The 144179-nt window shown below is 33.7% G+C and overlaps 9 protein-coding genes, 1 long non-coding RNA gene and 1 pseudogene across 16 annotated transcripts; 7 read left to right on the top strand and 4 right to left on the bottom strand.

Moving 5' to 3' along the window:
- Nucleotides 1-2768: 2768 nt before the first annotated feature.
- LOC146957390 (uncharacterized) lies at nt 2769-5360 on the bottom strand. The gene is made up of 2 exons (XR_015023132.1): nt 4781-5360; nt 2769-3168 (listed from the first exon to the last, which is right to left on the bottom strand). It is a non-coding gene; the product is annotated as an uncharacterized LOC146957390 (long non-coding RNA).
- A 5883-nt stretch (nt 5361-11243) lies between these two features.
- LOC146957389 (mitochondrial import receptor subunit TOM20-like) lies at nt 11244-16007 on the top strand. 3 transcript variants are annotated; one of them, XR_015023131.1, is made up of 8 exons: nt 11244-11289; nt 12817-12951; nt 13048-13126; nt 13213-13454; nt 13739-13819; nt 13923-14010; nt 14478-14543; nt 15683-16007. XR_015023131.1 is itself a non-coding variant. In XM_085736362.1 (6 exons), exons 1-5 carry the CDS (start codon nt 12844-12846, stop codon nt 13974-13976), a joined length of 564 nt encoding a protein of 187 aa, XP_085592488.1. In that variant the 5' UTR covers nt 12619-12843; the 3' UTR covers nt 13977-14010; nt 15683-16007. The 3 variants fall into 3 exon arrangements, 1 of the variants encoding a protein (XP_085592488.1); XR_015023130.1 differs by lacking the exon at nt 11244-11289 and having other exon boundaries at nt 12589-12951; XM_085736362.1 differs by lacking the exons at nt 11244-11289; nt 14478-14543 and having other exon boundaries at nt 12619-12951.
- Nucleotides 16008-34511: 18504 nt separating this feature from the next.
- LOC146957388 (uncharacterized) lies at nt 34512-36253 on the bottom strand. The gene has a single exon (XM_085736347.1). It carries the CDS (start codon nt 35789-35791, stop codon nt 34646-34648), a length of 1146 nt encoding a protein of 381 aa, XP_085592473.1. The 5' UTR covers nt 35792-36253; the 3' UTR covers nt 34512-34645.
- Nucleotides 36254-53495: 17242 nt separating this feature from the next.
- On the top strand, nt 53496-58077 carry LOC146957387 (uncharacterized). The gene is made up of 5 exons (XM_085750432.1): nt 53496-53582; nt 53842-56040; nt 56161-56410; nt 56504-56735; nt 56839-58077. The coding sequence occupies exons 1-5, from the start codon at nt 53496-53498 to the stop codon at nt 57860-57862; spliced, it is 3792 nt and encodes a 1263-aa protein (XP_085606558.1). The 3' UTR covers nt 57863-58077.
- Nucleotides 58078-58439: 362 nt separating this feature from the next.
- Nucleotides 58440-58847, bottom strand: LOC146957386 (uncharacterized). Its single transcript, XM_085750419.1, has one exon. The coding sequence runs from the start codon at nt 58845-58847 to the stop codon at nt 58440-58442; it is 408 nt and encodes a 135-aa protein (XP_085606545.1).
- Nucleotides 58848-85106: 26259 nt separating this feature from the next.
- On the top strand, nt 85107-102887 carry LOC146957385 (P-loop containing nucleoside triphosphate hydrolases superfamily protein). 3 transcript variants are annotated; one of them, XM_085736328.1, is made up of 31 exons: nt 85107-85424; nt 85497-85586; nt 85667-85785; nt 87786-87899; nt 88002-88083; nt 88235-88302; nt 88394-88468; nt 88650-88795; nt 88869-88971; nt 89574-89654; nt 90014-90082; nt 90182-90241; nt 90324-90485; nt 91260-91316; nt 91951-92190; nt 92277-92366; nt 94249-94353; nt 95223-95309; nt 95452-95601; nt 95775-95888; nt 95965-96051; nt 96153-96356; nt 96449-96622; nt 97398-97604; nt 99771-99860; nt 99968-100108; nt 101438-101535; nt 101733-101796; nt 102132-102251; nt 102319-102390; nt 102538-102887. In XM_085736328.1, exons 1-31 carry the CDS (start codon nt 85301-85303, stop codon nt 102760-102762), a joined length of 3618 nt encoding a protein of 1205 aa, XP_085592454.1. In that variant the 5' UTR covers nt 85107-85300; the 3' UTR covers nt 102763-102887. The 3 variants fall into 3 exon arrangements, with proteins under 3 accessions (XP_085592454.1, XP_085592450.1, XP_085592457.1); XM_085736324.1 differs by having other exon boundaries at nt 85136-85424; nt 92274-92366; XM_085736331.1 differs by lacking the exon at nt 95223-95309 and having other exon boundaries at nt 85136-85424.
- Nucleotides 102888-103933: 1046 nt separating this feature from the next.
- Nucleotides 103934-108903, bottom strand: LOC146957384 (aspartic proteinase-like). 2 transcript variants are annotated; one of them, XM_085736335.1, is made up of 14 exons: nt 108669-108903; nt 107461-107826; nt 107317-107377; nt 107097-107191; nt 106888-107000; nt 106370-106538; nt 106239-106278; nt 105941-106005; nt 105749-105862; nt 105569-105633; nt 105158-105311; nt 104940-105059; nt 104467-104555; nt 103934-104354 (listed from the first exon to the last, which is right to left on the bottom strand). In XM_085736335.1, the coding sequence occupies exons 1-14, from the start codon at nt 108675-108677 to the stop codon at nt 104270-104272; spliced, it is 1545 nt and encodes a 514-aa protein (XP_085592461.1). In that variant the 5' UTR covers nt 108678-108903; the 3' UTR covers nt 103934-104269. The 2 variants fall into 2 exon arrangements, with proteins under 2 accessions (XP_085592461.1, XP_085592466.1); XM_085736340.1 differs by having other exon boundaries at nt 108764-108903.
- Nucleotides 108904-122237: 13334 nt separating this feature from the next.
- On the top strand, nt 122238-125273 carry LOC146957383 (40S ribosomal protein). Its single transcript, XM_085736246.1, has 4 exons — nt 122238-122376; nt 123668-123759; nt 124245-124404; nt 124811-125273. Exons 3-4 carry the CDS (start codon nt 124257-124259, stop codon nt 124951-124953), a joined length of 291 nt encoding a protein of 96 aa, XP_085592372.1. The 5' UTR covers nt 122238-122376; nt 123668-123759; nt 124245-124256; the 3' UTR covers nt 124954-125273.
- Nucleotides 125274-125811: 538 nt separating this feature from the next.
- LOC146957382 (putative L-cysteine desulfhydrase, chloroplastic pseudogene) lies at nt 125812-128111 on the top strand (annotated as a pseudogene). Its single transcript, XR_015023079.1, has one exon. The product of XR_015023079.1 is annotated as a putative L-cysteine desulfhydrase, chloroplastic pseudogene (transcript).
- Nucleotides 128112-135418: 7307 nt separating this feature from the next.
- On the top strand, nt 135419-138658 carry LOC146957381 (uncharacterized). Its single transcript, XM_085736218.1, has 3 exons — nt 135419-135641; nt 135832-136196; nt 136458-138658. Exons 2-3 carry the CDS (start codon nt 135844-135846, stop codon nt 138361-138363), a joined length of 2259 nt encoding a protein of 752 aa, XP_085592344.1. The 5' UTR covers nt 135419-135641; nt 135832-135843; the 3' UTR covers nt 138364-138658.
- Nucleotides 138659-142700: 4042 nt separating this feature from the next.
- LOC146957380 (uncharacterized) lies at nt 142701-143724 on the top strand. Its single transcript, XM_085750393.1, has 2 exons — nt 142701-142752; nt 142868-143724. The coding sequence occupies exons 1-2, from the start codon at nt 142701-142703 to the stop codon at nt 143722-143724; spliced, it is 909 nt and encodes a 302-aa protein (XP_085606519.1).
- The last annotated feature ends 455 nt before the right edge of the window (nt 143725-144179 follow it).

The raw sequence follows: 144179 nt of genomic DNA, 5'->3' as shown, positions 1-144179 counted from the left end.
TCTTTGTATAACACATTGCATGATCGATGGGTTAAATTGTTATTCATTAGAATTAGAATTAGAATTTTTTTATCCTTTAATGATTGCTAGGTTTTTGTGTTGGATGGAATATTGATAAAATAGAAGTTTTGGTTGGGTTCATCCCTTAAAAATGAAATTAATATGAAGTACGATGCGTTACATAAATATTATGAACTACGAAGAACGTGCAGTCGAATACGACATGGATTGCCATTCAATGGTATACATTGTTAGAGTCTGAATAAAATCGTTAAATGTAAATGTAAATATTACTGAGCATTGCTTCAATCTCTCCTTTTGTTAATGCCTGAAATGCAAAGGGTCTTATGAAACATTCTGTGTTGGAATCGATGAGTGAATAGTTGCTCTGTGGCAGAACCTTTTGTAGTGAATTCCAAGCATGAAAATGTCTCGAGGTGAAGATTAGAAATGGTTCTATTTTATGTCTCTGTCAAGACAAATGGTGATGATCCATGCAAATCCTAGAAGTAGCAGGACGATAACTATAATATATTTTAAGCCATCTGCCCCTATTTCTTCTTCATCAATGCTGTATATGAGGAGTAAAATGACTGCAAGTATTGTGATGCAGATTAGAAAACACTTGGCCATTTGGCAGGATTAGTAAATGAAATTTGATTGGTGTGGGGATTGTTGAAGAAGATGATGTATTTATAGGAGGTATTGGGTAGAGTCTGTTTGTGCTGCTGGTGCCATGCTTGGTAGTGTTATTGTCTTGGGATGCTCATGGTCGTTAGTCAAACGGTCAACATATTTTGTGGTCTTTGGTTGTAATATTCCAGCAGCTTTTTGCCCTTTAATTCTCATAGTTGTTGGCCACTTAGGGAGCATATGCAGGCAATAATTGTCGTCTTTGTGAGGGATTCACATGCTTGGAAAAAGCTGGTTGTCCGGGTGATTTTTGTTGGAAAATTAGTTGTTGATCTCCTTCTCCATATTAGGTTTGTGTCCGTCTTTGTGGCCTGTGTCGTTGGGAAATCTGTTGTTGATTTCCTTCAGCATATTATGGCTGTGTTCGTCTTTGTGGTATGTGTCGCTTAAGTGTCCTTTGACATCGAAAATCATCGTTGATGAATGGTCGTGTGTAATGTATGTCATGTATGAGACATGTGTTTGACGAATACACGTGTCGTTGTTGATACATGCATATTTGAGCTTTGAGTGTGAATCTATATTTACCCGTGCGTATGCGCACGGGTCGAACACTAGTAAAATACAACTCGTATTAGTAAACTCTTTAGGTCCCCACGTAAGTAGAGTTTTTTCTCTCTCTTTTTTGTTTGAAGCAGCACACAAGTAGAGTTACAGAGGGGCATGGCAGATACATTTCTATGAGGGCCAATGAAATTCAGCTTAACATTTCCCTTATTGGTATAAAAAGAAGAGAAATGATATTTTGACATCCACTTTTTGACAACTTTTGGACAACTTTCTCTTTCATACTCACATGATGTTGTTATCCTCTCTCTTCCTTTTTCTCTCTTCATTGTTTTTGACCAATAAGAAGTGAGAAAAATAAGGTTGTCAACAAAGTTGTCATCAAATGGATGTCAAAATATCATTACTCTAAAAAGAATTCATCAAAATAACTTTTTACTACAAAAACAAATCATACTAGTAGACCCTTTGGGGTCCCCACAAAAGTAGGGTTTTAGATTAATTGTTTTTATACTTTTTCTTCATTAATTAGGTGAATTGTGAGGTTCTAATTCACTGTGAAATGTTTTCTCACTTTTCTGAAAACAGGTGTTGAGATTGTCGCATAAAATGTGTTATAGGTATAGAAGCTTCCTCTACACAAAGTTTTCTAGATACATTTGAGAAATCCAATCTTCTCTTAAGGTGTAGATTTTTGCATCTAGAGTAATGGTCTTTCTAGTACTTATTCAGTGAGATCAATTTATACTTTCATTCATAAGAGAGCTAGTGAGGTGAATGTGAGGTCAAAAGAAATGATCTGGTTTCTTTGAAGTGTGTGGAAGCCTTGGTCTCCTCTCAAGGTGAAGATTTTCTCGTGGTAGTTGGTTTAGGATAGGATTCTGACTTGTCAAAATCGCTTTTCCAGGAAGATTATAGTTGACCTTGGAAGTATTTCTTTTGTTTTCTACGACGAACATTTAGAGTCGGTCTGTCATCTTTTTGTTAGATGTTCAGGTGATCAGGTGTCAAATCATGTGTTAGGTGGTTAGGATGTGAGTTTGTTTTACCTTCGGACTTATCGAGTCTTTTTAGTATTCTATTAAGGTGCGTGGGGGGGGGGGGGGGGGGGGATAAGAGGTTATACATTTTACTTACGTGCTTTTCTAGTGCTTTCTATGAAGCACAAATACTTCTCATATTTGATGTGTCCCAATGTCAGATATGTATTGTGTCCGATATTAACACGACATCAACACATAAGATTATAATGAATTATACCATTTTCTTAAATTATTATTGGTATCGACGTATCTGAACTTTATAGTGTTTTTGATAATATATAGGCCTTATTTACCGGCATGTGTAGGCTATATTTTTCTTTATTTATTAATTAGCTTCAAATGTCAAATACTTGAATTTACAATTTCAACGCTTCTTTATTTCACTATGTCGTACGTGGACTTCAAATCGGAGAAGAAATAAATCAAAAGTAACTAAAAGATCCCCTGCATATCCAAAAATCAATATACATTCCTCAACATACTTATAGCAGTGATTGCACTTTTCATGTTCAAATAATAAAGATGTAGAAGATGGCATGAAATCATTTAGCTGATACAGATGAAAGTCAATACAAAAATATTTAGACAATAAAGGGGATCTAAAATTCACTTTCCAATCCTTCACATATTAAAATTACTACCATTGGTTCCAAATCACAATTGGTTCTCTTCATTGCAATCATCTAAACTTAATCAAAATTTTGCAAGTGCAAATAGAATCGACATTATATAATTGGTGACTAATTGATTCCATTAACAACAATACGCCCGCAATAGCAGCAGGCTTTACAAAACTAAAAGAACCCAACCATGAACATCACCTACTCCCCCAACAGCAGTAGGCTGCGGAAACACAGACCTGGGTTGTCCACAACAGACCTTGCAGGAACAAACAGAAGTTGTTAACAGCACCCTCCAGCCTACACTGCACACCAAGAATATATAAAAAGAAATTGGAACTGTGAACAAAACTACGTAACAACACCGCCAAAATCTTACTGTAACTACACATACCATGCTAGTTCATATTCATACCCTTGGCCTAAGCATGTCCAACATTTCATACACTAAATATATTATGCAGTCACATTTCCATCAATTGATAAGAAATTGCAGGTATATATTAAGATAAAGAAAGCATCAAAATTGTAACATCTAAGACAGAACAGAATAAGGGGAGAAAACATTGTTAACTAACTAAAAGACAGACACAAAACACTTGCCATTAAGTCTATATGATTTCTCTAAAATAAAACATGATCTCTTTTGCCATCTGCTAGAAGTTTTCACAGAGTGAAAATCAAATTAATGTATATTTTCAGAATTAGAATAATAAATATTGCAAGACAGCCACAGGCCCAGACCACACATAGCAACAAAACTGGTACAGAATCCCACCATAACAGAAATACATGCAGTGAACTGCATAACAACAGGAACTCCCAAACAGCCGAGACAAACCCCACAAATTAATGTATGTTATGTGGATGGCAATAAGATCTGCATATGCTACCAAAGTCAATTCAAGAAAAAAAATTGCTATCATATAATTTGATGAGGTAAAACTTTCAGAAAGTATGAAATCAATAACATGTAGAAATGATAGATCATACAATGCTAGTTGGCTTATTGCACCATAAAGCAAATATTGAAAATCAATATAAGCAAACAATACATGGTTCTTTGTTTTTCAATGCAAATCATGATGGCTTGATTTGAGAAGAATGCTTGCAAGAACAAAATGGACAGATGCATAACTAATCAAACTCCTAAAAATCAAAGTTTGATCGGTTGCCATGAATTTATAACCACTTTGATCAGGATTCAATTTTTTTAGTAATTCATACTATTCAATTTTATTCAATTCAAAAACATCATATTCTTCACTCTCTCCATAGGCTGTAGATTAACCCAACAACCAAATCTGAAGGAAGTAAATTAGGCTCATATCAAGAAAAGATCATAGTAAAAAAAAAAACACTTTACATACTAAAAATATTATAAAGAACATCAGTCAAATCCTATTAAATTGAAGGAAATACATAGAAAATAATGTAGAGGTCTATATTTTAAGAAATAAAAAAAGCAAAAAATTAAACAATTCTGAATTGGCTTTCAAGACAACATTAAAATTTTGCTTATGATCACATAAATGCGGTCCAATATTAACTTAGTGCATTTAAAAGAACATATAGCTTTCAAATACTAACCAAATATTTTAATTTAAATGACAAAAAAGAGAATAACAGATTCAAAATCAAAGAAAAATATACTATTTAGTTGCTCTCAAATTCACAGAGAATGATATGATACCATACGGTAAGCACATCTAAGAATTACCTCAATGGTGGAAACCGAATCGTCAGAAAAATAAGAAGGCTTCACAATTAGGTTTTCGAATGCACTCTCCGAAGGGAAATAGTTATTGTCAAAAACTATTAAAATCAAATAACCATCTATTTAAAAGCTTTCAGACAGGTGTCTAATTCATCTATCCAAACTAACAAAACTTTTTCTGGAGAGAATAGTAAATTCACCTGGCTCTCATATTGCTGTCAGGATAGTAAATTCTCTCTGTGAATACACTGCTGAACACCGTCCAACATCAAAAGCATCCCTCTGCACTCAATCCAAACTACAATACTTTCTGATCGCATCATATTCAACACCTAAAACTCAAAGATCACAACTGTCACTCTGTCAGGACCGCAAAACAAAAGCTTGAAGCTTGATAGAGTGAAATAAAAAGGAAAAGGTATAACTGAATCGAAGATCAGATTCATACTTAATTTCAAGAATGCCTTTTTTATCATCTTGTTTGAGCAATTCTAACTATTCGAAAAACGTAAATGAAGTTCTAAATAATTTCAACAAAAATGGCACGTCAAGAAGAATTGACAGAAAGCAATGAAAAAAAGAACAAAAACAACAATAATTTTATATATGATTCCTGTGTTAAATTGCAACTGCTGCTATTGAATTGAGACTGAAACACAGAAAGAAACGAAATACAACAACTAACAATGAAAAAAAGAACAAAAACTATTCTACCAATGAAGAAAAAGTTGTAATTCACACAATCATATATCAAAATCAACGATTTTCAAACCCTAATGTCAAATTCGAAATTAGCAAAATTCGAAATTAGCAAATTTTGATCCAATTTTTTAAAAGCAACTTATAAAATAGTAGAAATCGTAGTATTTAATCAAATAAAAAACATCCAAAATATTCCTCAAAAATTAAAATAAAAACATATAAAAAAGTGCATATTAAAATAAACATCAAATTGATTTAAATCATAAATTTGTAGCTCGTGAGCTTATGAAGGTAAGGATGAAACGATTACCGTATTAGTTTTTAGGTTTAGGTTTATCCTTAAATAGCTAAATAAATTAAATAATTGTACACCAAAAATAAATAAAATATCTATTATATTATATAAATATGTATATGCGGGTTGCGGGGCTGGGTAGTATAGTGCTCTTACCCTGTACCCATACCCATCTAAATTTGCGGGTAATTATCAGGACCCAAACCCATACCCATAAAACGGGGTTTTACCCTACCCATTGCGGGTATTTTTTGCGGGTGTCCATCGGGCCTGGGTCCGATTGCCATCCCTAAATGTAAAATCAATTTCCAAATATTGATTCAATCTTCACCGCATGTTTCTTGCAGTTATGAAGAGCCCAGGGATAGGTACCTTTCCTCGCAGAGACTTCGGCGACCACCATGACTATAGTGGCCTCCACCGAGTGCCACTATGGGTGCAGGTTCTCCTTATCATTCTTGGCATACTTTTCGGAGTGCTGGTCATTGCACTCGTCGTCTATTATGTGATATACCCACCTTTCATTCAGTGGTGGCGATCACGAGCAGTGGCACCTGAGCCCACCACCGAGATTCAGCCCGTGCCGCCAGCTTGATTATTAGGTAATGATAGTTTTTTTTTTCATTATTCTTTGCTTACTTTTCCTCTTTATCAAGAAAGATTGTTTCTAACTTTAATTTTTTTTTAATTTACAGGACGGTCGACTGCGGATGGGTTATGTTTAATATTTTGTATTTTTTTTTTGAACAAGTATATATTTTGTATTATGATGGGATATGTTTATATATTTTGTATTATGATGGGTTATGTTTTACATTTGGATTCTCTCATGATGGATTATGTTTTTTTTTATTGATAAATGTTTGTGTTATTAAAATATATATATATATATATATATATATATATATATATATATATATATATATATATATATATAAGATACATAGACTTTTACATTTGTATTCTCTCATTAGGGTTCTTGAATATTATTTGGCCAAAAACATTTTTAAATAATATGAGAAGATTAATAATAAATGTCTACATGACTTGCTTTTTATTACACGATTGATTTTTATTGGACTAAAAGTTGCCGTGTATTGCTCAAAAAAAAAAAAAAGTTGCCGTGTATTGTATTCTTCACTAAGTGAAATTAAACGATTATATTTCCCAAAAACTGTTTGATACATTGTACTCCCTCCGTTTCAAAATGAGTGTCGCTTTAGCCAAAAAAAATTGTTTCAAAATGAGTGTCGCTTTCAGTTTCCAATGCAATAATAACTTTTTCTTTTCAATTGTACCCTCCAATTAATACTCTGCACACTACTTCCAAAGTATTACTTTTAAAACTAACCAATAGTTAATAAGGATAATTTGGTAAAATAACCATTCTCTTTCTCTTAATCATTGCATTTCTTAATATGTGTGTAAACACCTAAAACGACACTCATTTTGAAACGGAGGGAGTAATAAATACTAGTTGTACTCAGTAGGATTTGGTTCCTTTTAGGATACTGTCTGTTTCACAAGAGCACTGAAGGAAAGAAAGTATACGTTTATGGACGCAGCAAATTCGTGCGTTTCTTTTCAATTTTGTTTTCAATTTTGTTATCTCCCACAATCACCAAACGGAATGCTTACGTGGCAATATTTTTTTTTTGATACGGGTTTTTAATGGATTGGGCCTAATTGAATGGTTAATTTGACCCGACCCGACCCATGGAAATAACTCATTTCATTGGTGATTCAAATCCCTAAATTCCCAAAAAATTTCTTCTTCCTCCTTTCTTCTTCCTCTTTGCACAGATCTATCACCTCTCCCTCATACTCCACTCTGAAATTTTTCCTTCTCCTCAAGCTAACTTCAAGAGAGTACTCCTTCATCCATTGTCATGCAGCAATCTCTCACCTTATTCTTCCCTCGGATATTCCTCCATCAATATCACGTGGAATTTCATTCTTGCAAACACAGGCTTACAATATTTCTCATCACTAAAGTAACCCCTTCTTGACTTCTGTAACTATGCCTCAGTAGCTGGTGTGAGTGTGAATTCTTTATTCCCAGACTCATGTTCCTCTTGAATGAGGGATAACTGATGTACGAAATTCCCCAGTTGCTGTCAATACATTCCTTACCTTTGTCAGGTACCCCATTAGAGGAAACCTAATCGTATAAATCTCCAACCAATTTTTAAGGGCCTGACTCGTTACATTTGCAAGAGGCATTGTTGGGTACCCTGTTCTTCTCACAAATATCTGGACATAGTCCTTTCAAAATGATTCAAACATTGCTGCATTTGCTGTAGAGTTGATGGAAGAAACAAAGAAAAAAAAATGTCAAGCTTTCCAAAAGTTAAGTGCTGAGAAGATGAAAGGGAAATTTGTGACTTCTATACAAGCTGAGGCGAACATATACCTCTGCCTCAGCACCAAAACAGAAAAAACCTGCTACACTAGTTGGCTGCCTAAAACCAAAAACTGAATTCCAGCAAGGAGCTACACACACCAGTTGAATCCCAGGCCACAAAACCGTATGGCAGTACCTGCAAAAGGCCAACAGCGCCCTCCAAACAGACCGAATGTTGGGACTTTCTTGTTAATTATCATTAAAAAAGGGGCCCACAAACTGCCACGTCAGCTTCTCGTTAATTATTTGACAGCAGGGACTATTTTTACTAACGGAGACAAAATGTAGGGATTTTAAAAACATTTATTGAAATGTAAGGACTATTAATTAAAACGAGGCAAAATGTAGGGACCAAAAACATATTTAACCCTAAAAATAAATTTGCATCATGTACCACTAACTCACACATTATGACCACTAACATTAAGGCTATGTTTGGATTGATGGAATGAGATAGAATGGTATGAGTTTGGATTGATGGAATGAGATAGAATGGTATGAAATAAGTTTATGTTCTATTGTTTGGATAGTCATTAAAATGATGGAATGGAATGGAACTCAATGGTATACATTCCATCATATTCCACTACTAACACTCATTTTGCTTACCCTCCAATTTGGGCGGAATGGGATGGAATCCCGAGTTAATCAGTTTTTTAATTAATAAATTACATATGTATCCTTTTCATCCTTACCTCTCATCCCTTGTGTCTCAGGCCACAACTTTCCTTTACTACACTTCGTTCATTATATTTTTTTCTTTCTATAGTATTGTATCTCAATCGATTGTGTTGTTTCAACATGTAACAACATACCATTAATTCTGATTAAATATGTTTTTGTCCCTATAAATATGTCAACTTTTCGTTTTAGTCCCTCTAAAATTTTCCTTCAACTTTTAGTCCCTATAAAATTTTCAATCTTCACTTTTGGTCCCTCTTTTAAAGTAAACTCATACGTAGAATTCATATTATTTAATAAAATTTTCCACAAAAATTCAAAATATTATAAGAATCACTCCAAAAAAAATTCAGAATTTTTTAACAAAACATGAATTTAATATGAATTTTTATATTTTATACGGTTAAAAATTCATATTTAATTTGTGTTTTGTTAAAAAATTCTAATTTTTTTTTTTAGAATACTTTACACATTTCTGCACAATTTCATTAAAAAATACAAAAACTAAATTAAAGATAGGGACCAAAAGTAGTGATTGAAAATTTTATAGGGACTAAAAGTCGAAGGAAAATTTTAGAGGGACTAAAACCAAAAGTTGACATATTTATAGGGACTAAAAACATATTTAACCCTGGTTTTTTAGGAGTGGGATTGGGTTACTTTAGCTTGCATGACTTTATGTCTCAGAGAGAAAAAACCTTGTTTCACATTTTATTACATATATATATAAAATAAAAAAATCGTTAATGTTTTCCTTTTTATCCTAATTTATTTATTCTAATATATGGTTTAAGAATATGTGATATTTTAATTTTCGTTGTTCTCTCAAAAAAAAAAAAAATTCGTTGTCGTTATTATTATTTTCTAACAAGCTCTATGAAAATTGTAAGAAAGGATAAGACTTCTTATATAAGTTATCAAATTTACCCTATGCCTTTCCTCGCGCGTCCTATTTTTTCCAATTTTACCCTGGTTCGGATTTCTTTTTCCCAAATGCCTTGTTAATGTTTTCCAGATTTGTTCGGATTTTGAAATTTGGAATGGTTTTTTTAAGAACTTTTTCAATTTTAAGCTTTGAAATTCGTAAAATAAATGCAAATAAACATGTAAAACAGAAACAAAAATATAAAAACATCTCATTTTATTGATATTTGAATAATACATTACAATAATGTTGAAGCTTTTTAAGCTTATTACATAAGAACCTAAAACTATTTCTAATCTTATTACATAAGAACCTAAGACTATTTCTAGGGGGAAAGTTATACCAGTGGCTCCGGCTGATAGGACATACCAGTAGCTTCACTGTTGGTGGGGAGACAGAGGGGAAACAAGGGCATCTGGAGAGCAAGAGACCATGATGGTCAAACTTACGCCCAGACAGACCAACCTCACACCCAGACTGACCCCTTCCCTATTGACCGATCATATGATCCCTGATGGATTTCCAAAGAGGCCTCTTTCTATGAAAGGCCAACGATGGAAACATATCGTTGTAGAAATGGAGAAGAGGCCCAGACAGACCAACCTCACACCCAGACTGACCCCTCTTCCCTATTGACCGATCATATGATCCCTGATGGATTTCCAAAGAGGCCTCTTTCTATGAAAGGCCAACGATGGAAACATATCGTTGTAGAAATGGAGAAGAGGAGAAAGAAGAGGGTGTGAGAAATTGTGAGGAAATGAGCCTATTTATAGGGAGGGAGGATAAAAAAAAAGGGTGTGAAAGCCATTAATGCAGTCAAAAAACGTGTAAAAACATGTTTTTTGAGTTGACCAATCTTTGAAAAAGTTTTCTTTGTTCTATTTTTTTCAAGGCATTCGCAATGAAAACGATCCAAATAAAGGGTCTGGTGCAGTTCGGATTGTATAATCCATAACAACTTCATGCATTCCGGATTATAAAACTCGGAAACCCTCAGTAACATTTTGGCCGGTGACGTTTCACCAAAGGTTAGGCCGGTTAGTGGAGTTTGAATGTATTTTTTGACGGTTTTGAATGTGGAACACGTTTTATTTGACTGTAATTAATGCCTATGACTTATTTAAGGTTATAAAAAGGCTTGGATCTTCAACATTTTCATTCATTCTTCTTCACCTCATTTCTTACATTTTCTTCAATTTTTTTTAGTTTTTTAGGTAGCTTTTATGAGTGTTGGTGGTGTCATGGTCATTGTTGGTGTCACGGCTCATGCAATTGCATTGCAGCTTATGCGGGGGTCGTATAACGGTCAACAGAGACCTTGACATCAAAGAAAGACACAAAATTGCATCGCGCATCCGTCCGGATTTTATTTTCCGGAAACACTAACAATCAGGTTCGGAAAACGAAATCCAGACCAGGGGTATTTTTGGAATTTTTTCAGGGCGCACGAGAAGGCAGCAGGGTGGGAAAAGTAAATCTCATATAAATATGTGAACGAGGGTAGAATTGAATTATTGAGATTCTGAAGGTGTGAACTACGTTAGGGTTTGGTTCAATTCTTTATCTCTCTTTCTCACGCTCGCGATTAACCAACAATAATCAATCATTCTCCGTTTCGATTGATCGATCGATCGATCAATCAATCATGTTACTGAATCAACGTCTTCCTTCCTTCCTCAACTCAACTGTGTTAGTTAGGGTTTGTGATTCAATTCAGATTGCAGTGATGAATTATCTAAAGAATCTAAAGAGTAGATAGTCAATCTTACAGTGATTCAACTCAACTAGGGTAAGGTTTGTTTCCGGGGTAAAAGAGACCTTGATTGTCAATCTTGCACCCGGACAGATCAACTCGAAAACCGTTGCCTTCCCCGTTGACCGGTCATATAACCCTGACCTTGAGTTTCCAAAGTAGCCTCTTTTATGAAAGGCCAACGATGGAAAACATTTTGCATAGAATGAACATGAGGAAAGGAGGAGAGAGTTTGAGAAATGGTGTGAGAAATGTGAAGGTTTTGGAGGCTATTTATAGGAAAACAATATGCATAGGTTATATCTACACTTAATGCTTAGTCAAAAATGTGTTTCAAAGGAGTTTTACTAACCATTAATGCTGGTAAAATTCTTTGAAAACGTGTTTCTTGTGGTGCAAACCACCGGCCAAGCTATACTGGTGCAGTTCGGATTACATAATCCGGACAACTCTCCTGGTGTCCGAATTATGTAATCCGAATTTTTACGATACTGGGGCCAAGTTGAAGGATGTTGCACACCTTTTATGGGGTGATGGACATTCCGGATTATATAACGGTCAACATCCTTTGACATCAAAGAAAACACATAAAATCTCATATCGAAAATGTCCGAATTTTGTTTTCCGGAAATGCTAACAATACGGTTCGAATTTCATAATCCGGACATGGGTATTTTTGGAATTTTTGTTTGGCGTGCGAGAAAGCAAAGTGAGAAAAGTAATAGTCTTAATATAATATAAATAGGGTTAAATATGTTTTTGGTCCCTATAAATATACCATTTTTTCGTTTTAGTCCCTATAAAATTTTCCTTCAACTTTTAGTCCCTATAAAATTTTCAATCACTACTTTTGGTCCCTATTTTTAAGTTAATTTTAGTATTTTTTTTAATGAAATTGTGCAGAAATGTGTAGAATATTGTAAAAATATTTCCCAAAAAAAATTAGAATTTTTTAACAAAACATAAATTTAATATGAATTTTTAACCTTAAAAAATATAAAAATTCATATTAAATTCATGTTTGTTAAAAAATTCCAAATTTTTTTGGGAGAGATTCTTATAATATTATGAATTTTTGTGCAAAATTTTATTCAAAAATATGAATTCTACATATGAGTTTACTTTAAAGGAGGGACCAAAAGTGAAGATGGAAAATTTTTGAGGGACTAAAAGTTGAAGAAAAATTTTAAATGGACTAAAATGAAAAGTTGGTATATTTATAGGGACCAAAAACATATTTAACGCATATAAATATGTGAATCAGAGGGTAGAATTGAATTATTTAGGTTCTGAAGGTGTGAACTGTGTTAGGGTTTGGTTCAATTCTTTATCTCTTTCTCTGGCTCGCGATCAACCAACAATAATCAATCATTCTCCGTTTCGTTTCGATTGATCGATCAATCAATCAATCGATCGCGTTACTGAAACAGCGTCTTCCTTCCTTCCTTCCTCAACTCAACTGTGTTAGTTAAGGTTTGTGCTTCAATTCAGATTGCAGTGATGAATTATCTAAAGAATCTAAAGAGTAGATTCAAAATCAGAGGACCGTTAGAGATTGAATGTAATTTGTCAGAAGATAGGTGCAAGGAAAATCCTAACGATGCTGAGGTAAGTTGATCGTCTCCTCCTCGTCCTCCTCCTCCATATTATTATTATTATTATTGTTATCTTCTGAATATTATTATAATTGATTTGATTCCGCAGGAATTGACGCGATGGGCTGTTGCTTTGTTATATTTAACTCGGAATCAGTCTTTGCCTACTTCGCTCCATACCATTGAACGTATGTTTTATGCTTCGAATATTATGATTGATTAATTTTTTACATTTTTTATGAACCATCATTCATTTGTTTGTTTGTTTTCGCAGTCGCCTTTCCAAAGCTGGAGAAGGCTTTTTCTCTGAATCCAAACAACCCGGATATTCTTTGGATCACAGGAATGGCTTTCTCTTCCAAGGCATCTTTATTAATCAAACAAGACGAAGACGAAGTCCTAAACCTCGATCTCGCAGAATTTTATTATAAAAAGGCAGCTGAATACTTTCAAAGAGCTTATAATCAGGATCCTCACAATCAAGCTTACAAATCATCACACGAAGTCTCTACTAAGGTAGGTTGCCAGTGGCGGATTTGACTTATTTTCTTGGGGGTGCCGAATTAAAATGTTTGGGGGGAAGGTTCACTTTTCGTTTCTAAAGTACGGACACTTTTAAATGTTATTAGATAATATAATAATTCAATCACACTTGATTTATTTTAGAAAACCATGTTATATAGTTGGTAGTTTAAGTCTTCTGGTGGTTTAATTTGCTTATGGATGGTGCCCTATCTATCTTTAGGCTTTTCAAATTAAACAACACAAATCACTAACTTATACTTGTTTTTTTTTTTTAGTTACATGTGGAACGTATCGAATACTTTCGTCGTCAATCAAGTAAGAAAACACAAGGGTCTTCTTCTTCTGCTACGATAATGGTAACTAATAATAACACATACAAGTTTCTCTTTGCTTTGCTTCGGGTACCAACCAATCAGTAACTAGTTACTCAACCGTTTCATTTACGCTTTCTTTTTATAGGCTCCTGATGCCAAAATCCATACCCGTGGATTACTTAAGCTTAAGCAGCAATAAGCAGTGACATCCCGGGCCTTCTCCTGCTTCAAAGGTAATAAGACATCAAAGTTTATCTTGTTTATCTCTGCCCACCCCCAATAGCATGTGGTTTTGTTCTTTATGCATTGTTAAGTGCAATTTTTTTTTTTTTTTTTTTTATGTATGCAATAATACCAACTTTAGACACATTCAATAAATTTTCTTGAATGGAAATAAAAGAGTTTGCTGGCTATAATTCTTTGTTTTTGTTTTTTAAATTTTTTTTGTCCCTGCCTTAGTCATTTTTATTGCAAAGATAGAGAAACCGGGTGACTTTGGTACATTTTATTTACTAAAATGAAAAACTAATCTTATGTTTCGTCAATGCTTCTTTTGTATGGTTTTTTGTTGGATCGTGGACTGTTATTTCTTTATGGTTAAGTTGTGTCCACTTTTTCCCAGAAATCACGTTGTAGGGTAGAGATATGTTGACATAGACTCTTTTCTTCATATTGCCTAATTTATTTTGTTATTTTTCAGGCTCAAAAATGAAAGTACAGTGGCATACTTAGATGTGTTGCCATTGGCGTTGTGGTCCACAAAGAGGTATATCATTGGAGATTCTACAACTTTTCCTAATTCGGAATTTAATTATTCTCTTAACATACATGTTTTGTTTTGTTTTTATTTTCATTTGGATTTTCGCTGCTTCACATTGTTGAATTTGTAAATTTAGTGTCTGTGGCATAGTCACATAATTCGCTGATTGAGTGGCGAACCGCGAATTGGTTCGCGCACACCGGTTCGCGGTTCTTTTACGAATTGGTTCGCCTCCATTCGCGGTCTAATTTGCCGGAAACCGAGTACCAAAGTGAAGATCGGTACGAACCCAGCAAGAGACATAAATTGGTTTTTTAAAGATGAAAGAAAGAGTTTTCGTCACTGGATCTTCATTTTCCGTCGACAAATATATGTTTTCCGATCAGATCTATGTTTTCTGGCCACGACCCTTGGTTTTCTTGCTCCGTATTCTGTTTTCTGTTCCTACTCCAGCGGCGGCTTGCTCAAACATTGAAGGAGACGGGTCAAAGATTAGGTTAAAGAAGAATGGGCTTAAGGCCCAATGCAGCAAATAAAGATAGGACATGATTAAGGCCCAATGCAGCAAATAAAGATAGGACATGATTAAATAAAAATTATATTTTTTTTTTTAGCAATAAAAATTATATTATTGAGAAATAATAGATAAGAAGAAATAATAGTTGAACTTTTTGTTTATTTTTATATGGAATTATGTTTGTCAAAGTTGAATTTTACTTTTGAAATTAATATTTTTAATCATTTTTTTGTTTATTTAATTATTATTTTTTTATAACGTACCGGTTAATACATTAGCACGTACCGCGAACCGAAATAGCGTACCGACTATGTATACCCTCCTGCGTACCCAATTCTTTGAAGGTTGCGTACCGCGTACCCGAACCCGTACCACGTACCAAAGCGAATTACGAATTATGTGACTATGGTCTGTGGTTTTATCTTCAAACCAATGTTATGTGATATGAACTCTTTATTAGTTCATTGCTTTGTTCTTCAACTCTGTTGTTTGAGTCCTGTTTAGATGGATAAGGCTTCTATGATTTTTTTATGGAGTAAATATGTGCGTGGTCCCTATAAAATACATACAATTTTATCAAATCTCTTACAGTTCTGTTTTGCTCTCTAAGATATATTTTTTATTACAGGGTATTTGATTATGGTCTGCTTTTGGTACTGATGGGATCTGCTAGAATAGTGGGTGTGGTTGCAAGCACTGCCTATGCTGCCAACTGTTTTTAATGATACATTAAGAAAGGATATTCAAATGGAGAAGCTCCATATCAAAGAAAATGATGCCACTGAAAGGCTTGTAATTACATGTATGTTTTAGGATATTTTGATTGGAGTTATATTTTGTAAACTTTGATGGATGTGGCTGATTTTGGAATTGCAGCAGTGTTGAACAGTCTTTTACAATAATTTCAATCTCTTTACTTCAGTAAATAAATAAATAAATTGCAACTTTGTGGACGATTTGTTTAGGATCCTTGATAAGCTTTGTGCTTGTCTTCATACTTTAGCTGCATTTTGCTGTTTTTGTTTCACTATTTACCAAAAGAAAGGAACCCAAAATTAGTGAGACTGATGCGATGTGAAGAAGCTAAAGTGAGTTCTGAAAATTTGAATCATAACACTGTTAACAGTGAGACTGATGCGAACGTTTTCTCCATCTCAAAAATTGGTGGAATCCATTAAGCTTGTTGTTGAAGCAACAACGCAGAAGGGAGAAATAAAACGCATATCAGATCTAGTTGCTCTTTCGTTTCCTGTGTCTGATTTCGAGGAGCAGAAACGCGATGTCATTAAATATCTAAAAACAATCTTCTCTGCAACCAGTACGCCTTCAATGGAGACGAAGGTTCTGTGCGACTTCGCAGTGGCGGAAATGCCTTTTCAACCTTCATGTTTCTTCTTCAATCTCTCTGATTTTCACATATGCATTTTTTATCCCGGAGGAAAGCTAAAAGTCACCGTCAATTCCGCAACTCGCCGTCATCAAATCCAATTCACAAGCTGCCAGGGGCGGATCCAGACTTCAAGTATACGTGGAGCTAAAATTTCAAACAAACAATAATGCAAACTATAATAAAAATAAGAATTAACATTATTTTTTGTTGAAACGAAAAATTTTATTCATCGACAAGTTAGGTGTAAGACACACCACCAACTCGCGGGAAAACAGGAAAAAACAACAAAAAGCGCACCGTATATAGGCGGCACGCCAAAATCCCAAACCCTCTACCTATGATGCCGAAGTATAATACAAGAGGCCAATTCTTATAAAAGTAAAACACACAATCATTGTTACAAGTAACAAGAATATCACTAGTAATCATAAACAATTCTTAGTATAGTTTTCTACCTTATGTTCATTCAAATATAAGTATGCAAAATGTGTACGGGAGAAGCTATATTTTAATGTAATTTCAAATTGACAACCTTATCATTATATGATAAACCTCTTTATGATGAAATGATTATATAATTGATTGAAAATGAATTTTTGGATACGAAACAGAGGCGCCAGCCTATGTTCTGCTTGAAGGATGCCAACAACAGTGTTCTTGCGATACCACTTAGTAATTAGAAATTAACATTGCATACAACACGAATTCATTTCGAAAGGTAATAACATGAATCTGTAACAATTAATTAGTCGAATACCTACTCAAAATCAATATAAAACATTCTTAGTAAATGATTGATGTCACTAAGGAAACCCTAACAATTTTAAAACCCCAATTTTAAAAACCTAAAACAATCAATTGAAGAATGAGGGGGAAATTGCTTACCTTAGAGTGAGAAGTGAGAGTTGAGAAGTAGGAGAAATTTGAAATTAAGAGAGATGGAGAGCTGAGATTGAAAGAGATGGAGAGCTGAGAGAGAAAGGGGCGTGTTTGTTTAGTTACGGTACAGCCTACAGGAAGGAAATTGGAATAGAAAATGAAAGAGAGTGAGAGTGAGACACACAGCTGTCTTTTGTTTAATATACCCTCCGGTCACTATTATAAACAAATGTTTGCATTTTAGATTTATTCATTGAATGATGTATGTGACCTACAACAAAGACCATATATATCATTAATTGTTGAATGAACCTAAAGTGTAAACATTTGCTTATAATAGTGACCGGAGGGTGTATATAAAAAAAAAAAAAAAAAAAAAAGGGGGAAAAGCATGTGGAGCTATAGTCCCACAATGCTCCTACATGCATCCGCCCCTGCAAGCTGCGACGTCTTCTTTCACCTTGTCGCGCGTAACCGTGTCCCACTCTCGGTTTTCATCAATGTCCATGGGTTTAGGTTCGTGGTCTTTGATCCTGGAGGTGATGAGCGTCAATTTCGTTCTCCGGTGACAGTTTTATTTCCAACGAGGGGCGCCGTCTGTGACATAGCTTCTGGACAGCCGTGGGTACTATGGAGCTCGAAAACGCAGATGTTTGCATCCATAGAGGTTCTGTTGCAAATTCACCTGTTTCTTACTACTTGGTCACCCTCTCTTTTGCCTATGCCGTGGGATAGAGGAAAGAAAAGTTGCAATTACATGAATATCTTTCTTCCTTCCCGGCGGCGTTGTCCTAGTTTTCATGGTTTGTGAATAAACTTTGCAAAATGGTTGCTGAGACAATTCGGGTCGGCTATAATTAGATTTGGGCCTAAGTAAAATAAATGGGTCGGGTTTTTAATGGATAGCAAGCCCAAGTGGATTATAAAAAGTCTGAAAGTTACTAGTGCAGGGACCAAGTATTTCAAGTTGGTTTTGAATTTATTATTGCTGCATAATATTGTGGTTTTCTATGAAATAATACACCATGAGAGCAAGGTGCTAGTGCAACAATGGAGGAATGTCATGCGCCTATTATGTTTAACATCAAAGTTCAGATGGAGTGGAATTGAATTTGTGAAGAATGAGTATTATGTGAACTTTTAATTACCACCTTGAGGACAAGGTGTTTGCGCAAGACCAATGGAATGTAATGATCTAAGATAGGCTCATTAGAATAGTATAAGTCCAATTTATAGTAGGTGATGAGTCATGCTCTCTAGAATGATCTAGAGAGATCCTTTGTGATGAGTCATTGAAATGTTTATGCTATGGTTTGCTCATTGTACTCAATATAAAATGAATGAAGAAGAAATTAGCTCGTCGTGTGGATGTAAATAGTGGGTGACCCTAAATAGAGATAAGCGCTAACACACTATTTAATTTTTATATCGGACCTAATTCAATCTTACAAAGCCGACTTATAAGGTGAGAACTTGAGAAGTGACTTTTTGTAAACAAATTTTAGACTTAATCTCTATTATTCCAGGATTTAGGTTTTATGTTCATGTTGTTGTACTGTCTTCTTTTGTGATTTCTATTTTTGTAAGGAACAATTTACCGTTTCAGAATGAGTTTGTGTGCATTTAGTGGAGTCCTTTACTAATTAAGTATCGGAAGTTGTCACTTTTTTTTACTATATTAGTAATCGACGAAATATGCATTTTAGTCATTTGAATTTAAGGGTCGGTTAATTTAACCACTCAAATTTACGAAGTAGCAATTTAGTACCTGCAATTGAAAATATCATTCAATTTAGTCCCTCCATCGAAAAAACAATAAAAGACATATATATTGGCTTAAATAGTTAAAGACATATATATTGGCTTAAATAGTTTTTTGCTTCATCTAAACAAGCATATACTCATTAAAACTGTGGTGCAAAATTTAAGAAAATGACTAAATTGATTGATATCTTTCAATTTAAGGGTCTAAATTGATATTTTGTAAAAGGTGCTTGAACTCAAGGAAGAAATTCTTCTATACAATACTGTGAAAGGTGCTTATCTTCTTCATAGTGGCAACATATTTTATATTGAATGGAATCAAGATTATGAAACTGTTGCTCACTTTTTTACTACACTCATGAGTTATGAGATGAACCATTACTGTCACTTATTCTTGAATCAAAGACCATTTCTAATTTTCCTTTACCTTTTGCAGTTATAGGATAGCGTTGGTAAAATTGCCTATTTGTTTGCAAGCTGATTCTGTAACATTCAACCAATTGATTGTTTATTCTTCAGCATTGACTGCCAGCAGTTCTAGCTAGCTTTACTTTGGCACTTTAATAGAATATACCAAATGTCCAAAAAGGTAAGTGAAGATTAAAAAAAATTATCTATAAGAGAAGATACATAGAATTTACTTAGCAAATCATAATTGATAGAGGACAATTGGCCAAAATATAAAAACAAATCCAAGTGGAAAATAATATTTTACAGAAACAATCGTGTATTCTATTGAAAGCAAGTACTCTTTTTTTCCTATTAAACAAGAACAGAATTATGCAACAAATATCTCAAATAGTCTTATTTAATCATCTTGTAATTAATTATAATACTTTGAAGATTTGATAAATATTAAATTCTCTGTATTAAGATCTTACAAAGGACAAGAAAGCAATAGTAAGAGTACTTTTGAAAAAGGTGATTCTTGAGTCTAATGACTGAAAGCTAAAAATAATCGGTTATGAAACCATCAAAAGGAATTCTTTATGATTACTTGAGAAAAAGTAGAATCTTATACAAATATAGATGGTTGCAATTCCATCCTGAAACACAAGAGGATGTACAATACTGATTTCACTTTTGTTTTGTTTTTGGGATTTGAATCCCAAAAAAAAAAATGACAAGACAAAACAAAACTCCAAAAATTGCTGGTCATAATACGTGGATACCTTATGTTTTGAGATTCTATGATGTTTACTTGTCTTTGTTCACTTTGGAGGATATATGTAACATGTTATGTTGTGAAAATGGATGTATGATGATTAATGAGGTGATGGAAGATAGTTAAAAGAGAGCTTAATCACCATTGATATAAAGGCATAAAGGTGGGTTTAATGCAGAATGTTTAGGCTAAGGCTACTCTATTTTATTTCTCACTCATCCACCATATATACCGGTAATCTTTCTGATTTTATGTATGTTCCATGATCTATCATCCACCATCATTAAATGAGTGTATTAATATCATTCAGTCATTGACTATTCCTTATGTCACAAGTCACAACAGTATGTTTTATATACAGCCATTATTAATAGTTAATATTGATGACGTCTTGTCATTACGTAATTTTTAGAGTATTTTTCATTATCTATATTGAGTCTGTAGAAGTTTGAGAGAACCTGGAGGCATAAAAAGCAAGAAAACCTAAAGATTTTGAAATTACTGCATCGTGACACAATTTGGGCATTGTGTCACGATTTCTTGACCAAATTTGAAGAGTATCTCTGCGTATAAAATTGTGTCACGATGGCATAATCGTGACACGATTGTGAAACTGATTTTAGAGAATCCTGGAGACTTTAATGAAGAATCGTATCATGATTTTATCAAATCGAGTCACGATTTTGGGCGCATATGTTGCCTATTTAAGCTGAATTGTTTTCAGAAACAAGGGTTTTGAATTTTGGAGATCTGAAGCGCGATTTTGAGAGCAGTAGACTGAAGAAGTGGTCATTCCTTTCAACTCATAGTCAGTTTACGTGTGTTTTTATGCTTCAATTGATGATGTTATTTGTAATCCATATTATGAGTAGTTAAATCTCTTAGAGATTAGGTCTGAGATGAATCTAATGTAATCTTGTTTGAAACATGTGGTTGTGAAACTCTATTGTTTGTGAATATCAATCTAGTTTTATTCAATTCAATTGTTCTTAATGCTTTGAATATATTGACACTATATAAATTGAATTGGTAAGATCGAATGACTACTGACAATAGCTTACGACTTAGACCTAATTGAATTTTTCAAATATACAGGGTTAGTTTAGGAATAGATAATTGTTCAAATATTTTAGGCATCTATATGATATACTTGTAAGATGGCACTTGTACATTCATCTCCACTCTGTTATTCTATTACTGACTAATTTTCGCTAGACATCATGTTTTGATATCTAACCGTTACTCCAATTTCTAAATATTTTGGGTTTCTGGAGTTCCTTTTTCCTACCTCCATTGACATTTCCAAGCTTGAATTACCAAAAAAAAGGAAGATGAAACTGGTAGATAATATAAGAAAGGAATAAAGATAGTTAAAAAAAGAAGAAAAATTATAAGGGACTTTTCCAAAAAAAAATTGTAACATCAAAAAGGACGTACGAAATAAACATGCTTCTTCAGGAAACAAGCACAATCCTCTATTTGTTGAAACATGTATGATTCCACAAGCTGGCTAACACTTGCTAAATGTTTGGTTGAAGAACAACAGTGGAAGGTGAATTTTTTTTAATAATTTTGTATTTGATTCAAAAGTTTGGAGTAAGACATAAGTTATAGACCAGGATCAAGAGTCGGGAGCATAACATAAAGTCATGAAGCTTTTTCAAATACATGTATTAATTAGACCCCTTAACCATTTGATCCATTATAGCTGGTCAGTAACTTCAAAGATTAATCTATGCGGTTGTACCGTAATAATTTAGCTTACAAAATATATAAATTTACTATTAGATACCTTTTAATTTTAGTCACTCACCCATATATTTGTAAGATCAGAATTTACTTGAATTACTCTCACTCTCATACGAAAACAAAACTGTTTTATGAACTCCCACTTTTTCCTATATTTGTGTCATCTAGTTAATCACGTTTTAACGACGTTGAATTTGTGTTGTTTTTGATATATTCTACTAATTCAAATGAATGTCTTTTTTAGTACAAAACAAGTAAAAAAAAATCATCTCGATTCCTCTTTGCAACCGGATCAAACCAAATATGAGAATTTTCATTTACTACTTCCTCTCCTTTCCCCATTCCCTTCTCCTTACCTTCACTCTTTTGGATATTCTTCAAAGATCAATATTTTTCCATACAAGAAACTAAGTATTTATTATGTTACTTTTATATAACATTTACTATTCAAATATTACTTGAAATTGGAATAGGTTGTTGATGAATCTTAATGCAGATAACTTGGTTCTTGAGGTGAATAACATGGTATTTGTCTAAGGAAAACAACATTAGAAATAGCTCAAACATGCTTAGTAGGGCAGCCTGAAAGTTTTTTAAAAACAAAAAAATAACACAAATGCATCATACGGTAAATCAGGACATTTCGACTATGTTGGTCCCTCTTGGCCACCATCTTTCAATTGTAACACTTTAAAAATATATGAAATTAAAAAGAAAGATACAAATGCATTTGAGGGGACTAAATCAAACCCAAGCCAGAATAACCAAGAGAACTCGACATCTACGTCAATAAAAATCTTGTCAGGAAAACTCACATGGATAAATCCTGACAAGGAAAAGCAAAACATAGTAAAATTAATCCAAAACATCTATTATATTTGTTGAAATGTGACTCGAAATTGAGTGTTGAGATCTTGGAAAAATCATGGCACGATTTGGATCAACCGTGGCACGATTTGGTGATTCTGAAAAAATAGATGGCTCTGTTAGGAAAATTGTGGCACGATTTTAAAATCATGGCAGGATTTCTCAATTAGGTTGCAGTATAGTAGGCATACGAGCTTAAACGTGAACACTATGTAAGCATCATTTGATACATTTGTTGAGTGGGCTTGAGAATCTCATGTAGGCATGTCAACAAAACCCGCTCTCGCCCAGACCCGTCGGCCCCCGCCTCAAATTTCACAGGAAAATCCGATTTAACTGGGTATGAGTGCAGGTGCTGGTGCGGGGAAAACCCAGTTTTTTAGTATAGTGGTGGGCCAGGTCCAGAGATGCTTATACCCGCCGCGCACCCACCCTTTCTCCATCCCCGTAATTGAAATTTACCTTATTATATTTAATAATCTTATATCCATTAACTTACAAATAGGTACCAATCAATAGTTATTACTAGCATTACTTAATATTGTTAATTACCTTTCATATCATTGAGAAGCCAATTAACAATAGTCACATGCTTAAATGTTCAAAGTGTTTGTAATTTTACCAAGTTTGGACTCACTAATTAAAATCATGTTGAGTTGATTAAAAGTGCCCGAATTTGATCTGTGACATGAATAATCCTTACTCATGTTTTACTCATCTTCTAACTAAACGTTGGCTTATCAAGACTTTTTTTTTTTTTTGTAGTATGATAAGAGGGTTAAACAAAATAGCATGTAGTTTATTTGAACTATAGTAGATAAACAAACCCGATATATGAGGAAATTGTAACAAATTAAACTATGTCAATTGATTACCTTTAAATTTTAATCAAATATATCATATATACAAACATATATTGCAGACATAGATAAAAATTAGAGGCATAAACTGTGTAAATGGTAACTATAAAAAATTGCTAATTAAAGCATTTGCAATATATTGAATTGAACACGCACACACCCCCACACATCTTACATAAAGAATGATGAACAGAGTGCACTATATAAGACCATGCAAACATACTTGGTATTAGTTGAACTCATGAACTTATAGTAGTGTAGAAGCAAAGAATATTAATGCAATATGATAAATGATAACCTCTAGAAACATCAATGAAATATATACATATGGTACATAATATATAGATATTATGCATTCTAGGCAGCCGGATCAACTTGATAGCGTTCGGATTCTGAAATGCGATTCTTGCAATTGCGGATGAAATCTTCAGCTCTCCTGTTAATGTTAGGCTCAGCAACACCCCAGTTACCTTTGTCTTCATCGCTAGGCCATGTCTTGCATCTGCAATCATCATAGTACCCTGATCTATACTTATTTTTAGATGTGAAGCAACTGAAAATTGAGAAAAAACCTGAAGAAGACTTGTTCTTCCCATTACCACCTCCCATGATGATTAATGCTGGCTGGTGGCTAAGGACAATACTAATTTCTGCTTCTTTTTTTGCTAGAAGTGATTGTCTTGGTTTTCAAATGACAATGTAATATCTCTTATTTATATATAAGTGATTAAGAGTGTGAAATTAAGAATCTGATAAAGCAGTGGTAAAGACCAATGTAAATGGTTCAACTCATGCTGACTTGGCAGGGTTTTAACAACTTTCTTAAAGCACTTTTTCTGTGGTCCGCTAGTTTCGTACATTAAGCTTTTTTATTGAGGGATTTCTACCAATAACGCACGATTGTTGGTTCTGTTTTTGTACTTTTCTTCTCCTCTCAAGATTCACTTTAGTTATATTATTGGCACTTTTCCACTTCTAATTCACAATAAAATATGTGCACTATAATAGTTTTGACCGTAGTTTAGAATTTTGAACAATTTTTTACTAGACTTTACTTATTTCCCAGTTGAATTCTTCGGATTAACAGAGCTCCTTCTCAAGGGAACCGGATGGAAAACGAAACTGAAGAATCATAGATGTCTTCCTATTAATTGTCTGCTCTTTACTTTACACACCCTTCCATGTATGGTTAGCGGTTCCCTTATTAGTTGTTTGAGGAAATTTTTCGCTTTCGTTGGTTATATTGCTTCGTAAGAAATAGCTTTCCTCTAGATAAAAAGGTTGTGGGATCACCCAGGAACACTTGAATGAGATGGTAAAAGATCTCTTTCAGCTTCACCATATGTTCTAGGTTCGAATCAAGTTATGAAAATGCAACAATGGTAAATCTGTTGAGAGAAAGTTTTGTCATTTATTGCGATTCTACTCAATTTGAGGGATTAATCTATGCAAGAAAAGGATGCCTGTTTTACACCAAAAAATAGTCTTGGGATCTAGCTCATCTTAAACATAGACTCAACTGGATGTCTTGTATCTTCTCAATGATAAACTTTGGTTAGTCATTTAGTTTTTTTATATAGGTGGCCACTCTGGTGTTTTAAGTTGTTGTTTTAAAGTTATTTATGCATGGTAAAAAACAACAATAATAGACGGGAAAGTTTTCTCTCTAATTTTAATGCGTGCATTCCTAAGGCAAGATTCGAAACCAAATTCTAAAGTTTTAATGCCTGCACTCTTGGATTTTTGCAGCAGTACTTGCAATTCCATTTTTTTCAAAATTATTGAAAAATCCGCAATGCAGCAAGCTAATGACGAGCAGCAACTGTGTTGTATTGCAACAACCTTCACAGTCTTCATATAAATCGTTTTTTGATGATCATTTTTTTTTATTTCATAGATTGGAGAAAATTCTAACGAGTTAAGGATATTAAGAGATAGTGTGTTGGCAACAAGGGAAACTTGAGATTTTGGAGGAGGAGAGGAGATATAATATTTCACGTTGCAGTACACATTACAACAGCTACATTGTTCATAATCACAATAGTAGCGGTCATGACTGCATCCACCACCGCAAGTTCTCAACCACGGTTTCTGTTTTGATAACTATTCTCTTTATTGAAGTTCCTTAGCAAAAAAAGTAACTTACGAGTGGAACATTTTATCTGAATATTTTGCACTGTTTTCTAAATTAGATTATGTTGTTGGAAGCAAAAGACATGAAGAGAGAATAAACATGAAAGATTATTCATATTAACATTACTAATTGTGGTTCACAAATGATAGTCAATAACTATTTACAACAGAGAGGTACGTACAAACAAATTAAAATGGATGGATAAACAGAAAAGATTGTTCCTATCCTACTGATCAGGTTGAGCTTGCCAGTGGATTTCAGATTCAGAAATACGTTTCTTGTATTGAGCGATGAATGCTGTAGCTCTCATGTCAATAACAGGATCAGCTACACCCCAACTACCTCTATCTTCATCACTTGGCCACACTTTGTTATCATATGAAGCATGATCATAATAATACCCTCCTCCTCCTCCTCCTCCTCTTTGCTTGTTACTGCTAGATTTGAATATGTTGAAAACTGACCTGAATGATGATGATTTAGAAGACTTCCTTTGATTGTTGTTTCCTCCCATTTTACTACTTTGTATAGAGTGGTGAGTGAGAATATTTAGCCTTAGTGACTAGAAAGTAGTCTTAATTGGAAGGAAGTGTGTTGTGATGTGCTTTAACTTGGAAGCTAAGGGGTCTCAATTTATATAGTACTACTACTAAACACCCTTTTTGTTAAACTAAGACAAAGGGAATCTGATTCAAACCACTGAGGTTAGTTCAATATTCTTGGTTAGTTCAACTTTTGGACAAGTTACATTTTTTGTGGTCCGATGGTTTCTTGCTAGACTTGATTAGTCGTGTGATTGGTGTTGAATGTGTTTCTTATTCAATGATGCACATTTGTAAAGGTTACACTCTTTATAAACTCATTTTTGGCCTTAGCTAAAAGATATGTGGGAGGTTAGTATTTTTCAATGCACCACTCTCACGCTCAGTACTATTGAAATTGATGTGTGAACATAAATAGTGAGTGACCCTAAATGGATAAGTTCTAAAATCATATTAGAATTTTATAGTAGACCTAATTCAACTTACAAAGCCGATTTGTAAAATGAGGAGTGTTGCTCTTTTTCTTTTCTTTTTTTTTGTTTTTGGTCAAAGGAGTGTGGCCTTATCTCTATGAGTAATGATAAGTTGACAATTAAAAGATTGCCTAACACCGTATATTTATATGGACTAGGTATTACATCCTTGCCACAACATCTATTTTGTAAAGTCAAATGTCATGAAGGTCTAAAAGCAAGGGGAAATACTTCCATGACATAGTTTTGGTGCCATTGGGGAAATCCTGGCCATTGATGTGTGTGGATGTGTGTGTGTGATGTGTGTGTGTGTGGTGGAGATGCAAGCTATGGCACCAAAGCTATGGCACCAAAGTGCTACTCGCAAGCAAGGAATCTTTAAATCACAAGGTTGGAATCCCAAAAAAAAAAATATAAGGGAGTAAACTAGAATTCGCTCAAATAAGAGAAGGTAAAAGTGCATTTAACCTTTAACAAGATTCTTATATACAAATACTGTAAAAGGTGCTTATCTTCTTCATAGTGACAAAGTATTTTATATTTGATTGAGTCAAGATTATAACACTGTTGCTTACTTTTTACTCTTATGAACCATTACTGCCGCTGATTCTTGAATCAAAGACCACTTCTCACTTTCCTTTACTTTTTGCAATTATGGGATAGCGTTGGTAAAAGAGGGTCATAAAATTGCCTATTTGTTGGCAAGTTGATTCTGTAACATTCAGCCAATTGATTTATTTATTCTTCAACATTGACTGCCTGCAGTTCAGCCTTTTTTTTTTTTTTGCAATGTAATGGAATATACCAAATGTCCCAAAGGTAAGTGAAGATGAAACATAATAAATCTTAAGGAGAAATTTTATAGCATTTGGTTAATTTTTAATTTTATAAATATTTATATTAGGTGTTAGAACAGCAACTCAATTCAAGAAGTGTAAAGAAACAATGAATACACGAAATTTGGTTACGATGTTTGGCCAATTATGCCTACGCCTTCGACCGACTGCAGAGCAGTTTTAGTTCATTTGTATTATTAGTGAAAGATTAGAGTTTACGGTGTATAACTTGTATTTAAATACTAAGGTCAACAAGCTGAAGAATTGTGTATTCTGTTGAAAGCAAAAAAAGGTACTATCGTATCCTATGAAACAATAACAGTTAAGCAATAACAAAATATCTCAAATAATCTAATTTAATCACCTTGCTAAATGCTAATTATAATACTTTGAAGATTTGATGCATATTAAATTTTTTTTTTTGGTAGATAGACGAAATGTTTTGGTAGATAGACGAAATGGCAAAGCCATTATAAACTCACACACACAAGTGGAGGTACCGGGGTTCGAACCCCGGTCATGGCGTTCGGCCTAACTATTTCGGCATTTTGCCAGCTAGGACTTGCAGACGATACATATTAAATTCTATGTACAGAGATATGAGAAAGGACAAAAAAACAGTAGTAAGAGCACTTTTTGAAATTCTCAGCCGACATAAAAAAATATTCAACTTTACGTGCTATGTTCTGAAAACGGATGTGTGATGATTAATGAGGTGATGGAAGAATGGCATGGAGAGAGCTTAAACACCACCGATATAAAGGTATAAAGGTGGGTTTAATGCAGAATGTTTAAGCTAAGGCTACTCTATTTTATTTCTCATTCATTCATTTATGTTCTGTTTAAAAAACTATATATACTTGCAATCTTTTTGATTTTATGTCTGTTCATCAAGTCATTGATTTGACTATTCCTTATGTCACAACAATATGTATACAGCCTTAATAGTTAATATTAATACAATATGGCCATAAGTAACGCCAACTAAAATTGATTCCAAACTTAATTATGTAATAATCTGATTTACATTTTTTCGAAGAAAAACATAAATAGTACTCCCTCCGTCCCGGAATATCTGAGCCAGTTTGGTTTTTCACACAGATTAAGAAAAATGTATAAATAAAGGGGAAAGTGGAATATATTGAATTGGGAATGATGAAAGTAATATTAATTAGAGTTATATTGTATTGGAAATGATGAAAGTTGTATTGAAAATTGAAACGACTCAGTTATTTTGGGACACTTTTTTTTAGTAAATGGGTCAGATATTCTGGGACGGAGGGAGTATTAGCTTAAAGTTAAAATCCCTAAGGAAAGCAGATAAATAAACAAAAAAACAATGATTGATCACAAAGTTTGGCTAATTATACCTACGTCTCAGATAGCAGAGTGACTGATGTAGTTTTTCTATTATGCGGTGTTTGGGGTAACATAGTTTTCTCATGAAACGTAGGAGGGAGAAACACTTGTGTGGACCATGACCAAGAGGGGCTTCTCCCCCTGCACAACATTTCTCCTAGTCGTAACCCAACATATATGGAATAGGTCATGCGCTTATTGTTGTTCTTTGAACTCAACTTGCTCCATTAGGCAACACTCAATGCAGACTTATCAGCGAATATGAGTCAAACATAGCAAAAGAATTTAATTTGTACTTCTTGCTCAGCTCATATCACATCCGTACAATTTTTAAAATTTTAAGAAATTAACATAATCTTGCAAAAAAATATTAAATTTTATGACTGAATTATCAATATTAATCATTTGAAAAGTTCAAATGATTAATATTCAACTTTTCAAATGATTAATATCAACCTAAAAATAATTAAGTGTCAACAAATCACAATCAATCATATGTGTGATTGTGACTTTAAAAATAGTTACTAGATTGTTGACCCGTGCGCTACACGGGTCGAATAGTCTGTAATACATAAAACTAAAAGTAAAGTATAAGAGATGAAATAATTGGTATCCCGTGGTATAAATATTACTTTTGTTTCTTTAAATTTGTTCCAATCAAAATAATCTTTCTTTACCATAGCCTATCTTTATGTTTGTGAGGACTAAAAAGAACAGCAAAAATAACAAATGAAATAAACACTAATGTTTTGGATATATTCAATTTCTTCTATAGATTCTATCTGAATGATATAAGATTTGTTCATGAATGTAAAAAAAAGTATTGAATATGTAGTCAGAATAGAGATTTATGGTTTATGTAAAAAAAAAAAAATAGAGATTTATGCTACTTGGAGAAATTGAATTGTTTTTCTAGGCAAGCAAACTTATCATTTGATTAAGAATAAAATCATGAATACAACTTCTACCAAAAAAAAAATAATGAATACAACTTGGTATAGTCTCATAAACTTGCCTCCTAGTAAGCTCTACCATTATTATTATTATTATTACCCCAAATTTTGCCTCGCAAAAAATCATGGATAGGTAAAGAAAAAAAAGAGGAAAATATTAGGGTTTTTGTTGAGGTAGCATGAATAATCATAAACTAATGATGCAAATTTAGAGCCAAAATTTTAGGGTTGAGGTTTAGCATTTAATGATGCAAATTTAGAGCCAAAATTTTAGGATTGAGCTGTTGCAAACCTAATAAGGGTTTAATAGAGGGAAAAAATTAGGTTAAGTTGCTGCAGACTTAACAAAATTAATAAATAAGTGTCGCGTCATTTTTCGGAGATCAAGCCATTTCATTAGCCTTTGACCCACTAAATTGGTTTCACGACTGAACTTTTAATTCTTTTCAAAAGAAAGTGGAAAAAGGTTCAAATACCACATTTTTAGGGATTAAGGGTTCGGGGGTTGGTTATATTTAGGGAAGGTGTTAAGCACCCTAAATATTCGTAGTACTCTACGAGAACCTCTTGATTTTATTTAACTTTTGTGCTATAAACTTGCTTGCTTAAAGAATGGAATTTGAAATGATAAAAGAAAAGAGAGACCTAATTTATCTACATTTTTTATTGATTTGGAAGGACGCGTGTCCGTTGCCTACGTACCCGTGAGGGATCAAAACCTCGTAGTTCGGGGTAGAAATTGACGTTTGATTGGTTTTGTGTTTTTTATGAGTTTTGAAAAAGGTTTTAAGATGAAAAGCCAAATGGCAAGTGAGAGTTGGTTTGTATTTTTTTTGATATTTGAAAGAAAATAGACTTAAAGTAGAATTAAATTGATTGATGATTCGATTAAGAAAATAAAATGAAAAGACGATCGCTTGATTTAGGATCAAGGTTTGTTTATAAAAATATTTTTGTGATTTTTGATATATTTGAATGTTTTTGTTATTTTTGAATGATGAATGAAAATTATATAAGTAGAATGAGAAAAAATAAATGTTAAGTTGAAATATAAGGTTATTTTAACATGGACCAGAGTACTCTGGAGAATGATTATATAAGCAGAAATATAATATTAACAGTTGATTTAGGATCAGGGCACTCTGGATTAATTTAATTGACAATGACCAGATTGTTCTGGAGAATAATATGATATTAACAATTAAATTAGGACCAGAGCACTCTGGATTGAGGTGTGTATTTAATGACAAAATTTAAATATGCATATGATAATAGTAAATAATAGAATGTAATGCGAAAATAAAAATAAAAATGCATGAGATAATTTATAAATAATAAAATGAGATACGAGCAAGAAATAAATAAAAAAAATGCATAAGAACGAAAGTAAAAATGCTAAAGAAAATTAAAATGCAGGAAAATGAAATAAAATTAGATGTTGGGGGAGTGCAAGAAGTGATATGGGGGGGTGTAAAAAATAAAAAAAGTGAGTTGGGCCTTAAGAAGCTGCTGGGCGCATTGGGCTTTGGCTAGACCGGTTTTGGTGGACCGGTTCGGTTCAGAGAGAACCGGACCGGTTTACTGCTATATATGTGGCATTCCGGTTTTTTTCCATTCATTTTTCTTTCCCACTCTCTCTCTAACTCCTTTCTAGAGAGAGAGGCTCTCTTCTCTCTCTTGTCTTTCTTCTTCTTCTCCGACGAGGAGATGGTTGGCGGAGCAACCTCCGACGCGGCGGTTAGCCGTCTCCGACGGCGCCGCCGCCGCTTTTAAAGCTATTTCTTATTTTTTTTGCTTTTTTTAAAACTGTTCATTACCCTCTTTTCAAATCTCAACTTATTTTTCAAAGAAAACTCAAGGATCCTACTAGATCTACGATTTTTGAAAACGAAAATATTTTCTTGATCTAGCTATAATCGAAATACAAAACAAATAATAATAATAATAATAATAATAATAAAAATAATAATAATAATAAATAACAATAATAATAAATAACAATAATAATAAATAATAATAAAATTAGAAGTAATAATAAATAAAAAAATTGAGAGAAGAGGGCCCGACTCGGAACCAAATATGAGGTATTTTAAAATACCTCTCTGCCGAATTTCTTTTATGAAAAGTCAGATATCGATCAGAGTCAAACGACGCGTGTTAGTGATCTCTTATGTCAAAAATTGGGGTATGACAATAAGGATACTTGAGGTCAAACTTCTTTAATGGCCCAAATGTTATTATTGATTGACAGGTAATGATTTACATATATAAATTAAATTCTTTACAAAAATATTAAAACTCCTATTAGACCATGTCCAATGGCAAAAATTATTCAATAACCTTCAACACCCACTTTTTCAATTCCCAACACTCCACATCATTTTCTCTCTCTTAATTCAACACCCATTCAATTTTTACCACTCCAATAGTTTTCATTCAACACCCTACCCCACCACTTTTTATTTCTTATTCTTATTTAATTTTTGTTTTTATAATTGCATAAAATTATAATTATCGATTATAATTAAATTAAAATAATACAAATAATTTTTTTAAAAAAACAATATTTTTTTAAATAATTTATTTTTATTTTCTTAACTTAAAATGCAATACAACAAACTAAGCACGCGACACACGATTAGCTTAAAATGCAAGACAACAAACAAGCACACAACACACACGTAATTTATTTAGTACGATACAAATGATCTTCAAACTCAAAACATTCCAAACTTTGTCCATATGTGCTTCACTAGATCTGCCTGCAATGCGTGGTGAACATTTGGATCACGCAACTCGGATCTAGCACGCACATGATTTGCAAAAGTGGGTAACACCTCGGTCGAGTATGGTTGCGGTGTACTAGATCCACTTCCCTCAGATTGCTCAAAATCGCTCCAACGTTGAGCATATGTATCTCGTTCATCCTCAACAATCATATTGTGTAATATGATGCATGACCTCATGATGATACCCAAATCGGCTATGTCCCACAAGCGAGCTGGTTCACGGATGATTTTAAATCGAGCTTGAAGCACTCCAAAAGCACGTTCGATGTCCTTCCTACAGCTCTCCTGTTGTTTTGCAAATAACTTATCGGGTTCACTTTGAGGAAGTCTAATTGATTTGACGAAAGTTGGATAAGAAGGGTAGATACCATCAGCTAGATAGTATGTCATATTATAGGGACGTTGATTCACGAAGAAATTCACCCTTGGAGTCTTTCCCTGTTCCACATCATCAAACACTGGTGACCGGTCTAGAACGTTTATATCGTTCAACGTTCCCGGACATCCAAAAAAGGCATGCCAGATCCATAGATCATGAGATGCAACTGCTTCAAGAATAACTGTGGTGGTTCCCTTATCCCCCCTGGTAAATTGACCTTCCCATGCTTTAGGACAATTTTTCCACTCCCAGTGCATACAGTCAATACTCCCGATCATCCCTGGGAACCCCCGCATTTCACTAACATGTAGTATTTTTTGCAGGTCATCTTCGGTTGGTGCTCTCAAGTACACTTGCTCATACAGTCGTATGATTCCTTTGCAGAATCTAAGTAAGCACTCTAATGCTGTACTACTTCCAATTTTGATGTATTCATCGACCGCATCTGCTGCCACACCATATGCTAACATTCGCATTGCTGTGGTACATTTTGCTAATGGTGATATACCTTCTTTGTTGGTGGCATCAACTCGCTGGGTGAAGTAGTTATCACTACTTGAAAGGTCTCCAACGATTCGAAGGAAAACGTGTTTTTGCATCCGGAACCGACGACGAAACATTGCATCGTCATATGTAGGCTCATTGGCAAAGTAGTCGTCAATGAGTCTTTGGTTAGCTGCTGCATGATCTCTATTTAAATATTTTTTTTTACGAGATCCACTACCTGATCCACTACCTTCCTCTAGTTTTTTTCGACGCTGAATAAATCGGTTGACCATATACGTGTCTTCAGCATCACGTTTTTCGAAGTAGGCTTTCATATCAAAACCAAAAGGATCCATTGATAGTGTTTGGAAGTAGATATTGGAAGTAGATATTGGAGGTAGATATTGGAATGCAATTTGAGAAAGGAAATAGTTTAAACAATATTCAAGTTGGAAGTAGATATGAATGTTATTCAAGTCCCTATATATATAAGCAAATAGGTGAAGCACGGGGAGTGAAGCAATACCATGTGTTGTGGCATAGTAAAGCAATACCATGGGCTATGGCATAGTAAAACAATACCATGTGTTGTAGCAATACCATGGGTTAGTAAAGTAAAGCAATACCATGGGTTTGTAGCAATACCATCACGATATATATTGGAATGCATAATTAAAGCAATACCATGTGATGTAACACTGACAAAATAGTGAAAAAAGTTTGTGAAATTAAAGCAATACCATGGGCTAGTGAGGAATACCATGGGCTGTGAAATTAAAGTTTGTGAAAAAAGTCACGGGACAAATATTATGCATAATTATTTAAAGCAACATTGAGGACTAGACAACACTGACAATTATTTAAAGCAACATTGAGGACTACACAACACTGACAATTATTTAAAGTAAACATTGGGGACTAGACAACACTGACAATTTTGACCGAATACAAACAAATATTAGTGAATTAATTTCCAAACAGCTCACGCTCCAAGTTTTCCACCATTTTTTTTTTCCTGTCATCGAGATGCTCTTGGGAAGTTAACTTTATGTACATGTCCATTTTCTTCAATTTGTTTTTCTCTTGTTGCACTGCGGTGTACTTTTCCATTTTTTCGGTGTACTCTTTAAAGTGTTCCATCTCTTGCACCTTCATTTCTTTGAATTGAACCCACTCCTGTTCCACCTCCTCGAAGCCAGCGTCCTTGCTTTTCTTTTTTCCTTTTCCTTTTTTTTTAGCTGCCTCCCTACCCATTGGACGAGCACTAGATCCTACAGAGTCATCGTGAGATCTCTTAGATCCACTACTTCCTGAGCCAACACTTCCTCCCACTTGACTGCCATAACGAGGTTGATCACGGAGAGCACGCCATTCTTCCTTTAAAGTAAATTGAACATTCTTCCCACCTGCATATATTTCTTGGGCTTTTGCCAAAACATCATCTTCCGACCAACCGCTTGCTTGCTGACGCTTAGCGGTATCATAAGCACCAACCCATTTATTTATTAATTTGCTCATATAATTAAAACGGTTTCGGCATGCAATGACATCGCGTGGAGAGTCGAATGAGCAATGGTCATTACAATACTCAGCAATTTTACCCCAATATGATTCACTTGTCTGGTTTCTCCCGACAACACTGCATGTTCCATATTTTATCCACCCACTAATTAACACCAAATTTTGTTCAGTGTTCCATGCTGGTTGTTGGTTTTTCTTGCTCTTAGGAGTTGTATCCTCTGGAGTGACTTCATTAGCTATTGTCATTCCATCACGATTTATTTGTGATGAAAATTCAGGATATTCACCAACACTCTGAAAACTTTCATTCATCATTGGCATATAACCGTTAAATGGGGGTGTTTGAGATGAATATCCCATCATAGATCTAGAATATGGATGAAAGTTGTTTGGAACAGAGGATGGGTGATTGAAATTTGAGGCATAACCAAAATTAGGCATGTTTTGAGGATTTTGGTTGGGAAATTGATTTGGGTTTTGAGGATGTTGGTTGGGAAATTGATTTGGGTGTTGATAATTGTTGGGATTTTGGTAGCTAAATGGGTAATTAGAAGAATTTTGGGTGTTGAATTGATTGTTGTTGGGATCCATTTCACTAATCAAAGACTAAAATTTCAAAAGAAAGGCTAATAATAAGATTAAGAGAGTGAAAAACTTGATTTTTTTTCTGTGTCCAAATCAAATGATCCAAGTCTCTATTTATAGAGAAAAAAAAATTACGAATTTTGGTAAAAAAATAAAAAAATAAAAAAATTATTTGCAATGAAATAATTGAGTCCAAATTATTAAGAAGATAAAAATCCAGGCAGCCAACCATGTTGCACCACGTGTCACTGTTTTTATCCAAACAATCTTCTCTCTCCGCGTCCCTTAGCTACTCACGCGCCCTGTCGGGCCGTGTAGTCCACGCGCTCGCCTGGTGCAATAAACCGCTGCCACGTGGCCTGGCCGGTGCAGATTAAACAAGGTTGAATGCTTTCATCACTTCCCTCCTCCATCTCGTCTTCAATACCCTCTTCTCCAATCATTCAACAAGTCTAAACACCCATTCAATACCCCCATTGGACTTGGTCTTAAAATTTTCACTAACGGTTTTGATTATTTCATGTTTGCTGCATAATAAATTGATCTAAATTACCAAAGTTCAAATATATTTATGAGTTTCTTTGATTAAATAGTAAATATTTTGGACAGCTGAAATGATTTTCATATAAGATGGCACCTGTACATTCATCTCCTCTCAGTTATTCTATAACTGACTAATTTTCACTAGACATCATGTTTTGGTATCAAACACTTACTCCAATTTCTTAATATTTTGGGTTTGTGGAGTTTTTTTTTTTCCAACCTCCATTGACATTTCAACCAAAAAAAGGAAGATGCCCTGGTAGATTATAAGGAATAAATAAAAGGGACTTTTGGAAAATTGAAACCTCTCAAAGAGGACGTACGAAAGAAACATGCATCTTAAGAAACAAGCACAATCCTTTTTATGTGGAAACATGTATGTAGGATTCCACGTGCTGGCAAACACTTACTAAATGTTAATTTGGTTGGAGAACAACAGAGGAAGGGGAAAGAATTTTAACGATTTTGTATTTGATTCGAAAGTTTGGAGGAAAGATATATAACTTTTAGACCGGTTAGGAGTAAAACATAAAGTCATGCAACTTTTTTAAGAATTTAATTCGTATTTAAAGGTAAAAAACTTTTACACATACTTTTTTATTGAGAAAAACTCAAAACCTTGTACCAATAAGGATGGAGTTTGAATAAAATGACAAAGAGTGGCATTTCTCGTCTAACAAACCGATTTTATAAGAATGAGTTACATTCAATATAAAAATTTAATATGGTATTAGAGTTGATTGATCGGGTCACACACCATTTATATTCACACGTTTAGTAGCTTTCGCCATAGCCTATCAATCTAGGTTTGTGTTTGTTTACACGATGGGACAGGGCCGTCTTAACAAATTTGTTGGCCCTGTTTAAATTTTTAAGGATTCACAAAAAACTTAAATTTTAGGCCCCAAAAACCTAAATAAGACACTAAAAAGAAAATTATTAACACCATAGTGGGAGTTGAACCCACAACCTCAAAAAAATTATTAACACCATAGTGGGAGTTGAACCCACAACCTCAAACACAACCAAAACTAGGCACGCCACTGACTGAAGCTATGTATCTTGTTTGAAATTTTATTCGCATTAACTATATATAAATACTAATTAATTGCCTAACATATAAAAAAAATATGTTTCGGGCCCCAAAAAAATCGAGGCCCGGTGGCATAGCCCAGCTTCGACGGGCTCTGGGCCGGCCCTGCGGTGGGATACCCACCAACCGGCGTTTTGACCAACTCTACAAATCTTAGCTTCCTTATTTTCACATTTTCTTTGCCTTAGAACGCGCAATTTTGAGTTGTGTCGTGCAACCAAACACACTATAGGTCATCCGTCATTTGTATCTACACACCAAAGCAAATAGTGTAAACGTGGGAAAAACTCATCTACGATTCATAAAGAGTCTTTCGTCAGAGTTTATCAATCTGGATCACGTACCATTTATATCTACAATGAGTTAGATTCAATATACAAATTTAATACTTTCACCCAAAATAAAATCACACGTGCATCCAATCATAGTATATTATATGTCCCTTTGCTATTCATTCTTAAAATATATCCAAAAATATCTATACAACACTATATAAATAAATAAATAATACTATGAACAATCTTTTTTTTACAGAAATAAATTCAACTCATTTCACGGTCGTAATACAAGAAGGCATGTAATCATCATGAACTTTGGAACTAGCATAAGATAATGTCACCTTGGCTAATAAGTGGGCAACATTCTTTGTTTGTCTCATAATAAAACTTATATTAAAGTTTTGATAATTCATAAGTGAAGCTTTGCAACCATACAGAATAGCGTGAACATAGAATTGATGTTGAGATTGCTAGAGATGTCGTCAACCACTTGCTTACAATCAATTTCGATAGACACCGAAGAGAACCTCGATTTACCAAGTTGATAGGGCCAAACCGCAAGTGCACGGCCTATCGAAGTAATAGTAGTAAGTAGAGTTATCGTTCCGCTAGGGAGTTATGAATTCAATTAACTTTTAGAGAATGATTAGAAAAGAAGAAAGATTATAAAAAGGGAGGTTTAGTTGCTGAAGGTAAATAACAATAATAATAAAAGAGCCTTGGGATCATTGGTTCATCATAACAACGAATCCTTCACAAGCAAGCCTTAAACTTATAATTATGGGTTAATCTTAATTTCTAAGGACAAGTTTCTCTTTAGCATATCACAGCTTCTCTCGAAGTCAGTGAGTGTATCCCTCCAACAACCACACCTATTCTCATGGGTGATTGCCTTTGGGACCCTTGAAGATCGAAACTTTATGTGTCCCAAGGTTTGCTAGACTATTCTCATGTTTCGCAAACCTTGTCTAAATTCACTTGTTCGGATATCAAAGCTCCGCGTTCGCTTTATGAATTGATATCTGTGATGATGAATTAACCATTATCAAACCCTCCGCGTTCGCTTCCACAGTTTGATAATAATTAATTCATGTTAAAACGGTGAATTTAGATTAGGAATTAAGGTAACATAGAATTAGGGTTTAAGGCTTGGCTTGATCCGGATTACGTCATTAGACTTATCCAACAATCCCAAGACAAAGAAGTCTACTCACTAACGTTCATTGTAGACATGGGGGAAGAAGAGAGAAAGCAATAAAGTAAAAGAACAATAATATAAAAGTGAACTTTTATTCCAAGAACAAAAGATGAATGTTTATGATGGAGTGCTACTCTATTTATAGCTTTACAATTGACTTAAAATCTAAGCAACTACAAGGGCAAAGCAGTAAAACTACAACAGAGTAACTTGGGCTCGAAGAAAAGCAGCAAAAGAGGCTTCTGGGAGGTGGCACGGCCGTGCCACATGTTGGCACGGGCCGTGCCAAGCTTCTGACTTGGTAGAGACATATTTTTGTCTCGTATCTTCGTATTCTTGCACTGTATTTGCTCCAATCCTCTTTCTTTTGCTCCAAGACACCTTCCATCATATATTCTTTCCTGAAATAAAATAAAAGACAATTTAAAGTAAAATATTCTAAAAGGAAATAAAATGCAATAAAATAAAATCAAATCTTAAATAAAACTAAACTAAATAAAGCAATAAAATAGACTATCTATGACTCATCAAACTCCCCCACACTTGAATCTTTGCTTGTCCTCAAGCAAAAGGCAATGGACATAGCAGCAACTAAAAGATTATTATGGCAATATTAAGAACATAAGTCTCAAAGAAAGGTTTTGTTCCAAGTACACTAATTACAATTTCAAACATTCCTCATGAACCTATTCTACCCAACATCAAGTCTCAAGTGAGTGTGTGTGTGCAGTCCAACCCTTTTCTTGCTCCTGTATAAGACAGATATTATGAGGAACAGGTTCTATCCTTAGTGCTAAAGTAACCGAGAAAAGTCCTTTCTTCATTTCATATAAGAGTGATGGGAATTTAAGTTAAAATTAGATTAGATTAACAATTAAGCACAAGGGGCTGCAGATGCTTAGAGGCTATCTATCCTCGTAGGAAGTCTTCTCGGATGTAATTGTCCTTTCCCCCTAGATTCAAAATCACCCTAAGCAGTGCTGCAAAATTATTATTTGTTTCATCTCCGCGTAGGAAGTCTTTTTGGATGTAATTGTCCTTTCCCCCTAGCATTGATGAATTTGTTTCACTTTAGGTTCAAATTAGGGAGTCACCACCACAATTAGGAAGTTAGGGATTGTCCTTTCCCCCACATGTTGGTGTCATTCTCCCGCCCCATTTTAACTTTAACAATTAAGGATATAACAATTAAGAACATAGATTAATTTCCCACACAAACTTATACTACTTTTACTCTTAAGACTTTAAAGGGTCTAAGTTAACACTAAAGATAGAACGTGTTCCTTAAAATACCTATTCATACATTTGCTCAAGGATTGCAACCGAGTGCTTTTCTCATTGGAGAATTTCACAATAAAACATGATATGGGTATAGCAAGAACATAAGAAACACAAGAAACTACTTTCATGTACAAGAAACAACTTTTAAAGAAGAGACAAAACAAAAATTTTTATGCCATATTTTACATTAAAAACAAGCTACTAATCATGTCTTTCACTATAAAAACAAAACAAAAGAATAAAGTTCAAGGGAGTTTGGGAACACTACGACTCTAGACACTTTATTAGGCCCCCCCACACTTAGGAGAAGCATTGTCCTCAATGATTCAAAAAGAAAAATAAAAGAAGAAGAAGAAGAGGAAGGAGAAGAAGAAGAAGAAGAAGGAGTGGAAGTAGAAGAAGGGGAGGAAGAAGAAATAGTAAAGGAAGAGGAAAGCTCACAATTTTATTGAAGTTCATAAAGTAGACCTTGGAGGTGAAGGTGTTGTATCATGTTCCGTAGCATTTGATTATGTTCTTCATGTATTCGATTGCCCCTTTGGACATTGTTTCTTAGCCCGGTCATTGTCTTTGTTGCTCGGTGCTTATTCTTTGAACCTTGGTTTGCATCTAGGCCCAACGTTCATCATTATAGCTTCCACCAGCTTCTTGTTCATGATGCAAGTTTGCACCTACCTCCTCTTCATTACCATCATCATCACCATCATTATGTACCTGTGGGTTAGTACCAACATAAAGCAAATTTTCCACCACCTCCGGATTAGTTATGTCCGGATTAGATAGAATAATCAAACAATAAGCTCAAATAGTTCTCCATTTATATTGGTAATTGTGAGTAGGGTCATGGGTTCTAAGGAGGGACAAAGTAGTATATAAGTCTAGATAATAGTTCCCCTCTATCCTCTTGATCCCTTGATTCACACTCACCCCAAACTTCTTAGCAAGAAAAGTGATGATTCCACCTACCATTATATCACCCTTATCATTCGGTTTCTTTTTAACAATTGAAACAAGATAATCAAGCAAATAATAGTAAATATTAATATGATGGTTAAAAAGCATATTCCACAATATAAACAACTCATTAATCCTCATCATTCCTACCTCTTTCCTACTCTATTATGCATCCATGCCCATCTTTGATTTTCATCGAGCTTACCGGTTTCATAGTCATGGTGCTCTTCCTCTTGGTGCAATTAGCACCTTCTCCTACATCATGGTGCAAGTTAGCATCGTCTCCCTCATCATCATCTTGCTCACTAAGAACCTGCACATCATCAACATACAACAAATTTGCTCCCACCTCGGTGCTAGTCCGAGATGGGTTAGGAAGTAAAAACATGATAGGCACATTAAACTTGAGTTGGTGATGGAGTGGTGGACGAGGTTTGATGAAATTTATAGCAATGAGGGTGTCTATTGTTTCCCTCAAATTTTTTTTTTGATCCCCTCATCCTCACCAATGCAAAAATGCCTACCTATGTATGTAATGATGCCACCCACCACTATGTCTCCCTTACCGGCTGATCTAGTACCTACAAAGTCTAGGTAATCAATCAAATAGAAACAAGTGTTGACGGGGTGGTTTGTAGAGCATTGCCCACAACATGAACAGCTCATCGGCTCTAGTGTTTCCTAGCTCGGTTCTACCCCAAATAGTGCAAGCCATTACCCTTTGAAGGTACCTAAGTACGGGTTTGTGAATGTTGCTAGATTTATTGGCTCTAGAGACAAAGGAGCTAAGGTCGGTGATACGTTCCCAAAAGACAGCGGGTTGATAGTCAACCGGCTTAAGGCTAGGATCCCAAGAATCATGGATATACCCCTCGTTTGCAAAACCTAAGGCATCACAAAAGTGCTGAAGAGACATATCATAATCAATATTCATTAGCCTAAAGGAAACTCTATGGTTAGGGTTATCATAATTCAACCTATCTTTAGTAAAAACAATGGAACTCAAAAATTCATAGGTGAAATTCTCATAATCCCTCATAGGTTATAACATATCAGTCCAACCTAGCCTTCCTATCAACCTATAGACATCATTTCTAAGCTCTAGCATATTCAAAGTATGAGAATCAGGATATCGAGAAGGATGCAAGGGTTTAAAGATTAGAATTTTATACCTATCCCTTTGTGAGTTGTCCTTAAACTTGATCCCATGATTCTTGGCTTATGCTTGCTTCTTTGAGGGAGGTCCTCCTTGAGACCTTGCTAGTTCCTTACCACTTCTTCTTGAAGCCATTAGACCTTGACCTTGGGTTGACTTTGTGTGGTTTGGTTGAAGGTTAGGGTTTGGAAGATTTGTAGTGGAAAAGGATTGGTTTAGGGTTGGGGTTGATGTTTGAGTAAGGTTTATGAGTTTGATGATGAAGATTGGTGAAGAAATTGGGTTAGGGTTTAATGGTGTATGAATTTGGTGTTTGGTTGGGTGAAGGTTGGTTTTGATTGGTGGTTAAGTTTGGAATGATGAATTGGGATAATTTGGTTAAGGATTTGTTGGATTTGGTGGAGTTATGGAGGTTTGGAGGTTGGGGGTTAATGGAGTTTTTAGAGAGAAGTGAGTGAATGGGGAAGGAGAAGAATTTTTTTTGAAGGTATGTGGTGCAGAAGCTTGGCACGGGCAGTGCCAACATTGGCACGGGCAGTGCCAACATTCTACCAGTTTTTTGGTTTTGGGTGGTTTTGGGTTGGCACGGCCGTGCCAACCTTAGCACGGGCCGTGCCAACATTCTGGTCACGGGGGCTTCAAATTTTTTAGTTTTTCTTGAATCATACTTGGACAATTACCTACAAAACAACTTAAAACAAAGAAAAACAAACAAAACAAAAGCAATTAAATGCGTGGGTTGCCTCCCACGAAGCGCTCGTTTAAAGTCATTAGCTTGACGATCAAAAGGTTTCTCTATCCGATACCTAATCTCTCACTAAGGGACAATGGCATCAAACTAATATTCTCCCCCAAATCACATGTTGTTCTTTCTATAGTCTTGGATCCTATGTCACATGGTATGGAAAAACTCTCGGGATCCTTAAGTTTAGATGACAATTTGCTTTGAATGATTGCAATAGATTTCCTAAACTGCTCATCTAACTTGGACTCATAAAACCCTTGTGGGAAATGAATTTTTGGCTCATATGGTGGCGATATGTGAGGCTTTCCACTTTCTACTACAACTTTCTCACTTTGTGGCTTTTCACTCTCTACCTCAACCTCAATTTTCCTGGTTTCCACAACGGGGTCTTCTAATTGCTTACCATCCCTAGGTGTAATAGCATTTATTGGGCTTTTGGGGTTGGTTTCAGTTTGACTCGGGAAGACTCCGGAGGGTTGTGGGTAAGAGGTTACTTGTTGGACTACTTGAGGGATTTGAGTCTCAAGCATTTTGTTGTGAGTAGAAAGAGAATCCACATTTGCGGAAAGCCTATTGAGAGAGTCATTCAAAATTCCAGCTTTGACTTTAAACTCTTGGTTATGCCTAATGTTATCTAATTCAAAATTTTCTATCAAAAGTTCCAAGTCGGATTTTTGAGAGACTCTTTGGTTGTTTGCAAAACCGGGTGGTGATATTTGTTGTCCAAAAAGATTTTGAGGGGTTTGAGAAAAAATTTGATCATTCCTAAACCCATAGTTTACCTGCTCGGGACTTCTAACAACACTACCTAGTTGACATTCAACACCAGTGTGACCAAAAATTTCATAAGCTTTACAAGGTGGTGAAAGGGAGGAAAAGGTCCATTGATAAAGGTTTTGAGCCATGCCTGAAATCAAAACAGTTAGAGATAGAATGGAAAAAGAGAAAGAGAAAGAGAGAGAGAGAGAGAGAGAGAGAGAGAGAGAGAGAGAGAGATATATTTTTTTTTTAAAAAAAATAAAAGTAAAATAATAATAAAAGAGGAAATAATATATTATATATATATGTTTTTTTTTTTTGAAAGAAATATAAAAAGAAACACAATAAAATAAAATAGGATAAAATAACGAAAAAGATTTTTTTTTTTTTTTAGTCTAATCGTTAAAAAAAAAGTTAACCAAATTGCAATAACTCCCCGGCAACGGCGCCAAAAACTTGATAGGGCCAAACCGCAAGTGCACGGCCTATCGAAGTAATAGTAGTAAGTAGAGTTATCGTTCCGCTAGGGAGTTATGAATTCAATTAACTTTTAGAGAATGATTAGAAAAGAAGAAAGATTATAAAAAGGGAGGTTTAGTTGCTGAAGGTAAATAACAATAATAATAAAAGAGCCTTGGGATCATTGGTTCATCATAACAACGAATCCTTCACAAGCAAGCCTTAAACTTATAATTATGGGTTAATCTTAATTTCTAAGGACAAGTTTCTCTTTAGCATATCACAGCTTCTCTCGAAGTCAGTGAGTGTATCCCTCCAACAACCACACCTATTCTCATGGGTGATTGCCTTTGGGACCCTTGAAGATCGAAACTTTATGTGTCCCAAGGTTTGCTAGACTATTCTCATGTTTCGCAAACCTTGTCTAAATTCACTTGTTCGGATATCAAAGCTCCGCGTTCGCTTTATGAATTGATATCTGTGATGATGAATTAACCATTATCAAACCCTCCGCGTTCGCTTCCACAGTTTGATAATAATTAATTCATGTTAAAACGGTGAATTTAGATTAGGAATTAAGGTAACATAGAATTAGGGTTTAAGGCTTGGCTTGATCCGGATTACGTCATTAGACTTATCCAACAATCCCAAGACAAAGAAGTCTACTCACTAACGTTCATTGTAGACATGGGGGAAGAAGAGAGAAAGCAATAAAGTAAAAGAACAATAATATAAAAGTGAACTTTTATTCCAAGAACAAAAGATGAATGTTTATGATGGAGTGCTACTCTATTTATAGCTTTACAATTGACTTAAAATCTAAGCAACTACAAGGGCAAAGCAGTAAAACTACAACAGAGTAACTTGGGCTCGAAGAAAAGCAGCAAAAGAGGCTTCTGGGAGGTGGCACGGCCGTGCCACATGTTGGCACGGGCCGTGCCAAGCTTCTGACTTGGTAGAGACATATTTTTGTCTCGTATCTTCGTATTCTTGCACTGTATTTGCTCCAATCCTCTTTCTTTTGCTCCAAGACACCTTCCATCATATATTCTTTCCTGAAATAAAATAAAAGACAATTTAAAGTAAAATATTCTAAAAGGAAATAAAATGCAATAAAATAAAATCAAATCTTAAATAAAACTAAACTAAATAAAGCAATAAAATAGACTATCTATGACTCATCACAAGTCAGATTATTGCTTCTTTTAAACCTCTTGCTTCCGCCTTGTTGGGTTGTGGGAGGCCTTTAAACCAAGTTTGTCTTCTCCCTAATGTACTCCCCTTGATCCCCTCTAAGACACATGTTGACCCAATAACATCCTTGCTCCTTAAAAATTGCTGCATCAACATTGCATTTTACTGCTCCCACTGACGGTCTAGACCATCCTTCCAGCCTTTGTTCCGCCGTCTCATTGTTACGGTGTTCTCCCTGTTCTCTTCTTCCTTGTCTTTCGCGGACTTACTGCCATTGAAGTAAGACATCGTGTGCCATATGCACTGAGATGCGCAGTTGTATTTCGATGTCATTCCACAATTTGTCATTTCGTCTCTTCCAGATACACCAAAGAGTGATTACAAAATCGAGAAGTTGTATGTGATGTAAGGATTCTTATAACTGGAAGAATAGAGCTACAAAACCATCCACAATCTCCAAATTCTCTTGTATAATATGCCATAGACATGCTGTACTCCAAACTTGCTCTAATTTTACACATCCAAAAAAGACATGTCGGTCAATCTCATATGAGCTCTCACAGTACACACGTCGATCACTACAATGGACAATATCATATTTGGTTTGATTAAGGAAATAAATTAGTGCTCCAACAATAAACTCAAAATATTCTAGATTGAATTAAATCTAACTTAATCTCAAAATAGTATAGTTTTTCCAACAAGATAATTTTCTTTTACCACTTCATTTCTCCACTCTCTTCCCCATCACATTCATATAATTATCTTCCAACTGCATGGCCAAAACCCTTTTTGCTTCTTTTCCTTTTTTTTTTTAAGAAAACCTTTTCTTCTGAATATCAAAGAGTTTAAAACAAAGGATGCAGTTTAATTGAACTTTGTGAAGAAACAAACCCAAAAAGATTAGTGAATTGGAACAAGTTAATTATATGATCACTCGGTTCGGAACAAACTTCACACAATTACAGACATACATAAAAATTAGAGGCATAATTTCTGTAACTGTAACTATAAAATGCCAAGGCCACTGCAATATATTGAGTGCATAAATTATATTACATAATTAAGAAGGAAGAACAATATTTTATGATTTCCTTAAAAAAAATGATATTATATGAGTTAACCATGCAACATACTTAGTATTAGTTGAACACTTGCACTTATGAACCTATAGTGTAGGAGCAATTAATACTAACATAATAAATGATAATCTAGAGAAATAAACAATGAAATATATACACATGGTAGGTATTAGGTAATATATCCTTATTTATTAATTTTGTTAAGTATGCAGCAATTTAACCTAATATTTTCCCTCTCATTTGTTGTATTAGGTTAGCAGTAAATTAACCTAACAAATTCCATCTAAAAAATGCATCGCACCAATTTCATTTATATCCTCTTGCTTTTTTTTTTACAATATTTTGTACACTTATTTAATACTAAAAAAATGCATCGCACCAATTTCATGCCTTTTTTTTTACAATATTTTGTACACTTTTTTTTTTTGAAGGAAATATTTTGTACACTTATTTAATACTAAAAAAATGCATCGCACCAATTTCATTTCTATCATGTTGCTTTTTTTTGACAATATTTTCTACACTTATTTAATACGTTTACAAACAGAATACCCTACTTTCCAATGCAAACTCGGCTACCCTAATTTCCATGTAAACTTGGCTATATCCTTATTTATTAATTTTATTAGGTCTGCAGCAACTTAACATAATAATTTTCCTCTAAAATGCTGCATTAGGTTAGCAACAATTTAACCTAACAAATTCCCTCTAAAATGCAGCGCACCAATTTAACCTAACAAATTCCCTCTAAAATGTAGAAATCCCTAATATTTCTCCCCACTGATGAGCTTTTCATTTCTATCATGTTGTGTCATCGTTTGTATATATCTATTGTTTTTGTAGACTTTTTTTTTTGACAAGTTGTTGTACACTTATTTAATACTTTTACAAACAGAATACCCTAATTTTCATGCAACTCGACTATATATAGCAAACCCTAAATCGTGGTAAATTACACAGTTATCCATCTCACCATATATATTTATTTTTAAGATATTATTATAATTGTAAATTCAAATAAATTCAATTTAATATACTTACACGTGTATTCGTGCATACAAACTTATTTAATATCTAACCCGGGCAACGCCGGGTCTCTAAACTAGTATGCATATTAATTCTCTGCAGCCGGGTCAACTTGATAGCGTTCAGATTCTGAAACTCGATTCTTGTATTTGCGGATGAAATCTTCAGCTCTCATGTTAATGTTAGGTTCAGCAACACCCCAGTTACCTTTGTCTTCATCGCTAGGCCATGTCTTGCGTCCGCAATCATCATAGTATCCTGCTCTATACTTATTCTTAGATGTGAAGCAACTGAAAATTGACAAGAAACCTGAAGAAGAAGAAGACTTGTTCTGCCTACCACCAACCATGATGATTAATGCTAGCTGCTGGATTAAGGACAATACTAATTTCTGCTTCTTTTTTTGCTGGAAGTGGTTGTCTTGGTTTTCAAATGACAATGTAATATCTCTTATTTGTATACATAAATATAAGGGATTAACAGTGTTAAATTAAGAATCTGATAAAGCAGTGGTAAAGACCAACCTAAATGGTTCAAATCATGCTGAGTTGGCAGGGTTGTAACAACTTTGTCGGGCACATTTTCTGTGGTCCGCTAGTTTCGTACATGAGAGAAATTCTACCAAAATCACTGATTATTATTGGTTCTGCTTTTGTACTTTTCTTCTCTTCTCAAGATTCATGTTAATTATATTATTGACACTTTTCCCCTTCTAGTTCACAAGTACCTAAACTATGTGCACGATAATAGTTTTAACCATAGTTTAGAATTAAATTAGAATTAAGCAAGATAATTAATACTTTTGTACATAAGAGCAAAACATGTTGATGAAAAGGTTGTGGGATCTAGTTCATTTCTTGACATTTTTGACTTTTTCATAGCATTAGTTTCAAATTTTTAACTGTATTAGATATTTCTTTACCATAACATTTCCAATTATTTTAAATTTTTCAATTAACTGTATATTATATTAAATAAAATATAAATTAATTCTTTTTACTAAAGTGTAAACATTTTTTTGATATATATATGTAACAAAAATTTGTGAAAAGGCACAAGACACACGAGGGGGACTAGACACAACTACATCAAAGTGCAAAAGAAGACGCGGGTGTGTAGGATAGTCCTAGAGAAGTCACCAAAGTTGCCTAAAAAGGCAAGAACATCAACGCAAAAATTTGTCTCGTGATAACATGATCAATATAAATTTCAGGTGAAGAATTTCATTCAGAGAGGTTGGAGGAAGGTAGTGTTAGCATGTCCCTTCCTAATAGATGGAGGTGATGAGAAATTGCTTGACACAGCGTAGACCATGAAGCATACCCCCTTAATTCAGCAACAACAATAGACCAGGTTCCAATATAACAGTGGAAACCTTTAATATAGAAAACAAGGGAACGTTTAATTTAGCAACCAAGGGTGTCACTGATGAGACCTTCACAAAAAGCGAAATTATCAAGGGAAGTCACTGTTGTTTGTTGCCTTATCATGAGGAATTTTTAAAATCTCTCAAATGTAGAAAATGTACACAAGTGTAAGTGTTACGTGATGACATGCCGTCATTACGTAATTTTTAGGACTTATTGTGACATTTTGATAGAGTTCTCATGCAACTTATACTGTTCTGGAGTGCAAAATGCTGAAATATTGAAGTCTGTCTGAAGCAAGTCGCGCCACGCCAATTTCAAGCCTTGCCGCGATTTAAGAAGCAAAATTACAACATCTCTGTTTGAAGGGAATCGCGGCACGCCAATTAACAAGGCGCGACGCGATTTTGATGGGTCAGACCCAAAACTTTTATAAATACTGCACTCAAACTGAGGAACAGGGGTTACGATTTTGGAGAGCAAAGTGCGATTTTGAGACATCGGAGACGGCTAGAAGGGCGATTTCTTCAACCTTTTACCAATTCATGTATGTTTTATTTCAATCATTGATTATGCTATTTGTAAACTCGATTATGAGTAGCTAAATCTCTTAGAGATTAGATCCGAGATGAATCTTTGTAACCCTAATTGACACATGTTGCTGTGAAACTCTATTTTGTTTATGAATTCAATTCTAGTTTATTCAATTCAATTGTTCTTGATGTTTTTTTTATCTTGATCACATATAACCTGATTTTGTGAGAACGAATGACCACTGACCATGGCTTTCGACTTAGACCTAATTGAATTGTTCTAATAAACAGGGTTAGTCTAGGAATAGATAATCGTTTGTTAGTGATAATAGGTTAACGTTCGGTAAAACCTTCAAGAATTATTAGACCACCCAAGGGATTGGAGGCTGTAGTTTGAGAAGAGGGTTCTAATTTAAGGGATTGATTAGAACTATTTTGTTAATCATCGTAAATTAGAAGAAGATTCATAACAAATAGGTGTGGTATACCAATTAGGGGAACTTAGAGGATTCGAAGGATCTGATCTCATCTCTCTCCATATTTTCTTAATCAAATCTATTTTCTTTTATTTGATTTCATAAAATCAAACCAAATCTACTGCCTAGTGGCAAAACAAAATAAACTTTTATACATCCTATTTTTATAACGCGATTGAATTATTGAAGTTAAAAACAGTCCTCGTGGGATCGATATTTTTACTACTTCGATAGTATTTGGTGCACTTGCCAAACGTCTATCATTACGTCAAAAATAAATAAATTTTCTCTTAATACTCGGGACTTGTTCAATTTATTTAGATGAAGTGGCAAGCCACACTTAAACACAACTGCAAGTCTTGGGTGAAGTTTTGTAGCCTAACAACATCGGTATTGTCAGTTGAGCTAGGTCTTACGGGTCTTAGTTCAATTATTTATATTCCAAGAAAATTTAGTACTCGCATGTCAACAGTGTTAGTTTAAATATTTGCGTACTACATCATATGATGTTGCAACAATATCAGTGTTGTTGCAGATTTTTTTTTTTAAGGGTAAATCATGTATCATTACCCGCAGAACTGCAAACACTAAACGCCTCAAGCTGTATAGGATCACATTAATGGATGACAAAACTCTTTCTCAAGAGTTTTTCTTCGCTCCTGCTAAAATTCAAAGGCTGGATTCAAATCAATGAACTCTGCCTCTGCTTAAGCTGGAAGAGACCTAAATCATCTTATCCAAACACTCATGGGTTGTTGCAGAAGTTTTTGCAAATACATCAAAATGCAATTACAGTGAAACAAGAATGATTATTCATATTTATCATTACTTATCATAGTTTACAAATGATAATCCATAACTATTTACAACAGAGAGATACAAACAAATTTAAAATGGATAAACAGAAAAAGATTGTTTTCTATCCTACTGATCAGGTTGAGCTTGCCAGTGAATTTCAGATTCAGAAATTCGTTTCTTGTATTGAGCAATGAATGCTGTAGCTCTCATGTCAATAACAGGATCAGCTACACCCCAACTGCCTCTGTCTTCATCACTAGGCCACACTTTGTTATCATATGCACCATTATCATAATAATACCCTCCTCCTCCTCCTCTTTGCTTGTTACTGCTTGATTTGAATATGTTGAAAACTGACCTAAATGATGATGATTTAGATGACTTCCTTTGATTGTTGTTTCCTCCCATTTTACTAATGAGTAGAGAGTGGTGAATGACTAGAAAGTAGTCTTAATTGGAAGAAAGTGTGGTACTGTGGTGTGGTGTGCTTCAACTTGGAAGCTAGGGGGTCTCAATTTATATAGTACAAATTACTACTAAACAGCCTTTTTTGTTAAGCTAAGACAAAGAATCTGATTCAAACCACTGGGGTGAGTCCAATATTCATGGTTTAAACAAGATCACATGGAACTGTGAATTATGATTCAACTTTTGAAAGAGGTACATTTTCTGCGGTCAGATGGTTTCTTTGCTTGACTTGACTTCATTAGTCATGTGATTGGTTTTGGCTGTGTTTGTTGTTCGATGATGCATATTTGTGTGCATTTTAAACTAGACAGATACCTAGCAGATTTGATTTTTAACTAATTTAGTTCAGGCAATCAAATTCTTCTTCTTTTTTGTTCAATTCTATACTAATTATGTATTGGAAGCTGTTACCTTTTTTTTTTTACTATATTAGTAATATCGACATTTAAGAGCCGGTTAATTTAGCAACTCAAATTTACGAGGCAGCAATTTAGTCCTTTAATAAATTTAAAAACATCATTCAATTTAGTCGCTCTGTCAAAACCAATAAAAGACATTGCCACATCAAAATAAGCATATAATATTTAAAATTGAAGTGAAAAATTTGAGAAAATGACTAAATGGATTAATAATTTTCAACATAAGGGTCTAAATTGATATTTCATAAAATGTGCTAGAATTCAAGGCAAAATTTCCCCGCTTAGGATCACAATTCAACAAGATTCTCATATACAATACTATGAAAAATGCTTCTTATCTACTTCATAGTGCCAAAATATTTTATATCTAATATGATCAAGATTATGAAACTGTTGCTTACTTTTTACTACAGATATGAGCCATTACTGCTACAGATTCTTGAATCAAAAACCATTTTACTTTTTGCACTTAAAGGATAGCATTGGTAAAAGTGAGTCATGATTTTGCCTAATTGTTGGCAAGCTGATTCTCTGTAACATTCAGCCAAATTGATTTATTTATATTCTTCAGCATTGACTGTCAGCAATTCAAACAAATCCATGTGGAAAATAATATTTTACAGAAACAATCGTGTATTCTATTGAAAGCAAGTACTCTTTTTTTCCTATTAAACAAAAACAGAAGTATGGAACAACAAAATATCTCAAATAATCTTATTTAATCATCTTGTAATTAATTATAATACTTTGAAGAAAGGACAAGAAAGCAATAGTAAGAGTACTTTTGAAAAAGTTGATTCTTGAGACTAAAGACTGAAAGCTAAAAATAATCGGTTATGAAACCATCCAAAGGAATTCTTTATGATTCCTTGAGGAAAAGTAGAATCTTAAACAAATATAGATGGTTGTTATTCCATTTCAAAATCTGTTATACAAGAGTATGGCAACAGTGTTGAGTAGTATTGAGTACTCACTGATTTATGTAACAAAAAATAACTCACTGATTTAATTTTTTTCTTTCTTTTTGGAATCTGAATCCTAAAAAAATGAAGACAAGACAAATCTCCAAAAATTGCTGGTTATAGTATGTTGATACCTTATGTTTTGAAATTCTATGATTTTTATTGGTCTTTGTTTACATTGGAGGGTACATGTAACGTGCTATGTTGTGAAAATGAATGTATGATGATTAATGAGGTGATGGAAGAATGGCATAGAGAGAGCTTAAACACCACCGATATAAAGGCATAAAGGTGGGTTTAATGCAGAATGTTTAAGCTAAGGCTACTCTATTTTAATTCTCACTCATCCAATAATGTTCTTTGTAAAAGACTATATATACCAATAATCTTTCTGATTTTATGTATGATCGATGATCCATCATTCACTATAATTGCCATTCACTATTACTTCTGTTACAAGTCACAAAATTATACGTACAGTCATTAATAGTTAATACAATATGATTGTCGGTCCCACATAGATGAGATATCTTGAACACGCGTTTGTAAGTGGCAGGTAGTTCACACTTTACAAGCTAGTTTAATTTGTCGGATTGAGTTGGGCCAAACACAAATTATTGTATAGTATTAAGTAGGCTTATTAGATTACTTGATCCCTTAACTTATTTCATGTTTTCATTTTGGTCCCATAAGTAATAAAAAGTACCTTTGAGTCCCTCAAATTTTCAGCCGTTTGCCAAAAAAATCCCTCCATCCAAAAAAATGATCTCCCGTTAGTTTTTTCCACGTGGCACGTCCCACGTGGTTGGTATAAAAGGCTAATGTTTGCTTTAGAGAGAGAATAACAAGCTTTTTTTAAGAATTAGAAAGAGAAAGTGAGAGAGAAGAAAGGAAGTTGAAGGGTTTCAAGTAGGAGAAGATGATTATCACCGACCTGGAATCTGGAGAAGAAGTGGAAATTAACGCGATTCTGTCCTCTGGTGAAGATGAAGATACTAATGATGAGGTTAGTTTTCTTGTTTTCTCTGCATTTCGAAGTTAGGGTTTGAAACGAAACCGGTATAGGGTTTAAAGGTTGTTTGCGTGAATGGTTTTTGGTTTAGGGTTAGGGTTTTGCTTTAAAAACGAATTTTTGAACGAAATAATCTGTTATTGTTTCCAATTTTTGAACTGTTAGTTGATATTAATGTTAGGGTTTATTGTTTTAGTAATCTGTTATGCGCAAAAGCTTATGTTTGTATTTTGTTTGGATTTTTAACAGCTAGATGGTAGGTTTGTGTTTGTTCTTCATCATGGGGGGGGGGGGGGGGGGGGGGGGTTCTGAATTTCACCATGAGGGTTATAATGGGATTGAAACTGTACTAGAGTGTGACCCAGATTATTGGAGTTATTTCTCCATGCTATCAACTATAAAACGCCTAGGTTACCCAATGGTTAAAGCTATTTGGTACCATGACCCAAAGTTAGTTGATGGCCTTATTAGTTTTAGGAGTGACAATAGTTGTAGGAGAATGATGCACATAGCAGAGATGTTTGAGAGGGTACATTTGTATGTAGAACATACAGTAGGTGAAGAACCACAAATTGGAGAACTTAACCCTTTGATAGAGTACCCTATTCAATATCCTGTTAATGTTGGAGTTCAAGTGGAAGAAAATGTGGAGATGGAAAATGACGGGAATGTTGATGTTCAGGTGGGAGAAAATGAGGGGAATGCTGGTGTTGATATGGAATATGAGGGAAATGTTGGAAGTGAGGGTGTTGAGAATGCAGAAAATGATGTTGTGGTGGTGGATGAGGTAGACTGTGGGGCCTGGTTTGTAAATGAGTTTAATTCTGATGTGGGTCCCACATTGGTGGATGAAAGAGTGTCTGTGGGTCCTACTGTGTTGGAGGAAAGTGGCAATGTGGGGTCTACTTTTGAGGGTGAGGGAATAAATAATGGTCCAACCAATTTAGACATGGGGAGTAATGAAAGTGGGCCTGTTGTGGTAGAAAATGACATTGATTATGGGCCTCCTATTGGTGAAGGGTTATATGAAGAGTATAGAGATGAATATGTGGAGGAGAATGGGTCAAAGGTAGATGGGCATGAAAGGGAAGACAGTGCACTAGACACAAGCTTTGAGGACTCAAAGGAAGAGCTTCCTGGGGAAGATGGCTTTGGTGCTGCAGTAGGTGAAGAAACACAAGAATATAATGAGTTATTTGATGAATGGATCTCTGAACCATTAGGAACTCAGAGGAATGAAGGTGTTGAAGGTCTTGGGACTGAAGTTGTAGCTGAGAGAGAAAGAGAGACAGAGACAAAAGCAGGTGTTGGGTCAAAAGAGAAGGGTACAGAAGCAAGTGGAAGCAAGCCTAAGAAGAGGAGGGGTAGACCACCAAAGAAACTACAACAAAAAGTCACTGAACCTGTGTTTGAAGAAGATTTGATAGCTGAGGGAATCAGAATCAGTGAGCAGGGCGGACCATCTGGTGTGGTTAGAGATAGGGGTTTGAGTGAAGATGAAGAGTATAACAGTGAAGAGTTAGATAGTGGTTGTGATACTGAAGATGAAGATGAGGGTCCTAGGGTTAAATTCCCAACCTTTAAGTTACTTGATAATATGAGAGACTATAAGTGGGAGTTAGGGACATACTTTGTGTCTAAGAAAGCATTTCAGGAGGCAATCAGAACATATGATATTCATTCTGGAAGGGATCTGAAGTTCAAGAAAAATGATAAGAGAAGGGTGAGAGTGATATGCAAAGGTAGCAAGGGTAATTGCAGGTTTGAGGCATATTGTGCTAAGCTACCAAATGAAGAGACTTGGCAATTGAGAAAGATTCAAAGGTTCCACAAATGCAGCAGAGTGTTTAAATTGAAAATGTTGAATTCTGATTGGTTGGGAAGTAAGCTTCATAGTAGGGTGAGGGATGATCAATCTTTGAAACTGACTACAATAATGAACAGAACAGTTGAGAAGTGGGGTTTGGAGATCAATTTGAACAAGGCTTATAGAGCTAGGAGTAAAGCAATAGATGTCATTGATGGGTCTTTCAGGGATCAATATACTAGGATATATGATTACTGTCATGAGTTGCTGAGATCAAATGAAGGGTCCACTGTGAGGGTTACCACTTTGCTATTTCAAGGTAGTGAAGAAGATGTTGAGAGGCCTGGAGCAGTGCTGAGTCCTCACTTTCAAAGGATGTATATTTGTTTCAAGGCTTGCAAAGACAGTTTTGACAAGTGTAGGAAAATAATTGGACTGGATGGATGCTTCTTGAAAGGCTATTATGGTGGGCAGTTGCTAGCTGCAATTGGGAGGGATCCAAATGACCAGATGCTTCCAATTGCATTTGTTGTGGTTGAAGGTGAAACCAATGAATCATGGAAATGGTTTTTGGAGCTTTTAATTGCTGACCTTGGTGGAACCAGATTGTGCAAGACATTCACCTTTATCAGTGATCAACAAAAGGTTATTTTATGTTCTTAATTTTGTGTTCATTATATTTTATTCCTTAATTGTCTGTTATGATTCTATTAATTCTGTGATTTTAATTGCTGGGTTTGTGTTCCTTAATTGTCTATTTTGAAGGGTTTGTTGCCTGCTATGGATGAACTGCTTCCAGGAGTAGAACAAAGATTTTGTGTCAGGCATCTGTACAATAATTTTAGAAAGATGTATCCAGGCAAGAAGTTGAAGGAATTAATGTGGAGGGTAGCAAAAGCAACTTATGAAAATGCATTTAATGATGCAATGAAAGAGATCAAAGACATCAGTCAGAGTGCATATGACTACCTGAGCTTAATAGATGCAAAGCATTGGAGTAAACACAAGTTTTCAGGTATGTGATATTGATTTATGTTTATACCCTGTTTTTATGAACTTAGTCAATATGTGTAACATTGCCTAACACTGCATTTGTGCTCATTATTAGGTAGTTCACAGTGCGATACTTTAGTGAACAATATGTCAGAAGCCTTTAACTTAACCATTGTGATTCCTAGACAAAAGGCTATTGTGACCATGTGTGAAGATATCAGGGTGTATATGATGGAAAAGTGGGATGCAAATAGGACTAAAATTGCAAGTTATGAGGATGATGTGCTTCCCAACATCAAGAAGAGGATTGCAAGAGAATCTGCATACACTAATACCTGGTTGGTTAGGTAAGTATCCAATATTGTGTTCATCATTTGTCTAATATGCTGAATATGTGCAACTGAATATGTGCAACTTTGAATTTATGAAATTATTTATTTATGTGTATAGGCGCAACACAGAATTTGATTATGAGGTGAGGCATATATCAAATACAGGATACAAGTACTCTGTTACTCTCCAAAGGTGGGAGTGTGACTGTAGGAAATGGTTACTGACAGGGTTGCCCTGCTGTCATGCCATTTCCTGCATGAGGAACCAAGACATGAATGTTTATGACTTTATGCCTGACATATACAGAAAGGAGAAGTTTGCAGCTTGTTATGCCAGTGTAATATACCCTGCAAATGGGCAGTCTCTGTGGGAAAGGACTGAATATAATGATCTTCAGCCACCACCAATAAGAAGGCAACCAGGCAGACCAAAAAAGAAAAGGAACAAGGAGGCACATGAACTGCTGAAGGATGATACTCAAATGAAAAGAGCTAGGTGGGGATTGAAGTGTAGCAGATGCAGGGAGGGTGGGCATAATAAGTCCACATGCAAGCTCCCACCACCTCCTGCAGCTGAGGTCTCAACAAACCCTGCATCAGGTGAATGTTCATCACAAGGTGCACAAACTGCTCAAGCTTCCACAACTGCAAATGGTGCACAAATAGCTCAAGCAAATCAACCTGCACAGGCTACAAGACCACAAAGGACTGCTCAAACTACTCAAAGGACTTCTCAAGGGACGTCTCAAACTCGTCAAAGGAGTGCTACAAGACAACACAATGCTCAAGTTGCAACCAAAAATCAAAGGAGTGCTACAAGACAACACAGTGCTCAAGGGACTGCTCCAACTGTTCAAAGGACTGCTACAAGTCAATCAAGGGCTCAAGCTACAACACAACCACCTTCTCATGTTACAGCAACTACTCAAAGGAATTCTACAACACAACCACCTTCTCAAACTGAGGGTTCTGAAGCTGTAGAGACAAGGAAAAGAAGGCAAAAACAGAAATTGTCTACAACACAACCTGAGGGTTCAAGTGGCAAGAAAAAGAAAGCTTCAGCAGAGTTGAGGGTTCTGTTTCAACCCAGCAGTAGTTACTTAATGTTTCTGATGAACTTATCTCATTGTTTTTTGCTTTAATGCCTAAGTGCATAGACTTATGTTATGTTTACTGCTTATTTTGATGTAATGCCTAAGTGCAAGCTAGAAGTGACATATTCTGTTTATTTTGTTGTATTGCCTAAGTGCAAGCTAGAAGTGACATATTTTGCTTATTTTGTTGTATTGCCTAAGTGCAAGCTAGAAGTGACATATTTTGCTTATTTTGTTGTATTGCCTAAGTGTAATATAGAATCTATCAGTTATCATGATGTAATGCCTAAGTGCAAACAGTTTATGTGCAATGAATATGATTATGCTTAACTCCAACTACTTCTTATTCATTCTCAGGTGTATATAAACCTTATGCTATGTGACTGAACTTTGGTTATCAAAGTTACAAAATCTTCACATTACAACCAATTACAAAACACATTTCATTCATTCAAAATAGGCATTAATGAACATAAAAATGACAGAAACTTTCATTCATTCAAACTTAAACCATTACAGATAGAACCATTACAACCATTACAAATTGAAACATTACAAATTCATGCCCAAAACTGAACCATAACAAATTCATTCATTCATATTCAACTTAAACATTACATAAACACTATCTCAAATAAAAATGACCCCATGACCCACTAATCTTGCACAAAAGAATTGTCCCTAACACCAGGCACACCCCAAAATAAACTAATCCGAAAATCAAAGCCTTCTTCAACCATGCCCTTGTTTTCTCCAATTCATGCTTCAACTTAAGATTTTTCTTCTGCAGCTTTGCAATCAACAAATCTCGGTCATCAGTAACCTCTTCATCCACTAATTTAAAAAAGCTACATCCTTTATCAAATTGATTCATGTAGTTCTTGCATCCCCAAAATCTTTTCCCACAGTTTGGATTGGTGTTATCAGTGACAGTACGAATCACTGTTTCTTCACCACACCTACATTCAATCACAGATCTTCTTCTGAAGCTCGAGCCCACAGACCCAACTGATTGACCCATTTGCTTTGACATGTTTCAGATTCAAATGAAAAAAAATTCGAATTTTGCAGATGCTTGAGGATTTGTTGCAGAAATTCGAATCTAAGAAGATGCAGAAGATTAAATACGAAAAAAGGGTTGGGATTTCGAAAGATTTGGGAGAGGAGAAGAGGAGAAGATGGAAGTGGGAGGTTGAGAGGAGAAGATAACAGAGAACCCTAATTCTGAAGGAGAGGGAAATTTTTAGCTTTTTAAACCAGCCACGTGGGACGTGCCACGTGGAAAAAACTAACGGGAGATCATTTTTTTGGACGGAGGGATTTTTTTTGGCAAACGGCTGAAAAGTTGAGGGACTCAAAGGTACTTTTTATTACTTATGGGACCAAAATGAAAACATGAAATAAGTTAAGGGACCAAGTGATCTAATAAGCCTATTAAGTATATCCAATTAGGGCCACCACAATTGACTGTTACTTTACTCATCTTATGAGTTTCTCGCGTGGCTTATTCGGATTTTAAAATTTGAAGTGTTTCAGCGTGTTTTTGGAGGCTTTTATGGGGTGTTTATGTCGTTTGGATTCTATAATCCGAACTGCATAGGGTGCGCGAGAAGCTCATAGGGTGGGAAAACATGTGGTCCTCGCAATTTATCCTCACGAATCAAGCTCAATATTTGAGTTAGACCCAACCCAACTTGTAAAATAGTATCAGAGTATATACAAGATCTGTTGGACCACCTGCCATTAGGTCATCACTATCGAACCACTCAGATAGTCATGGACGTGAAGGCCAATATTTGAGTTAGGTCGAATCCAATTTCTAAAATTGTATTAAAACATATCAAGTATTCGTTGAACCATCTCCTATCAGGTCGCCTTTATCGGGGCTACTCGAGACAACTCATATCTAATCCAACATATGAGTGGTGAGGGCCAAAACTGCTATTATGCTTTTAAATAAATATTATGGAATTTTACCAACAATAAATTGGTCCAAATTGTAAGAGATTTTGGTTCATTAAACATGTGGTCAGGGGTTTGATTCATGACTCACACATATGAAAAAAATTTGATTGGAAGGGAGAACATACACCTTATGTGCCACACAGGTTCTTCAACGGAGATTAGTCAATGCTAATTGGCTGTGAAAACATCATACCAATATCATAGTAACCAACAAATAAATATACAGTTAAAACTCTATAAATTAATAATGTCAGGACCGGAGAAATTTATTAATTTAGAGAGTTATTAATTTATCGATAAATTAATAATTATTAATTTAAAGAGTTTTTAAGTAATTATACTGTACATACCAAACAAAAAGGCAAATTAGTCTATGCCTCTTATAATTACGTTGCAGCGAACCTTGGGACTCAACGTAAATTAGTAACTACCGTGTTCATATGCATTGGAAATCAATAATGACTTTTGAAGTATAGTAAATGTAAACAAGAGGAACAAATGTGTTTAATGTATTCTTAATATATTTTTTTCAGTTTCTATGAATTATTAATTTATGATTTTCTTGGGACCGAAAATTATAAAGGGATCTCCCGAAAAATTATTATCTTATTATTTTATCGAGTTTTTCAATTTTTTTACATTGGCCCAAGTCGGGACCGGACAAATTTATTATTTTAGAGAGTTTATTAATTTACCGAATATTAAATTAAAGAGTTTCTACTGTATACATTATGGAATTTTATTTTATTTTTGGTGAAAATATTATGGAAAATTTATTTCAAACAACTTGTTTTTAGATAATAAAATCCAAACATAATTTGCTTCATTTCACATTCAGTTTTAACCAACTCAATTTTATTCAAAAAAATTCTTTTCAAATGCTCACCAAAACACATAGAAAATTCATCATTGTTAATACATATTTATACAAATTAATTTTCTTTCTTTCACCTTCTATAAAGGCATATAGTAAATTATTTTTATCTTATCTCGGCCTTCTCTTCTTCAACCAAGCAAATCAAACAAGAGAATTTTCCTTTATCACTCCCTCTCCTTCCTCCTCCACCCCCGCCATACAAGGAACCAAGTGCTTATTGCTGAGAACTTGACGTGAATAATATGAGTATGGCTAAGTATCATCGACAATCAACATTATTAACTTACTATGCATAACTCATAGGCGGGAAACCTAACTTATTTCTTTCCAAAAAAAAAACATAGAGAATCCGTACAAGAGTCGCATATATATTTTTTAAATGTTCAAATCAAATTGTAATTTTATCATGACATTCAACTCAAGTGATCAATGAAATTCAATTGAGGTCTATTTAATTAAATTCAGAGAAGTGCTATACATCGCGAGAGATCTTTACACGAATGGTGGCCATAAAAAAATGCTAGACGCGATATATTGAAAGCATATATTATATTACATAAAGAGGGGGAGAACAAATTACGTGCAAGTATATATGTAAGTTGCAACATGCTTGGTGATCATGGTCATGATGAGTATTAGTTGAACTTATGAACTTATAGTAGAAGCAAATAATATTAACTTAAAAATGATAATCTAGAGAAATAAACAATAAAATATATACATATAGCAGGTAACTCATATTATGCATTCTCGGCAGACGGATCAACTTGATAGCGTTCGGATTCTGAAATGCGATTCTTGCATTTGCGGATGAAATCTTCAGCTCTCCTGTTAATGTTAGGCTCAGCAACACCCCAGTTACCTTTGTCATAGTCGCTAGGCCAAGTCTTGCACCCGCAATCATCATAGTACCCTGCTCTATACTTATTCTTAGATGTGAAGCAACTGAAAATTGACAAGAAACCTGAAGAAGACTTGTTCTGCCTATTACCACCTCCCATGATGATTAATGCTACCTGCTGGATAAGGACAACACTAATTTCTGCTTCTTTTTTTGCTAGAAGTTATTGTCTTGGTTTTCAAATGACAATGTAATATCTCTTATTTATATATAAGTGATTAAGAGTGTGAAATTAAGAATCTGATAAAGCAGTGGTAAAGACCAATGTAAATGGTTTAAATCATGCTGAGTTGGCAGGGTTGTAACAACTTTCTTAAAGCACTTTTTCTGTGGTCCGCTAGTTTCGTACATGAGAGAAATTCTACGAAAAACACTGATTATTGTTGGTTCTGCTTTTGTACTTTCTTCTCATCTGAAGATTCACGTTAGTTATTATTATTGGCACATTTCCACCTCTGAATCCAAGCACACCATAATAGTTTTCCACATGGTTTAGAATTAGATAATAATTACGTGAAGATAATTAATAGTTTTGCACACTACTTGTTCAAAAAAAAAAAATAGTTTTGCACACTAGTGCAATACGTTGATCAAATTAATGAAAAGTGTTCTGCACAGACCTCACATTCTATGTAGCACCGTTACTTCGTATAGAAGTTGTGTTTGGTGTCCAATACACAGGGCCGGATCTTGGGGAGTGCAAGAAGCGCTACCGAACTGAGTCTCTAAAAACTATGGGCTTCAAAAAAAATTATAAAACCCACCCCCATTGAAAGAATCGCAACAATTATTTCATTTTCGCATAAACCATTCGTTTTCCCCTTTCCTACGACGTAGGAGTGACATTCCAAACGACACCGTTAGGTAAATTTCACCTCTCTTTCCCTTAATTTTATTTTGTTTTGTTTCGTGTTTAAAAGTTCTTCTGATTCTGATTTTTTAATGAAGATTAGCTACACAAAAAGAATTGCGTTTTGATTTTACTGGGGCCTATTTTAAAAATAGAACCGAGCCTCCTATTTCATAGGAACGGCCCTGCCAATACATGTCATTGTACGACAGTCTTATACGGACATGACAATGTTACGTGTGAATGCATACTAATTATGTTGTCTTTTTAAAAATGATTATCGGTGTCGACGTATCAGTTTTGTACTTGGTTCCCATATATATGCTTCATAGCTCACACTCAACATGTGGTATAGTGGATATGTGGAAGAAAGCTCCTCAAAGGCGATGTTTGGTCGGAATCCACATTGGTGATTAGGGCGTACCTGCAAACACTCCGAAGTTTAAGGTGGGTGTTAGGTTTAGAATAATGCATAGTTTGAGATTCGAACATTAATCCTTTAGCTCATCAATCAAGTGGTGGGATCTAGCTTATCTTAAACATGCACTAAAGTGGATATAATGTCCCTTCTCAATTGTAAATTTTGGTCGGTTCATATAGTTGAAAAATGAAAAACCTTTCATTTGCATATGTAGTTTTCCAAATTTTTGTTTGTCTGAAGGGGAGAGTCAAGTTGTCAAGTACCTCCTAAAAACTCACATGAAAGATGCCAAGCCTAACAAACTCTATATGTCTAGATGAACTATGCCTTATGGAAAATAAGTTGAAATGCTAGCAACTAATACGCATATGAATAATATACTTCTGTCCAACAACGAATTGGTCCAAGTGGTAAGAGACTTGAGCCTCTTAAGCAAGTGATCAGGGGTTCGCTATTTTGACTCTTGCGTATGAAGAAAATTCAGTTGAAAGAGGAGAACATATATTATGTGCCCCTCATATCTGAAGGAGATTAATTATTTCATTACCATAATATTTCTAATTATTTTTTATTTTTTGTTACCAACGATATATACTATGATTGACTGAAAGATAAACTAAATCATTTTAGTAAAGAGTGTAAATATTTTTTATATAAAATCGAAAATGTCAAAAGGCTAAGGAACAAGACGAGGGTACCACACAAAATTACATTAAAGTGCAACAAAAGACACATATAGGGAGGAGAGTCCTTTAATATAATTTGAGAGAAGTCACCAAATTTGTGTAAACGAGCAAGGGCGTCAGCACAAGAATTTGTCTCCCGATAAATATGATCCATTTTTTTTCAGAACATAAAAGAGTGCAAAGCGTTGTCATACGACAAATTAAGATATCTCAACTATGTTGGCATTCCTTAGTCACATTTATCATTTACACCACTCTAAAAATACTATTAAAATAAAAAGAAAGATGCAAAACATTAGGGGACCAGACCAAAACCCAAACTATAAACCAATGGTGGAAACTCATCATCTTCCTCAGTAAAAACCTTGTCATAGAAATTTAGAGGGATAAAACCTGACAATAGAAAAAGAATACAGAGCAAACGACAACAAAAACAACAAGTGTGAGAATCCTTGAGAACGATCAACAACAAAATCAGGATTATGTAAATCCTAATCTATTACGATTTAAATAATCTAAAACACACATCAAAGTAGATTCCATTCAATTCAACTCATTCTGCTAAAGGCCAATAGAAGCAAAATTTTACACCGACTGTCCTCTCTAAAAATATGATAAATGTAAAATTGCATGTGTTTCGTTAACTACATGCAATTAAGCAATCTATTCCTTAGGTTTCAAGGAACAATGCTAGAATTTGTAAAAGTCTAAATAACTAATTGAGAGTAACCAGAACGTACTCCAATTCTTCGTATAATCTATCTTAATAGCAATCATCCTCCCATGGAGATTAGATTGAAAATATTATTATGTGTTGCATTATGATGTATAATATTTTGAATTATTTTATTATATTTTGTACATTATTATGTAAAATACAAGTACTTATTTGGATTCTCTATAAATTGAGCTAGTATTTTACATGTTTGGTTTATAGAATCTGAAACATGCCGATACACCGGGCAAAGGCTACGGTGGGAGACCTTGATAGGTCTCCTACCGGTGAGAGACCTCCTTTTTTATTTTCCTTGCAAAAAATGAAAAAAATGGAAAATTATATAATTTTTTGAAAAATGAAAAAAAATGGAATATATAATTTTGAAAATCATTAAAAAATCTGATTTTTTTTGAAAATATATTATTTCATTTTTTTCGAAAAATCTGGATATATTATTTCATTTTTTAACGAAAATTTCAATTTTAAAAAATTATTTCATTTTTTTTCTAAAAATCTGGATATATTATTTCATTTTTTTACGAAAATTTCAATTTTAAAAAATTATTTCATTTTTTTCGAAAAATCTGGATATATTATTTCATTTTTTTACGAAAATTTCAATTTTAAAAAATTATTTCATTTTTTTTTGAAAAATTCCGGTAAATTATTTTAATATTTTAAATTTATTATCGCTTTTACCAAAATACCCTTAATTTAAGAATGAAATAACAAAAGCATCATTTTTGTCCTTTTTTACTCAACCATTGGATTTAATCCAATGGCTCCATTCATTTTGCAAAAAAAAAAACAAAAAAAATGAGGTCTCTCACCGGTAGGAGACCTATCAAGGTCTCCCACCGTAGACGGCGCCGATACACCGAAGCTAATTGTGTTTGAAAACATGTGAGTTTGGGGGTTTAGCACAATTTTGGTTTTATAAACCGAAACATATATGCTTGTAAGAGTTTCGGATTATAGAATCCGAATTAGCAAGACACATGATTTTTAGTGGTCTACAATGCACCGAGAGTTTCTATGGTCCACAAGGTACAAAAACTTCTATGAATTGGTGTGTTTGGTTCATTTTCATTCCCCCACCATATAACAATGAACACTTATCCAGTCAAAATGAACTCTAACCTAGTTGCAGCTTATTACAAGAAAAGGGAAATCCAATCTATTTAAGATCATTGTTGATGTTGCACTATTTGATTTGAATGATCAACTGGTTTAAATAATGGTCATCTCAACCACAACAACACAAGAAGGGTGGTTAGTGTTGAATATCGTCGTCCATCAATCGACTCAAATGGATGTGTTCAATTCATCCAGATGAAACTTCAAAACGGCAAGAAACGATGTTCTCTATTGTTTATAAAGAATAGACACTCCTCGCCTTATAAATTGATTTTGTAAGGATGAGTTAGACCCCAATTTCAACATGGTATGAGATCCTCCTCCTAGATCCATTGGGCCACCTGCTATCAAATTTTCGCTATCGGACCATCCATCATTTATATCCACACTCCATATGTCCAATCTTGGGTGTGCGGGTGTGTTAAAGAGTATCACAACGAATAAGAGATGTCTTGACAATGTGTTTATAAGTGGGGGCAATCATCACCTCACAAGTCAGTTTTGTGGGGTTGTGTAAGACTCAACCACAATATCTAACATGCATGGTATCAAAGTCTCCTCCAAGATCCATTGGGCCACTTGCTATCAGGTTTCCGTTATCGGACCATCCACCATTTATGTCCACGAACCAAACCCAATAGTGTTGGTTGTGAGGGGGTGTGTTAAAGAGACTCATATCGGATAAATATGACTCTTGATAAGAGTTTATAAAGACGAGACATTCTTCACCTTACAAGTCAGTTTTGTAAGGATGAGTTAGGCCCCAATTTCAACATCTATATTTTGTCCTTCTAGTTTTAAGGGGCCGATCAAGAGAGAAGTTACCTTGTTGAGATTTATTTATGCTATTCGAGTAAGTTTGATTCGTCTCGGGACATACAAAGAAGTTGCGGCATGCATGAATGAATCCGATGAAGAAACTAGTCTGGCTCTTCCATGATGTTTTTTTGTTTAACGTATGTTTTTAATTTCTGTTTCTATTGTTGTTTTATTATGTTGTTCATATTATTGCCGTCGAATTATGTTGTTGTTGATGTAGAATATGATTTGATGGAAAAATTATTGGCCTTCTGATATCTTTCGAATTGGCAACAAGGGAAAGTTGAGATTTTGGAGGGGCAGAAGATATAAGATTTCACACCACAATTACTGCAACAAGACCATACATGGTGATAGAAATTTGAAATGGTTAAGCCCCTTAATCCATTGATTCTCCTTAATGAAATTCTTTAGGAAAAACATTAACTTACTAAAGAAGCGTTAACTCACATGAAACATGAAAGATTATTGATATTTAACATTACTTAGCATGGTTCACAAATGATAATCAATAACTAATTACATCAGAGGTATAAACAAAATTAAAATGGATGGATAAACAGAAAAGATTGTTCCTATCCTACTGCTCAGGTTGAGCTTGCCAATGAATTTCAGATTCAGAAATTCGTTTCTTGTATCGAGCAATGAATGCTGTAGCTCTCATGTCAATAACAGGATCAGCTACACCCCAACTACCTCTATCTTCATCACTTGGCCACACTTTGTTAGCATAAGCACCATGATCATAATACTCTCCTCCACCTCTTTGCTTGTTACTGCTAGATTTGAAAATGTTGAAAACTGACCTGAATGATGATTTAGAAGACTTCCTTTGATTGTTTCCTCCCATTTTACAAGAGAGAAACGACTGGTGAGTGAGAATATTAATTATAGTTGGTGACTAGAAAGTAGTCTTAATTGGAAGGAAGTATGGTGTGTTGTGCTTCAACTTAGAAGCAGGGGAGTCTCAATTTATAGTACTAATTATTACTAAACACCCTTTTGTTAAACTAAGACAAAAGGAATCTGATTCAAACCACTAGGGTGAGTCCAATATTCATGGTTTAAACTAAGATCACATGGAACATTAAATTATGATTCAACTTTTGGACAATGGCATATCAAAATATCAATCAAAACCATTAACTTCATCAAACAAAAAATAGAACACTACATGAATTGTCTCGTGAGGGAAAAATTAAAAGCTAGCACGCCTAATTGACTCAAGAATTCAATAACAAAAATTTATTTAAACATGACTAGGTTCAATATTAAACCGGAAAAAATAAACTAAATAAAAATTCAAAACACTCTAAAATCCTGCATCTAATCTAATGAAGAACTATCAAGCGGCTTTCCACTCGAATCGTGAGGTGAAGATTTGTTGGATTGGTCACTCCCCAAGTGGAGCCCACACCAAATTAAATAAAAGAAAAGATTAAACTAACGGGCTTGTCCCATGTGTATGTAGAGGGAATTAAATCCCTGGGTGTTACAGTTGTTTGTATGTCAAGTGTGAGTTAAGAGTCTTTTATTTGATGAAAAAATAGATGTTGAACAACATATAAGTGAAAGGACTATATGTAAGGGATTAAACCATCAAATTAGTCATTCACTTGTAAGACACTCTCAAATAGGTCTCTAAGATTATGAATATTTCAAAATGGTCTCCGACTCAATTAAATTGTTAAGTTGGTCTCCCCAAATTTAACCATTTACTATCAATTAAGGTCCCTATATATATTTTAACAATTTGCCATCAATTTGATCCTTAACTTTAACCACCCAATTTAGTTCATACCATATTTTGAGAAGAACTGACATGAATAAAAAAGTCAGGGACTTTTTTGAAATATTAATAATCTCATGATCCATTTGAGAGTGTCTTACAAAATCATGGACTAATTTGATCATTTACTCATCCTAAAGTTTTAAAGTTTTAGATAAAGATGTGGTGTTCAATTTATTTATATGATTTCTCTTAACACTATGTGATGATTCACCTCATTGTTTTAGTTCGACTTAGATAAGAAGAAAGGGTGCAGTGCAGCACTAGGAGAAGAAAAAAAACAACAGCGAAAGAGAAGAAGGAATAAAGTTGTTCTGGTAGTGGATTGTTGTGCAGCAAACTTGTTCAGATTTTGTTGTAATTTTTGTTTGTTGTTTCTACCGCCGAGCTTGTCATCTTGATATATTTTTATTAGTAGTTTTACATTTCTTAACCTTGGTTTAGTAGTATATACTCACTTTTATATAGAGGTTCTACATGTTCTTGTTTCCACTTTCCACCATAGGATAATTATTGTTTGATGCTCATTGTTTTCTAGTGTTAGAAAGACTTTGGTGTACTTTATACGGTGGAAGGTTTTTTTTTACGGGTTAATTAAGTAAATGGTCCCTATAAATATTCAGAATTTTGTTTTTAGTCCCTACAAAATAAAATCACACTTTTTAGTCCCTATAAAATTTTCCATCAGCATTTTTAGTCCCTATAAAATTTTCCATAAGCATTTTTAGTCCCTATAAAATTTTTCCATCAGCATTTTTAGTCCCTAAAATGCTTAAGGAAAATGTCACAGGGACTAAAAAGTGTGATTTTATTTTGTAGGGACTAAAAACAAAACTATGAATATTTATAGGGACCAAAAACTTAATTAACCCTTTTTTTACTAGGTCTCGTGACTTTTATTTAGGGATCGCGACTTTATCCAAACTCAATGGGTACCTGTTAAAATGCCAGCAACGAACAGGGTAAACACTCGCATTTATGAGTTTGGACTTTAGCTCAAGTAATTATCCGAAAATTTCAATGGGTATAGGCGCAAGTATGGACATTTTAGTGTCTAACATATCCTGCAACCCGCGCATATATAGATATTTAATTACAATTACATATAACACTAAAATTAATTCATATATCTTATATATTTTTTATAAGGTCAAATGCATCTAAAAGTCCTTTAAGTTTTTTTCGTTTTTTTCCAAAGTGGTCCTTTAAGTTTCAAAAGTCTCAAACAAGTCCTTTTAGTTTTTGAATCGTTTCAAACAAATCATATTGTAGATAGCATAGTTGGTAATTGCTTCCTTGAACTCATCTTTGGTACCAAATCTGGCTCCTAACACCCACTTAAAATTAGTCATCTTTTTAGGTATGGTATACGGTGGATAATGCTCTTTGTTGCTATCATTTGAATCATCACCATCATTCTCTAAAATGACTTGTTTGAAACGATTCAAAAACTAAAAGGACTTGTTTGGGACTTATGAAACTTAAAGGACTTGTTTGGGACTTTTGAAACTTAAAGGATCACTTTGGGAAAAACGAAAAACTTAAAGGACATTTAGATGCATTTGACCTTTTTTATAATATGCACTTATTTTTTATATTTTGGATACTTTTTATTGGGCTAAATACTAAAAAAATTAATATTTCAAAAGTTGATTTGAAAAATTTTGGATGAAAAAAAATATTATAGTCTTAAGGGAGTCATGCAGAGTTGTGCATTAGTTAAAACTGTATGACTCAGAAGATTTCAACCATTACATTGATTAAAAAAGGGATAAACAAGACCATGCATAGTGATTGAAACAATTAGCCCCTTAACCCATTCATTCTCCATATTGAATTTCTTTAGCAAAAATTATGTTGTTGGAAGCAAAAGCCATTAAGAGAGAATAAACATGAAATATTATTCATATTAAACATTACTTATCACAGTTTACAAATGATAATCAATAACTAATTACAACAGAGAGGCACAAACAAATTAAAAATGGACAAACAGAAAAGATTGTTCCTATCCTACTGATCAGGTTGAGCTTGCCAATGAATTTCAGATTCAGAAATTCGTTTCTTGTATTGCGCAATGAATGCTGTAGCTCTCATGTCAATAACAGGATCAGCTACACCCCAACTGCCTCTGTCTTCATCACTTGGCCACACTTTGTTATCATATGCACCATTATCATAATAATACCCTCCTCCTCCTCCTCCTCTTTGCTTGTTACTACTAGATTTGAATATGTTGAAAACAGACCTGAATGATGATGATTTAGATGACTTCCTTTGATTGTTGTTTCCTCCCATTTTACTATAGTTAGTAGAGAGTAGTGAGTGGTGACTCTTAGTGACTAGATAACAATTGAATGAAGGAAATGTGTTGTGTTGTGCTACAACTTGGAAGCTAGGGGGTCTCAATTTATATAGTACTAATTATTACTAAACACCTTTTTTTTTAAACTAAGACAAAGGGAATCTGATTCATACAACTGGGGTACTGAGTCCAATATTCATGGTTCAAACTTTGTTAGAACAATAACTCTCATTCAAAAGTAAAAAGATTCAAAAAAAACATAGACATATAGGATATTTAATCACATGGTTCGGTCAATTGTGTCTACATCTCTTACAGCAGGACAGATCTCTTACATAGTACAACATGCGTTTTAATACTACGGTCCAATTTATAAGATTATCCTTGACTGACTCACTCAAATAACCTTTCCACTTATCAGTAAACTACGAGTCATCACCTAAATTCTCCAAAGTTCAAACAAGATCACATGGAACAGTAAATTATGATTCAACTTTTAGTAAAGGTACATTTTATGTGGCCCGATGGTTTCTTGCTTGACTTGATACTCATGTGATTGGTGTTGGTTGTGTTTTTTTGCTCAATGGTGAACATTTGTTGAGGACTTTCATTTCAATCGCCTCTGAGTTTAATGGTCAAGTTATTTTTAGTACTGCTTCTTTGTGTTTTTCTTTAATTATTATAAGGAACATTTTACTGTTTAAGAATGAATTTGTGTGCATTTTAAACTAGACAGCACATATCAGATTTGATTTATAACTAATTGAGTTTAGGCAAATCAAATTATCCTTCTTTCTTATATTTATTCATTCCTTTACTAATTAAGTATTGGCAGCTGTTACTTATTACTATATTAATAATCTAATGAGCTAGAACTATGATCTTTCTAACTTTGAATAACTTTTCTAGAACTAAAATATCTGATAAATATCTAGATCAATCTTTTGAAATTTGAAGTCTAAGACTAAACTAGACATCAAATTTTATTATGATCTCAAAAGAACACCTCATATCTAGATATGAGAGCATATAATTAATATAAAAAATTGTTATAGGGAAAAATTATAGCTTAAGAACCTGATTATGTTATTCAAAAAGATTAGTATACCTGTTCACATTGGAAGGGACAGGATACAATGAACAGTGAAACATACTTATTCAATTTGATTACTTGTTTACATTAATATAATAAACATGGAAGAACAGAATATATTAATATAATTTGAAGAATAAGATTAATGGATTTTTAACTAAGTTAAGATTTAAGAATTAATGAAGAAAGGCGGTCAAAAGATAACTTTATTGATATGGTTCATGTACATCGTACGAACTAGATAGGTGGATGTTTTCCAAAATTTAAAAAAAACAAAAGAGTAAAGTTAAGGGTGCTTTAATTTTTATTTTATGTAAAAAAAAAAACAACAAAGATTGATTCTTCTATTCCTTCAAGTTATTCTGTTCCCATAAAAAGCCTTGTTGGAGTGTCTTCAATGTATGTTCTTACTATCTACTTCCTCCGTCTCACAATATTAGTCGTTTAAGGTTTGTACACGATAATTAAGGAAATGATTAGTTGTGTTGATTTCAATGGTAAAATTAGTGGCATTTACTGAAATACCCTTATTAAATGTAGTTAGTGGAGTAGTTAAGTTGGATGAAATTCAATAAATAAGGGTATAATAGTGGAAAAACATAATAAATGCTGCATTGGTATTGTAAAGTGACAATTATTTTGAGAAAAATAAAAAATGCTAAAGAGACAATTACTGTGAGACGGAGGGAGTAGTTCTTGAGTATAATAATATATTTTTAAGAACAGCTCTTCGTTCGTAAGACAAATGAATCATAATTATTAATTATTATTGTCTTAAAAATGACTCATAATTATTAATGTCTTTGGTTGGTAATCATAGATCATTAGCCGGTTGTTGATCACCGTGCTTCTCCATACTCCTAGGTATGGGTGCTCACGGTATGGTTTGAAATGGTGGTGAAATTCATATGATCTAAAGATAAAATTATTCGTAATTTGATTTTATTTTCAATGTGTAAATCAAAAAAATTGATCCAATTTAATATGGTTTAATTTGGTTCAGTTTTTGACTTTTTGGATATTATGATTGTAAATTCTATTTTTTTATTAATATTATAAAGACACGGGAAAATAATATGTCTGATGCAAAATGTTACATGTCATATATTAAAAATTAATATTATTGAATGACAATGATTGATTACGTTGCAAACATATAAAATAGTAAAAAAAATAATTAAACTAATAAGTAATGTTAAAAACCGATGAACAATAGATTAATACAATATAGCATACTAATAAATAAAAGTATTATTAAAATATATGTATACGGTTCGGTTCAATTCAGTTTTGAAAAATCAATCTAAAACTCAATCTCATTCAAAAGGTTTTCACAAAAGAACATTCATATCATCCAATAATATTCGGTTTTGCGTGGTGTTTATTATTTTTGGATCAATTAGCGATTTTAATTTAAATTGGTTTAGATTTGAACACCCTTCTTCGAAACACTTATGTTTTTGTGTTTGTCTCTCTACTAAGCAAGTGACACGTTTTTCTGCAAAAATTATTCTTTAATCTTATTTATTCCATTGGAGTAAAGTATTTTTTAATCCTATGTGGCAGATGGCAATGTATGATTCATCTATATAGTGCTTGTAACTTTATTGCATTAGAGATTCTTAGTGGCTAGAAATCATTGGTTTGTAGGACAATTTATAATGATAAATTCACTACCATTACATTTTAAACCCAAATAAGAAGTAAACAAGGGCATTGCTAAGTGCTAGCAATAAAATGAAGGAAATAAAGTTTTCTTTTAAGTTTTGGAATCTGGAAAAACCTCAATTTAAATAAGTTTGAAGGCCATAGTTTGGTATACCCAACTTGCACTCTTAGACACGGACCTCTATTATATTATTTCTTTGCAATTAAAACTGCTATTTTAAGTCATTGTGATTATGCTTCCTTGCTGTAATCACATTCAAGCTTTTAGAAATCAAATTGAACAGGAGAATAATGTGATTTTTGTGTTGAATACTTAAATCACACGCTTTGCATAATTCTAGAACAATAAAATCAAATGCTCTTCCTAAATGGACGTTAGACATAGATAGCTTAGAGAAACAAAGTTTCACCAAAATTGGGTGAATCTGTGTATCTGTATGCAACAAAGAAAGTTACTGACTTACTGTCCATTAATATTATATAACAAAGAAAATGAAAGAAATACAGTTTTCTTTGTTATAATAAAGTTTCGTAACAATAGTTGTCGTGAAAGTTTATTATGAATCATAGATTAATGTATAAAATATCCACCAAAGGAAGGTGGATAATAATTATTTTTCGATAAACTAGAAGCAAGGACAAGGACTTTGCATCAAAGGGAAACTCAGACATCTCAACTAAATTGACACCTCGGAAGACCCCATATCCCAAAGGTGGATAGCTAAATACACTCGATTATTTAATGTTCTTTTTAAGTAAATGTTAATTTGAGGGCACAAGTTTAGAAACTACATATATAATTACTTTTTTTGAAAATTGTAAATTTTAATACAAAAGTGACTTTAAATTCTTTTTTAAGTTTTTTAACTAGAGCTTTAAGGCGCAAGTTAGCATGACACTTACTTTTAATTCATTATTACATATCATGGCTTCAAAACTGCAGCCAGTAAAGAAGATTAAGGTGTTGATAATGTTTTTTTTTACAAGATAATGGTTGTTTTAAATATTGTAATTTAACGTTTTCCTTTTGTAATCCCCTATCCAATATATATCCAAGATCAAATTGGTACGGATCTTGAAGTTTAACCTTCAAATATTCGTACCTTATATCATAATCATGTTAGAGATCGTCTAATGGATTTTTAAGATTTTTTAGCACTAAAAAATCTTAGAAAAAACAGAGGTCGGTACCAAGTACTAGCTTTTGAAATAAGATATATTAATGTAAAGTAAAAAGCGTGTACATAAAAGGCCTATTTAATTTGATCGTGGCTCTTTTAACTAACAAGTTGCAACCAGAGAACACAAACTAAACTAATCAAATCAATTACTAATTATAAAATTTATGTACTTTGTGCCACTTACAATTACAAAGAAGCTACAATATGTGGTTTCCACGTCAGCGTGAATTTTTGCTGCGATTGTAGAAAACGCATCGCGTATACAAACACTGCATTATCAAATAACGATCACAACACTCTAAAACAAAAGCATAAAAGAAAAGAAAAGAAAAAAAGTCATCTACAAGTTTAATCTACTTCCACTTATTAGACATAGTTAAGTAAGTTGCATACAAGTTTTCACCATGTTACGAAGAAAAGTTAATCCGTCAAAGTCCTCCCCTCCTATTTTTTTCTATTTCTTTCACTTGCTCATTCCCTTTTTTTCCAAGTCTTCCCCTCCATTTCCTTCCAAACTCGCAAACAAAACCTAAGGTGTAAATTAGCAAGTTACATCCACTTATATTTTACTAAACACCATTTTATTTCTATTCTAATTAATTTTATATAGAAGGGCAGTTTTGTAACTAGCTTAAAGAAATAAATGTTTTCCTATTTTTAAGGTACAAAACATGTAATATGGACATACTTTTAAGGAAACAATATTTGAAATGATGAAAGTGAGTGTAAATTAGTGAGGTGAGTGAACACAATTTGATAAATTTATAAAAATAAGTGTAAATAATCAAGTGGGTGTAGGTTGCTAACTTGCACATTAGTATTTTTAGGTGTGTGTAACTTGTTAATTTACACCTTAGTATTTTTAGGTGGGTATAAATTAACAATGTATATATGCAGAGGCAGAGCCAGAAAAAAACCTTGGGTGGGCCATAAATAGTGATGGAGCTTAATTTTTTGTGGGCGGTCAATTTTTTTAGCGTATGAAAATATATATTTTCTTATTCGTACAGTTCATTGGTTAGTTCGAATGACTATATATGAACTTATTATTTGTTGAATATTGTTTAAATCAATATTTTTAAATCTGAACCGATTACCAACTCGAACAAAGTACAAATCATTGATCGAACAACTAGGTCATTGATTGAACCTCATGGTTGAATTAAATGACTCGACTTCTATAAACAGAAGTATTACTCCGTCTGTCCCGCAATACTTGACCTACTTGGTCATTTCACACAGATTAAGAAAAGTATAATGATGAAAGAAAGAGAATGATATTTTTACTGAATTGCCCTTATTATTTTTAAACCTTCACTTTTTTAAGCAATGATTACTTTCTTTGTTCCACTACAAACCTTTACATGGAGACCACAAAAAGTAACTATAAAGGGTAAACTTGTCAAATTAAGCTTAAAAATTTGAGAAGGTCAAGTATTATGGGACAAATTTTTTTCCCAAATAGGTCAAGTATTGCGGGACGGAGGGAGTAAATTGAATTGCATCAGACGACTGAGTAAAAAAATTTGAAATAAAACTCATGACATATAGTAATGTAAAAAAGATCATTACATATGAAAATATACTTATAATCAAGTACAATAATGAAATATATTTTTATTTAATAAAGAATATAGTATTCTTGTGCTTAAATAATACAGTGTTTATATGATTAAATATTTTTATAACATAATGTTATTTAAGGATATTTTAACGTTTATATTATATGTTATGTGTTTTAAAAGACAGTTGAAATTGTATAAAAGTATAAAAAAAAATAGAGTAAAGAGATAATTGTACCAAAAATAAGTGTAAAGAAGGAAGGATTGTTTTAAATTGAACAAGTGTGTTTTATTAACCAAAGATAATTTCAATTATGAATTTTAAGGCTTATGCGTGCAGGATCACTGATAGAGAATGTTTTTTTTTTTTTAATAAAAAAAAAAGGCTTAGGTAGGAGTTGAACCATGCACAATATACTTGACAAAAATGACAAAAACCATCTTAACCACTACAACACACTGCACTACTTGTTGTCATCCGCACTAAATAATATATATACCTACTAATTATTATTATTTTTGGGGTGGGCCATGGCCCACCTTGGCCCTTGAGGTGCTCCGCCTCTGTATATGTGTGTGTGTGTATGTGTCTGTGTGTGGAAAATTCAAATTATTGGCAAATTATTACCACGTAACACGTTGATCAGTATGCAAGATACTTATAACTAAGGATAAAGAATAATCTACTTCATATTAGATATGCATTAAGCATCAATCAAACTCGAGGTAACTTGTTCCATGGGAAGTTGGAAGCATAGTGTGTGTGCGTGCACACGCGTGTGTATAGATAGATGGATAAATATATAGATATATAGATAACTATTGCACCTCTTCTTTTAATAATTGAGTATTATGTTCCCTTGGCTAGTAAACCATATAATAAGGCCCGGTAAGTAGTGTAAGCATGCAAATGAAATCACATCATTATGCTTTAAAAGAAATTCTGAAAAAACATACATTTTTTTGAAAGAAATATGCTTATAGCATTTCATTTATAATAATAGGTTCAATACATTGTGGGATAACAAAATAAGTAATGGGACTAGCTAAGGATGCGGCTTCTCTTGCTAAGGCATGAGCCGTCGCATTCGCTTGTCGCCTGATAAACTCAACCCGGGAGTTTGTAAAAGAAGTGGAAAATATCCCTCGACACGCGGCAATTATATGATCAAACTCAGTAACATCAGCCGTGCGGGAATGAAAAGCATCTCGTGTGATTTTTGAGTCAAGCTCAAAGTCTATATTATCAAATTGCATATCTTGCATCCATTGAAGTGCATGAAATAGACCCAACGCCTCGCCAACTGCTACAGGGTATACTTGATTAAATTACAGCACTTTAGCTAGCACAAAAGTTCCCGAATCATCACGAATACATACACTGATGCCTGTCCTATGAAATTGTTCCGAAAAGACCGTGTCTACGTTGCATTTGAACCTTCCCATGCTTGGTGGCGTCCATTTCGGGTGAACAGAACCTGCTGGTCTGTTCTGATGCTGTTGTACGTGAGTCTGCAGAGGAGTAACAGGCTGCTGCTGCTGTGCATTCACTAGCTGGGATGTTGCTGGACTCGATATATTAGCTTCCTGCCATTCTTCAATCAAGTACCAAGCCCTATCAACAACTTGGGCACTGTTTTCATCAACATTCTCCCAAATTTTAAGATTCCGGTGCTTCCACAAACTCCAAATAATAGCAGTAACGCGTTGTTGAATGTACATTGGCAGATTCTGTATCAAGTAGAAAATGGCATTTATAGCAGAATCCGACTGTATGGCTGCGTGTTGAACTTCATACCAAATTCCGGCAGAATTCCAAACTTGAATAGAAAAAGAACATTCAAACAGAAGGTGATTCAAGTCCTCATGATCAGCACCGCAAGTTCCACAAATCGTCGGACACGAGACCTGTAACAACCCGTTTTCCCAACGTAAAAATTTCATAAATAAATCAGAGTTTTTCAACTTTAAACGGAATGCTACACTTCTTAAAAATTCATAAACTGAATAAATAACAATTTATTCTTCAAAATCATTTAACATAAGTAATTCAAAACTTCGCAGCGGAAATTAGTTCAACAATAAAAATAATCTTTGGCACGCAGGCCTCAACATAAAAATCTCATAAGTCTTGTTCAACATTTATTCATAAAAATCCATAAGTAATACGTAAGGAATAGAAATAGAAGACATAATCTCATCTCGTTATGTATCAGAGCACCTACGACACACTTGTGAGGAGTCCACTCACGACCGCAACTAATCCTGGTTACCTGCAAGTTACCCATACGAAGAGCAACATTTCCAAGCAGAGGGGTGAGATTTCTCAAACAATAATATTAAACATATAAATCATATAAAGTACATTCAACAACTTAAACATCTTATAATTCATTAATCATATCTAATAACTTAAACTTCCTTAATTAGTGTCATTAATCTTCCTACATTAGTCATAAACTTCATCAAACATCATCAAAAATACAATCATAAACATCATCATATATCTTCATAAATATAATCATAAGGCATCATCTTATAATATCATAAGTACAAAATAAACGTCATCATATATCATCATAAATATATTCATAAAAGCATCATCACATATCATCAATTAATAATCATAGACATCATCACATATCATCATTTAATAACATAGACATCATATCATAAATCATATAGCATCATATCATAATTCATATAGCATCATATCATAAACCACTTCATAATCATTCATCATAAACAACTTCATAAACATTCATCATCTTAAAACATCATAATAATTCATCATTAGATACTTCTTTAAACTTCACAACTTAACGACTCGACTCGACTATGCAACTCTTATCGTCTTAAATCATCTTGAATCATCATGAAAATGCAAATGCATGTGGTACCAATCTAGGGCATAAGCCCTCGTCGCTTGTGAGCATAAATATACTCCTAGGGCATAAGCCCTCGTCTCTATTGAGCAAAAGCTCCTAGGGCATGAGCCCTCGTCTCTGGTTGAGCATAAGCTCCATCGTCGTGGTTGAGCAAAAGCTCCATCGTCGTGGTTGAGCAAAAGCTCCAGGGCATGAGCCCTCATCTTTAAATGAGTATGCATGGACTCAACATCTTACGTCTTATAAACTTCATGAACATCTATGACATCTTAACAACTTGACGACTTCATAACGACTCGACGACTTAACAACTCTTATCATCTTAACGTCTTAACATCTTAGCATCTTGACAACATATGGATCACATAAATAATTCATGTCATATCATAATATAACAATATCAAATGATAATAAACAACATCTTAAAACATCATATTCATCAATCATAAACAACTTCATATAACATCGTATTTAAACATCGACAATAATTCACTATGTATCTTTGTAAAAACATAATAAATTATCCACAACATATTTTCATGTCAAACCAAAGCTACTGGAAAGATATCACAAATATCAACAACTTTCATGTTTACAACAAAGATCAATTCAAAACAGAAACATATGAACAAAACGCAAAAACATGACACAGAGAATGCTGTCACCGTATAATTTTGCTATGACCTCCCTGTAGTATTTTCATCATAACTCACAGAACAAACATCATTTTCACGTCAAACCAAAGCCACTAGAAAGCTAACAAAATTATCTAAAACTTTCATGTTTTCGCCTATGACCAATTCTGTACCGATCAATACCAGTTTTCATTTTAAATTCGGAAAAGTTGTGCTGAAAGTCCATAAAAATTCACTGTGACCTATGTGCAGTAATTTGACCATAACTCAAGTTCTATAAATCCTATTGACGTGAGACCAACGGAATTAGAAAGCTAACATCCATACCTACAACTTTCTTGTTTACACCTAAACTCAGTTCGGAACTTAAACTTGTCAAACTGAGACAATAAAAACGTTTTGCACATTGACAGCAAAATCGCAGTTCAGCTGCGATTTCGCTTTGGGGAAATCTTTTCCACTTCGTATTCGATCCAATACTCTCCAAACTTGACTCTAATCATTACCCTATGATTACCCTATCATTAGAACATTAATTATTCATCAACTTACTGTATGCAAATTCAAAGGGTTCTCAAATCTATTAACAACCTATTACAATTATTAAACCCTAATTCTTAAACTCACCAACATCTCATCCAATTCCATGGTTCTAACCTCAAAACTACATCCAATAATCATCATATGGGTTACCTAAGGACTGTATACAATTTCTACATCAATTCAACAAGTTTTCATCATCTAATCGTCAAATCTCTCTCAAAACCCTAATTCTCAAATTCTCACAAACTTTCCCCAACTTGTTAGATGCAATCTAATGATTTAACAACTTAATATTAATGCAAGATAGTCTCACCCTCACCTTAGATTAATTCCTGAATCAGCAGCAGCGTTCTTCTTTCCTAAGGTCTTCTCCTCTTCTCTTGACTTCTCTCTTGTTCTCCTCTTTTCCAAAAAGCGGTTTAACGTAAAACTCTTTCTAAAAATCTAACTTCTCTATTTATAACACTTATTTCTCTTACACCTCAAAACTACTCTTTTCCTCATAATCTTATTTATTTCTAAATTAAATATATCTCTCACAAATAACAAATATATTTCTACACCAAATAGCAAGTATATCTCTAACAAATAACAAATATATTTCTACACCAAATAACAAATATATTTCTACACCAAATAACAAATATATCTCTAGCAAATAACAAATATATTTCTACACCAAATAACAAATATATCTCTAACAAATAACAAATATATTATGCTAGTAAATACCAACATATAACATAACAAAATACCATTCATCAAAATAAATCGACTAAATCATAAAAAGACATCTAATCTCAAAACTACCTCCAAATCTACTTACTCTAATAATTCTCATATTCTTATAAATAATAGAATAATGCCACTTAATAACATACTAACACCTCACATATTTAAATAAATCACATAAATAGACTCTAACTTAATAAAAATAATTAAATAAAAAGGAGGGTGTTACAAGACCCCTTTATCTTGCAAACGAACTCTAGTTGGTAAACACCCACGACACATACGCCATAACAGATTTTTGACTTTTGGCGGAACCTTTAAACGCCAAATATTCTGCCAATTATCGGGACGACGTAGATGAGACACATCAATTAACTCTTCCACACATAATCGGTATGCACTCCGCACCGAGTAACAGCCATTACTTTCCGCTTTCCATATGAGACGATCATGGATAACTTGCTCATACAGAGGTGTACGTAGTATTGTTTCAGCTATGTCGTTACTAAAAATCTGTTGAACAAGAGGCGCGTTCCAACATTTACTATGCTCAGATAATAAACTTTGAACATTAAAGTCACGAATATATAAACCACCAGCAAAGTTACCATCAATTGACTCTCCATTAGCCAGCCATGGTGCATCAAGAATAGGGATTGTTGCGCCAGAGCCAATGCTCCATCTTGCTCCACCATGGACAATGAAACGGGATCGTAGAATGCTCCGCCAAACATATCTCGAATTGTGGCCAATGTTAGCATCAAGAAAGGACTTATTCGGGAAGTACCGAGCCTTAAAAATACGAGAGACAAGGGATTGAGGTTCCGAAAGGAATTTCCATGCTTGCTTTCCTAACATTGCAAGGTTGAAAGCGGAGAGATCCTTGAAACCCATTCCCCCTTGAGATTTGTGCATGGACAGCTTTTCCCAGCTCATCCAATTTATGCCTCTATGGGTGGTTCTACCGTGTCCCCACCAAAATGAGTTCATCATCCTTTTGATAGAAGTAATGAGTGTATCTGGTAATTGGAAAAGACTCATTACATAAGACGGAATAGCTTGGAGTACCGACTTAATCATGACCTCCCGCCCCGCCTTCGAAAGACACTTGCTGCTCCAAGAGTTGATTCTTTGCCACACACGATCTTTAATAAAAGCGAAGGTAGCCGTCCTATCCCTTCCTATCATGGATGGCATACCTAAGTACTTTCCTGTTCCGAAAACAGCCCGGACCGCCAAAATGTTGGTGATACTATTCTTTAGGGCATCAGGCACATTCCTACTATAGAAAATTTCTGACTTCGGCAAACTAATTGCTTGACCAGACGCTGCCTCATAAGTGTTCAGAATATCTTTCATAACTTGTGCTTGACTTTCTTCCGCTTTAAAGAACAAAAAACAGTCATCAGCAAACAGCAGATGAGAAACAGGCGGAGCTCCGCGACAGATACTAGTACCTGAAATAGTTCCATTTTCCTCGACATTTCGTATTAAGGAAGAAAGGCCTTCCGCACAAATGATAAACAGGTACGGGGAAAGAGGATCCCCTTGTCGTAGACCTCGCCCTGGAATAATTGGTCCAACATGATCCCCATTCACAAGAACGCTATAATCAACAGATTCAACACACATTGCCATCCACTGAATCCATTTATAGCTAAATCCCATCTTTTCCATAACTGCCTTCAGATAATCCCAATCCATTCTATCATAAGCTTTGCTAATGTCAAGTTTCAGAGCAACAAACTTATCATGACCTCTAGTTTTTGTCTTCATAAAATGGATAACTTCAATAGCAACCATCGCATTATCTAGAATGGATCTATTAGGAACGAAAGCTGACTGATTATCAGATATGCACTTATGAAGAATAATTTTGAGCCTATTAGCAAGTACCTTTGAGATGAGCTTGTATAGCACGTTGCAGAGAGCAATGGGGCGCCAATCCTTCATAGAAGTCTGGGAATTACCCTTTGGGATTAATGCAATGTTCGTCATGTTCAGGTCAAGTGGGAAATACCTTGTATCAAGCCAAATGCAGCATTCTTTAAAAATTTCATCGCTACACAAGTTCCAAAATTGTTGATAAAAACCCGGACTATAACCATCCGGTCCAGAGCATTTATCCGGGTGCATGGAGAACATAGCCTCACTAAATTCATCCTTGGTGAAAGGTGCAGTGAGTGTGACATTATCATCATCCAACACGAACTGCCGAATCACTTGCACCACAGGGACCGCATGATTATTATTCTTTTGAAATAATTCCAAAAAATAATTTTTTGCAATATCACACATACCTTTACTGTCAGAAATCTTGTTGCCTGAGGTGTTCTCGAGAGATAAAATCCGGTTGACCTATTTCCTGGAAGTAGCAGATGCATGAAAGAATTTTGTGTTCCGATCACCGTCTCGATACCAATGAGTTTTAGCACGCTGCCGCCAATAAACATCTTCTTGAGACAACAATCTGCTCATCTTCTTTCTCAACCGTACCACTTGATTTTGGTTATAACCGGTACTATTGAGACGGACGCTTTGAATTTGACGCCGACATTCTTCAATATCTATCTTTAGCTTATTGCAATGCTCTCTACTCCAACTCTCCATATCAGCTGCACAATGAGTTAACTTAGGCATCACTGAGTAAACATTATGTTGCTGCCAAGCAGTAGCTACTAAATCTTTGAAACCTGGTTCCAAATACCACGCATTTTCGTACCGAAAACTACGTTTATGAAGATGAGGACGTTGCACCGGGTTTCTATTCAAAAGAATAGGATAGTGGTCTGAGGACGGAGCAACAAGGTTCTCTAAAGTGGCTGAAGGAAAAAGATTAAACCAGTCACTATTGGCAAGCGCTCTATCAAGCCGCTCTTCCACAACACGAGGTGTACCTAAACTCTTGAACCAAGTGAAAGGGTAGCCCTCCACCGGAACATCAACCAAACCAGAATCAATTACCGCTTGCCTAAAGCCATTAATTAACCAATTAGAACGAATGTTTCTCCCTCTTTTTTCACTAGCATCCATTAAATCATTAAAGTCACCAAGAATGCACCAAGGGCCTGTACATTGAGTAGATAATTGTCGAAGGAAATCCCACGCAAGACGCCTACGTCCCCCTTCAGGGTACCCGTAGTATCCGGTGAGCCTCCAAGGACCATGAACAACATCAGTAACATCAACAGAGATATGATTATTAGAATAATTTACAATATTACAATTAAAAGAGGCGCGCCAAAATAAGGCAAGGCCGCCTCCTCTACCACTCCGATCAACAGAAAAACAAAAATCAAAGCCAAGCAAATAACGTAAATCTTCAATTTTATTACGGGAGACTAACGTCTCACTTAGAAATAAGAGGTCCGGATTGAAGTGCCGAACTAGGTATTTTAAATCCGGAATTGCATTCAGGCTACCTATACCCCTGCAATTCCATCCTATCAGACTCATTTCTCCCGGCAGGCCTGATCATCAGAGCCTGCCGATACATCATGGTTTTCATACAAAGGATTTTCACAAACATTCATTACAGTATCATTCTCCCCCCTAACATTTTCACCTAAGGAAAAATCCCCATTAATCCCATCAGCTGCAAAAGAAAATTCAGTTTCTTCCTGAGGCGCGCCACTTTGGAGACATTCACTTAGCATACGCTTCCTTTTTTTCAGTTCAGACCTGATATCCTCTGTTTCAGGCTCGGTAGGGGCAGAAACATGTTCAGCACCTGTAATGGATAGAGGTGCCACAGGTATACCAAGCACCAGAGGCCTTTGAGGGAGTGAACCAGCAACAGAAATACAAGCAGAAGTGGACAGGAAAGCATGGTTAAGGTGAACAGCAGCAGTAGCCTTACCACTTTTAGACAAGGCAGAATTTTGAACCACCATAATTCCTTGTTTAATAGCATTTATCTCATGATGAACAGCACTGAGTCGGCCACCCAAATTGGACAAGTTTGAAGAACTTTCAGCAGGAAACTGATAGGCAGCAGGTTGTGTTCCTCCATTAGTGCCATTGGTTTGCTGTACAACTAGGGGTGTTCAGAACCGAACCGATCCAAAAAAAAAAACCGCCAACCGATCCAAAAAAACCGAAAACCGCAAAAAACCGATTTTTTCGGATGTGTTTGGGCCATATAGATTAAAAACCGACTGATTCGGTTCGGTTTTCGGTTTATAACTTAAGAACCGGACCGAACCGAACCGAACCACACTTATTTTAATTTTACTAGACTCTTCTACTACTCTAGACCGGTCCATTACCATTTGTTAACTTAAACTCTTCAATAACTCACCAATCACCAATGAATTTTGTTGTTTAATTAATTCACACATGTTTAAGAATTGCAAATTCATATGCAAGCAGATAAAAAAACAAATGAAAAAAAGATAAATAATAAAATCGTTATATGAAATTAAATAAAAGACAAAAGTATAATTTTGATAATAAAAATAGAAAAATCAATTTGTTGTGTAATTTTGGTAATAAAAAATCAATTTGTCACAACAATCAAATCAAATGGTGAACCCAATAAACACAAAAATGAGTAATTAAGCACCACCGAAAGGAGAGGAAAGAACAAACAAACAGTAACCAAATTCGTCACACGGCGCGGGAAAAAACAAATTTGAGCAAAATCAAAATCAAAATCTCAAACACACAGTAACCATTTCTTTCTTCATTCTCTCACATTTCGCTTTCCAAACCACCATGGAGAGAATTCACGTCACCGTCCGTGCAAGACCTCTCTCACCGGAAGATGCCAAAACCACCGTATGGAGAATCTCTGACAACTCCATATTCATTCCAAATCACTCCTCCAAATTCGAATTCGGTACTCTTCAAATCCATTTCCTCTTCATTTTCATCTCCATTTCCTTTTTAATTTCAAATTATGCTTTTACAGATCAAATATTCAACGAGAATTGTAAAACCTCTCAAGTCTACGAAGCTCGAACCAAAGATATAGTTGCTGCTGCAGTTCGTGGATTCAACGGTTTGCATTTTTAGTTTTAATTGTTTTCTTGTTTTTTCGTTGTTACTTTTGTTAATTAACTTAGGGTTTTTGAATTGAAGGTACTGTTTTCGCATATGGACAAACTAATAGTGGTAAGACTCATACAATGCGCGGATCAAAAGCTGAGCCTGGAGTTATTCCTCGTGCTGTACATGATTTATTTCAAATTCTCGAACAAGTAACAATTCTGTGTCCTCTACTGTTCGATTTTTGTGTTTTACTGGAATGAGTGAACTAATAATTAATACCTGTTTCAATAAACAACTTATTTGCAGCTTATAGCTTGAATGCCTATGTATAAGCTATTTCTATAGCAAAAGATGAAATAAAGTTAAACTGTGTTCGAATAAGCTATAAGTTGTTTTCATAAGCTATCTTGAAGAACTTATCAAAATAAGCTGAAAACTGCTTATGAACATGCCATTAGTTGTTTTCATAAGTTCTATTGAACAGTGTCACCAAACTTATATCAGTAGAGAAACTCAAATAAGCCAATCTTAGCAGGCCCTAATACTGTCAGGTGACAGCTTATACTTGTTTAAACTGCTGTACATGATTTATTTCAAATTTTTGAACAAGTAATTACCAATCTGTGTTCTCTATGTTCAATTTTTTCGTGTTTTCTTGGAATGAGGGAACCTGTTTTCATGCACTAATTAGGGCCTGTTTGGATTACATTATTGGCATGAGCACTGAGACTATTTGGAAGAACCTATGTTATGAAAATAGCTTATGAAGTGTTCATAAGCTTATACATAAGCTGTCCATGATAGCTTATGCAAACAACATATAGCTTCTACGAAAACAATTAACTTTATTTTATCTTTTGTTATAGGAATAGCTTATACATGAGTACTTATCATGATAAGTGCTTATGCTATTAGCTGCAAATTAAGTTGTTTACCAAACAGGGCTATATACTATTATTGGGTGAAAGCTTAAGAATGGTTTTATATCAAACATTTCTCTTCGCATTAGAGTGCTTAGGAATGAAATTGAAGTGTTGACAATGTGCATACTTATCTTACTTTGTGCTGCAATTCAACTCCTTTTTTGAATAAGTGAAGAACAAAGGAAATACAGCATGGTTACATTAGACTTTGAAATTATGTTATGAACTAACTTTTTCGAGAGCTTGAGCTATTGGATAAAACATGTGAATGACTTTATATCCAACACTAAGTTAATATGGTCTTTAAATGATTCTTCTGTTAGCAAATTAGGTGCAGTGCAGAGATACAAATATTTACCAAATTTGTCATTTTGGTTCATTGCTCTAGTTCTTTATTAGGATGGGTGTGGAATTTTAGAATGTTAAGGGATTAATTTAGTCATGCAAATCCTTGAAGGGCAATTATGGCGACTTTGTTATCTTTGACAGGCCAATTTATAGGCTGTTTCTTCCTAGAGCAGTTCGGTTATTCCGATATCTGAAATTCCACATTTATCTACGCTGGTCGGAGATGAATAAATTATTGGTTAGCAACATGTATACATTTGTTCTTGAATTAGTAGTTTGTCTTAGCTTTTCAATAACCGATTACTTGTTTGATAACCAATTGATACGCATTAACTAATAATTCACTCATGATTAACTAGGGTACAAAAGATGAAGAAGGTATTGTATAGACATTTTCCTTTCCAACTATTGTGTAGCTGGATAGGTAGTTAAAAGATGATATTAAATTATTAATATTAATGTTATTTTAGTTCAGCACTAATGGATTATTTTTCATAAAAACACATTTCTAACCACCCGTTTAAGTGTCAATTAAATTCTTTGTATTTCATATCATTGTTTGGGAGGCTGAAGCTTGAACTGTGCCAAAATTATTGATAAATTTGATATTAATAACTGATTTATATTTTTACAAGGTTGTTGTTTAATTATTACAATAAGTATGGTCTTTTGGATGCTTCCTTTTAATCAAAGCTAATCGAGTTGATGGGAATGTACCTGGACTTGTAACTACTAGTTGTGACTTAGGAGAACTACTGGCTGTGATAACCGTTTTCTTAATGAAATTTTATCCTTTGGGCATCTTAAGATGATTTCAAAATTTCACCATCTATGCTGTTACATTATGATATCATCATGGTATTGTTAACTTTTTTTTTTCCAAATTTGTAGTTTCTCTTTTCAATATTGACTCTCATGCATGGTGTTTTTTATTTTAGGATGTTGATCGAGAGTTTCTTCTACGAATGTCATACATGGAGATTTACAATGAAGAGATAAACGATTTATTGGCTCCTGAACATAGAAAACTGCAGATTCATGAAAACATAGAGGTTATTTTAATTTTATTTTATTTTTTCGGGTGAAATTTTCTCAGTTTTGGTGATATATTTGTACTCATTGATATTTTATATAATTTTTCTTTGAAATCACAGCGGGGAATATATGTTGCGGGGCTGCGAGAAGAAATTGTTACCTCTCCTGAGCAAGTCCTTGATCTCATGGAGTTTGGAGAATGTAATTTTAATTTTTGCATTTTTCTTGAGTGTTACTTCTATCTCCTTTATCAGTTTTTGTGTTGCTTAAATTTCCGTAGTATCATTTGAATACTCGCATGCATATCTGTTACTTTGCATTCAATTCACTATTTGGTTCGAATTTGTATCAGCTCATAGACACATTGGAGAGACAAATATGAATTTGTACAGCAGTCGATCCCATACTATTTTTCGCATGGTAATTAATATTCTTTCAGATTTTACCTTTGTATTTAACAAAATTGCTAATGCTTGCCCCTCCACTCATTAATATCTTGTGTGTTCAATAGATAATTGAAAGCAGAGATCGAAATGAAGATGAAACCACTGATAGCTCTTGTGATGCTGTTCGTGTATCAGTGTTGGTATGTCACTATTTCAACTAGAAATTTATATCTTATTGAAAAGATCTTTACTTATTGCGCGTGGGAATTTAGCCATTCACCTACATCACATGTGTATTTTCTCCCCTTTTGTTGAAAAATGAATAATTTGTGTAAACTTTCATATTTTTAATCTTTGTCCTTTTTTTTTTTTTTTTTATAGAATTTAGTGGATCTTGCTGGTTCAGAGCGTGCTGCAAAAACTGGAGCCGAAGGTGTACGACTCAAAGAGGGTTCTCACATAAACAAAAGCTTAATGACTTTGGGAACCGTGATTAAAAAATTGAGTGAAGGCGTTGAAAGCCAAGGGTAAGTTTAAATGGTTATATTTTAGTTTTTGGCGTTTCAATGAGAAAAATATTAAATATGATATTTGACGCAGGGGTCATGTTCCATATCGAGATAGCAAGCTTACGCGAATTTTGCAACCAGCATTAGGGGGGAATGCTAACACGGCTATAATCTGTAATATCACACTTGCTCAGGTAAGATATCCCTGCATTGTTTCTTATGCTTCATTCAGACTACTTTATCAGATATCTACAAGTTAATCTTTTTCTATCCATTGTAAACTATTTCTTTTCCAAATTTCTTAATATACTATAATGCACTAGTGGATGTTTCTCTACTACGAGCTTTTATATAATTGCAAAAACTGCCATGTGTAAAATTATGTGCGTCCTCCAGAGGTTACATGGATTGGATTTAGTCCCAAATTTCCTTCGCTCCGACAACTAGCCATTTTTAAGGTGTCTGTAAGGAGTTTGTTATATTCAAAAATATTTAGTCTTTATCCTTTAATTGAATATAGTGCTAGTTCAAACCATTTTCAGCTGCGATGTTATTCTGCTCTACATTTTAGTTGAAAAAAGCAGGTGGCTTCACTGGCAGGCTGATACGACATTGCCAGTTGTTTTGTATATCAAATATCAATGGATATATTTCTAACTTTGAGGCTTCCTAGCTATCAACGGGCATACATATCAAACTTTTCTAATGCACAACCGATCCATTATATTTGTCATTTTTATGAAGGAATCTCAATATTTCTGTAATATTTTGTTCATCTAGTTATTTCATGTGGCAGATACATACAGATGAAACTAAAAGTAGTCTCCAATTCGCAAGCCGTGCTTTGCGTGTCACAAATTGCGCTAAAGTCAACGAGGTTTGTCCTAAACCATTTCCCTCATTTAAAGAGCTCTTTTATTTTGATCATGTTCTTTTAATTTTGGTATTACATGACATTTTGTTGTACTTTTCTGTTTGTTGTGTGTCCTATTGTCTGTGCTCGCTCTCTCTCTCTCTCTCTCTCTCTCTCTCTCTCTCTCTCTCTCTCTCTTCCATTCTCTTTAAAGAGTGTATTTTCATTGCATTATTTCTGCAGGCAGGTTCAATTATAGATGAAAAGATGTTCTTACTATCCAAATTGTTGTCTGATTACGCTTTTTGTCATATGATGTATGATCTGATTCAGCTTTGCACTGAAGTGTATGTTTAAGTTTTTCCTCTTTGTTTATGCTGCAGATTATGACAGATGCTGCTTTATTAAAACGCCAAAAGAAGGAAATTGAAGAGCTTCGTGCAAAATTGACGGTTGATCTAGTTTTCTGTTTCTTTTTTTTGTTTGATTGAAAATAAACACAATTTTGTTTACTTAAATATTGATAAAATTATATCTGACCTTTTCTTTAGGGCTTTCGTTCAGAGCATTTGGAAACGGAGATCCTGAACCTTCGAAATACATTGCTACAGGTGCATGGATTTTCCTTCTTGGTTAATCATTACAAAATTCTAGTTTATTCATTATTTTACGTTGCAATGCTTTTCTGACCAGACGGAACTAGAAAGGGAACGCATAGCTTTGGAATTAGAGGAGGAAAAGAAAACTCAAGCGGAATGGGAAAAGAGAGTACATGAGCAAGCCAAGAGAATTGAAAACTTGAGCTCAATGGTTTTGTTTTCAAATAGGGACGAGAACAACAAATATATTAAAAAGGTATTACTAATGCATATGCAAATCAAGTATACTTTTTGAGTGGGATGCATCCTCTTTTTTTTCTTTATTTTTTTCCTGGCCATCAAATCCAACCTTACTGTGTCTGGGATTGAAATTCATTTACAAATAAAATATATTCATTGCTGTTGGAGTAGCTTGGTTTGTATTAGGCTCTTTATACAGCATGTACCTCAACTTGGGTGTTTGCTAGATCTCTAAATTGACACGTGTCATTTTAGGTAGAATGAGCCTTAGTTAGAGTTACACTTACACTCACACAAGATATAACTTTCTCACAAATCTTCTAGTATAACTTTCTTTCACTTTGTCCCATATCTTCTACTGTAATTTTCTTTTCTATCTCTTAGTTTCTCCTTGATCTTTGGAATCTAATATGGTATCAAGAGCTTAATTCGATCCACATCAGTGGCTTATCCTCAAAATAATGACTAGACTATGTATGCAGCCATTTCATGTAAATCTCAAATACTTGTAATCACAATTTAAGAGAATGCTATCAGAACAAATGATTTCTTCTAAAGCAGTCGTCACCGATTGGCACCTTGCCCCAACACCTAATTTTCTCTTGCATGCTTATTTTTCCAGTTTCCTTGATATAATTGCTGCCTACATAAGCATACTTGTTTGATATTTCTTTTGGCCAGTACTAACTCCCTACAACTAACATGCTTTCGCCTGATCTTTTTGTATTTCTTGCGTCCTACTTTCCTCATTACCATTGGTTGATGAAGTTTTTTCATGCATTTTCTGCAGGAGAAGAGGCGGGATACATGGTGTCCTGGAAATCTTTCGCAGACACATCTAAAAGATGTAACATATTTCTTTCTAATAGTTCATTATTAGCTCTGATGGGTCTTATATCTATTATGATTTGGTGTTTGTTTGTGATACTTATCAAATTACTGTAATTATTGTAATCATATCATTTCTCCTTTGTTGAGAAAAAATACACAAGCTTTTAATAACCTTTATTGAGGAAAACTACACAAATTGGTAGATGCTATGGCTGGACATTCTGAAGAGCAGCATTATCTGATATGATTTTTGTATCTAGTTGTAGAAAACAATTTGCAACTCAAGATACTGAAGAAAAAGTGAGCGAGAGGACATTGGAAGATACTAATTCAGGATACCTTCATTGATAATATTAATATGACTTCAATGTGGTTATGAGACATTCAACTTGTGTTGCATTTACTTGGCTGTTTGCAACTCTAAAGAATTCACGAAATACTTTTCATTTATTGACTTTCCTATGTTGATATAAATAATTTTCTTATGTAAGGTACTAGAAATTGATACTCATAGGTTAGAAACTAATTTTATATACAGCATCACTGTTATCCTTGCTTGCATAATATTTAAAGACGTTAGGCTGTGATTGCTATCTTGCTTCTTGTATGTCATAGTTGTAATCTTAACTCATTTGTTTTCTGCACTTCAGGTGTACTCTAGCATCGACACATATGCTTCTACTGCAGAACCTATTCGACCTAAGCTAGAAATGGGACCACTTCTTCCTTTCAATGAACTTATAAATGAAGATGACAATGTGGATGATTCTTGTAAGAAAGATGATAATAAAGGTGATGCAAATGACAACTTCAATCTACCAAACCCCTGTGCTTTATTGCACGTAACAAACAGGAGAAAGGATCCATCATGGAAGAAACGCTTATCTATGGTTTGTTATATCATATGACTATAATTAATATTTGCTTTTCTTAAATTCTCAGTAGTTTGTATTCTAATATCTTGCAAACATAGCAGGAAGATAACAAAGATCTACAACTGCAAGCAGAATGTGAGAATTTTAGAGAGTCAGAGGCTATTCTTGTTATCAAGAAACTTCAAGAGCAGGTTTTTCTTTTCACACCTATTCTTTCTGTTACATATTAGTTCCAAAGTTTATTTGATTTTTACATTTTTTTATAACTGTTTCCTGCTTTGTGCTGCATGAAAATATGTTTAAGGAAGATGATAATGAACGAAAGAATTTGAATTGTTGCAAACATCATATATTTGTAATTATTTTTTATCTGTAATTCTTGTATTCAGACCATTAGATTTAAAATAACATATTTAAACGATTTTGTGATTTTATCGTATGGCAACTTTAAAATATATCAGAAATATTATCTACATGATATCATGAGCTCTGTGTTTTGAGGCTCGCTTCTGCATAAACCGTAGCCTTGTCGCTGCGATAAAGCTTAGCCACCTTCATTTTGACCCTTTGTAGCCTTTATTGCAGTGTTTTCACCTCTTCTCACAACAAAACAGACCCTGAACAAGAAGCAAACAGCCTGTAAACATGAAGCAAATATTTTCTACACTGAGCATTGACTCTTCAACTAATACAATAATACTTCAAATACTGATCAAATATGGAAATAATGATGATACTATTACTCCATCTGTTCCTTTTAACTTGTCGTTTTAAATTTATACACCCATACTAAAAAAAACTAATAAATTTTGTTACTTTTAAAATTTTATAGAATTATTTGTCTTTTGCCTATAACACCTGTAACTACTTATTATCTCATTCCATATATTTCTCTCTTTTGCCAATAAATACTTAACGGTATTATTGACAAATAAACACTTAATGTTGCATTGAAATTTGAAAATTAGGAACAATTTTTTTTTACAAAAGCGACAAGTAAAAAGGAATTTACTTAGTAGAGTTGTTATGTTTTATTATTTTCCTAAACATTTTTTTGGCCCTAGTAATAATATATACAAATTTTAGCCTAGTGTCTTATTAAAATATTGCCGGTTAAAATCTCTCAAACATGGAAAAAGATATATTTTTTTCATCCTCATTGTTTTGCTTTTAATCACTATAATACTTGTCTAATATTGGAATTATTACCCATAAACAGGAATCAAATATTTTCTACACTTATCACCGACTCTTATTTATACTAATACAATACTTCAAAATACTAATCAAATATGGAAATAGTCATGATAACTACTAGAATCCTAATGTTTTGTTATTTACTTAAATAACTTTTTTTTTTTGAAGGATACTTAAATAACTTTTTGGTCTTTGTAATATATACAAATTTAGCTGTCCATTAAAAAAATTGCCGGTTAAATCTCTAAAACATAGGAGGATGCTTTCTTCCTCCTCATTGTTTTGTTTTTAATCCCTATAATATTTGTCTGTGTTGGAACTAATCCCTATAATATGTGTACTGTTTTGATCTTACTCCTTGGAAGAACTATATTGGGATTAATACTAGTATGGACAAATATTATAGCGACTAAAACCAAAACAACGAAGACCAAAAACAAATTTCTTATGTTTCATTGATTATAATAAAAAGGATTGTATTTGTTTCAATCCTGGTAATTGTATAAACAACTTAAACTAATGTGATTAAACCTTAGTGGGTAGACCATCATAGGAAACAATTATACCTAAATATTCTTGCAACATTTTAGAACTGTCATGACTTAAATTCTTCTTTCTGAATTCTGGAATCTTTTCATTATAAAATTTCTGTACAATTAATCTTGGGCAAATTACTTTTGTTTTCTTCTCTTTTCTTTGGCATTTAGGCCAGCTTGAGCCCAAAACATTTCAGTAGGCGTCCATGAAAGTTGATGTTACATTTAAACCTGAAATATTTTTCATATATTCTAACAAAATGCATTTTGTTTATTTTGTGATTTCTAGATGTGTCTTGCTTGCTTATATTTATTTCCTTTTTGTCCTTGTATTTTGAAGATTAACATTTTGGAAATGGAAAAGTCATCAAGCCAACAGAACCTGGATACTGTTTTTGATTTGGCAACCGAGCAGAACATAAGTGCCAGGGAGAAATTTGAAGAGGTAGTCTTTGTTTTAGTTAATAATGTTTTTCTACCGTGCCTTTTAATCTGATTGAAAAATATTGATATTAGATTATTGGTTACACATTGACTATCAGTAAGTGTGCTTTAGTTGAATTGTTTGAGGAAGTGATATTTTATTAATTCAATTGCATTGGACATAATATGAAAAGAGATTCTTTTTGAGGCCATCTAGATTTCCAGAATCACAAGTTGTCTGTTTTACCCCCTGAACTTCGGTCAAGCATAGGGATAAACTTTTTCCCCCCTTAAGATATCAAGGTAAATTCAACAGATAAATCAACCTCAGTTGATTGTGCTGCCTCTAACTTTCCCACTAGGTAGGGTAGCTGGTCCTTGCTATCCAAAAGAATGTTCATATGCCTTTGTTTTCCTCTTATAGAAATCCAAATAACTAAATTACACATGCAAAAGTATGAAAAGTAAAATAAAGGAAAAAAGGATAAATTAGTAAAAGTCACTTGCCTTTTTGTAAGGTCTATTGAATTTTTTTAATCCATATTAAGTTTATTTTGTGACAAAATATGGTAGTAAGGAGTGGTTATTCCATGAGCTCCATTTAACAACTCGAGTAACAACTCGGGTTGTGTAGTCAACTCTTTAAAAGTATAAAAAAAATTCTCTTTTCAATATAAATTTCTTCTTTTTGATGCTCTAAGGGCACTTGTTAGCATGGACCTCTATTTAATTATTGGAAAGTATTCATTGTTTATCTAAATATGGCATCCACAATTTATCTAAACTGTATTTTGCAGACACAAATATGGAGCTACTTGGTGATGTATAAAATTGTTTCATTTTTTCCTTATTCACAATTTTTAATTCCTGAGTTTTGTTTCATGTGCTTAGCTCAATGAAGAGCTTATAAAAGCACGGGAGGCAGCTCGGGTGGCGAGTGAACAACTTATTTCCAGTAAAACTGCGGGAAACATTGATGTATGCATTTGACGCTTTGTATGAACTTTTAGATTCTTGCTTGATTATAATGTCTTCATGATTATATAAGTTAACAGTTTTATATGGTTATTATACATACTATAACCTATCCTATAAAACTGAGTCTTAAAGTTTCATGTAGGATGGGAATGTTGACTTTATAACAAGAGTTTCCATGGGGATTGAAGACATAATGTCCGAAGTACAAAACTCAAAAGAAGCTGTTCAAAGTGCTATTTTGATGGTTGATGATGCAACTAAAAGTTTCTCTACTCTCTGTAATATATTCCTTGTAAGTAATGTTCAGGCTGTATATTGGATAAATGTAATAAAAATGAAATTGCTGAGTGTTTATTTTAAATAACGTCTTGAGCCGCTATTTTTTGTTTTCCAACTAATTATTGTATTCAAATAAATATGTGTAGACTCTTTTCAATTTTGGTTTCATTTTATGATTTGATGCAGGATTTCAAAACCTCAATATCTCAGGATTCTGTAGAACAAAAATTAATCTTTAGTAATTATCAGAAGTTGAATTCTTGCTTAAGACAAACAATATCTGATTTTGAGAATGAGAAGGTAAAATTGCCTTTCTATTATGATATATTTCTAGTTGTTTCTGGGTTCTCTGGTAGGTCTAATATTTTTGTTGCAGATTCTTCTGGACAGCCAGTTAGCTAATATTCAAAAGCTTCATCAGGAGTCAGAACTAGATGCTCAGAGCTCTCATAATTCTTTGTTGGTGGGCCTTTATTTGATAATATTGTATTTGTACTATCTCTTATTTTGTCTGATTGTGTAATGCAGCAAATGGTACGTACTAACTTTTTATTATTAATACAGGAACGATTGGGACAACAAGAATTGGAAAATGGAGAGCTGATTTCTTATATCCAAACTCTTGAACAAGATATATCATGTTTAACATCATCTTCAGTGGCCAAGGAAAAAGAAACTTTAAGAAGAGATCTTGAGAAGACAAAAACCAGGTTGAAAGAAACTGAATTCAAGCTTAAGAATGCTATGCAAGAGAAAACAAAACTTGAGGTTGTTTTTGTTATACTCAAGGGTTTTTTGCTTTCATTGTAACCTATTACTTGTCAAAGTTGTATAATTTTATTCCTCAATATGTTTTGTAGGGTGAGAAAGCCTGTGCTGAACGAGAGATCAAACGGTTGCATGGTCAGAACTCTCTTCTTGAACGCGATATCAATAAACGTGATTCACTTGCTGGTAGAAGACGTGATTCAACTGTTGAAAAGAGTTCAAAGATGTTTGATCCTCAAAAACCAAAGGGCCCTGCATTTTCTTGGGTAGATATATGTTTGCAGAAACTGTGGTTACTATTTATTATTTAAGAAGGGCCTTTAACTCCTTTTGTAGACAACTGATTGTAGCAAGAAAAAAGAACGTATGATCTGATGTTTTGTTAACAACAGCCTATGCAGTTAATTGTGGTTTTAGCGGCCACAGTTGCATCATTGCCTTTTAAGGTTGCGGCTGTAAACCCCAAAAACGCGGTAAAATGTAGCTGTCGCAACGCAGCATTGAAGCGGAATGAAAACCCAAATTACTTTTTGTTTTATTGCTCCTTTCTTTTTTTGGACATTTTGGTCTCTTTGTATCCCTAGAAAAGACCACAACTCTACAAAAACAACCAAGCCTTATCCCACTAAGTGGGGTCGGCAAAAGACCACAACTCTGATTGGAGAAAATAAACTATAGCAGCCCCACTGTTCTCGCTTGTGCATGAGAAAAACATAGCCCACTCTTCTCTTTGCAACAAAACTCATCCCTTCCCTCTGCATATTTTCTATTTTGCAATGTATATGCTTTTAAAATTTGTAATAATGACAACAATAGGTTATGTGCAGTTATTGACAGCACCAACAACGAATGATAGAAAGGGTTTTTCTATTTAAACCTATAATGTGTGATTATATATCATGAATTATATGAAAAATGGTAAAATTGGCTAATACAGTCTTGTACTATTTTTCATACATGATCATTTGTCTTTATGTTTTTTTTTATAAAATTTTCGAGTAGGATAACTGATTTTTCTAATATGCATGTATTGCCTACCAGGAAGAGTACAAAAAGCTGGAAGTTTTTGCATTTGAATCAGAAACAAGAATCACTTCGTTGGAAGAAGAGATAACAGCTGCGCTGAGAGAAAAAGAAGAGGTGATATCTATTAATGAAGCTTTGAATTCAGAACTGGAAGATTTGACTGAAAAACTTAGTACATCAACCTCTGAAATATATGATTTGAAGGAGGAGATTTCAGCTCTTGTAAGTTGCTCCGTACAGTTTTTCTTAGGTTTCTCCTTTTAGGTTTCAACTCAGATGTTAAATGATTGATTGATGCTAAAGAGCAAGGAGAAAATGATAGCCAATGAAAGAAAATTTAGATAGGGAAAGATTCTAAATTTAAATGCATCGAGTGAAATTGACTATTGATATCTTTTGAGATCTTACATGCGGTATTTTTTCTAACTGTTTATGACTAATCAATCCACTTTTGTCGGTTCAACAGAAAACAAACCACTTGACAAGAGTGCTAAATACTCTAACACAATGAGTTGCACATACTGATTAGAAACCAAGACACAGCGAAGTACTCATCTTCCCTTCAAACTCAGGGTGGATTAATTAGAATTGATCAAACATCTGAGTTCGTCACGTACTTCACATAATTTGTATGAAATAGTACCATGGTCAGGGATATATGACACACATTCCAGCTCTTTTTGTGCTGCACTTCTTATTGAAATCTGGTTCCATGTACTTGGTCCTTGAATAAATCAGAGTGGATTATATTTCTGTGAGTCACATTGTGCCCAGGTTATTACTAAAGAATGGAATGGTAATTGGCACTAACAACTCTATGAGCAGTGTGTGAACTCACAACTGTTCAGCTGTTGTATTTACCAGTTACTGCACTCCTCTAGTTTGCTTTTGTATTGAGCATTCCAACTGGCGTTTCTTGGACCACTGATAGGTAAGGTTGTAATCTTTGGCATATTCAGGAGCCAGAGATCGACCTTCTGGGATTACTTTATTGATTTTGAACCTGGTTTTAGGGGTAGGCCTAGTTATAGTAGCATAATACAATGAACCAACAACCATTTTTCAACTACGTAACGGATCCATAATACACACTAAATTTTTGTTTGCAGCCACCAACCTTGGGAGTAGAGATAGATACCTTTGCTTTGGCCAATGAATCCTTAATATATTTGCTTGAGATAACAACAGAGAATCATTGGGATGATGTTTTGCTTTTACTCTTAGGCTTTGTTTGGGAGTTTGGAGGGGAGGGGAGGGGAGGGTTTTGGAAAAAAGGAAGGAGCAAGTGGAAGAAATAGAAGACATTGGGAGGAGAGGGCTTTGGAGGTTAATTTTTTACTCATAATAAAAAATCCCCCTCATTTGGAGGAACTCAAAAATTATATTGGGGGAGGGTTTTGGGGGGTTATGGAGGGTTTATATGAATTTTTCAAATTCAATCTATGTTGTTATTATATTCTTAAAATTAAAAGTATATTAATCATAAGTATTAGTTTATCATTCTCTAAAAAACAGTTCTTTCAAAAAATGTGAATTTTTTGTCCATTTTTCTATATATTTCCAACCCCCCAAAGCCCTCCCCTCCCCTCCCCTCCAAACTCCCAAACAAAGCCTTAGGAAAATCCAGGTTGCCAAGCTGTTTGATTACAAACACAGGTTGAGCTTTATATTTAGCTGCTTAATTGAGTGAGATGAGCCGCGTGTGACAATGATGTCATTCAAGTTGAGAGTTGTTGTTGTTGTTTGCAGATTGGTAACTTTATTAGAACATGTATATTGACTGTAGTACAGCTGTAATATAGCTTTATCCTATGATAGTTTTATGAGCATTAGTCTACATATTGATGATTCTGATTGAACGGAAAATTATCAAGTACTAATCCATGCTTTTTTATAAATGCACCTAGTAATTTGCACTCGGGCTTATATTTAACAAAAAAAAAATAAAAATCTTTCCAACTTGGTGTCACAACTCCTTGTGTAAGAGACTCTACTGAGTACTTCCAACTGGCAGTTGTCACTTGTCAGTTCTAACAGAGTTAACTTCTCTATTACATAGTGCTAACTACTTTAACACTCAGATTACATTTGTAGATTAGAAACTGACACAATCAGCTAACTATTTTAACAAGGGTCGTGCTAACAAAAGGGCACTTGTTAAGGATACAAAAAAGGAAAGAATTTATAAGTTTAATGTGCAAAAAGTTGATTTTTAAAGTTCCAGTGTGTTGAATACACAAATCCAAGATAAAATTTCTTTTTTGCGCTTCTTAACAAGTACCCTAAGGGCACTTGTTAGCATTTCCCTTTTTAACAATTAGAGTTTAATGACTGATATGTTTTCTCATTCCAACCATCAAAGCTGACATCTTATTCTTGTGCATCCAGAAACAAAGATTGGAAGAATCTGATCTCAACCAGGAAAAATTTAAAAGCTCTATCAAAGTATTGGCGGAAGAAAAGGAGGAGTTGGCAATGGTAGTGCAATTGCAACTATTCTTTCTTTTGATTGTGTTTCTTCCTTTTTCAAGCGATTTCTATTTATTAGTTTAAATTTGTTTCACTGTGTATCCTTGGTCTTGCAGCAACTCACAGATGCCCTATTGGAAATAGAGGAGGAAAGGGCAATTTGGTCTGCCAAGGAGAAAGATGCACTTCTGGCCATAGAAGAACAAGCTAGATCAAACAATGAGCAACATACATCATTATCAACAGAATTAGCAGAAGTAAGAATCACGGCTTTACTATTTTAGAGTTAGTATGGATGATTTCTGTAGCAAATAATTGTAACGGAAAACTTGAAATGATTTTGCAATGATTATGAGTCTTCTGAATAACAGCTTTTCATATACATTGCAATTAGCTTTTGTACCTCAACTTTTTCAGAAATTGTATTTCATTCTCCATAGGCATGTATAAACCAATAATTAATTTTTTGCAACTTAAGAATCTAATAATTATCTCACTTGAGAACCTCTTATAAGGAAGAAGCTAATCTAACTCTAAACTGGTCCCTATGAAACCTTGATTAATTTCTTTTGTTTTTTTATTGATTCCTTGAAGCTCCATTATTTTTTAAGTTTACTATGTCTCCTTCTTTTATTGGAATGTGTTAATCCTTTCTTCCTTTTTTAATTGTTTTAGAATTATAACATGAATAGTTGCATGTAAGCTTAAATTTTAATTTTATTAGGGACATGTTTCTTTTGCTTCTGATGCACAATACAATATGGCTTGACTGCTGAGCATTAATTTTCTCACGAATGCCCTAGTTTAAGTGTTTCAATTTCACCCCTTTTAAAAGTTCTACATTATAACCAAACAATAACTCTAAAATTACTAATTGCTTTGGTAGAATTTGGTGGAAGGCACAATGAATTAGTATTGTTCCTGCATTTAAAATAGATGGCTAAATAGTTGAATTTGCATAGCACTGCAAAGACAAAAGTCCAAAATTAATTGAGTAAAAAGATAAAGGATTGGAAGCATGTTTTAGCCTTTATTCTTCTTGGTTCCATCTTGTTATGTTCAATTTTTAAAATGCATCAAATATAAATGGAACTTGTGTTATTTTCTGTCCCATAGTGCATCAGGCAAGTGCTACTGTAAAAATATGCAAAGCTCTGTAAATTCTGTGTGTCTATAATGAGATCACACACCCTGTAGTTATAATGGTTTTACAATAAAAGCATTCAATGCTTAATAAGTAAGTACTAGCCTAGGAAGTTGTATATTGTAGGAGTAATAACAATCGATCTAGGAAGTTGTACAATTAAATGAATATCTAAAGATTCTTAATTTTTACAGCTACTTTTGGTATAGTTTTGTTAAGATATAATCCTATAGCAAATAATTTCATGTATCATCCCATTTTCAAGCCCAAAATTTATTTAAATGGGATAGTCAACTGTGATACAAGCAGTTGAGCAATTCTATAGATAGTAGTGTAGTTAAGAAAAAAACGATTGATAAACTCCAGCTTCGTTTTTCCACGATGTCTTCAAGTTTGATTGCATCATTTACTTAATTTTATAAAATTTGTCTACAAATGTTAGGTAAGGAGAGAATTGGAATCCTGTAGAGAAGAATGCAAGATCTTCCGCGAAAGATTGACTATTTCATATGAAAATATGCTTGGCAAGGAAAAATCCAGGTTTGTTAAACATATATATTACACCTGCAACTGTCACTATGTTGAACTTAGTCAAAATTGTTTAAATTGGCCCAACTTTATGTATTGCAAGGCTTTGCATGAAGTGATTTTTATTCATTTGTATACTGTTTCCAGGTGATTTATTATTTTCTGATAATCTATGCTTATTTCGGTATTGTCATATTTTCTGGCTACAGGGAAAACGTTTTAGATTTTGATCACATGGAAACGAACAATGATGCGAACAGACAATCCCTAGAAGTAAGGAATATTGATTGATAGTTAATGATTTTATAGGCTTATGATTTAGTGCATGACATAGTTGTCACTGTATTGGCTGTCCTGAGAATGAAGATGGAATTCAGAGAGAGGTGCAAGCTCTTAATAAAGGAGATAATCTATCAATTCTAAGAGAATTAGATACTATGTCAGAATTTTTTATTGAGTTTAAGGTTTCACCTTCAATGCCTTTACCTGTGTACAACTGCCTAAGAAAATTGTCCATTATTATATATAACTTGGAACTAAGGGATAAAAGATGTTTGTGAGAATCAGCACAATATTAGTTTTACTAATCATCTCAGGTGACTCTGCAGAACCTCAAGAGCAAGCTTTCCATTGTCGCAGAGGAAAGGGACAAATTGATGATCCAAATGAAAGATCAACAGAAACATGTTGTGGAAGTGGAACTCCTGCTAAAACATTGCCAAGATGAGGTAGACTAAGGATTGTCTTTGATAACTTACCTTATAATTTCTTTTTAATCACATCAATGTTTTACAGCTGTCAGGGGCAAAGAACCATATTGAGGAATTGAGTCATAAAATTTCCTGCATTGAAGTCAAAATTCACGCGGTAAGTCAATCATAGTCGGTTATTGGGCCATGCATGTGTTTGTATGAACTCAAAAATATTCCTCACCTTAAGCTACATACCAGTTTCATTCTTGAACATTCAATTGGTCATCAGTAAAATCTTTTTACCTTCTAATTTTATGAACAGGATAAAGTTACAAACATCAATGAAACAGCTAAGCTTAGAATGAGACTACGTGGAACACAAGCGAAGCTTGATGCTTTTCGTTGTCGATATAAGGAAGCAATTGATCAATCAGCTTCGTCCAAAATAAAGTATAGAGAAGCTTCGGAGAAGCTGAAAGACATGTTGGCTTCGCAAGGATTAGAGGTGCTTGACCTAAAGAAACAGCTAGCTGCCAAAGAACAATAGGAAATTTGTATATATATTTTGTGGACACATTCATGTTCTCATATTTGAATGAAGCCACAAATGCACTACGAAGAACATGATAATTTCTTATACAGGAATCATTATGGTTTCAACCCCTAAAACAATGTCCAAATCAACCACATATCAGTTCAGTGGATAGCATTTAGATTGAACTGCATCTAACCAAATAATGAACAGAGTATCGCAGGAAAAATCCTTTCAAATTTCAAATAACACCATTGCCAATCAATAATTAATTTTAAAAACATCACCATGATAAAATGCATCATACAATATCCTTATTAGTTGATCTTTATCCCTACAAATCACAGCTAAGCCTGCCCTGATATTACATCTATTAAATAATTTTTTTATTTTTTTAAGAAGTAAATTCTACATGTCCTTCCAAGAATAATTCGAAGATTTTCCACTCATTTTAACATAGATAGTAAACTATTTTTTCTATTTTTTAAATCCAAATGATAGATAAAATTTAAGTTATCTTCTACAAATGTCATAAATTTATTCAATTGTTTATCACCCATGCTCTATAAAAATTATTCTCATTTTTTTAGTAATATATAATAGTTTATTGCTTTGGTCTTGGATTTGAACCTGAATTTGGGCATACAACATTAAAACTCATAAGCGTTGGGCATACAACATTAAAACTCATAAGCGTTTGCAGCAGGTTTGGGTCCCACAAAAATCGAACTATTAGTCTTTATAGTCACTCGCAAATGATTCACGCACAAAAAACCCAAACTACTTTTACAGCATTTTTTAGGAAAAAAAAATACACTCTTTCCTAGAGATAAATATCTCTGAAATTTATATAGACAAAACCAATATTATTTGACTCGAGTTTTTTAGATTATTATTTCAACTTTGAGATCAGAGATAGTATAGCTCAATTATTTTTTTGAGAATCTTTAAATATTAAAAATGCAAAAAAAAAATTTGGATGATTTCATTTACATTATTATTTCAACTGATATATCATAACTGTATTAATTTAATCTAATCCATGACATACAATTTCTAAATTTTATAAAACTATTTATATATTAAGAATATGAAAAAGAAAAAAAATCTAATTACTGTTGTGTTTTAATGACTAATTGTAATCATTTTAACTGAGAAGATAACATAACTACATGATACTTTAACATGGATACATAATGCTTGGACTGGGTCCCCTTTTAAATTTCAACCAATTTCAGTGTGTTGAAAGAGTATGTACATGATCCTTAAACATGGATACATGATATTTAATACATTAGACAGATACATGATACTTTAATACAACATACATGGATACATGATGCTTAATACATTAGACAAATACACGATGCTTTAACACAGATAGCTTCACGTATAAGAATGCATATAAGAATTCATAAAGTTTTACCTGCACCATTAAGTAGTTACATACGTGCTTATTTACAATACACACTAAGATGCTCATAAATTCCTACATACTAGTAATAAACTACCACAAGTCTCACTAGGCAGCTTCAGCAAAACCAAGTTGGAGATTTCCATAGTCAAAGACAGTGTGATATACCCTCATAAAAACATCGCCAAGAATCCTTCAGAAAAGAAAAAGGACAAAGTTTTGAGCAAGATTTATTTTAAGCAAGGTTGTTGTGTGCTATGCAATGTTAGTGTAAACATATAATTACTGTTGTAAGAGAAACATACCAGAGAGGACCCCTTGGAGGAGGAATGTCAAAAGCAATAAACCCACTAAGACAGACAGTTGCAATGCCTTCTCCAGTTTTCAAAATATACTGAAAAAGTACACAGCATTTTCAGAACCAACAAATATACTATAGATCAACAAAATCAAGAGTAAGTTAGCCTTTGGATGTAGATATGAGTAACATCATTTAATGTAGTACAATACGATTTTCAATTCAATTATGCTGCCCATCTTTTGGAAAGGTATTTTGGCTATTAGTTTTTTCTTTGAATTTTAACTCATTATTTGAAAAGCTATCACTATCAGTTTCTCAGTAATTCAATATTTATACCTAAAAATCTGAAATATTCACAAATTTACAATAGTTTGAAACATCATGATCAAATTGTTCTTTTCATGAAAACAATGATAAATCATGAAAGCACTCTCAAAGCTGCATTGAAATAATATTTATCAAATTTCAAAAGCTAACCTGCTCTGGACTGAGGACGAAAGATTTCTCTCCGATAGTGAACGAAATGTTTGGCAATTGATAAATGCTATTACAGTCTACTACCGACTCTCCATTTGGACTTGGCAAGCTCTCGCAGAGCTGCAAATAATCAAACAACCAAAATCAATCCATCAAAGCAATAGGATAATTCGAAACATTAACTCAGGTTTCTGACCAGGATCTTTCAAAAGGCTTACTTGATTTACGTAGTTGAATATTTTATCCTTGGTTGACTTTCGTTTGAGTTGATTCTGGATCCAAATCACAAGCATCTGACAGGAAGAACACAAAGCAGTATCTTTAGCAGACAACTCTCCCTGTTCCTTTTCAGTCACCATCTCAATCCCCATGCTGCAGAGGATTCAAAGAAAAGTTAAAGTCTGTTTAAGCCAAAATCTTGTAGCATTGCAATGCTGGAATAGGACCTAAACTCTTCCCAGTGACAAAAAAAGAAACTAATAATTGTAACCAATGAAGAGTATAAATCACTGATTCATCCAGCATCTTCAAATTATTACCAATCGAAATACAATGAATTAAAGGCATTCTGCATGTTGATATATAAAGATGCTCGTTTTTATTTTGACAAAAAGAGAAAATTGTCTAACCTCTTAGATTGTACCCTCTTGCCACCACATAAACCAACTTGTGAACACACATCACCAGGCCGTACCTGAAAATCAATATTAAGCTCATTTAGGTTCAAAGGTTGAAATTGCGTGACAGAAAGAGCAACGACTACAAGTCAGGGTAACAAGAAACACTGAAGGGTGGTCAAGAGAACATACCCCTGCTACCAAGAGATCCCATATCAACTCTCCATATTCAGTAACAATTTCCTTACATTCTACACTCAGAACTCCTTCAGCTCCAATAGCATGGTTGATTTCAGTCACAACAGTCTGAAATTCAACCGGTCAACAAAAAGTATAAATGAAAAGCTATGATTGAATAATATATGGAAAGATGTAAGTACATACAGTTGGACCAGCAAGCAATGATGTTCCTGAATCCACAATAGCAGCACAGCCACCTTCGCAAACGCCTAAAAATAATATCAACATGTTCCACAATTAGATGCACTTTGTAATCAAATTTACAATTGCCAAAAATATACAAATATACACATTGTACATATGAGAGGAGGAAACACTAGAATTCAAGTTTTCTTCTTATACCATACCATATCTTAAAACCTTTCAACCACTAAATTACTCCCTTATTTTTCAGTATTCACTATAATAAAACTATCTTATTGTTGAAGAACGGCGAATTTACCTGTTGAGAGACCTCCAATGAAAAAGTCGCCCATTTCAATCTGAAAAGGTATATATTCATGTTAAGTTTTTCCGCATTAAACTACACATTTGAAAAGAACTCCTGATCAAACTAAATTTTGTTTTTCTAACCTGCCAATAGCCCTTTTGAGTGACTGGGACATATGTATGTTTTCCTTTGAAGTGATTTGGATCAACACCCCCAAGAATTAGCTCACCACCCTTTTTCGCTTTTGGATCCCCATTGAGCCAAAAAGAGAACACCTGCTCATTTACAAGATCTTGCTCCACCATTTTGTACCTGTGATGTATAATGGATCACTAAAGGTCTGTTTGAATTGGCTTAATTGAGCTTACGCATGAGCAGTTGTGAGACTGTTTGCGAGAGCATACAGTCTCACAACTGCTTCTGCGTAAGTTGTTTTCAGCTTATTTCCATAAGTTCTCTAGGATATACAAAAATAGTTTGACTTCATTTTATCTCTTGTTATGGAAATAACCTATACATAAGCACTTATTTGGTAAGTGCTTATGCTATTAATGTATAATTCAAACATGGCCTAAATTAATGGACATAACAGACTCACCATATTTAATTCTGACATGCAATCAGATGCAAATGAAATAACAGGATACGTCGAAAAACATACCATACTGGCACAGCATTTTCAACAGAGATCTCCTGAAAGCCAAGCCCAAGTAATCCATCAAACTTTGCCAGCACAAAGGAAATACTACCTTCACGGGTAGCCTCAATGAAATCCTACAGTTTCAAGGACAATATAAGCCTCCAAGATTTGCTGTATAAAAACTGTTCAGTATATCTTGATGCACGAGCTCGTAATAAAGAAACACTCACCACATCCTTGACAACAACATCGCCAAGTTTAACATTATCTTGACTGAAAAAACCAGATATTGCTCCAGATCCATATGCTATTTTACATGATGTTCCTGAATTGACAAGTAAAAAAGGACATTAGAACGTATTAAATGGCATACAGCAGCATGTAATTTACACTTTGCGTGATTTCATCGGCCACTACAAATGAATATGAGTAATGAGAAGATGGCATTACCATTCTTAGTATATGTTTTGGATTTCTTTGCCTTGTACCAATGATGGGTGTAGCAGGCAATCTGTAAGAGAACATTAGTCAATAAGACACGCGTGTATATAAATATGTGTAACGAATGAAGCGTGATAGTTAAGACAAACTCACAGAAAAATAGCACTTTGATGATGGAACCCAAAGGTTCGAACTTCCGGTATCAAATATGACATTAAATGTCTGCGGGGGTGTACCAATTCCAATCTCTCCATAATATTGTGCATTCAAATAATCCTTCAAAGGTACTATGGCATCGTCGGATGATTTACTGGTATACTGATCATATGCACCCAACACAGGTCTGCTTGACTTTAGCTTTTCTCTTACCATCCTAGCAGCTCTAATGCTATCAAGATCTAGAGTTCTCTTCTTCAAATCAATTTTCATAAATCCATAGGAGAAAGAAGGAAGAAGTGAGCATGTTAAGGCCCAGAAACAGAAAGCAACCCACAAATACTTGTTCGCCATAGGGAAAATCTGCCAGGCAGGGTAAGAAGAAAGTAAGTGAAGGTGGATATAGTTCCAAACTCCCAAATTTACATAAAAGTAGTAATGAGGTCCTGTCCAACTTCGTTGACGTTTGTAAACATAAAAGACTAACTTGATACGAAAAAATACTAAGTTGAAACGAATAATAAAACAAGGAAATGGACGATTAAGACAGAGTCTTTGACTCCTTAATGTCTATTTTTTACATTAACAAATAGTAAAATATAAAAAACATGATTTGATAAAAAATATTGCAATAACACTTGCTATGTGTAACGACCAAGACCATCAACAAACCAGAACACCACATCTTCACTCAAAAGCATTTAGTATATGGGTCATTTCTCTTAAATATCCGATGTAAGACTAATCACTAACGCTTAAATTCCAACACCTTCCTTGCCTACTGATCGGTTAGGATATCGTCTCTTCTAAAAGTATGTTAAAGTCAGCAACAATCGAAGGTAGGTTATTAGTGAGATTATTAGAATCCTAAATCACATCTTATAAGTATACTCTTGAGTGATTTGCTTGTACTCTTATCTTCTTCATCTTAATTAAATTATCTCTATCTGTTTTGAGTTGATTAATTTCTTTCTCTTATAATTAATTTGTTTAGACCATAAATAAATATAAAGACTATAATTATCATATAGATTCACGCTATCCACGTGGGGAATATTCAAAAAATATGCTTCAAAACTGAAAAGAAAAAGAATCATGGTTACACAACAGAAGCAACATGAAAATATGTGGAAAATTGAAGTGAACTAAACTAAAGATGATCGATGATGAAAAAAATAATAAAGAAAATAGAAAAACAAACAAACCTGAAGCATAAATTATATGATATGATATGATTAAAGTTTGATCATGTATGCATAAAAGATTGAAGATTAAAATTGGAAAATAAAGGAAAGCATACCAAAAGTGAAGGTGGGGTAGAAAGTGAAGCAAGCAGTAGCTGAAGACGAAAACAAAACACATAAACAACAAAAGTAGGAAGGTCGTCCAGAAACAGTGGACTCTTTCCTGCTCGTACAATGGATTTTGTATACTTGGCTTGTCTCCAATACACTCGTTTCTTTATTTATATATAAATAAATAGATATTAAATTGTCTATATCAAAATATCTCCCAAATCATAAAAGCCATGTCCCATGCCCAATAAATGAAACAATATTCAATTTACACCTAAAAAAATGATTTGTTTCATAATACTTATTTATAAAAAAATTGTTTAAATTATTATCACTCATTCACTTCTAAATTTCATGTAGTAATTTGAATTTATTTTTCAATTGCTTTATTTAATTAATATCATTTTCAAATTATTGTTATTATGATAATGAAAATACACAAGATTATGACCCCGTTTGTTTTGGATTTTTTTGAAGAAAAAAAATCTATTTTTTAACTAAAAAATCATTTTTTTTTTATTTTTTGTTGTGTTTGTTTTAGATTTTGAAAAAATCCATTTTGCTAGAAAAAATCATTTTTAACTTCAAAATGAAAATATATTTCAATTAGCTTTTTCAAAATCCATTTTTTTCTAAATACAAGGAACTCAAGTGTAAGAGTTTCAAATTTTAAAAAAAAATGATTTTTATGATAGTAAGCAAACATAAATAGATTTAGATTTTTTTAACTCAAAATCTATTTTTTTTTAAACTGAAACAAACGCACCATATATATATATATATATATATATATATATATATATATATATATATATATATATATATATATATATACACATTGGCAGTTGATAAAGATGTGTTGGTGGCTGAGAAATTTAGGTGTCGGGTGGGTGAGGGTGATGAAGGATGATGCTTTGGAGGACAAAGTTGGTTAAGTGTGAGGACGAGTTGCTAGTCAAGTGTAGAATTGGTTTGGCTAATATTTATTTTGAAAGATAGCGTGACCGATACGTAATCATAAATTCATCATTTTGATGGAGAATATTCGATCAAAGTCATTCCATTATTTGAAAACATTGGTTTCATTAGGTTTCCTTGTTAATTCTTAGATAATAGATTGTCGATAAAGAGTAGTGTCCATATTATAGATAATTTGTTTTGTGTGAGCAATTGCGGTATAGAGAAAATGGTAACATAACTATGGACCATGTTTTTGGTAAGGTATGGACAACAATTTTACAATAGTTGGAATTTAGTGGTGCTTTGCAGGGCAATGCTTTTCAATTCGTTGGTTTAGTTCATCCAAATAGGGTTAAGAGAGATAATCATTTGGAAAATGCTACTTCTCAAGAAAAATAGCTTCAAGAATTTTTCAAGACACAGTTGACAAATTTTAATTGGATGATTTATTTGTCCACTTCCTATTTTTCAGCCACACCTCCTTGAATTGTGGCAAATAGTGCATTGTGATTGGCTACTATTTATTCTTGAAGAATTCTTGATGTTATTTTTCTAGAGATATAGCATTGCTCTAATCATTTTGTATCTAGTTAGTTGTTGTTTCGTCAATGTAAAAGTGTACAAATAATGTTGCACCAAAAAAAAATGTACAAATAATGCGGTTTCGTTAGCTAGCATCTAACGGCCCGTTTGGTGCGCAGGATAAGAAGACAGAATATGATAACACTATCATATCCTACTTAAATCCACTGTTTGGTGCATCAATAGAAAATGATAAAACAAACATATTATTTATCGTATCCTAATTGTTTCTTTGTAATTTTAATCCTTAGTTTTTGGTGGGTTAACAACCTGATAGCATACGGCTATCAAACGCCGCATCCTCTATTCCTAGGAAAACCTCCTTCGACTCTCTGCTACGTTTTTCATCTTCTATTCTTTTTTTCATATTTTTTCCTGATTTTCTTCACAATCGATATCAATTCCAATCAATTTTCTTCATGTTTTTTTTCCTCCAATAGATTTTCTTCCCAATCAATTTGACTGCTGCACATGAATTGGAAAATATCATTTACGATTTTCCATTATTTTCTTCATATGAAAATTGGCTGTTTTGTGCAATTGATTTTCTGCAATCGATTTCCTTCCCAATGTTCCTCCAATCATTCTTGCTTCCCAATGTTATGTTTTGTGCAATCGATTTTCTGCACAATTTTTTTTCCTTAATTCTTTATAATTTTCTTCATAATTTTGTTCCCAATCTTTCTGAATTACGATTTTCTTCATAATTTTTTCATAAAATTACAATCAATATAATATCAACTAGTATGTGGACCCGTGCCAAGCACGGGCTAGAATTTCTCAGGCGAGAATATGTTGTGATTTATCAAGTGTCAGTTACAGTCTAACATTGAATAGAGCAGTGGAAGTTGAACAAACTCTTACACTTGCATGGTTGCTCTTTATCCAATGAGTCGACCCATACCAATGTTGATTCCCTTAGAAGGTCCGACGATGATATCATAACCCGATTCAACTTTGTGGGGAAGTAGCATTGGTTCATGATGGTAGACCGCATATGCAGAGAGTCTCGTATACCTAATGCAAGAGTAACCGTTGAATTCATATACCTAATGCCTTAAGGTTTAGTGTGGAGATGTGATGTCAATCTCACTTTTGTGGTATCTGTTCGTCTAATGCGATGATCAAATTCAATGTAGAATCAACCAGAAGTCACAACATTATGATGAACTGTTTTTTTAGTTTTTGGATTTATTATTTCAAATTCCTTTATTTTTTTGTCTTTAGTGCATGTGACAATGGAAAATTGCATGAATGTTATGTTGAGTTGACAAAATACATGTTTATTAGACATTTACAATTATGTAATGTTTTTTTTAAATGAGTATAATAAAGAAGATTTCTGATCATTTCTTTCTTCTTAAAATTCTTTTTTCATCTTCATTCTATTTATAATTTGTTTTCTCTCCTTTCTTGTAAGAAAGAAACATAAACCTTCATCCATGAAACCACCATCAACCCACATGTTTTACCATGTAGTGATCCAATATGATATTACTTGTCTATGTCAACAAATCACAAATGCGAAGAGTCCCACACTTGAGAGAGATATGCTAATGTGTCATATGTGAGTTTATATTCTATATTGGATTCAAGATTAGATGGTGAGAAAAATATAAGTGAGAAGACTCATATACATAATGCCTTAAGATTTTTTGGTGAATTAGAGTGGTGTCAATTTATGTCTTAAATTTTATTTCTTGGATGTGCTATTTTTTTTATTCAACCTCTATTATTTCAAAACATTTCAATTTTGATCTTTGGCGGGATCTGGAAATAGAAAACTGTAGATGTTTTATGCTGAGTTGAACAATAAATGCTTATTTGACATTTTAAGTTAAGATATGATGTCAATCTCACTTGCGTGATTGCCTTTAACCTAATATGATGATCCAACTCAGTGTATGCTACATATGTAGTCTCCCTTTGTAGTCTAAGTCTTAGCATTATGATGAACTATTTTAGTAATGTTCGGATGCCATTTGTTTGGTTTTTTTATCTAAAAATTTAGTTTTTGGATGTCTTTCTCTTTAATGCTATTTTTAATTCAATTTTGGTCTTTGGTGGCATGTGACAATGAAAAAATGTTTATGTTGTTATACTAAGTTGACAAAATACATATTTAGTAAATATTTTAAAATGATGTGACATTTTTTTAATTAAGTATAATTTTTTGGTAAAATAGTTACCAAGAAATCTCTTACTCCTTTAACAATCTCATAGAAAAAGTACACACTACATTTTTTCTTTATCATTTCTCTCATGTTCAAATTTCTTTTTCGTATTCATTATGTGAACCGTCAATACTTTCCTAAAGACTTGGTGCCCTCCAGAAGGGGCAGTCCCATATTTTCATCACTTCGCCTTGTCCCAAGATTCGTGCTTGGGGGGCTGTGAACCGTCAATACTTTCCTAAAGACTTGGTGCCCTCCAGAAGGGTTAGTCCCATATTTTCATCACTTCGCCTTGTCCCAAGACTCGTGCTTGGGGGACTGTGAACCGTCATAATATTCCTAAAGACATAAAAACCCTCCAGAAAGGCTCTAAGCCCTCTAGAATGGCTCAGGCGCCCTCCAGAAGGGCTCCTGAGGCTTAAGCGCGCTCACCTTAGGGCGCCACCCTTCTTAGCTTCTAGAAACCTCTAGAAAATGCGTAAAATACACAAATACCACTGTTGCTTGGGAACCAAGCAACCGAAACCGAAGCCGAAGCCCATAGTAGGCTATAAATACCACCTTGAGAGCATTCTCAAAGCATCCAATAATCAGTCTAAACCCTAGAATACGATACTTAACCCTAGTATCCCTTGTGTTTTTTGCAAGTACTTTATGTTTCTTCTAATTTCCGGTCTCTATTCTCATGAAATAAAGGTACATAAACCTCCTCTATGAAATCAACATCAACTCACCTTTTTGAACACGTTGTGTCTCTGTTTGACTTTATATGATTATGTCACATAATAAGAGGATGCATATAGTCACATACTTAATTAAATGATTTTAATGTGTGAAGTATAAGTTAACGTTCTACATAGTTGATGCAAGAGTATACTTCGGATAACATATTAGTGTGATATCTCATATACCCAGTGCCTTCAGGCTTTGGATGAATATTTGGTGTCAATCTCACTTGTGTGGTTGCTATTGGTCTAATATGACTATCCAACCTCATTTAGGCTTCTATGGAAGTCCCAAAAATATGATAAACTGTTTTGTTAAATTTTGGATGTAATTTGTTTGATTTTTTATCTTGAATTTTCGTCATTGGAAGTCATTCGCTTCCATACCATTTGTAATGTTCATATTGTTCATTTTCATACCAATTTTTCTTTGTTCGTTTTCATCATCCATATATCTAATGCCTTAATTTTAGGGTGAAAATGTGGTGTCAAAATGATTTGTGTTGATTCTCTTAGTCTAATATGATGATCAAACTTGACGTAGGATCTCTCGAAAGTCACAAACTTATGATGAACTGTTTTTACTTTAATTTTTAGATGTCATTTGTTTAATTTGTTTGCTTAAAATATAGTTTTTGGATATCATTATCTTCCACGTGAATCTTTTCATTCAACCACTCTTATTTCAAATTCATTTACTTTCGGTCTTTGGTGGCAAGTGATAATGGAAAACTGATTTTTTTAATCTGATGGAAATCTGAGTTGACAAAATATATGTTCATTAGACATTTAAAATTATGTGGATTTTTTTTTAATTGAATCTATTTTTTTTGTAAAATAATTACCTAGAAATATCCAACTTCTTCAACAAACTTATAATATTACCAACAACTCCCATTATTCCATATACTCCTGCGAATAAAACACATTTGTTTCCTCATCTTCTCTCATGTTCGAATTCCTTTTTCATATCTGTTTCTTCCTTTTACATTTCTTTCTTGCTTCTTAAGAAATAAACGAACATAAATCGCCTTATATAAAACCACCACCAACCAACCTGTTAGAACATAATGTGTCTATGTTTGACCTTATTTTTTTAACATGCATTTAAGCATTGTTTTTTAGTTTCACATATGTTTTCTCAACCGGAGGTTACCATATTTGAGGTGCATACCAACAATAAATGTGAAAGTCTAATTGATAGTAGTTTATAGCCTTATGTAATTCAAAAGCAATGAATACGAATGAAAGTGAAAGTCATTTGCATTTGAGGAAATCATTCTAATTAGAAGATATAAGGATTTTTTTTGCCCTAATTTTTAATTTTATTTTTTCATAAGTGAATATGCGCACATAATTAAAAATATACTAACATTGAATTGTAAATATTTTTAGGTCCTCCAAAAGTTAACTACGCCGGAAGAAATTATATTCAAAGCACTAAATGTGAATACTTCTTATATAAAGAATTCAAATATTAGTTCAACACCAAATTAGAGTATACACTATATGAAAGGAAACATTATCGGTAACTAAAATTAAGTTTCGCTTCCTTCAAAAAAAATTAAGTTTCGCTAGAGGTTTATGAGTAGTTTGTCCAATTGGTTTTGAAATATGTTCCAAAATTTGCCAGGATAGATATTACAGTCAAAGTCTAAATTACGAATGGTGGAGTGCACATTAATATTTTGGTATTTTTTGTTAAAAATATATCGGTATTTGGTATATGTATTTTGATGCAAAAAAAAAAAACAAAGATATTTTATTTATTTGAAATCCATAAATTTCTCAGCTTCCCAAATATCACAAATATTCTTGTTATTGTCGTTGACAAACAATTTACATGAGAATGGAAATGGATCCAATACCTTTTGCCTTATATGTTTTGATAATAAGACCCGTAATTATTTACTTTCCTTATGAAAAATGGCACAATGAATATCATTGTAGACAATTAAAAAAATTATGTCCGTGTAATCGTTTGTGGATCATTGCCTAATTTATAAATAGATTGACATGTATATTCATTTTAAGAGCTATTCATTTGAATATTTCTCAAGTAAACAGGTGTGTCATGATTGACATCATGAACGAATTACGAACAATTTGAACGAATATGCTCTATGATTCCTTCACTGGATTGATCTCAGAGATGTTATCAGATCTTGATGTCATTACAACACTCTATGAAAGAGAAATATGCAAATGAAATGATTGAAGAAACATGAGGTACATATGGTTAATAGTATAAGTAAAATATTATTTGAAGCAAATTGAAAAAAAAATGATGTAATAAAACCAAAATGAGGCACTATGATTGGCTCAACAACATAAAAATGACACATGTTAATTTGTCACAGTTTAATGATTGCCTAATCAAAATTAAAACAAATTGATGCAAATCAAAACATTGCCTAATTAAAATAAAAGCAAAATTTGTCAAATATTTTTTTTTTGTCCGATAAGATCCAAGATTTGCAGCAACACCAAAGTTACTCAGAATAGACCCTTTCCTTCTTTAACTCCTTAAATATGTAGATTCAGAGTTCTTTGAACACCCAAAAAAAATTAATGCCAAAGGCATTCAATATTTTGTTGTCTGATTAGATATATACAACTCTACAACGTATGCATTCATTATAATATACAACTTTGTATGTATACATATACATATACAAATATTTCTGAGATGTTATACAACTTAAATTAGTTTCGTAAAACATACAACTCTAAATAATTTGCGGTGCCTTTAAAAAGAATATTATTTATAGTGTTGAACTTCAATCCTTATAGTCTTGTGCTTCTATTTTTGAATGAATCTACATAACTTAAAAAAATAGAACAAATCAATAAAATTTAGTCAAAACTAAAAAATAATTGGTCGAAGAACAACCAACATATTTCACTCCTTGCTAAAAAAGAAGAAAATTAAACAAAAAAGAGACATAGTCTGAAAAAATAGAGAGATGATTGAATATAAAATGATGGTTTTTAATATAATGGAAACTCAGAGGAATTAAGAACCCAAAAAAAAAGCAATATTTAAAGAATTCAGTTGTAGCATTATTTATAGGCACCATGAGGAAAAATAGGGTGGAACCAATTAATTTTGATTGGGTTGATATAAGAGATGTTATCAGATCTTGGTACCATGATAATTTTTTTAGAGTTTGACAACGCTGTAAAGAAGAGAAATAGGAAGATGAAATGATTGAAGAAACATAAAGTATATGTAGATAAATGGTATAAGTAAAGTGCAATTTGATTAAATAAAAAATATGATGCAAATAAACAAAACAACGTAATCTGATTGAATTATTAGATAAAAGAGAAACATGCTACATTGTAATTGGTTTAAGTGTTAAAATGTGACGATGTTATAAAATTTGATTGGTTTACTTATTGAGTAAAGTACACTCCCCTCCCCTCAAAGATGCTTGAATTACACTCCCCTCCCCTCTTATGTTAAAATATACACTTCCCTCCCCTCTTATTCAAAACATATTAGAAAATATTTCACTCCCCTCCCTTGAGAGAAGCTTGAATTACAGTCCCCTCCCCTTTTATGTTAAAATCTACGCTTTAGTCCCTTGATATTTTATTTTTTATTTTTAATAGTCTAACAAAAAAATAATCTAACACACTTAAAAGAAAAATAGCATTGCGGGTTCATTTCAATATAATCAAATTTTGAATACATATCTTTCTCTATTTTTTATTCACAATTTCATTAACATATAATTTTAAACCCTATTATAAAATATGAAACAACCCAAAATAAAATTAAATTATGTTAAAATTTACTAAAGTCGATTAAGTATGATTATTTAAAAGTGAATTTTATACTCTAAATCATAAAATTAACAATAAAATATTTAAATTTAATTGTTATTGACATTTAGATTATAAAGAAACAAATTATATTTAATTGTTATTTAAATTAACCCATATATTTTTTGGTGGAGCAAAGTTTGTGGATCAATTAAAAAAATTAATCATGCATTTTTGAGTCAAAGTAAAAATCATGGACCACGTTTTCAGACCCTACATTTAATTTCCTTTTTTTGAGTCAAAGTAAAAATCATGGACCACGTTTTCAGACCCTACATTTAATTTCCTTTTTTGAAGGAACGATATATTTCAACAACCGAAACTATTGTTTCCCTCAATTTACAAAATGTTTTGCATGGTATAAAAGAAGTAAACTTTATTCCCTAAAAAAAAAAAGGAATATTTTAATAACCCTATATTAATAAAAAAATTAAAAAATCATTTATTATGATTTAACAAATTGGTGAAATCTGTTTAACGGAATTTGCGACTTTAGAGGAATGACCTTGAAATATTATTTTTTTTAGCGCAATTCCGATTTTTTTTTTTTTTGGTTCAAGGCTTACTTTATTTTTTTTTAGGGAAGGTTCAACATTTATTTTAGCAAGAACATTAAATAGAATCAACTGAAATTATATTTTCGATATTATTTAATGATACATTTTTAATTCTAATTACATACCTCCAATCCCAATTTTTTTATGTCCTAATTAGAATGACTAATTTATAGACATATTTGATAGGTTAGTTTAGTATAGGTGCTTTTCTTTCTTTCTATACACATTGGGCAATTCTCAATCGAAATTAAATTAGAGGATTTTCACTTTCATTATCAATTTAAAGTCATGTTTAATGCAATGATCTCACACATAAATGTGTGTAACATTACTGATCATCTTTAAAAACAAAAAAAATTAATAAAGCAATACGTTTTTTCAACCACAGAATATATTAATGCATATGTCCTGATTTAAACTCATATTTTCCTTTCTAAAGCAATACGTTTTTTTTAATAAGAATTCCTGAACGCATATTTCCTTTTTAATAAGAATTCTGAACGCATATTTCCTGAACTCATATTCCTGAACGCATATTTCCTTTTTTTTTCCTGAACGCATATTCCTGATTTTTTTCTAAAAAAATCATTTATGATTTAAAAAATTATGTTTGCAACATCATTAAAAAGAATTCTGAATTAAAGCAAAGCACGAAAAATAAATCTATTTTCAATTATCTATTTTCAATTATGAACGCATATGTTCGTTTTTTTCTATATTTTTACGAAACATAATTTTTATTTCCTTTCTATGTTACTATACAATATATATTTTGAAAATAGAAACAAAAGAATATAAACTTAAATCATACAATATATATTTTGAAAATAGAATCAAAAGAATATAAACTTAAATTATATTAAAAATTAATGGTTACTACCAAATCTAATTAAATTATTTTAAAAAGTTACACTTTTATCAAATCATTTTTTTTTTTGACAAATCAAATCATATTTTTATTATTTGACATATATCAATTGTTTGATCTCTTTGATATTTAAATAATTATTCCATTAATCGTATTTTAATTAGATCTTACTTGTTTTATTTTAATATCTGAATTCAAATATTTTAATTTAAATTATTTGATTATTCAAAAAAAGCATATTTTATTAAAGTTTGTATTTTTTGAATACGAAATGTTTGATTTCTAATTTAATTTCAAATATTAGAATTTGAAATTGTAAAACTTCCTTTTATACATAAACATTAAATACAAATTTCTGAGGATGAATGTAGTGAGAGTATTTTGTGAGGATGAATGTGGTGAGAGTATTTGTAAAGAGAATAAGATAAGAGTGCCACGTGTCATAAGAATAGGAGGAGAAAAAACATTTTCATAAAGGGCTATGGAATCGGCCGTAAATTTATATTATATAGATTCCATCGTTCCCAATCTTATTCCCAATCGATTTAATTATGTGTGTAAAATTAAAGTTATGCAATGTTGTTATTTATTTTATTTTTGAGAAAAAGGAGTGTTGTTATTTTTATCATGTCAGCAAAAAATGTGCACCAAACACATGATAGAATAGAGTAATGCTATCATATTTTTTATCATGTGTGCACCAAACGCATGATAGTATAAATGTCTATCATGTCACTATCATATCCTATCTTTATCCATTTTTTAATCTTATCATGTGTCTATCCTATCATGCGTACCAAACGGACCCTAAACATCATCGAAACAGTTGAAAAAATTGAAAATCGGTAATAATGTTATAAACTGCATTCGAACCTTTTCGGTTTTTTTTTTTGAAAAAGTTAAAATGGAATTTATTAATATAGCAATGAATCTTAACCAACACAAGGAGTGCTAGGCTAGGAGTCTTACAGTAGCAACAAACAAATGATGATGTGAAGCCCCCAATGGAAAACCCATACACCCGTGAAAATAAAAAAAAAATCCAAAAACCTATAGGAAACGCCTCCTAACAAAGGGCTATCTCCGAAATAAAGAAACACCAAAACAAAGCTAACACCAGGATCAACGAAACAACATAAACAAAATCCTCAAACATCGTCACAACTGCCACAAAAACAACTTCTACCACCCACATTCCGCTGCTCGCACACAACCGTTGAACACAAACTTAAAAATCTATACCACAACCAACAACCTTTGAAAAACGGTCAGGAAAAAAAACCCCAAACACCACCATTAGCTCTCCTAAGCACCTTCACCCAAAACACACCTCATAAACAACCGCAAAAGCTAACCAAAAATCCTTGTACCATCACCAAAAACCACCACAAACACCACCACAAAAATCAACACCATTACCACCACCGTCACCAAAACTACCATTGACCACCACAAAAATCACCATTAACCCTCACCTAAAAGCAACACCAGCCACCACGCACAGCACCACCCAAAACCACCACAAGCATCACCACAAAAAACCACCACGAGCCCCGCCACAAAAGACCCAAAATTAGCACCACCAAGAAAACCACCATGAAGTACCACAAACCAACACAACCAAAGATCCATCGAAACCATATAAGTTCATAAGCGAACCTAGATATGATCCATCACCACCATCGTGACTGATCCATCACCACCTATGTTGCGAGCAAACGTAACCTCCACCACAACCAAGAGAGAAAACAAATCAAATAGTCTGAGACCCACGAAAACCAAACAACCACCGGCAAACATCCAACGACACACCACAAAACCCACCAACGTCTCAGCCAAACGAAACAAATAAAAAACACCAAAAACACAAACCAACCTTTACGACGACAGAGAGCAACTGCACGTCGGAAAGGTACGGTGGTGCGGAGGACAGAGACCCTCGTCGCACCACCATCCATTTGATCTACATGATGACGGCGACGGATTTGGAATTTGTGAGGAAGAAAGGAGTGCGACGATTCTAGGTTTAGAAAGAAAGGAGTACGGCGGCTATCTCTTATGTGTGTTTTTCAGTTATAATAATATCTTTCAAACCTTTTCGGTTTCTTCTCATTTCTTTTATTCTGGTTATAAACTGCATTCAAACCTTTTCGGTTTCTCTTCACATCTCATTGTTGTTGTAACGTGTTCTCATTTTTTTTGGGTTAAATATGTGTTTGGTCCCTATAAATATACCAACTTTTCGTTTTAGTCCCTCTAAAATTTTCCTTCGACTTTTAGTCCCTATAAAATTTTCCATCTTCACTTTTGGTCCCTATTTTTAAGTTAAATTTTGTATTTTTTAATGAAATTATGCAGAAATGTGTAGAATATTATAAAAAAAAAAATCCCCCAAAAAATTAGAATTTTTTAACAAAACATAAATTAATTATGAATTTTTAACCGTCAAGCATATAAAAATTCATATTAAATTCATGTTTTGTTAAAAAATTCTATTTTTTTTGGGAGATATTCTTATAATATTATGAATTTTTCTGCAAAATTTTATTCAAAAATATGTATTCTACATATGAGTTTACTTTAAAAGAGGGACCAAAAGTGAAGATGGAAAATTTTATAGGGACTAAAAGTTGAAGGAAAATTTTAGAGGGACTAAAACGAAAAGTTGGTATATTTATAGGGACCAAAAACATATTTAACCCTTTTCTTTTCATCATCGATATTTTTCCCCCTTGGAAGCGTTGGACAACGGCTAAATCATTGGGTATAGTTGTTTACATACTCATCCTTGTTTGTTGCATTAGACATCGTTTCTTTCATCATCGTTCTAATACTTGTTCACCGTCATTTTAATTTTTTCTGCAAATATGCGGTGTTCTGTTCAATATGCTTTTCTGCTCGCCGTTGTTTTGGACTCATGTTTTCGTCTCGCCGTTGTTTTCGTCCATTTCGTTCTCATTGTGAGTTAGGTTACCTTAAATTTTCGTTCTCATTTCTGTTCAATATCCTTGTTTGTTTGATTAATTTTAATAGATTATTAGGATTATCTGTCGTTTCAAATTCATATTGTAATTAGATGGTCTAATAAATTCATATTGTAATTTATATTTTGTAGAGATTATTTGACCAACTCTATCATATGATGTATCTATTCATAAACAATGCAATACTCATCTGGTGTGTAAAATTAGAGGAATATTTAACGATTTAGTCAACTGTGTTAAGTTCATGTGATAGGTTTTTATATAGTTTAAGAGACTTCAAATGAGGTTTTTGCCTATTATAAAAATAGATGAGGTGTATGTGTCATTTAAAGAAATCTCAGGGGAGGCGAGTGTATTTTTTTCTAAAAAATATTATGTTAGATCCCTTAAAAAACAAAATTTGATGTTGATGATTTCTTTTATAATGCTTCGGTTTTATGAGGATAGAGATTCTGATAAACTTACAAAAAATTATTATCATAATTGAAGCAGCTCATTAACACTTACTCTTGTATAATATTCCTTTATTTTTTTTTCATAAAAAACAGTCTATTGTATAAATGTTTAAGAAAAGTCCCGGAAGTGTAGCTCAGCTACCATGATAATTTGTGTAGAGGTTGGGGCTCGAACCCCGGTTCCCCACTTCTTCACATATAATGTGTGTGAATCTAGACAAAAAAAATTGACCGAAGAAAATGTGTTTAACGAATTTTTATTTATCCATTTTCAAAAAAAAAAAAAACTATCCTTTCAAAAAAAACTATCCTTTCATAAACCGTGGTGTTCTCTGGCAAGTGCAAGTAACTCGTCGTGCATCTTATATTCTATTCCTTCTCTCTTTCAGCAAGTCTGTTTTGCAACTTATCAAATCCATGTGAACAACGCCACAACCGTTATAAAGCACAAGAAGTTACTTCCGTTTCTGCAATCTTCTCCGGTAAAGATCCTCTAACCCACTAACCCCTTATGTTTGTTCACAAGGTGTTTGTGAAAATGTCTCAACGAGGTTCATTCTTCGATTCCAAATTTTATCTCTAAATTTTGTTTTTTATTACCCATTTTATTATGAGGGTCTGTTTTTATTGCTTTATTTGAACTTGTAAACAGCTTATGACATGTTCATAAACTGTTTTCACCTTATTTCCATCAGGATTACTTATGAAAACAGCTTATAGTTTATACGAAAAACATTTTAACTTTATTTTTTCATTTGTTATGGAAATAGCTTACTGCTTATATATGATAGGTACTTATGCTTTAAGCTGCAAATTAAGTTGTTTATCCAAACGGGACCTAAATGATTTTGCTTTAACTTTTTGTTTGAGAAGCAACATTTCTTAAAGTTTTGCTTTTTAAAGCCCATTTATTTCAAACTTTTGCTTCCTTAACTCACACTTTAGAGTTCGAATGGTGGGACTTTTGTTGGACCTACTTGGTTCGAAAATCTATATAGCATTAGCTTATGGTGTGTCATTTTTGGCTATTGCTGGTTTGTTTGGAATGGGATGTGGGAGATGGTTGATAGATGTGCTATTTGCACTCAAATGCAATGCCAATGCATTAGTTTTGTCTAGGAAGAAAGGTTATTAAGGGTGTTCGAAACAAAGGCTATCAAGAGTTTAGTTTTGATTAGATGACTGTTCTGGTTATATTTTGCTCGGATTAAATATCGACCATCTAGTGTCACTGCTTTTCACGATGCTAATTACTTGCTATACGTATAATTTCAAGTTCCTGTCGTAAGCATGTTAAGTGGTTGTAGGTTGTAATGCTTTGATTGGGAACTTTGTATCTCAGCTAATTGGATTTGTAGGTTATATTGTATCTACTGAAGTAATGGTGGTGGTTTAATTTTTTGCTTGTCCTTTTCAATTTTATCAAGCCAAGCCAGCAAAGTTTTTTTGTGAGTTGAAATCTGAATGTTATTTTTGGATCTTTAGGTGCCTGACTTGAAACATGTTATCATTCAAGTGATTTAGAATTGTGTTTCTACATACTCTAGTCATCCTTTAATGATAAAAACAAACAAATCTAGCCAAAACATCAAGGCTTTTGAGCTTTTTTATTTGTCAGACATCTCCAAAATCTCTGTATACTTTCTCTTTATTTTTGTGCTAAATAGGTTCTTATGCCTTGTTCAACTTCTATTTTTTTACCTTGTTTCTTACGTTTATTTTTAATACCTGCTTGACCGTTGTAACTCGGTTCATATGTATGGTCTATTGCAGAGAAAAATATTGCTACCATCATCTAAATTTACAAGGGAACATTTGCCTTCTACACAACTTTGTTCTTTGATCGGTTAGTTGGGCTCTCCGAGGTAAACAAATGAGACTGTTTTCTATAGCTGTAAATTTTGTATTTTCCTGATTTGATAAATCACTTGTGTTATTTTGCGTTGCAAAATTACCGTGCCACTCTTTTTTTTGTCTTTAGGAGTAGGATTTTAATTTAAGTTTTTTGTTTAGAATGTTCTTGTAATTCAGAGGGTGATCATAATATGAGAGGGTTTCCTTTGTGTATCTATTGCTGCAATTTTTCTATCACAAAAAAAACCTAGTACTGCAATACTCAAACTAAATATTACATTTTCTTGAATAACATTTTTTCAAAAAAAATGTTTGAAGTACTTTTAGTTTATATGTTCATATATAGAGCGCTTGTGGAGTGGGCTGGCCCATAGAATAAGTCAGGCCAAGTTGTTTTTGTGAAAAAAGTTTTCTTAACAAGGCACATGGGATGGCCCTGCCCACAGAGATTGTGGGCTTTTTCATGGTTGGATGTTCTAATATAATGTCGCTGCAGGTAATTGATACGATGTCACTGAGGCAATTTTTAGGCTATTCTGAAGGCGATGTCATGAGGTCTGATTGCAAACCTTGTTCTAGACTAATGAGACACACAGCCGGAATCTTTAGTGTTGGTGGAGCATTGGGATTTTGGGTCCTTTGCCGAATGCACTATGGTTCGTTCTACTTTTTACCCTTGCTTCTTTTCTGTTCTACATGCATGTCTGTTAGTTACATACAGGCTACAGCTTTTGAAAGTTCAGTTCTAGTTTATAAATGTCCTATAGTTCTTAATATCCGCTTTTGATGCCTCTGCCAATGTGAATTCTTACTAATGCTTTGCATGTTTCCTGTTATTAATGTCTTGTTGGTATGGGGTTACAACTTTTGATCCCTTGAAAATTGCCACTTAACATTGCTTTCATGCGGATGATGGTCGATGCAAATACAGCATCGCAATCTCTCATAACCAGAACAGTTTACCTATTTTTTTAATAATAAAATATTTATGACATCTTATTTTTCACAATCTCTCGGTCTTTCATTACGGTTAATGGAACTTTTGCTTTGTTGGTGATGTAGGTCCTCGAATTCAAATTCCTAGGAGCCTTCGTTGGGCAGCATGTGGAGCTGTAACTGTAAGTTCAAGCACAGCTCTGCTGGTTCGTTTGTTTAGTCCTGAATGCGAGCCCCAGAACATAGCTGCTTATGACAATAAAAAGTAGCACTGTTAGTAACTCCCCTTTTCCATCTGACATACAGAAATAGGGAAATGATAAATTTGGAGGTGTTGCGAGAATGAAATCGCGTTACTCCTATTACTTTATAATCTACATAACGAGTCTGATTACGAATATCTTGCATCTGTAAGTTTTGTGGTAAAAATGACCTTTTATGGCATCACTAGGGGAAATTAGGCTAGTTACTTTCGTAAATTGTGGAGCTATTGCACTTGCAAAAGTATGTTTCATACTTTTTTGTTCTTCAAACTCATCTTTTAATACTTCCAAACTGTTATTAGTAATTTAGGTAACATGTTCATCAAGGCTACTTTCTTTTAGTACAGTAAATAGAACAACCCTGATGACCATTTGTCTATCAGGGGGTAGCTCAATTGGTTTAAGCTAGAGTTTGAAGGAGTAACAACTAATTGCTAACTAGCATTTGTCTATCCAAAAAACTGTTGGCACAATGATTTTATGGATCCAACTTGAATTATATCATCGCATATAGGTTTGTATCCAGCTTCGAAAGCAAACAAGAAAAACATTTCAGGACAATAGTTTTTCCTTGTTTATTCAGCCAACATCAAAGAATGTAGTAGTAATTCAACATAAAAATGTAGTAATATCACAACGACAATTGACAGCAAGTGGATAATGAAGTTACAAACATTTTTTTTCTTCATCTGAGTCTAGAATACATTGGTATCATCAATTTCTATGCCTCCATTTAAAAGCATTTATTCAACGTCACTAGAAATGGTCCAAAGGATAGGTCATGTAATTGATACGTGCAGGACTCAATTGGTCCAATTATCTTGTTTTATATGATACTGCTTGGTGGTTGAATAAAAGTGACTAGACAAGATAAATTATCTTGTTTTATTTTAATTTAGTTTAGTGAGTCAATAACATATTATATTATCCCCCCTTCAAAAAAAAATTATTATATTATCTTGTCCAATTCACTGATAAAAATTTATGACTTCACTGTGATTTATCCATTTGTTAGGAAGTGATGATGTAACTAAAAATTATTACGTGATAGTTTTTTATGATAAGATAAGATTAGCATATTAGAGAAGCGTTATCTTGATGTAAACACCAATTCCTGATTGTTTAAGCAAACTAGATTTTAAAACTCGGTCATACTCATCCACCTGGAACCTGTGAATGTATTTGCACATGAATTCCCTCTGTTACCAAAAGCCCTAAAAGTATACACTGGTTCAAATGAATGTTCAATGCAGCAGTAAAAGTAAACCAAGCCAGTTGGTGTTTTTTTTTTTTTTTAGGGAACAAAGCCTGTTGGTTAATTAGTGATAACTGATAAACTATAGTTAGTGGTACACGACACGACATCTAATACAAGGAAAGAAAGAAGTATTCCAAATGGATAGCTGTGATGCACTATTCGTGTTAAATATGCAGACACGAATAAGAAAACAAACATTCTTAACTATAAAATAATGTAAAGAATAAAAAATGGCCACTACAGGATTTTTGGTTGGTTCTTCCGTCATCATCAATTTTTATTCCTCCCATTCCCCAAAACTCATAACTCTGACTTTGATTCTCATTATTATTTTCATTCTCCGATGGCCTTCCTTGATCAAAATAACAATCACACAAACGGTGAAGTTTCAAAGAAACCCAAGCTTTCTTTCTCTCTAATCACCGACGCTGAAATCCAATCAGAATTCTCCCACCACGACCCCACCGTAGCACGCCTCAACAACGGAGCTTTCGGTTGCTGTCCGTCCTCTGTCCTCGCAGCTCAACGTCAATGGCAGCTCAAATCCCTCCGTCAACCTGACCACTTTTATTTCAACCACCTCCAAAAAGGAATCCTCCATTCCCGAACCATCATCAAAGAACTCGTCAACGCTCAACACGTTAACGAAATCTCCATCGTTGATAACGCCTCTACTGCCACCGCAATCGTTCTCCAGCAAGCATCGTGGGCTTTCCAAGAAGGAAAGTTCAATAAAGGAGATTCGGTTGTCATGCTTCACTATGCTTACGGCTCTGTCAAAAAAGCCATTGAAGCATACGTCACACGCGCCGGTGGAAGAGTCATTGAGGTTCCACTTACCTTCCCCGTCACCTCTGAAGATGATATCATCAGAGAGTTTCGTCATACGCTGGAAAAAGTAAAGAGCGAAGGTGGTAGTAATAAAGTTAGATTAGCGGTTATTGATCACGTGACTTCCATGCCAAGCATGGTGATTCCGGTGAAAGAGTTAGTTAAGATTTGTCGCGAGGAAGGTGTTGAGCAAGTTTTCGTTGATGCGGCTCACGCGATAGGGTGCACCCCACACGTTGATATGCAAGAGATTGGAGCTGATTTTTACACAAGTAATTTGCATAAGTGGTTTTTTTGTCCACCTTCAGTTGCATTTATCTACGCGCGTAAATCGCTTAATTCGATTGATTTGCATCACCCTGTTGTGTCGCACGAGTACGGGAATGGATTAGCTATAGAAAGTTCATGGATTGGGAATAGAGATTATAGCGCTCAATTAGTGGTTCCAACGGTTATGGAATTTGTGAATAGGTTTGAAGGTGGTATTGAAGGGATCAAAAAGAGGAACCATGATTGTGTTGTTGAGATGGGTGAGATGTTGGTGGAAGCTTGGGGGACACATCTTGGGACACCACATCATATGAGTGCATGTATGGTTATGGTTGGTTTGCCTCCTTCCTTGGGGATTATTAATGAATGTGATGCTATGAATCTTAGGACACATTTGAGGGAATTTTTTGGGGTTGAAGTCCCTATTTATTTTAGAGATGGGGGAGAAGTTGGATGTGTAAGTGGATATGCAAGAATTTCTTATCAAGTGTACAATAAAGTTGATGACTATTACAAGTTTAGGGATGCAGTTAATCAACTTGTAAGTGATGGCCTCACTTGTGCTTTTCTTTCCAGTTAAACTCCTGTTATGTTTTGCTTTAGCAGTTACCATCTTCTGAGGTGCCCAGTGCGTTGAGATTTTCATTGTGGATGAGTATTTATTTCGAAATTTTCAAGCTTTGAGCAGCAGCTACTGTTATCTCAATAAAATATTTGTCTAGGATTTATTATTTATCTCTTTTACTTAAAAAAGATTATCATTCATTCAAACTAGACAAATACATGGATCATTATGGTTTCAAAATTGCTAAAAATTGAAAAAGGTGAATCTGTGAACAATCTTGCAACACCGGGTTAATAGCATACGGCGGCAACACGATAATGCCTATAAATATGACAAAATAAAAGTAGTTGAAATATTCATGTTTTTAGATCTGCAATATTGACGTTCAAGTTTTCATTAAATTTGTAATGAGTTGAAATGAATATGTCAATCTGAACCAACGAACACCGTACTATAATGGAAACACCAACAAACGTCACTCAAGACGACGGCCAAATACAACGTCACGCAAGTCGACGAACAAACACGGCACTGGTAAATTAAAAAAAGGTCATGCTAACCGGTGCTCCGGTGCACGGGTTAAGAAAACTAAAAAAGAAAGTTCTAAATTGAAAAAGACATTTTATTTATTTTTAAAAGATTGATTACATAATTTTTAATACAATACCTATTATATTTGTTTCCTTAATTAGTTGTTTGAAGCACCGGTTAGCATTTCCTTTTAAAAAAAGGTTGTGTGACTCCCTCGTTCTCCTCTTTTATACCAAAAGTTGTGACCTTTATTTCTTGGAGAAGCAAATAAATGGATTTGGAATAGACGTGGAAGCTTGTTAATGTGCAGTAAACATTATGAGCCATTTGTTATAATTTGTTTTTAAATAGATTTTTATAGTGTAACATCTTTTTGTTATAATTTTATTAACAAAGAATTTTTAAAGAAGCTTCAAATGAAAAATTTGTTTGAATAGCTTATCTTAAAATGTATTTTAAATATTTCTTCATTTTTCGTTATTATTTTTTACTTTTTATCTAGCATTTCATCAAACACTTTTGCTAAGATATGAGTCCAATTCCACTCATACCAGCAGAATACAATGTTGGTTTTCTTCTCCCTATTATGAAAGGCTAGATAAAAAAATAAAAGATAAAAATAAAAGGTTGGCAAATATATTTAGACTATTGTATTGGTGAATGTTGATCCACCAAACAAGAATGAACTCTAATTACAAGCAAGATTGTTTTGTGAGATCTATTATTCGAGCTAAAGGGACAAATATGATTCATCAATGAACTTTAGAGACATTAATAATTATTCTAATTTTAAGTAGGATTCCCTGCAATCACATAATTATTTAAAACGATTTAATTGAAATAAACATAGAAAGATGTTTTTACTATATAATGTGATCAAGGCATTTTATATATGTTACAAAGGTGGAAAAATGGTTGCAACTCTCAAGTTCATTTATATTGTTATCTTTTTGGTTTCCTTGTGTCTTGTTGTCGTCGACAGCTTAAAGTCTAATAGTTAATATAATTATTCTCATTTTTTGTTTATTTTGTATACAATATTTCACTCATTTTTAGTGATATTTATTTATTTTTATTTTACATTACAGGAGAGTGTATACTTACTGATGATTGCTATAAAAGATATCCAAATGCACCTTTTGGAAAACTGGCATGTATTAAAGGTTATTGTAAAGTTCTTAATTCGTTAAGGTAGAAAATAATTCTCTATTATGCACGAACCTTTCATTTTCTTTAATCATGATAGTGTTGTTACTCTTATAATTTCTCTTACACTTTCATATATTTCTTAGAACTTGCAATTTCTTCAATAGCTTTAAAAACATGCTAAACACACACACACACACACACACACACACACACACACACACACACATATATATATATAATTAAAAAGGATTACAGAGATACACCAACTGGTAATAAAAAAAAATCAAGGATCGAAAAAGGATAAACATGTTAAATATATTACAAAGTTGTTGTTATAATTGTTTAATTAAAAATGATGTAGAGATGTTTAAGGACACATATGGTCTAGGTCTTGACATATAATCTTATAAAATTATAATTGAGTAATAGGGTTCAAGGGATGAGAGTAGATGATTGAGTTTTACTCTTTGGGTGTTATCTTAAAGATCTCTTGGTAGAACTACCATCTAATCACCTAATAGTATTACCATAGTGATAGTGTAACACACCCCAACGCTCAAAGGTAAAACCTAATTAACTAACATAACTCGTATACATATATAATCACTCTCCATGAAAAGCATATAATTTATTTCATAACATAAAAGTGTATTCATATTTAGAGCAGAATGTATAACACACCTTAAACTGAATACTAAGTATACAGTCATACATCAAAAGACTCAAAGTATATGACTTCAAAATATACATTGGTAATTCATAAGACAATTATCCTCATCGCTAACATTGACACATCCCAGGTTAGTTGAAAAGGGAGTGGAAGAAAATACTCCATTTATTTCCACATACAAATTATCAATGAGGTCTATAAGGTAAAGGTAAAATACAAGGAAAAAATATATATGAGATATGATTCTAGGAACTTTAGAATATTAGTTTGAACCTAAATCTTATCTTACTTTTATACTATCTCACATGAAAATTACTTAGCTTATAAGTCACCAGTGAATGAGATAAAAAAAACATGAATATAATGATCGTTGGATGAGAATAAGGTAGAGATTGAATTTTTATGATGGTATATAAGAGTTAGTAATTGAACAATGTATTATATTGTTGTTGATTTATATTAAAGTATCATGACTATGGTAACAGTATCATATGTTGAATATGCATGTTTCATAAAATTAAACATGTTACTGAACTTGTGAAAAAGTCATGTGGTAGTTGATTATGATAAGCGGAAAAACAGAAAACCCTGATACCACTCACACTCAGGGGATCTGTAGTAAAACTGACAAGATAATAGTTGTGTGATCCACCCATATCTATTTAAACTTATATGTACCTGTTATTGGTAATGTTGTATCTAAAGTATTCCTAGAAGTTTATTACATGAAGATATCTTTTTAAGATTAGTTTAAGAGACTCGCTGAGATATAAATTTACCTCGTTTAATTCTTTTTTTATAGATGAACAGGTGGCCAAGGGGAAAGACAATGCAACTTAGCTCATGGGAAGACTTGTTTCTTTTGTTATTTGTATATGGATGTCACGATTGGCTAGTGATGCCTTTATGTATTACATGTTGCTTGTGTCTTGTACTTATGTTGCAAGACAAGTTTGTGTATTGTATTAACCAAATTTGATTTCCTTTATTATTCAGTATCAATTTATACTGTCGTATATATCTAAAAAATCATTTAGGTGTTACACATATATTTTGTTAAGAAAAATTATAATCAACATTTTAGTCCAAAATAAGATTTATAGATATGATATATTGTATTAGTTATAGGAAAAATATTATTATTTTTATTATATTATTATGGTATGAATAATTGATAACATGTTATTTTGCATCATTTTATAGTATATTTTATTTAATAAATTAGTACATTTATTTAAATTTTATTAGTATTTTGCTACATTTAAATTATTTCAAATAAATAGGATAAATCAAGAGAAAACGAAGAAATTGTCGAAAATTATGGAATAAGTGCAAATATCGAAGTTTTGTTGACTAAACTGAATTTTATGGCAATGAAGACCTTCTTCAATTTAACAATAGTGATAGATCAAGTTGCAACACTTCAGATGCGTTGCCATAAGGAAACAATTTATCAAGCCCATAAAACCGAAGGATGTTAGGACTGCCTGTAACACCAGATTACGTCTGTATTAGTCTAGTTCATTCAATTTAATTGTTTTACTTTGATCACTTGTAATCACCGAGAGATGAAAGCTCATTTGAAGAAGATGAACATTAATGGCCTCGTATGGAGGTGCAACCCCTCGTATCTCGTGACACGGCTCTGGTTGCCTAGGACGTAATTCTGGGCGAGAGCAAACCTTGTCCTTCCTTCAGAAGCCCACGAGGCGGCTAGACATTCCGCGACGCAACATTGTGCTTTAGTGGCCTTGATCATTTTTGTCTCTCGTGTTTCTATGTTCTTGTAATTTCATGACTTTCTTCTGAATTCTTGGCTAAAATGCCATAAAACTAAACATTTATATTCTACATTGACTTCAAAAGATGGCTGGAAATCCTATATAATTGTTTGTCATCACAACCCCACACTTGAACTTTTGTCTGTCCATAAGCAAACATATTTGCAGAATAAGAATTTTCTGAAAAAATAACAGACCTCCCTGAATGATGAAAATACCAACAAAATAATTTTTACCTATTATGGTGATGTAGCTACTGGTGTTTTGTGTTTTCTTGCTCAAAATTGCATGGTTTCCCTCACTTCAAATTATTTGATCCAAAGGGAGTATCACAATGATTCCCACACTTCTTTTGCTTGTCAATATGCTTGTTGCTCATGTCGGTGAATATGGTACATCCGACCAAAAAGAAAAAGAAAGTCCTCCCACATCATTGCCTTTGATTATTTCTCTCTTTCTCCCTCTCAGTTGCATTCATCAATTGAGTTGCCATATTGAGGTGCTCCACATATATGCTCTTTAGGAAGGGAAAATTTATAAAAGCACCAAATTGGTTATCACACTCATCAATTAGAGTATTCTTGACAACACCAAGCAACTCAATCATCAGCTCGACACCATTCTCCTGGGAGAATATCTCCACGTGCATCATCATCTCCCCTTCAATGGGATGTGCAAAAGACACACCACATTATCCAGTGTGACAGTCATTTCTTCAATAGGCAGATGTAAGTTATTGGTCTTCTTATGCTACCTATCTGACAAAGTGGTAAGCATGACAAAGTGTCTTCTTATGTAAGTTATTGGTCTTGTTATGCTACCAGTCTAAAGAAGTGATAAAATATTGAATGTCGTAACTAGATTGCAAAACCAATCGAAATACGTTGTTCGAAGTGTAAGTGTGGAAATCTTCCTTCTATGTTCGATGGCCTTTCCTCATGTTGATTCCTAACCTTGTAATACTCCTTTTAAGTAGGGTCGTGGTAGTGCTCCTTAACGGGATCATAGTAATGCTTCTGAATCACACAATACTAGTTCTAAGAAGGGTCAACAACATGGAGCGAACACATGTGTGAGGTTTCCTCCCCATTCATATGCTTTTGTCCCCGTTTAGACATATGGTTTGTCGCCAGACTCTCTCAACGTAAGTTGTTGGTCATGGTATCTCTGCCTAGTCTGCACCTCTCAGCCATATCTACACAGCATACGAAAAATGAAGGAAAAAAATCAATGAAACACTTATTCAAGCATTTCATCAAACACTTAGAGTGCAAAATACATGATCTTAATTCATTGTGTTATTTCAACTTTTAAACTACCACATTGAACTTAAACCTGAAGGTGAGAAAAACACAAGAAGGAGGGTTGAATTGTGTTTGACTTTTCTTCATTTTCTCCTACTGAAATCACTGGTCAGAAGCAGATAGAGTTCAGCTTCTGAAGTGATGTTCAGATTCTAAATGCAGCGGATAAAAATAAAGAGAGAGAGAGAGAGAGAGAGAGAGAGAGAGAGAGAGAGAGAGAGAGAAAAGACACAAAGCAAATATACAGGTTCCTTCCACAAACCGGAAGTAGTTCTGTCCCCCTTGCACTTCCAAGGAGAGTTCACTAAAAAATGTAATATCTGATTACAACTGCTCACTGCTAAAACTGGCAAGAGACTTCAAACTTACTCAAGCACAACTGCAAGAGATTTCCTATGCTTCTGAACACAGTCAAGAGACTTCCTATGCTCAAGCACACAAGCAAGAGACTTCTATTCTAACAGAATTACAAAGAAATTTGTTTGAGGTTGAACACTTGATATACAATCAGTGGTGTTCACAATACAAATCAGATACAGACTCTTAATACTCTAGAATTTCTAAGATATGAAAGTGGTTAAGAAATTCTAAGTGAACTTTTGATGCAGAACAATTTCAGCAGAGTTTTGGCGCTTGTAAATTGTTGTTGAGTCTCTTAAATTCTCTAAGTCTTCACTCCTTTATATAGAGGTGTGAAAGAGACATTATGAAATTGCCAGCACATCAAAAAGAGTCGTTTGAAGCTTGATCAAATCACCAATGAACTTTTTCCTGATATGGTTATTGTCCTATGAAGGATCAATTTCAAATCCATTCCAAGTCTGGAGGAACACTGATGCAGGCATAGCTGTTGTATTTGTCTTGTTGCAGAGACAAAACAGAGTAGTGGAGGTAGTGGTTGTACAATTCGTATAATTGTCCTTTTTCAACGCTCTTCAAGAAACCAGCATCCAATGCCTTCAAATTCTTTTAAATTAGTCGTTGCTTCACTCTTCTGGTCTTCTGCAATACTAGGCGTGATTAAACCTTTTGAACAGCATTTTGAAGCTTTGATTTTTCTAAGCTTCTGGTGATCTTCAGCTCCTGATGATCTTCAGAGCTTCTGAGGAAAATGTGCTTCTAGTGAACTTGCTTCTGATGAGGTGTTTCTGATGACATCATCACTTCTGGATCACTAGTCTTCAGAACCTCTTTTCTTCAGATGCTTCAAGCTTCATTCTTGTTGATTTCATTGCTCTCTTTTGTTCTTCCAGAACCTAATAAAGATGCCAAATTTTTTGTCTATGGTGTTATACACTTGAACAAATATTAGCATATCCAATTGACAGTTTTTTTAATACCTTGTTATCATCAAAACTCTAAAGGGTAATGTTAAACACATTTTGTTCCAAAAAAACCTAGGTTAAATAACATTCTAAGTCAAAACATGCAAATATTGGATCACAAACTACCCAAAAATTCAATAATATCATCAACCCTAAACACTAACATTTGACCAAATTTTGAAGAAAAAAAATATCATATAAATCTAACAATGTGAATGCAAGGGATTATGAACACTTACTTATTATATTATTGATAACTTGTTTGCCTCTAAAGAAACAAATTGGATGGAGATTTGTTTGAGTGAGTTTGGAGGGAGTTTTTGTTTTTTTGAGTTTATGTAAAAGTGCGAGTTGTTGCTCTAGAATAAGACCAGAATGCAACGGAAGTTAACGACATTAACTATTGTTGAAGACCGAACAACCATCTACTATCGTCGAAGGTATGATTTAAGTATTAATGTAAGTTCAGGATGGCTAGGAGAAAGTAATTTCTTTTCTAAATAACAAATGGAGAATTGCTCTTCTCCCATCTATTTGTGCTCATTTCCATCCAACGTGAATTAACTCATGCTGAAAAATATACCTATATAAGTTAACTCATTTAAAATACACCTACGTAAATTAACTCACGCTCGGCTATTTTGACGGGAACGAGCAAAAACAGATGGGAGAAGAGCAATAATCTAACAAATGAGATTCTGCTCCGAAGCCCAATCGACTTCGTTTTGAAAGGCCCATCACTCACTAAACTATAATAAATAAATAAATAATATTTTATTTTATGATCAATTAAAACAAAAAACATCAGCAGCATGTAGTAGCCGCAGCAATGAACTCAACTGCCCGGAAAACACAGCCGGAGTCCGTCGTCGACCGCCGTCAGAAACAGTGAAAACTCATCCAATTATTCAAAAAAATCTCCGACGCGATTCCACCGTACGAGATAATTCGCGTCGCAGCAGATACCCATCCCCCAATTTGGCGCTAAAGCGGCGAAATTTACAACCTAGGTTAGGGTTAACGATAATTTTTTTTTAATTTTCCATCAAAATTCCTAAATTCCTAAAGTTTTGGAATTTATGCTATCCTTTACAAACCCATTATCTTCTTATTCATAGTTTTTGAATATTTTGGATATTTCTCTTGTTTTTTTTTTACTTATCATTTGGTTTTTCGGTAAAAAGAGTTTTTTTTTTTCAGTGTTAGGTCACAATGGATGCTACAAAGACAATTGCAATTTGTCAATCAGGAGGAAAATTCGAAACTGCAAAGGATGGTACTTTGTCATACAAAGGTGGTGATGCTCATGCTATGGATATTGATGATCAGTTGAAATTTATCGACTTTAAGACGGAAATTGCTGAAATGTTTAGTTTTAGTGATGTTAGTAGCATGTCTATTAAGTATTTTCTTCCGGGGAACAAGACCACTCTCATTTCAATTTCGAACGACAAGGATTTACAACGAATGGTTAAGTTTCATCATGGTTCGAATACGGTTGAAATCTATATCTTTATTGAAGAGCCACTTGTCCTTGAAGCGCTGTCAACCATGCCTGCCAGTAGGTAGTTTCTTTGTTTCTATGCCAATAAATAATATCACTTTATTGCCGTCTTGTTGATTGCAAATAGCGGAAAATAATGGTTTATTCAATTTCCGCTATGCAAAAGTGCTATATTGACGTTATAGCTACATTTTAGCATTTTGTTCGAGTTCCTATATGTTATAGCGCTATAGAGGCACTATAGTCGCTATTTATAACAACACTGTTATTTCATTTCATGATGACTTTCTAGAGTTTAATTTTGTTAGTCTTTATCTTTTAGGTCAAGCAGAACAACTTTGTCTGAAACAGCGTTGCCTATCAATACCATACTGAATCCTGAAGGCGATTATGCTCCACCTGATGCTTCTCATGATACCATTCAGATGGATACAGATATGGACATACCTCTTTTGAGTCTTTCGTCAAACGAGGAGAAGCTTGCTAAAGGGGCACAACAATGGCAGAATACTATCACTGGTGTGGGTCAAAGGTTCAACAGCGTACATGAATTTCGAGAGTTGTTGCGTAAATATGCTATTGCTCATCAGTTTGCTTTTAAATATAAAAAGAATGATAGTCATCGTGTGACTGTTAAATGCAAAGCTGAAGGTTGCCCTTGGAGAATTCATGCGTCAAGGCTGTCAAGTACTCAGTTGATATGCATAAAAAAGATGAATCCGGAACATACTTGTGAAGGGGCTGCTGGGACGACAGGGCATCAAGCAACTAGGGGTTGGGTGGCTGGTATTATCAAGGAAAAGTTGAAAGCTTGTCCTGACTACAAGCCCAAGGACATTGTCAATGACATCAAGCAGGAATATGGAATTCAACTTAACTACTTTCAAGCATGGCGTGGGAAAGAGATTGCAAAGGAGCAGCTTCAGGGTTCCTATAAAGAGGCGTATAGTCAGTTACCTTTTTTCTGTGAAAAACTAATGGAGGCTAATCCTGGAAGTCTAGCTATGTATACTACTAAGGAAGACTCAAGCTTCGATCGTCTCTTTGTATCATTTCATGCTTCGTTGTATGGCTTTCAACAAGGTTGCCGACCACTGATTTTCCTTGATAGCATTCCACTGAAGTCAAAATACCAGGGTGCATTGTTAGCAGCAACAGCTGCTGATGCAGATGATGGTGTATTCCCCGTTGCCTTTGCCATTGTTGACGCTGAATCCGATGATAGTTGGCATTGGTTCTTGCTTCAACTCAAATCAGAGCTGTCAACATCTGTTCCCATAACATTTGTAGCAGACAGAGAGAATGGGCTGAAAAACTCAATTGCTGAGATATTTGAAGGTTCATTTCATGCATATTGCCTGCGATACTTAACGGAGCAACTTTTTAGAGACTTGAAAGAGCAGTATTCTCACGAGGTAAAGCGACTCATGATTGAGGATTTATATGCTGCTGCTTATGCACCCAAACCAGAAGGTTTTCAGAACTGCATGGAGAACATCAAACGGATTTCCGTAGAAGCTCACAATTGGGTTATGCAAAGTGATCCCCAGAATTGGGCGAATTCATTTTTTCAGGGTACTAGGTATAATCACATGACTTCAAACTTTGGAGAGCTGTTCTACTCTTGGGCATCAGATGCAGATGATTTACCAATAACACAGATGGTTGATGTTATTCGGGGCAAGATTACAGAGTTGATTATTACCAGAAAGGCAGAATCTGATCAGTGGTCGACTAGACTGAGTCCATCCATGGAGGAGAAGCTTAAACTGGAAATTCAAAAAAGCCCTTCACTTCAAGTTATATTATCGGCTGATAGTACATACGAAGTTTGCGGTGACTCAACTGAGTTAGTTGATATTGACAGGTGGGAATGTAGTTGTAAAACCTGGCAACTGAGTGGGGTGCCATGCTGCCATGCCATTGCTGTCATTGTTGCGATAGGCCGGTCTGTTTATGATTTTTGCTCTAGATACTGTACAGCTGAAAGCTACAGATTGACTTACTCAGGGTGTATAAATCCGATAATAAACATGGATGTACCAACTGCAATTGAGCCCTTGGTAACAGTAACACCTCCTCCCACCCGACGACCACCAGGCCGACCAGCTGCAAAGCGATACGGCTCTCAAGACATAGTCAAGCGGGATCTACATTGCAGCCGATGCAAGGGACTAGGGCACAACAAGTCTACTTGCAAGGAAGAGTTGTATCTCAGCAATACTTGAAAATTGAAAGGAGGAATTATAGTGTTGGACTTGGTAATTGTCATCTTCCTTTGAGTTTACACCCCACCCCCAGTTTTTTGGATGGCAGATAGTGGCAATTAACTAATTAGTATTATTATTATCATTTCCCCTTTCGAATTTTATGTAGAGTTTGAACCAAGGATTGGTGGCATAGGAAACTGTACAATGCATCTAACAGTTATTTTGAATGGACTGGGAAAAAAAAATGTAGACTAGAATAACCGTTTTGGTTGTGCAATAAGTTAAGAATAATAGTACTTGGAGTTGAGAACAATAGTTATCTAGTGTTTGTTATTCTTTTGCAGTTATATTGCTAGTTTAAGTTCGATGATGTGTAAAGTAACTATATTAGTTGTTATGCTTGGAAACTATTTTGGCACAACTTGTTTGAAATTGAACTAGTATGGATTTGATGGTATTTGAGTGGCAAAAATAAAAATAGACGAAAAACAACTGTCCATTAACTATGTAAATACTGCAGTGAACCCAACAGTCACTGCAGTCAAGGTATTTTTTTAAACCATTAGATGGAGACAAATGGTTGATAATGTAACTCCGGTTAAAGAAAAATTAAAATTTAAACCATCAACTTTTTATCAAAGAGTGGGTTAAGGAGATGATGACTGCAGCAAATTTTTACTACACGTATGTCAGAATCACAACGATTCACCGTGGTTTTGACATACTCACCATTTCCACATAGGTTGGGGTTGAGAGGTTGTTAAAGGTGGTAGAGCAAATACTTTTGGGCACTGTTTGGTAAGACACCTAAATTAGCTTATAGCTTATAGCTTATAAGCTCGTTTGACAAAAAAAGCTCTTTTTGGTAACACTTTTTCACCATGAGCTTATAGCTTATTTCACGAGCTTATAAGCTATTTTTCAGAAGCTATTCCAAGTAGCGTTTGAGCTTATAGCTTATAGCTTCTCACTTTTTCTTCCACTTTTACCCTTATTATTTCATCTAAATTCCATTTTTACCCACTACAATTTATTATAATATAGCTCCATAATAAATACCACTGTCTATTTTTTTTTTAGAAAATATTACTAGCCCTTGTTAATAAATACACCAACCAGCTTTCTTTGTAATTCTCTGTATACAATATACCATTTTTTTTTTTTTACAGAACAATATACTAATAGTTTTTTTTTAAGGAACAATATACTATTAGTGTTATTTTTTTACTCTATGGCTTTCGTTGTTATTTTTTTTATACAATATGCCTTAAAAAAAAATTGACCCAACGCAACAATATACCTTCAGCTTTTTTATTTATTTATTTATTTTATGAAAATATACATTAGTGTTATTTTCTTTATTATTTTTTTTAAGCTCACGGACATGTTCTTTATTCTTTGATTGTTCTTTAAAAAATATACCATCAATTGTGTTACATTTTAATGAAATTATACCTTTCATTATTTTAAAGTATTTTTTAAAGAAAATTTAGATTACGAAATTACAAATACTTAAATATTATTTGATATGATTTTATTATAAATGTAAAATGACATAGAATGCCCTTTATGTCATTTTACATTTAAACAGCTAGTTTTACCAAACACTTCAGTTAGCTTATAAGCTATCAGTCATCAGTCATCAGCTATAAGCTATCAGCTAGCTTATCAACTATCCGCTATTTTTACCAAACAGAGCCTTGGTATGTTTCGGAACGCCTCAATCGTTAGTACAACCAACAAATTTTCCATGTTTCTAAAAGTACGCATTCAAACCGTACAAATTACTTAGAAGTTAGAAGTACACATTCATCATGCACAAATTTGGTGATTTTTCTAGATGTATGCACTGGATTTATGTTGGGGATGGGAAAAAAAAGTGATCATGCTTGTTTGACATTCACGAAAGAGCAATGCTATTTGAACAACCCTTTCTTACGACAACTTGTTGGACAACCAAATTACACAAAGATATTTAGGTAGTGGCACAAAAATCAAAGCAACAGAGAGAGAAAGTAGGAGAACAATGTGAGTATGACAGAGAAAGTTGTCACAAAAGTTGTCAAAAAATTGTTGTTCAAATATCATTTCTCTTCACGAAAACCCAAATTTTGGCTATTTGAATCAAGTTTCACGGTAGATATGATACGGGAAGATACTTGTACATGTGGTTATGGTATGTTTGGTTTGACATTTTTTAGAAACCCAAACTAAAGCTCTCTATCGCATCTCCTTAAAGTCTCATATTTGATTCTCTCCGGTAAGTAACAATTTAAGTGGGTTAAAGATCTCAAGTTTGATTCTCCTCAATGTCAATTTATTTTCTTAAATAAATAATTAATTGTTTCTTCTTTTTTGCCTCTAGAGAAACCTGAAACTCACGTAAACAATTGAGAGTTTTGGGATTCTAACCTGATTAGGTGTTCGACATAACAATATCGAAATTACCAATAGTTGTAGTTTTGACATCTCTACTAGGTATGTGTTCGACATAACAATATCGAAATTACCAATAGTTGTAGTTTTGACATCTCTACTTTTACCTACTTGCATAATTGATCCTCTCATTTTAAAATTCATCAATTTTGGTTCCACCCTCGGAATTTTAGACTAAAAAAAGGTGATACAACGTGTTTCAAAAGGTGTTTCAAATGATGTGGCATACAATTTGAAGATGGAATGATCAACACTTGTGAAATTGGAATGTTACAAGAACATTCCTATAAAAGTTTTGGTTTAATTTTTTTTCATTTCTATAATTTAATTAATAAAATAAAAATAATTAATCAATTTAAATGGTTCTACATCATCGGATCATTTTTTTTTTGAAAGACATCGTGAGATTATTTGTGAAGTGTTAGAAAAACTTTATATTAAAAAACTTTAGATGGTTCTACAAAATAATGATCTTAAATCTTTAAATAGTTTGTGTCCACACACTTTAAGATTTACTTGCTACCAACCATGGATTGGTTCTTCAAAAAAAAAAACCATGGATTGGTTCTAATGGCAATAGACACCACCCCTAAGTATGAATGCAGTTACGAACAATCTAACGTCGGTCCTCCCCACCTCTCAAACATATATAATATTATATATCATTTAAATTTAAGCTTAAATGTTCAATTAGTCCCTTAAATTGATTTCAAGTATCGGTTTGGTCTCATAAGGAATAAAAAGGTCCGTTTAGGTCCCTTAACTTTAGGGGGGTGTATTGGATTAGGATTTTAAAGGACAATTTTTGCTTAAAAAGTCTCAAAGATTTTAAAAGATTTTGTAGGATTTTAATGACTTTCATGATTTTAAAAGACTATCAAGATTTTCAATTTGGATTTCAATGGATTTACATCATAAGGTTTTAAAGGATTTTATGGATTTATAAGATTTCAAAAGATTTTATGAATTTTAAGGACTCGTTAAAAAGAAATGATTACAACACACTCTCTATCATAATATTTTCAATACATACTCTTATTTTTTATTTTATTTTTATGAGAGATAGAGAGATGGGGAAGAGAGGAGGGAGAGAAGGGAGAAAAGAGAGGAGAGAGAGAGAGAGAGAGAGAGAGAGAGAGAGAGAGAGAGAGAGAGAGAAGGGAGAAGAGAGAGAGACGAAGAGAGAAGGGGGAGAGAGAGGAGGAGAGAGAGAAGGAAGAAGGGATAAGAAAAAGACAGTAAACTTTTAAAGAAAAACAATCCCAAGAAATCTTATGTCTTCATGAAAGACTTTTTCTTGTTAAAATTTCACTAGAAAATCCCACAAAATCCATCAAAATCTAATTTATTAAACAATCCTTTGAAATTTGAATGATTTTGAATATCATGAGACTTTTTTTAAGTGATGAAAAGTCTTGATTTAATACCTCAAGACTTTTTTAAAATGACAAAGAATCTTGATTGAATACCACAAGATTTTTTTTAAACTGCAAAGAGTCTTGATTTAATACCACAAGACTTTTTCATAATTAAAAAGTCTTTTAAAATCCTTTAGAATCCTAATCCAATACATCCCCCTTATTTAAAGTAACAGTTTGGTCCCTTCTGTTAATTTAATTCAAAAAAACGTTAAATTTTGGTCCCTTAACTTATTTAATTAGTATTAGTTTGGTCCCTAAACTTAACGTTTTTTTGAATTAAATTAATAGAAGGGACCAAACCGATACTTTAAATAAAGTTAAGGGACCTAAACGGACCTTTTATTACTTTTGGGACCGAACCAATACTTGAATTACTTATGGGACCAAACCGATACTTGAAATCAAGTTAAGGAACCAATTGAACATTCAAACCTTAAATTTATATACCGCTAAAATTATTTAATTAATTGTTTCAGAGTTGGTCGACTCCTCCTATCTATGGCGTCCGGGATATTGGACTGGAATTTGGAATCTCAAAGTCCCCCTGAAGGTAAAAAATTTAATTTGGCGTATTTGTAGGGGCTGCTTACCAACCAGAGTGCGATTGCTAGATAAAGGGGTAAATTGTCCAACAAATTGCGCTAGCTGTGATTCTGAACATGAAGATTTCGATCATGTATTTTTCTCTTGTCCGTTTGCTATCCAAGTTTGGACCAGAACCGACCTATGGGGTTCTATCCAACATGCTCTTTCCACTACGCTATCAGCTACAAATGCTATTTTTTCTTTACTTCAGAACTTGTCTGTGGATCTTTCACAACGTCTGACAACGGTAATTTGGAGCATTTGGAAACACCGTAACCTTAGAATTTGGGATGATGTAACAGAAACTAGTGCAACTGTTGTGGAGAGAGCTCGAAACATGGTGGTTGATTGGCAACTAGCAAACGAACTGGATGCTAATGTTACAACTTCCCATATTCCGCTTTCTATGATTCATAGTGGGAGGCCTTCTACTTCAGGAGGGGCTGGAAGCCATTGGCAGCCCCCTATGATGGGAAGGTACAAATGCAACATCGATGCCGCTTTCTCTAATTCTCTCAATCAAACAGGTATTGGTATTTGCATTCGGGAGTCAGATGGTAGTATTGTGTTAGCAAAAACTGTGACACATCCTTGTTTTCTTCCGGTAGAGGTCGGTGAAGCGCTCGGATTGCACTTAGCCTTACAATGGTTAATTGATATGCAGTTTGATAATGTAGATTTTGAAACGGATTTTAAGTTGACGGCGGATGCTTTTCTCTCTGACAGGAATGACACGTCCGAATTTGGTTGTATTATCTCTTCTTGTCGTTCTTTGTTTAGTGCTTTTTTTTCCAACTCTAGGGTGGAGTTCGTTAGGCGACAAGCTAACGGGGTTGCTCATGCTCTCGCAAGAGAAGCCACGTTACTAGCTAGTCCCGTCGTTTATTATGATATACCCAATTGTATTAAATCTCTTATTATTAATGAAATGCTATAAGCAAGTTTCCCTGAAAAAAAACAATTATTTAAACCTAACCCTAAACAATACAATTATTTAAACCTAACCCTAAACAATTGTTGTTGGCTTGCTGCTTCCTTCTCCCAAGCTACTGATTGACGTCTCTTTTTCTTTTGTGTATCAATATTTTTGCTGCTGTCCTTTTTTAATCATTAGTCAACTATGAATACATATAGTTTCAAATTCGAATTATTCAATGGTCTCTAAATTATTTGTTACATTTTTTGTTGTCTTTTCGGTGTTAAAATGTAGATAATGGGTTCATGTATGAGTACAGACAGTAAAGTTGTTGTTCATGAAAGTATGAAATCCGATACATTTTTTTTTTACAAACACGAGTATGAAGATAAACACTATAATATCCTACTCATTATGGGGTCATTGTCATCCCTAATTGTACTCTCTTTAATACATGAACAAAAAGAATTAATAAA

Source organism: Medicago sativa, chromosome 1 (assembly GCF_051527215.1).
Source record: "Medicago sativa cultivar Bolivia chromosome 1, Bolivia_mono, whole genome shotgun sequence".
Classification (NCBI taxonomy): Eukaryota; Viridiplantae; Streptophyta; class Magnoliopsida; order Fabales; family Fabaceae; genus Medicago; species Medicago sativa.
Note: the sequence above shows the minus strand (reverse complement) of the source record. Positions and strands in the feature narration are given on the sequence as shown.

Coding starts and splice junctions, on each gene's coding strand:
- LOC146957389 (XM_085736362.1), top strand. CDS start 12,844: ATGAATTATCTAAAGAATCTAAAGAGTAGATTCAAAATCAGAGGACCG. Junction 12,952..13,047: donor AAAATCCTAACGATGCTGAG/GTAAGTTGATCG, acceptor TTGATTCCGCAG/GAATTGACGCGATGGGCTGT. Junction 13,127..13,212: donor TTCGCTCCATACCATTGAAC/GTATGTTTTATG, acceptor TTGTTTTCGCAG/TCGCCTTTCCAAAGCTGGAG.
- LOC146957388 (XM_085736347.1), bottom strand. CDS start 35,791: ATGGATCCCAACAACAATCAATTCAACACCCAAAATTCTTCTAATTAC.
- LOC146957387 (XM_085750432.1), top strand. CDS start 53,496: ATGATTATCACCGACCTGGAATCTGGAGAAGAAGTGGAAATTAACGCG. Junction 56,041..56,160: donor TTATCAGTGATCAACAAAAG/GTTATTTTATGT, acceptor TCTATTTTGAAG/GGTTTGTTGCCTGCTATGGA. Junction 56,411..56,503: donor GAGTAAACACAAGTTTTCAG/GTATGTGATATT, acceptor GCTCATTATTAG/GTAGTTCACAGTGCGATACT.
- LOC146957386 (XM_085750419.1), bottom strand. CDS start 58,847: ATGTCAAAGCAAATGGGTCAATCAGTTGGGTCTGTGGGCTCGAGCTTC.
- LOC146957385 (XM_085736324.1), top strand. CDS start 85,301: ATGGAGAGAATTCACGTCACCGTCCGTGCAAGACCTCTCTCACCGGAA. Junction 90,083..90,181: donor AGCTTCGTGCAAAATTGACG/GTTGATCTAGTT, acceptor CCTTTTCTTTAG/GGCTTTCGTTCAGAGCATTT. Junction 96,357..96,448: donor AAGAGAAAACAAAACTTGAG/GTTGTTTTTGTT, acceptor TATGTTTTGTAG/GGTGAGAAAGCCTGTGCTGA.
- LOC146957384 (XM_085736335.1), bottom strand. Junction 106,006..106,238: donor CATTGGAGGTCTCTCAACAG/GTAAATTCGCCG, acceptor TATTATTTTTAG/GCGTTTGCGAAGGTGGCTGT. Junction 105,634..105,748: donor GGGATCTCTTGGTAGCAGGG/GTATGTTCTCTT, acceptor ATTGATTTTCAG/GTACGGCCTGGTGATGTGTG.
- LOC146957383 (XM_085736246.1), top strand. CDS start 124,257: ATGTCACTGAGGCAATTTTTAGGCTATTCTGAAGGCGATGTCATGAGG. Junction 124,405..124,810: donor CCTTTGCCGAATGCACTATG/GTTCGTTCTACT, acceptor TTGGTGATGTAG/GTCCTCGAATTCAAATTCCT.
- LOC146957381 (XM_085736218.1), top strand. CDS start 135,844: ATGGATGCTACAAAGACAATTGCAATTTGTCAATCAGGAGGAAAATTC. Junction 136,197..136,457: donor TCAACCATGCCTGCCAGTAG/GTAGTTTCTTTG, acceptor TTTATCTTTTAG/GTCAAGCAGAACAACTTTGT.
- LOC146957380 (XM_085750393.1), top strand. CDS start 142,701: ATGGCGTCCGGGATATTGGACTGGAATTTGGAATCTCAAAGTCCCCCT. Junction 142,753..142,867: donor ATCTCAAAGTCCCCCTGAAG/GTAAAAAATTTA, acceptor CTGAACATGAAG/ATTTCGATCATGTATTTTTC.